Here is a 144179-nt window from a genome sequence, read left to right as displayed (position 1 = left end):
CCCTGTTTTGGTGATATCTTTGAAAGATACCTTATCCTGAACCATGCGCTTTTGAGCGACTGTCGGCCTTCCCCCCATTTCTAGTTTAAAAGCTGCTCTATCTCCTTTTTAAATGCCGATGCCAGCAGTCTGGTCCCACCCTGGTTAAGGTAGAGCCCATCCTTTCGGAATAGGCTCCCCCTTCCCCTGAATGTTGCCAAGTTCCTAACAAATCTAAAACCCTCCTCCCTGCACCATCAATTCATCCACGCATTGAGACTCCGGAGCTCTGCCTGTCTCTTGGGCCCTGCACGTGGGATGGGTAACATTTCAGAAAATGCTACCCTAGAGGATCTGGATTTGAGCTTTCTACCTAAGAGCCTAAACTTGGCTTCCAGAACCTCTCTCCCACATTTTCCTATGTCATTGGTACCCACATGTACCAAGACAGCCGGCTCCTCTCCAGCACTATCTAAAATCCTATCTCAGTGATGTGTGAGATCTGCCACCTTCGCACCAGGCAGGCAAGTCACCAGGCGATCCTCACGTCCACCAGCCACCCAGCTATCTATATGCCTAATGATCAAATCACCAACTACAACAGCTGTCCTAACCTTTCCCTCCCAGTCAGCACTTGGAGACATATTTGTTTTTTTATTTCCATTTTGCTCACACCTTTTTCAGTAGTAGCTCAAGGTGAGTTACATTCAAGTACAGTGGATATTTCTCTGTCCCAGGAGGGCTCACAATCTTAGTTTGTACCTGAGGCAATGGAGGGTTAAGTGATTTGCCCAAGATCACAAGGAGCAGCAGTGGGATTTGAACCGGCCACCTCTGGATTGCAAGACCGGTGCTCTAACAACTAGGCCACTCCTCCATTCCATCCTTGGTGCAAGAAGATAGTACATCCCCTGGTGGGCAGGTCCTGGCTACAGGAGTACTTCCTACTTCACCAGGGTGATGCTTTCCTTCTAGGAGACCTCCCTCCTCCAAGGTAGCACAGGGGTACCAGACTAGAGGTGAGACTTCTCTACAACATCCCTGTAGGTCTCCTGTATGTACCTCTCTGTCTCCCTCAGCTCCACCAAGTCTGTTACTCTAGCCTCAAAGAGCTAGGAGCTCTTTGCATCGGGCACACACATATGACATCTCACCAACTGGGAGATAATCATACATGTGACACTCAATGCAAAAGACTGGATAGTACCCCTCTCGCTGCTGGACTGCTGACTCCATCTTAGTGTTTTTGAGTTATTCAATAATTTAAAACTTGCTACAGTATTAAGGATATTAGCCTAATATAAAAGTGTCTTTTAGTTTATATAGTATATTGTATGATTTATTTAGTGTTGCCTTCTTAGATGGTAATGAAATGTATGTAAAACTCTGTAGGAGCACTCCTTGCTTGTTACCCTAATTACAATAACTGACTATAAATGAAGAGTTGTCCTAGGGGTGGGTGGGAAGACTAAACTAGATCCTGCAGTGCCTGCTAGATTCTATCTGTTAATGCTGTGGTACAAAGTTTTTAAAACTAAGTGGAAAAGACTATGGAGATTAGTTGATAAAAATTTGCTTTTTATATTTTTATTTTGCCTATCATTAACCTACAATTCCTCCTTCAAACCCCAACCTTTAAGTTCCCAAAGCACAAAGCAAAATACTGTTCACTTACCAGAGAAATGTTCTCCAGCTTACTGTTAATGATGTCACAATGATGTAGACTTTTGTCTGGGGAGCAATGTTGGAGGCTTATCACAAGCTCCACCCAAAGCCTCAAACAATCGCCACACTTAAAGAAGCACTGCAGGTGATCTGGGACAGACTGCCACAGGAACTGATCAACATGGCTGTTAAGAATTTCCCAAAGTGACTGAAGGCCTCTGTTAAAGTTGACGGTGAACATTTTCAGCATTCAGTGTGACTGCAAAATACTGACACATTGTTAATTATATTGTTTGAATGTCATTATTTTAGGGCCCCTTTTACTATGTGGCGGTAAGCCCAACGTGGGCTTACTGCTCATTAAACAGGAAGTACCGCCGAGCTACCACAGCAGCCCGGCGGTACTTCCCACCCCTAGCGCGCCGTCATATCCGATGCTACACCAATATATTTATTTTTGTAGCAACGGAGTGTACCCGGCAGTAATCGGGCAGTGCCTGAATTAATCCCACATAAATGTTAAATGTTTAGGTCTTTTTACCACCTCTCCAAATCTTCATATATCAGTTACCCACGATTTGTAGAGATAAAAGACCAAGGCTGCCATTTATGAGAAAAGTAATTTATTCATTTACCAAGTATTGATACAATTAATATTTTCTCATGGGAGGATGGAGCTACTGCATAAATATGCTGGCTGTATCTATCGCTCCAACATACAGAACTGAAACAGCTATTTTTATACACGTTGTATTTAACAATGATTTAAAACGCTTCAACAAGTTATCTTACCCAGGATCATCTAGTCTTCTTTCAAAGCCATCTGGTTTCCCTCACCTGCTAAACCACATTCCCATGTTTGTTTATGCTTCCTCCTTTCCCAGGCCTGTTTGCCCGTAAGGATATCATATCAGATCATAAGTTCCTGGGCCTCACGATTTATGGCCTTTGCCCTTTGACTCTACTCCAGGGTGCATAACTGTGTTTATTATCTACATGCCGTGCACTGCCCATTTACTGCCAGGTTAGTACGAGAGCCCTTACCGCCACCTCAATGGGTGGCGGTAAGGGCTCCCCCCCTGAAATGGCCGTGTGGCAAGTGCTTTACTTGCCGCACAGCCATTTCCTGTAGGGAAGAGAGACTGCCCTTTTACCTGCTGCGGTAAAAGGGGGCCTTGGCACATGTGAAAAACACGCACCGATGCCAGCGCAGGCCCCCTTTTACTGCAGCTTGGTAAAAGGGGTCTTAATGAGTTTTAGTATGAATATTTTTAAGATGCAAAAATCACTAGGTAGTAAAACTAAAATGTCAGTAATATCAACAAAGCTTAAGATAATTAAATGTTGTTAAACTGTAATACATAAGTATGATGACTAAATAAGTATATAAAATTTCTCATTGAAGTTCAAAGCAGTTGCTGAGAAAACAGCAAAAAGTCTGGGGGGTTACTTTTTTTTGTTTCACCCTGTAGATGGAAGGATGGTACAGTTTTCTGAATCATTCCTAAACCAGTAAAGTATGATTTCTTATCTCATAGTGCCAGCAGCTTCTTCTGTTAATACAGTCTCTCTATGCCCTAAGTCCAAAATGTAATTCAGTTTAAGTCTAAATCTATAGGCTATTCTAGTAAATTAATCCAGACTGCGACCTTTCTTCCAATAACCTTAGTGGTTCCAGCCTAATCAATTATTAATAAACCTGTTTATTTTTTCCTTATCATAACTCATTAATTATTTTCAGTTGTTGAGCTTTTGGTTGTATGGATATCTTGCATAAGAATTGTATAAACACTGTACGATACATTCAGTACTTTGTAGCTTTGCAGTTGGCCCGGGGGGTATTTTGATAAGGTTTTGAAAAACAGAAGCTGCTTGCTTGTCCCTACCCATATAGCTGGAGATATTTTTAGCATAAAGTATCATCTAGCCTAAAACAAAAATAAAACTCCTTTCCTGGATCCATTCTCCATCTGTTTTTGTTGTGTTCAGGCGTCAGTAGTATGTCAGCAGCTACTAACTGCAACAACCCCTGGGCAGTGATTCTGTAGATAGGGCCTTCCCAACTGCTTTGGTTTGCAAATTATCGGGTCCCCTCACTAAGTGGCGGCAAAAGGGTGTGTGTGTTTCTGACATGCACTAAGGCCCCCTTTTACCGCAGCGGGTAGAAGGCTGTATTTGTTTTTTAAAGAAATGGCCATGTGGCAAGTGAAGCACTTGCAGTGTGGCCATTTCAGGGAGGAGCCCAATTTGTGCATGCAATTTAATTGAATAACAAGCCAATTAGCCAATCAAGTATCTGTGCTAATTAGAATTAATTAAAATGTACATGCATAAATTTATCTGGCCAGATTTGTGTATAAATTACATAAGTACATAAGTATTGCCATACTGGGACAGACCAAATGTCCATCAAGCCCAGCATCCTGTTTCCAACAGTGGCCAATACAGGTCACAAGTACCTGGCAAGATCTCAAAAAGTACAAACCATTTTATGCTGCTTATCCCAGAAATAAGCAGTGGATTTTCCCCAAGTCCATTTAATAACGGTCTATGGATTTTTCCTTTAGGAAGCTGTCCAAACCTTTTAAAAACCCCGCTGAGCTAACTGCCTTTACCACATTCTCTGGCAAAGAATTCCAGAGATTAATTACATGTTGAGTGAAGAAATATTTTCTCTGATTCATTTTAAATTTACTACTTTGTAGCTTCATTGAATGCCCCCTAGTCCTAGTATTTTTGGAAAGAGTAAACAGACTCTTCATGCCTACACAGATCCAAAAAAGGGGGAATGACCATGGGAGGGTCATGAGTGGATCGGGGCATTCCCATAATTTATGTGTGCTGTTATAGAATAAGGGGGATCCGCACCTAATTTAGACAAGGGGATTTACACCAGGGTTTCGTTGGTGTAAATGGTTATGCCTAAAAGTAGTTATGGTTCCCATTGTTAAGTGCTATTCTATAAACAGAGCCTAAATTTGAGCGCCATGTATAGAACAGCGCTAACCGCTATTTTTTTTCAGTGACGATTTTTTAGGTGCCATTTATTGAATTTAGTCCTAAATAAACTGGATGCACTTTAGACAAAGGCTACCAAAATGGTGCATGATGAGCATGCTCACATGAGTTTTAAGGACCTAAAATGTAACTATATCCTAGAGATATGCCTTTGGGCCGAAACACGGCCGTGTCGGGTCATTTTTTATGTGAATTACGTCATTTTTTATGTGAATAAACACATTATTTGGTATCCTCATTCATTCTCCTCACTTTTTTGCTTCATATCTCACGGTTTCATGAGGGTTTTTACCTCCTTTTGTTTTATCTACTATATCCTAGAGAACAGGAGGGAGGGGATTTGATATACTACTTTTCTGTGGTTACAATCAAACTGGTTTACAAATTATATACAGTTACTTATTTTGTTTTGTACCTGGGGCAATGGGGGGCAGAGGCGGATTGACCTTTCGTGCAACCAGGCAGTGCCTGAGGGCTAGAGGCTCTAGGAGACCCAGGGGCTCTCCTGCCACACACTACAGCCCCCGAGCGTCAGTGAGCCCTCCACAGTCCCACCTTGAAGTGCCCTGATGGTCTAGTGGCTATTCTGCCCGGCACCGCCATATTTTAAAAATGGCTGCCGAGACTCCCTGCGACAGTCTCACGAGACTGTCAAGACCCACGAGAAATCTTGACACCCATTTTGAAAACACAGCGCTGCCAGGCAGAATAGTGGTAATGGGCAGAAAAGAGTGGGGTTCTTTCCTGCCACTGAAGAAGCCACTTTACCACCAGTGCCCTTCGAGGTAGGACTTGGAAGGGCCCACTGAGGCTTGGGGGATTGTGGTGTGTGGGAGGGGGGTGGCCAGGCCTAATGACCTTTACTGCCTGGAGGCCCAGGTCACTGTCAGTCTGCCCCTGATGGGGGGTAAGTGACTTGCCCAGAGAAGAAACTGCAGTGGGACTCAAACCTAGTTCTCCTGGTTCAGAGACCACTACATTCAGTGGCGTAGCCAGGGGGGGTGCCAGGGGAGCGGCTGCTCCCCCAAACGGAGTTCTTCCGGCGCTGGCGCCTATTTTTTTTTCAATGTGTTGCATTGAAAATGTGCTCTGGCACCGGCGAAAGTCCGCTCTCGCTCCCCCCGCGCCGTCAACCTGGCTCCGCTTCTGACTACATTAACCATTAGGCTACAACTCCTAGAAGTGTTTAAATACACTGTAGACCCCATATAACGTCGCTGTTAGGGGTCCGAGATATTTGACCACATAAGTGACTCCATGTTATATGAGGTCTACAGTGAAACATGTAATAAAACAATAAAATGGGATCTAATGCGATCCTGCATTATATTGAGCTGCATTATTTGGGATCTACAAGATACTCCAAAGTTATTAATGCACAAGAACCAAGTTTTTATCAGAGAAATCAGTGCTGAAGAACAAAAGATCACAGTTTGTGGCTCCAAGGAGGAAGAGACTAGAGCAAGATCACTGTATAGATTCTCTTTTCCAATGAGATAATTTTTGTGTCCATATCCGATAGTTTTGTGACCGCTTCTTGGGTAAATTGGCAGAGCTATCCCACAGCCCCTCCCATCCTGGATTCAGTCCTAGTCACAACTCTACAAATATCTTTTAAAGCAATATCTTGAGCAGGAACTTATATATTATATGATTCCAAACAAGGGAAAATAACAGCTTTCGTGAGTTGGGCTTGTTTTCCTCCAGAAGGGTGGTCTGTGGGTAAACCATGCTCAGATACAGGCACATTGGAGGAAACAGCTTCAAAAACAGAGGTAGTAGGTACGGGAGGAAGGGTTCTCTCTACAGAGCTTAAAGATGCCTGTTCCAGTCTCATTGGGCAATGTGGCCTGAGATTTAGTGACCAAATGGAGGCGGAGTAGCCAAGTGGTTAGTACAGCAGCATGAGAACCTGGTGAATTGGGTGTGATTCCCATTGCAGCTCCTGGGCAAGCCACTTAACCCTCCATTGTCCCAGGTACAAAATAAGTACCTGTATGTTATGTAATATGCAAACCACTTTGATTGTAACCACAGAAAGGCAGTAAATCAAATCCCATCCCCTTCCCCTTTCCCCATCTATAGGACCTGATTGGGGACTACTTGAAAATGTATTTAGCAGATGCATGGAAGTCACTCAGAGGACCTGGAAGCAAAACCAGTAAAGGAACTCAAGAAAGCCTGGGCTAAGCACACAGGAGCCCTTGTGAAGAAGTGAGGAGAAGATCAGGAATCAATGGGGTCTGTAGCATTATATCAGTAGTGATATTAAGCAGATCAGATGTGTCTAATGGTATTTATCTTCATCATCTATGTTTAAATGGTAGTATTGGCTCTGCCTTTCTCCTTTAGTGTCTTTTAACTGCCAGATATGATCAGTTCACTATTAACTATTTATAAATCTCTAATTTATTAAATATTTGTGCAAATAACCAAAATAAGATTCCTGGGAGTTATACAAGGACAGAACCCAGCATGTGATTAATATCTTATGTCTTCTTTTTGTGTTGTTCTTGGTTCACCATAAAAAGCACTTCTGTGAACCAAGATAAGAAAGGGAACAGTATATTTATAATGAATAAAGTTTAGTACATGATGTTCACTGTCTGGGACTATTAATAATAGAAAGGGAAGTTGGGTCTCGTCAGATTCCTCCTCCCCCACCCTGCTGTATTCACACTGTAGGGTGGATATACAGTTTGGTATACACAGAAGCAGTATTCAAATTTCCTGCATCTTTCTTTGGGTGCCAATCTACAAGGTCTGCCATGGTTTTTCAAGTTTATGTCATTCTTCCAGGTCAAGAGTGGAGGGACGGAATTCACGGTAGCTTTTTCAACCATACTTGAGAACGGTTGACCACTCAAATCCCTTGGCAGTTGTCTCTCTGACTGTGAACTAACCACAGAAAGTTCTTATAGTCAAAAAAAGACTAGCCACAAACATACTTTAAATGTGAACAGAGAGACTTGAGATTGTAGTGCTAAGCAGTATACAAGGAATGAGTTTCATTTCATTTTTCATTTCATGTTGTCGAAGACAGAGATAAATACATCACTGAGGTAGAACGACAGATCCTGGATAGACAATATTACATTGAGTTACAAGAAGATCCAACTGCACGAATTCAGGATGAGATTCTACAATTAGTTACCATAGCATCCAACGCAGGATACATTACATCTAAAGAAAAAGAGTTCCTCACTGTTAAATTCCCAACTGTGCCCACAATCTCCATGCTTCCTAAAATACATAAAGCACTAGATAACCCTCCAGGTCATCTGATCATTTCAGCGAATGGTTCAGAACTTGAACCACTTTCAAAATGTGTTGATTATTTCTTATGACTGTACATTCCGCTCATTAAATCATATGTGAGGGACTCTTCACAGATGATCACGTGGTTGGAGAACTATGATGGAGACATAGAGGATGTTATTATGGTCACATTAGATATAGAGGCGTTATATACTAATATTCCCCAGTTAGAGGCCCTGATGGTTATTGAAAATACCCTGGTTAGAAGGACCCATACAAGACGCATTCCAAACCATTTTATAACAACTCTAGCCACCATAGCGCTCACAAAGAACTATTTTGGTTTTAAAGGAAAATATTTCCAACAAATTAAGGGGGTCGGCAATGGCCCCTGACATTGCGAACTTGTATGTTATGGAATTTGATCAGAAATTTTTGAGTGAACATCCATACACAAACAAAATCAAGTTTTACAAGCGTTATACAGACATATTCCTTTTATGGAAAGGTGATAGCAATGGGTTACTTTCATTTTTCAATTGGTTAAACACAAGAGACCCCAACATACGTTTTAAGATGCAGCGTCATCATAGAGAAATTCCCTTCTTATATATCCTGATTCACAAAACCATACATTCTTTTAAAACCACTATCTACAGGAAACCCACCGATTAAAATAATTATTTACACTTCACCAGTTTTCACAATCAGTCACTCAACGAAAATCTACCATACCCCCAATTTTTAAGACTACCAGGTTATGCTCAGATTTTGATGATTTTCAAGACAAATCTATGTATATTGACCAGAATCTCACCAGGGCAATAGAGAAAGATAGACATGATCTTTTGAACTGTACTGTTGACAAGCACAAGCCTAGACCTGACTTAGTATGTACGCTCAAATTTTCACAGTTTTCAGGAGGGATCAAAAAGATTATCAGGAAACACTAGCATATCTTTGAAACACATGATTGCTTCACAAACCAAATGCCAGTAATAGCTTATTCTAGAAATCAAAACTTAAAAGAATTCCTAGTACCATCAACTCTCCCAGATCTAGAAGTCATGACACCTAATGTTAAGGGCCATAAACCATGCGGACGTTGCTCCATTTGTAGACACTCTTTGTCTTTAACTTCCTTTTTTTGCCCCAACATTAAGAAGACTATCTTCTTGAACCAGACTTCGGATTGCAATACAGTTGGGGTTGTTTATGTCATCACATGTCCATGTAACTTACTGTATATAGGGAAAACAAGAAGAGCAATCAAAACTCGTATAATTGAACATAGGAGCTGTGTAACGAGAGGCGTTCAAAGCGCCCCATTAGTGATGCATGGGCAAGAGAAAGGACATACAATAGAAGATTTAAAGTTCTTTGTATTAAAAAAGATACACACAACATTGTGTAGAGGCAATATAAACATCAGACTTCTAAGAGAAGGAACAAAGGACAATATACACTTGGGGAACGATTGCACCCTATGGTCTTAATACTGACATAGAATTTGCATCATTTTTATAAGGTAGCGCCTAGGTCATTTACAATATTCCCATATATTGTTCAGGTGTTTATCTACTTTTTCAGCCTATTGTTCTATTTATTCTAAGCTTTGTTTTTTATTATTATTGTTTTATACACATATATTTTTATGTCCACATGGTACTCTCTTTTTATTTATTTATTTTTTTAATTCTTTATTTCTTATGATATTTTTACTATCCTTTTTATACATTTTTATTATATATATATATATAAAATTTAGTTCCCATTTATCTTCTTCCATGATTGTTTTTTCTTTTTATTTGTATTTTATCAGTTATGTTTTTATTTTTATTATTATTTTATGGTATATATATATTTACATATCTATATATATTTATGTTTGCAATTCTAACATATTTTTTCGATAATTTTATTCTTCTTTAATTATTTTCATTTTTTATTTTTTTCCATCACGGTTTTCTTTCTTTTTTATATTTTGTTTTTTCTATTAGCCCGTACTCTATAGTTTTAATTAGCTATTGGGTATTGCACTTTGGATTCTATTAGCTTCCACGTTTTTTTATGGGGTAGATCCTGTACATGTAGTTGAAAGGAGGACGTATATTTCCTATCACTTTTTATTTTCTACCCTAGCAGCTCAAACGGTCAACGATCCAAGTGGGGGGCTGCGGTGAGGGGGGATGGTAGCAGTGGGCCCCTGAAGATTTTTGCCCCGGGCCCAGCTTTGTCTCTTGGCGGCCCTGAGAGAGATTAAATGTCTCTTACAAAAATGAATGTGTCAAATGCATGCAGCCTATAAGCCATAGGCCTTAGAAGCATGCAGTAATTATGAACTGGCCGGGGCTGGGAATGGTACAGAAACAGAACTCACAACTCCTAGGGAAGGGAGAGTCTCAGCCATTGCACAATAGTGACAAGGTTAGGGTAGTGGGCTGAGGACCTGGGTTCACTTCCCACTACAGATCCTTGTGACTCTGGCAAGTCACTTAACCCTCCATTGTCCCAGATACAAAACTTAAGGGTCCTTTTACTAAGGTGCACCGAAAAGTGGCCTGTGCCGGTGTAGACGCGTGTATTGGAAACCGGTTTTTTTGGCCAAAAATGGACGTGCGGCAAAATTGGCACGTGTCTATTTTGGGCTTGAGACCTTACCGACACCCTTAGGGGTAAGGTCTCACACGTTAACCGGGCAGTAATTATCAATGCGAGTACAATGCCAATTACCGCCCGGTTTGCACCATGCGCCGGAAATTTTCTGGCACGCGTAGTGGGCGCACATAAAAAATGAACTTACCGCCCAGGCCACACAGTAGCTAGGCGGTAGTTCTGAATTGGCGCGCATTGGGCGTGCGTAGGCACCTACACAGCTTAGTAAAAGGGCCCCATAGATTGTGAACCCCCTACGGACAGAGAAAGTACCTGCATATATGTAAACCGCTTTGGCTGTACCCACTGAAAGGCAGTATATCAATGTGGAAACAGAGTGCACTATTTCAGTTTGTGCATGTATGGTGCTTCCACATTTGGGAAATAGTGTTCACAATTTCCAGATAGGGCATACTATTTCCAAATAATAGTAACATAGTAGATGACGGCAGAGAAAGACCAATCTGCCCAACAAGATAAACTCATATGTGCTACTTTATATGTATACCTGACCTTGATTTGTCCCTGCCATTTTCAGGGCACAGACCGTAGAAGTCTGCCCAGCACTAGCCCTGCCTCCCAACCACTAGCCCCACCTCCCGCCACCGGCTCTGCCACCCAATCTCTGCTAAGCTTCTGAGGATCCATTCCTTCCGAACAGGATTCCTTTATGTTTATCCCACGCATTTTTTAATTCTGTTACTGTTTTCATCTCCACCACCTCCCGCGGGAGGGCGTTCCAAGTATGCACTACTCTCTCCGTGAATTATTGGCAAATGACAAAAAACGTGAAATGTCAGTTTTTTTCTACTCATTGTCATTTAATAATAATATGAAACAACATAGGATATGTCATTGCAAATGACAGCCCATCCCTATATTGTCTGCTTTTTGTTTAGTTCTGAATTCTAATGATTTTCATTATTAACTGCAGAAATATTTATATACAGCATATGTATATGAAATTTCCAAGGCTGACCCCACCAGCATAAACTGGTTCTCACTTCTTCATTTGGATGCAAGTCTGGGCTCCCAGCCAGGGTTCTTTCATACCTGCTCTATAGGCAGCTGGGGCAGTTCCTTTCCCCAGGGGTCTCCCCGTAAAGCATTGGTAGGGTGTGTCTTCTCGAATAATCAGCCCCAGCTGGATCGCCATCCCTGGAATATAGCATATGTTTGTTTAGGGAGACTACATTTCAGAATCAGAAGCTGTTTATTTACCAACTGGGGGGCTAGATCCCTGGCTCTGTGAACTTCTCTGATAATAAAAAAGTCAGGACCTTAATTTCAGGCTACATACCTGGAGCCATAAGCAATTGGGGATAATAGAGACAATCAAGTGTCCTAGTCTGCTGCTAAAGTAAACGCCTCTTCAAAAGGGTCATTTGAGGATACCAAAAACAATACAGTAATTCTCTTCTTCACATGCCTTAAGATAACAAATGGTTCCAAAAGATGTCTTTCTGTTTATATAAAATAGTGTATGGAAGGTTATTTTATATAAACAGAAAACATGGAGGCCATTCCTAGGAAGTTTTAAAAATGTACAGCTAACAGTTGGTAATCAGTTACATTAAAGGAACCTGTCCCATCACTTTTCTTTTTCTTCTATAGTACCAACCAGACCCCAGCATTGCTACCCCAGTGTCATAGGTAGACACCCAATTTAGTGTGGGTCTGGGCCCGAGGTGAATGGGCACAGGATCCACACCCCACTCTTTGCCCGGCATTTCTACCCCCCCCCCCCCCCCCCCCCCCCACTCCTGCAGCTCTCAACTCCCTCCTCTGCATATCTTTTAAAGCCAGTTCTTCACTGGCAGCAGGTAGCGAGCAGTGACCAATGCACACTGCTCAACATTTGCCTATAGCCTTCCCTCTGACACAACTTCCTGTTTCTGCATAAGAGGGCCTGCTTCAGAGGGAAGGCTTTGAGTTGGCGCTGAGCAATGTGCAACAGTCACTGCTCTCTACTGGTGAAGAAGCGGTATTTAAAAGGTACGCATGGGGAGGGATGCCAGGAGCTTTCAGCTGGTTGGTCTTGGGAATCTCCGCCAGCTACATCATAGGTCTGTGGCATCTGGGTGAGTCTGAGCACAAAGTGGGTGAGCCTGGGCCCACTTGGGCCCATCCATGGCTACACTACTGTGCTGCCCTGAGACAGCCCAATGCGCCTTGATGTTGGAAGCTAAGTGGACTCTTGCCTGACTAGTGGCTAGATCAAAGGTGGGCAACTGTGACATCTGTTTGCATACAATGGAAGCAATACATGCAAATCAAATCTCATACAATCATACTCATTGTAGAAATCTTGAAAATCTGACTAGTTTGTGACCCTCGATGACTGTGGTTGCCCTATCCTGGGCTAAAAGGGAGTCTTGCAGGGAATGAAAAATATTTGCAGCAGCCTGCCAAGATAAAGGTCCCAGAGAGATCCTGATCAACTAAAACTCAGTACTCAAAATAGAAAGAAAAATGAACAACCTATAGCTTTGACAGAGAGAGGTATTGGTGTAGGCAGTCATGGTGCATCTGTACAGAAGCAAGATGTGGATTTTATGCGTGAGAAAACAAGTGTTAGGTCACACCTTGGGTAAGTGGGAGCAAAATTTCAACCTTCATAGACTCCATTTGCTTTTTGATATCATCCTTCCTGTGCACAGTCTGTCTTCTTTTGCCTTACAATCACGCCTAACCTGGATATGGTTCATTTTGTGTTTAGACTGGCTTCTGTCTAGTTTTTATGCTTATTTAGTAAGAGATAATTAATGTTTGTTTTACAAATATTATTCCAGTAGAAGGAATCATTGCAATACTGGTCTAAAACAGACTTGTTTTTCCTAGAGAAATCAGAACTACATCTTCCATGCTCATTCTTCCCTGGATCATTTGGCCATTGATCCAGGATGCACACCCAACTAACTAAGCTAACAAGCCAATTAGTGACAGTAATTGGGTGTTAATTAGCACTAATTCGAATTTGTGTGCACCTTCTTGCTACAGGCTAATGTATGCCCAAATCCCATACAAGGTCTTTTACTAAGACACGGTAGAGTTTTTAGCTCGTGGAAGAAATCAGCTGGGGGTAAACGCTGAGATGCCCCATTATATTTCTATGGGCGTCTCAGCATTTACCACCTGCAGATTTCTACCATGAGCTAAAAATGCTACCGTGGCTTAGTAAAAGACCCCTATAGCGAGGGGGTGTAGCCATGGGAGGTGCATGGGCTGGTCAGGGGTATTTCTAAAATTTGCATGCAATGTTATAGAATACCAGCGATGTGGAGGAGTGCAGCTCCTTGTGACCTCAGGCAAGTCACTTAACCCTCCATTGCCCCAGATACAAAAACAGATTGTGAGCCCTCTAGGGACAGAGAAAGTACCTGCATATAATGTGTACAGCGCTGCATACATCTAGTAGCGCTATAGAAATGATTAGTACTAGTAGGATGTATACCCAAACTGGGTGCCGAGAATGACACCTGGTTTTACCAGGCGTAAGACTGGCGCTCAAATTCGGACGCTGAAATCGGCACTCAATCCTGTTCTATGATAGACACTGATCATTACTTGCCTATTATAGAATAGCATTGAGCACTGATTATTTTTTTTTGTGCCAATCTTGTGGTGCCTCTATGCATAGTGTTAGTCAATAGCATGCTACTTTGAAGACAGAGGACGTTATCAGATTTACTGCTGTTTGCAGAGCTCCACCAACACATAAGGGCCAGAAAATTGACCCAACCTGCTAGGCTGGAGCAGCTGGCTCGATTAATATCTTTATCTCCTTAGAAACAAGGTCTTGTGATAAACAGCCACACAATGCACCTCTTAAAAACAAAGAGCTGATTTTTGTGGGAAAGTTGCTAAATTGAGCTTTTTAGGGTTACCATGCATTCTCTTTTAAGAGAACATGGGAGGTGGTGGAAACGAAAACAGTAATGGAATTCAAACATGCGTGGGATAAACATAAAGGAATCCTGTTCAGAAGGAATGGATCCTAAGGAGCTTAGCCGAGATTGGGTGGCAGAGCCTGTGGCGGGAGGCGAGGATGGTGCTGGGCAGACTTATACGGTCTGTGCCAGAGCTGGTGGTGGGAGGCGGGACTGGTGGTTGGGAGGCTGGGATGGTGTTGGGCAGACTTATACGGTCTGTGCCAGAGCCGGTGGTGGGAGGCGGGACTGGTGGTTGGGAGGCGGGGATGGTGCTGGGCAGACTTATACGGTCTGTGCCAGAGCCGGTGGTGGGAGGCGAGACTGGTGGTTGGGAGGCGGGGATAGTGCTGGGCAGACTTACACAGTCTGTGCCCTGAAAAGGACAGGTACAAATCAAGGTAACGTATACACAAAAAGTAGCACATGTGAGTTTATCTTGTTGGGCAGACTGGATGGACCATGCAGGTCTTTTTCTGCCATAATCTACTATGTTACTATGTTACTATGTCCTCCTTTTGGACTTCTTCAGACACGTCCTTCAGGTTTGTTTGTTTTTTTAGTTTTTAGGAAAATATTCTCTTTTTCTTTTATGTGCCTATGACCAACACACCTACCCACATAATGAGAGAAAACATCTCTGGCCTATTAGTCAGTCTGGACACAAGCGGGGTGCTAAAGAGAGAGAGAAAGGCATTGCTGATCTCCTCTCTCTTTTCCTGCTGGTTGAATCTGTCAAAGGAATTTTGTTCCTGCAGCACAACTTTAGGCATATGTCATGCAAATGTTTTCTGTCACGGTACGAGGGAATTGAGCTCTTGGGCCGTAGCAAGACTGGCTCAACCTGTGTGACACAAGCACAGCACAGGTTCTCGTTGATGTCTGCTGATGTCGATGCTGGGCAAAGTCCAGGACACTATAAGTGACAAGGGCCAGGCCCACAGCTGGGGAACAGGCCAGAGATCTAAACAGGCCAACAGTAAGCAAAGTCAGGAACAGACAGGCAAGAACACTGCAGCAAGGCAGGGCAGGAACAGGCTGGCAGGACAACTGAAGTCAGCAGTAGAAAGTTGCACAGGGACAGAAATCTAACCTGTCCCCACCCATCCCCGCTGGAATCTAACCTGTCCCCACCCATCCCCCACTGGAATTTTACCCATCCCCACCTGTCCCGAAAGAATTTAATGGTACCTAAAAAAAACTGAGTGGCTCTCTCGGACTGAGCCACAGCCCTGCAAGCAAGGAAGGAAGGGAAGTTGGAACTTGGAACACTCTGGTGCACACATGGAAGAATCAGGTCTGATTTGTTGGCATTGTGTATTGAAAGGTCACCACAAGCATGCGCCAGTAGGTCAGGTAACCTCTAATGCTACTGCCTGTGTCGGAGCTCAGGCCTGCGCAATAGCCCGGGAGCAGAGAGGGTTAATGGAAGACTTTCCACAACTGCAAGGAGAAGAAGGAGGAGGCAGCAGCACTCAAAGAACTTGGCACTTGGTAGGTGAGAGGCTTTTGCAAGTGCAGCTTACATTTACACAGGAACCCTGCAGGAGTAGTTCCGCAGCCCCAGAGGTGATTCCTGTGAACCTCATTCCTGTGCAGGTATCTAGCCGACAGAACACCAGGAAGCGTGTTGTCGAGGCACTGGTTGAGAGTAAAGGACTCCCTTAGATACCTAGGCAAGATGTAATGTCATCAGTCAGCACCACCTTAGGGTGATAAAAAGGAAATGCAGAGTTCCAGGAAGCAGAAAAGGTTCCTTAGGCATGGGAGGCTGCGGTTGAACAGGTGAGGGGTGTGACACTTCCACATGTATTTCAGAAGCCAACCAAAGTTGCGGAGGGGTATCTGCTCTTCTGATAAGTATGTTTGGGCTCAGACTCAGCCAAACTCAAATCTGGAAGTGTTTGAAAAGTAGATTATTGTCTGCTGCTGTACTGTAAGTCATTGTTTTTTTGTGTCCTCTTTTTTTGTCTCCACAAATATGGTTACCCTAACCCTATACAAAGCGGAGTCTGGGCTGATTTCTTCCAAGATGGATGTGGCATTTCATACTAGCCAAAGAAGTACTCTGCAGATGGGCCAGGGGCAATGAAAAGGAAACTGCCTATAGTCTGATACATTTTTTGGGGTTTCAAGCACCAGTATACAGTGTGAGTCTAACCCTCCCCCTCCACCAAATTGAGGAATAGAAACTGAATATTTTGGAGAAAATTCAGAAGAAAGCAGTTAAATGATGGTTTGACTTGTGAGGAAAGGGAGACAGAGTTGGGCTTCTTTAGAAAAATATAGGGAGGTGGTGGAGATGAAAACGGTAACAGAATTCAAACATGCGTGGGATAAACATAAAGGAATCCTGTTCAGAAGGAATGTATCCTTGGGAGCTTAGCCAAGTTTAAGTGGCAGAGCCGGTGGTGGGAGGCGGAGCTAGTGGTTGGGAAGCGGGGATAGTGCTGGGCAGACTTATACGGTCTGTGCCAGAGCCGGTGGTGGGAGGCGGGGCTAGTTGGGAGGCGGGGATAGTGCTGGGCAGACTTATACGGTCTGTGCCAGAGCTGGTGGTGGGAGGCGGGACTGGTAGTTGGGAGTTGGGGATAGTGCTGGGCAGACTTATACGGTCTGTGCCAGAGCTGGTGGTGGGAGGCGGGGCTGGTGGTTGGGAGGCGGAGATAGTGCTGGGAAGACTTATACGGTCTGTACCAGAGCTGGTGGTGGGAGGTGGGACTGGTAGTTGGGAGGCAGGGATAGTGCTGGGCAGACTTATACGGTCTGTGCCAGAGCTGGTGGTGGGAGGCGGGGCTGGTGGTTGGGAGGCGGGGATAGTGCTGGCCAGACTTATACGATTTGTGTCCTGAAGAGGACAGGTACAAATAAAAAGTAGCACATATGAATTTATCTTGTTGGGCAGACTGGATGGACCGTGCAGGTCTTTTTCTGCCGTCATCTACTATGTTACTATGGGTGATTTTTTTTTTTTTAGCAATGTTCCTGTTTTCTAAGCCGCATGGCACTGCCGACACAGCCCATTCAAAGTGAGGGGGTCGTTTACTAAGCAGCCAGTAAGCCCAACATGGGCTTACCACTTGCTAATCCGGAACTACCGCTGGACTACTGAAGCAGCCCAGCGGTAGTTCCCACCCCCCAGTGTAACATTTCTGGTGCTACAAAAATATGTTTTATTTTTGTAGTTCCATTGTTCACCTGGTAGTAATCGAACAGTGCCGTACGCTGTCCAGTTACTGCCAGGTTAGTGTGGCAGCCCTTACCGCCACCTCAATGGGTGGCGGTATGTGCTTCTCCCCAAAACGGGTGCACAGCAAGTGGTTCACTTACCGCACAGCCCATTTCTTAGAAAACAAATGGCAGCCTTTTACCCGTTGTGGTAAAAGTGGGCCTCAGCGCATGTCAAAAACACACACTGAAACCAGCATAGGCCCCCTTTTACCGCAGCTTAGTAAAAGGAGCCTTGAATAGGCTGTGTAGGCATTAGCGCACAGCAGCCGCTAGCGCGTATTAATATGCAGAACCTAGGAGTTATAAAGAAGATGGAGTCATCTGTTCTCTTGGAGAGAGAATATTGGTGAACTTAATCCTCCATTTAAGTAAGAGATTGGACATTAGGATCATTAGGGACAGGCTAAGACAACCTGGGTGTACCCTCATTAAACCTGTCCCTGATAAACTGGGTCCATTTGGTAACCATGTCTGTGAGATAGCTAAACACAGCAGGTCAGGGAGGTAGTTTAATCACCATCAGCATAGGTAGTAAAGAGCAGATAAGATATCTCTCTGTCTAAGATGGATATTTGCCATAGGATTACTAATGTAGGGTATGTGGTGTCGTTTAGGGATAATACGTTATTGGAATCCATGTAAGATTGGTGAGTGATGATAAGAGTGGTGAGATTGAAGTGTGTGGATGTAGACACTGATATGTTTTCATGTTTTATGTATTTTGTAAGAATATATTTGAAAGATAATAAAGAATTGTAATTATATATAGTTGTGATCAATATATTCTGTCTAAGATGGGTTAGGTTCATGAGATTCTGCCTGTAAGCTGAGAAATGGACTTAATAACCCTTTTAGGTCCCTTTCTCCTTAGTTTTCTGTGAAGTTAACTTGGTGAATTCTAATGAATTTTCTGTGACTTTTTTGTAGTTGGAATGGGGTAATAGTGATCCAAAGAGTGCTGTTTCCCTAGTCTTGAATTAATCTTTTTTTTTTTTACATTTGTATCCCGCACTTTCCCACTCATGACAGGCTCAATGCGGCTTACATGGGCAATGGAGGTTTAAGTGACTTGTCCAGAGTCACAAGGAGCTGGAGCTGCCTGTGTCTGAAGTGGGAATCAAACTCAGTTCCTCAGGACCAGAGTCCACCACCCTAACCACTAGGCCACTTGAGTTTGTAATTACAAAGATGAACTTGTTGTTACTGCAATACATTTAAAGCTTGGGGCAAGGACATCCTACTTTAAGGATGCACGATAAAGAAGAAAGAAGTGCCCATCCCCTACCTCCTTTAAATCGCAGAGGTGAAGGCTCCTCTTTTCTTGTATTTTATTAATGATTGGAACCACTTACCTCTTCCCTAGTTTGCACCCATTGTTGAGACATGGGGCCACACTTCTGGGTCACTCTTTATATTGATAATTCTTTTTACTAAACGCATTTTACTAAATCACAGTCTTTCAGCTTAACCCAATTTTCTATTACACAACAGAAAACTGGATTCTGTTCTCTACCTGAACTGGCCTCCACTGATTTTAAGAGCATCACAGAGACAAGACAAATAGATTCAGCAATGAGAAATGCCATTCCTTGTCTAAAACGAGATAAGTCTTAACTCTTCCTTGTCCAATAGAGGGGATGGTCTATATCCTTGGAAATCCCAAGTGGAGCCTGGGGTCTACTTGGGAGCTTAGGACTCTGGGACATATTCCAAGTGCTGCCTCATCAATGGTGGGATCTGAATCGTCCTTGACAATGTTAAATTTCTAATTCTGATTACCTGACCTTCTCTCCAGTCTCCATGCAGTAGAGTGACATCAATCTTATTTGGTTGGATCCCTGTGTCATATTTTTAGCTAGAATCTACTAATATCATGATGCACCTTGTTGCCAAAGTAGTCCCAGAAGGCAGGTCCTTTCATGGCTTACTGTTCCTTCTGAGCTGAGCGGTTGTCCTCTAAGTTCTAACTGCATTGCTACCAGTAGGGGGTTGTGCTTCAATATTGTGTTTTCAATCTCTAGGGACCAGCAAGTTCCCTGGAGTCCTGCAGAATTTACCTGCCCCTCACTATTGAAAATGTGATAGTGAAACAGCACCTCCTACTGGCAGGACTGTAGATGGAGGACTCCCACTCAGCTTAAAGGGAAAAGTGCTTTCAAGGAACTAGCACAATGGAGAGTAGAAGATTTTCCCATTGCAAAATCAAGGCAAGCAGAAGTGTGAGAGACGATGATGCAGTGCCAGCCTTTAATCTGAGAAGGCCCTGACCACAGCCTAGCTTTCAGCTGGTCTATCACGGTTGCCGAAAGAGGAAATAAAACTGGTTAGTGAGGGACTGGGTTTTACAAGCAATCTATGGATGTCTTTAGAAAGGCAGAACTCAAGCACTGGTTCATCTTTTCCTTCTTTCATTTGTTTTCTCCCTAGGTCTTTCTCCTACATCTCCTTTTCTGCCTTTCTTGTCATAAAATGTATTCATTTTCATATTTAAAAAGAAACAGAGAACAGGATGTTTGCTTCTAATTTCTAAATCTGCCTTATTTCTTGTCCTAATGTATTATGTTTCATACCTTTTCTTCAAAAACAGTATAACCCAAGCATCTTATATAACAGCTCCAGCCCCAGAGAGTACTTTTTCTTCATTCTTTGTTCCTGCATCACACTTCAGGGTTATATGCAAGGTTGGTGTCTTATGTACCTATGTGATTGCCTGTGTAGAGAGAAGTTGGGGAGGGGAGTTTGTGGTGATAACACAGCAACATCCCCACTTCTCTCTTCCTCAACCCTTCTCCCCATCTACTTTGCCTCCAGCCTGACTTTGAATCATAAGTTGGGGGGAGGGGCATCTAAGTAAGAAAAAAAATTGTCAAAAACTTATTTCTACTTAAAAATAGGATAATAAGGAAAGAAGGCCTTCAATTTCTATTTGCCTTTTTTAGGACCATTAAATTAAATTTTAAAATGTATTAAAAGTGTAGCAAGTACAGTGTTCTTATCTCAAATAAAAATATAGAAGAGTGGACTTTTCAATTCAGTCTGTGGGAGTGGTCAATCACTAAGTTCTGCTTTTGCTAACTATATGTAATATGTTTGATGTTCACAAATGTGTTTGATTTCTCAATAAAATTCTTCTACAAATAATAAAAAAAAAAAAGTGTAGCAAGGACTGTAGCACTTCCTCTCCCCCAGCTCTTCCACTTAATACATTACAGAAAATGCAGCCCACATAGCTTTAACATCTCATAATTTTCTGACGTTGCATTTTTTCGGAGAGGTGCGGGAGCCATTCATTTCCACTTCAGAGCTTTTGAAACCAGTTCATACTGGATCCCCCACCCCCACCTCCAAGAGCTGCAAGGGGTATAAATTGAACTGGATTAGTATTTAGCAAGCAGTCAAATATCTTAATTTTGTTTTAGTTCTTAAAGTATAGCAAGGCCTGGAAAATGTGAATTTCAGATTGGGCAGGTTGTGCGTCTGCCAATGCCACTCAAGATTAATTTATTTGTGAAACTGGAAATTGACTTTTAGACTTTAGCAGTGCAAATGAAATCCTTAAAACTTCATATCTGTGTTGTGGCATTCAGTTCAAGGCCATCTGCAGATTTGTAAGGGGCTTATTTCTGGCTAAAGTTTACAAGATCTCCCCCCTCCCCCCACAGTGTATTAGGATTATTTGAGTGGTACGGGCTCTGTGAGCATGGCATGGACGATTTAGCCTAACGAGAATAAGCTGACATGGCTGCCCATGTGATCCTTGATTAGGATGTCAAGGCCATTCATTTTGTGGCCCATGATAGGTCAATGAGACCCAGCAAACATTTCTGCTGAGAGACAGACCCAGGTTTCCTCTGTATGTATAAACCCTAGATAAATTACCTCTCTGACGAATCAAAACCGACAGCATTTTGTCTCTGGGCTAAGATTAGGGCTGTACCAGGGCGCTGCCAGTTCCATCCCTGGCATCAGACGTCATCCCAGGAGGTCAGGGAAGGCAACGCAAGGCTGTAAAGTATCCCTTCTGGAGAAGCAACTCCTGTGTAACTGATTATCATACAAACTGGGACACTTTCCAAGAATGAACTGGATCCTGAGCAATTATGAGTCCTTTAATTGACCTAGCAGAAGAATTATCCAGAAATGCTGTGAGGGAGCTCTCAAGACCATCCCGGTGCATGGAATCTTCTTATCTACATTTCAGAAAAGAATTAAAGGCCACTATGCTATTTGAAGATGCCTTCCTTACCTGAAATTGACTTTACGCCCAAGTCAGGTAGACTATAAGAAAGCAATGCAAGTGAAGATGGAATCATAATAGGAAAGTTCTGGATAATGCTGGTTAAAAAAAAAAAAAAGGGGGGAGGGGAGAATGTGCTGCTTGACTATAGTCAACCTCTAAAGGGTCCTTTTACTAAGCTGTAGTAAACACTAATGCGTGTTATGGACAAATAGCTGTATAATTCTTTTCATCTGTATATACTGTATTGACCTGAAAATAAGGTGGAATATTTTTGGAAAAAAATATATTTTTAAATGATCTCATCTATGCAGTCTTGACTTGGGGGCATAATACCAGCGTCTGAACAGAAATTCAGAATCCCTCTGGCCAAAGTGGAATCAAAGGTTGCTGGCTCCCTTGTTTTTTTTGTTTTTGTATTGGCCCAAGTATTAAGCAGTTGGCTTATATCTGAACCACTGCGAGATGGTTTTTTCCTTTTTTTTTTTTTTTTGCTTTTAAATGAGATGTATGTCATTCAACAGAAGTGACTGAGAGAAAGGAGACACATATAGAAGAGCAGAAATCTAACACATAGCTTTTTTTTTTTTGTATTATTTTAACATAACCAAGCTTATTTAAGTAGCAGGTTAACAGATTCGTGTAAACATAGTCAATAAAGAAGAATTGTATATTGAAAGACGTGTTTTAATCATCGTTTTGTGTAAATCTTGTCTTCTGTGATAAGACATTTAAATATCTCCATGGCATAAATGTACAGTTCTGTAGATAAATCTCTTTTATCCGTCCCCTTCTCCTCTACTGCTAATTCTAGACTCCATTCCTTTTGTCTTGCTGCACCTCACGCTTGGAATAGAGTTCCCGAGTCTGTGCGTCTAGCCCCGTCTTTGGCCGTTTTCAAGGGCAAACTTAAAGCCCACCTCTTTATCACTGCTTTTGACTCCTAACCCACTACTCACTTGCCCTGTCATTTATCCTCACCTATTTATCCCCTTACGCTTAATTGTTCTGTCTGTTTACCTGTCTTATCTAGATTGTAAGCTCTTTGAGCAGGGTCTGTCTTTTTTTGTATATGGTGTACAGTGCTGCGTATGCCTTATAGCGCTATAGAAATGATAAATAGTAGTAGTAGTAACAAAAAACACCGGTGCGCTCAGACGTCCCTTGGTAAATTTTGAATGTGCGCTGGCCAGTGGCGTAGCTATGTGGGGCCAGGGGGGCCTGGGCCCCTGTAGATTTGGCCCTGGATCCCCCTGTCGATGACCCTTTTGACCCCCACTCCCACCGCCAACCCGCTGTCGTCAACCTGCCGTCGCCTGCCTTTGCTGGCAGGGGACCCCAACCTCCGCCAGCCGAGGTCCTCTTCTTCTCACAAAAGGTTTCCTTCTGTTTCTGACATCCTGCATGAAGCAACTTGGCCAAGATTTCAAAAAAGTTTGTGGCAGAGCCTAGGAAAGAGAACTGATGTGCCGAGAGTTACAACGACCAGCTCAAGGCCATTCAAGACCTAGAATTACTGGAATTTGCAAAGTTCTTGTGAAGACAGGGTGTATTAATGTTAACAGAAGCAGCATAAACAGTTGGATTATTATACTGGGCACAGAGTATGACGTGAGCAGGATGCCAAGGCTTTACAGGGAATGATTTGGAATTATGATTTATGTAACACGCTTGCACTTAGACTACCTGCCAAAAGCAATAATTAGCCTTTAATTCTAGGAAGAATGTAAATAAGGCAGGATTCTTCTGTCAAGCCGTGATTCAGCAGAGACTGAAATGTTAGGTATTTATTTAGCCCAGATTCAAGGAACTGTCTGCCGTGTCATAGGTAACTCAGGTCAACTGTTCTAGGTTAATCTAGCTGTAGCTTTGCCTCCGATGTTAGAGGCCTCTTGTTCCAGCCTTTCATAAAAGAGTGAGAAGCCCAAGTGTGCAGACTCAGGGCTTCCCTGACCAGAGGACCTCACAGCTAGAACATCCACACAGAACATGCATTGGAGCAGAGCTGAAGCTAGTTATGAGAGGCCACACAGGATGCAAGGGAAGCCAGGGTGCCAAAATTGCACCCCATCCATTGGCTTCCCTTGCTGATGTCATGAAAGTGGGTGGGCCGGGAGGGCAATGGGAGCGCTTGGGGACATGTCATTTGCAGCTTGCGAGGCTCCTGCACTGGAGACCTATTTTATCTCTTGCATATTCATGGTGGATAGCCTGAAAACCGAACTGGCTTGCGTGGACAGATTTCGGAAGCCCTGCTGACCGTGCATGGAGGACTGGATCAGCCTTGCAGGGTTGATCCAGGAGGACTGGCAACTCTAGTTATAGCACAGGTGTTCTTCACTGGTCTCCCACTGTAATGTGCTGGGAAAAGTGGAGATATATCACCAGTCAGTCACGTGGTCTTTATAAGATGTTTGCAGTGAATGCTGGTTACTGGGAGCTCCACTGTGACATCAGCATCACTGTAGCTGTAGACCTGTTACTCAAAAGGGTTTACCAGGTAAGAGAGGCTCCTAACCAGTTAAACCCCGCTGAATGAGCCAGCAGCCAATATTCACCAGCACAACTGGTTAGTGCCACTAAATCTGCTGACCAGCCATCCCTGGCCTAAGCAGCTAGGTTAGGGGTGGGCTGGGGGCAAAGTTAGGGCAGAACATTAACTTAGCCCAGGTATGGGCAACCTCAGTCCTCGAGGGCTGCAACCCAATCGGGTTTTTAGGATTTCTCCAGTGAATTTGTACGAGATCTATTTGCATGCACTGTCTCCATTGTATGCAAATAGATCTCATGCCTATTCATTGGGAAAATCCTGAAAAACCTGACTGAGTTGCAGCCCTCGAGGACTGAGGTTGCTCACCCCAGACTTTTAACAGCAGTCTTCTTTTCTCTTCTTGCTCTATGACTATCTCATTAGAAAAAAGGACTGTGTATCAGACATATGGATAAACTGTCCCTGTTCTAGGCCAGAGCAGAGAACTGTCTCAGGACTTTGTAACTAATAAAGGTGAGTTAGAGAAATCATTGGCTCAGGGAGTTTTCCTTCACAGCAGTGACTTGGGGTCTAAGCCAATCCCTGTTGTACAGCAGAGAATATGTGGCTCCATTCTCTACATGTTCCTCATGCTGGTGGGTCATGGACAGGGCCGCTGAGAGGGGGGACAAAATTGCCCAGGCCCGGCGCCAGGGTCTCTCTCTCCAAGCATGCATGGCGAGAGAAAAAAGCAGCCACGGGGGCAGGACACACATGGAGTTGAGCAGCTTTGGATTCTTCCGCTGGCAGGGCCTCGGGATCTCCGCCAGCCCCAAGGTATCTCAGTTGCAGCAGTGGCCATCCTGGGGGGAGGGGGCGGCAATGGCGATGATCTGGCAGGGCAGCGGCGGCAGTGGACCTGCCCCGGGCCCAGCTCAGTCTCTCAGCGGCCCTGGTCGTGGGTCATGGATTTGATTTACTGCCTTTCTGTGGGTACAACCAAAGCAGTTTACATGTATTATGGGGCCCTTTTACTAAGACACGCCAAAAAATGTCCTGTGCTGGTGTAGGCGCATGTATTGGACACGCACAGGTCCATTTTTCAGCACACCTGCAAAAAAGGCCTTTTTTTCAGCCGAAAATGGACATGCAGCAAAATAAAAATTGGCGCGCGTCCATTTTTGGCCTGAGACCTTACCGCCACCCGTTGACTTAGCGTTAAGGTCTGTTGCGTCGACTGAGCGGTAATCGTCAGCACACGTGCACTGCCAATTACCGCCTGGTTAGCGCCACACGGTAGAAAAAATATATTTTCTGCCGCACATCGTGTGTACAAATGTGAATCATCGCCCAGCGCATGCGGTGGCCGCGCGGTAGCTCTAATTTGACGTGCACTGTACACACACAGGTGCCTATGCGCCGTAATAAAAGAGCCCCTATATGAGGTATTTTCTCTGTCCCTATTGGGCACACAGACTATTGCCGAATTGCACCAAACTTGGGCACTGGTATTTACACCAGGTTTTAGTAGGTGTAAGGCAGGTGCCCAAAAGTTAAGCGCGGGATCCGTGCTAAATGGTATTCTGTATAAGGTGCAGACCCTTTATAAAATAGCGCTCAGCGCTGAGTTCTTTCAGCACCTAAGTTTCGCCACCGTTTCTTGAATTTTCTCCACAATGTAAAATAAGCCTGTATTTACATAATAGCACTTTGGTGGGTTTTATTTTTGTATTTATGAGCGAATGTGCTTATATTCTAAACATTTATATGGGTAACTGGTGCATAAATATTAGCACTTATTTTTTCAGAACTACCCTGATAACGGCACGCAGTTGGGTTTTTGTATCATTCCAGACTGGAAAGGAACACAAAATGAAACAACAGATCTTATGACTGTTTCCCTGTTATTTAAGTAGAGGAGTGTGGTAGCCGTGTTAGTCCACTCTTAAGGTTATCTATTGATAACCTGTTATTTAAAAATTAAAACACATACCTAAGATGGCTCTCTTGGCCCACGTAATACTCTGCCCAGTTACCCTCCCCCACCCCAGCCTCATGAGGCTCTACCCCATTTCTGGTCATCTCCATCCTCCCTCTTTGTCATTTCAAACCACATGAAAACAAATTCCATACACTTTCATTTGTTTTTCATTAATTCTGGAATAAAACACAAAGCTCTGTCTGTGTGACAAAGCCAAAGAGAGTTTAACCCAGCCAGACTAGCAAAGCCGGGGCTGGCTGAGCCCATCCTTACTGACCTGAAGCAGAGTGTCAGCTGCTCTGCCATCAGCAACCTGCTTTTAATATTCTTGTAGGAATGATGTTTACCCTGCAGATTAAAAAGTCTGCGACTCCCTTGCTATTCCCTGCAGGAGATAGAGTGGGATGTGCCAAGCTATATTCTTAGCTGTTGCATTTTGTCCTGTCAGCTGTGCTGGCGGGACAGAAAGGAAAATAAATAAATAAAACAGCCGCTTGCCAAAGTTTGACAGAGCGAAACTTGTTTATCTGTGGTCGCCAATCAGGTGAAACATGCCACATTGGGGCCAGACAGCCTTGTCAGTAACTGGAGTCAGCTATGGCGTATCTTGATGGTATCACTTGTAGCTCCTGCTACAGTGAGACATGAAAGTGGAAGGAAGAAGGTGCTAGCGCTACAACTGCAGCGCGGGGGGGGGGGGGGGGGGGGAGGGGCTGTTGCTCCAGTGAGGCTGAAATGGGGCAAGTGCTCTGAATAAAACAGGGATCTCACGCTCCAGTCCTCGAGCCAGGGCTGCAAACCAGTTGAGTTTAAAAGCTATTCCTAATGAATATGCAAAAGAGGTAATTTGTAACAGGGGAGACAATGGGCATGTAAATCTATCTCATACATATTCTTCAGGCCCAGACTAAAGGAGGTCTGTCTCCTGAGCTGCAACAACTGGCTACCATGGAACTAAGAGTTTCTGCTGGGGCAGGGAGTGTCAGATGGAGTTGTACTAGTGGAGTGAAGATAGCATGATGGTATATTCAGAACACAGGTGGTAGGTTACCACAGCCACAACAACTTAGGAAGAGGTTTACATAACTTAGCTGCTCCCCAGTGGCTCAGTGTTATAATTACTGGAAATTATGGTAATACCCAGGGAACCTATCATATGGGGCTGGTGGTGGTCTAACAGCACCACCTGCTGGCAGAGCTAGGACATGAACATGACCAGTTAAGTGCTCTAAGGAATTACAGCCAACATGACATCCATCTGCATAATCTGAAAACAAGTGATTTATTATAAAACTTTATTTTAAAGTACAATCTCAGAGGTCAGGTTGGATTGAAGTTGTTGTTGGAATTAGGATTTAGGGCTGGTTTGAGTTGTGATTGGAGTTAAGGTTAGAGCTATACTGGTAATAAGCCCCCCTCCCCATCATGGAAATGACAGCAGGGTCTCATGCACAAACACCTTGCCAGGGCACTTTGCTCCAACTATCCTCTCCCTCTCTCTCTCTCTCTCTCTCTCTCTCTCCTGGTTTAACCCAGATGACTCCTAACCAGGAATTCAAATATATCTAGCAAAATCTATTTAAGGTATGTTTCTGTTATTAGATTCTTGATATACCATCTTTTTGTGCTACAACCAAATCAGTTTACATACTATATACAGGTACTTTCAGGTAGCAAGGAATTCCTGTGTTTGACCTTCCCACCAGACTAAAATCAATGAAAAGGAAACTGAACAAAATAGCTGAGAGAAGATGAGAGTTAAAAAAGACTAACATTTGTTTAAAGTCAGAAGCCGTAGAGGGCAAGAGCACAATGGCCCAGGGCCAGCATATGCAGGAGATCCAGATTCAGTTCCCAGGCTCAGCTGCTGTTCTGGCCAGAGCTGGGGGCTCCCAAGGAAGCAGTGATCACAGCCCTAGCCCCTCGCCTGTCCCGGTCGTCACTGGATGGTCAATGTATATATTCTTTTGATTACCAACCAACATATGTACATTATACAAAAGCTTTGAGACGCTGTCTAAGGAAAGCACCTTACTTGTCACAATAACACAGAGACAGTTATATTTGATGAAATCTTGGAAGAGTGTTTTTATTAATTTGGCTTTAGTATAGTCACTTTCATTGTCAATACTTGATTAAACCCAATCCAACAATGTTGATAACTGACATCTTACTTGGTATCAACCCTGTGAGATGCCCTAATAAAATATGATATGAATGTAACAGTAGATGATGGCAGATAAAGAACTGAACAGTCCATCGCAAAAAAGGTGGTATACAATATTTGATCCTGGTCTTTCTTTGCTATTTCTGGGACAGAAGTCTGCCCGACACGGTCTTTACATTCCAACTATTGGAGTAGCCATCAAAGCCTACTCCAGCCTATCCCAATCTGTTGTCATATATGGGACACACACCATAGAAGTCTGTCCTCATGTTCCATTAAAAATCATTTCTTGAAGTTACTCCTAAGTCTAACATCCCACAACTTCAATTCATGTGTACTTTGGATATCGTCTCTTTTGTTGGCAGTTGCATTTTTTTATCCAGGACATTGAAATTCCTAAGAGGTTGGACATCCCTTCCTGTTATATTGGGAGGGATCTGAATTGTGTGATGGAAATCACTAAAAACCAACCTGTTCAAAAAGGCATACCCTACCAACCCAACTTAAATGCCTGAACCCTGCAACACAATGAAACCAAAGCTCATAATGGACATTACATAACTCTTCCTCTCTACGATTCCCTAATGTGTCTGTAACATATGAACCTTATTCTACCACAACATCACTTTGTATTTGTTTCTCTACCGGAGTTGGCGAATGCCTTTATGGTACTATGTAAGTCACATTGAGCTTGCAAATAGGTAGGAAAATGTGGGATACAAATGTAACTAACAAACAAACAATTAATTCATCAAACACTGTTGTTGGGGCTCTTGTAAAAAATGGGTTGGGATATGTCTCTACAGTGGTACAAGTTGCTCTAGAACTAACATGGTTTTACCCAACTGAAAGTCAAATGGAGTGTGATGTCAAACAATGTCCTATGCATTCACCCCCACACCACCTCTTGTGCAGTCTGGTGAAACTTCTAACACAGATCAGTAGAACAGTAAAGACCTTGTAAAGTATCTCAAAGAGAAATCAAGTTGGTCCAATAAAAAGATATCACCTATAGTAGGTTTGTTGACCCTGATTTCTACATTCAAAGTGAATTAACTCTGCAACCACACTAGTTTGGTAACAAAAATCATAAAAGTTGCCATATTTGTGATTCTTATATAGTCTTACCGACAGAGTATTGCCCCTACTGATTGAGCTGTACATTCTTGATATAGGTTCCCATTGGTGGAACTATGGTACCTATGATGCTTCTCATTCTATATTTTGTTCCAAAATGTCTTTTAGAGACCATTCCATTGGCCGTATAATGCTCACTCAAGTCAATAGCTATCTCCATTGCATCTGTAATACTTGAAAATCCCAAATGAAGACTCAGTGACTCCTCTAGGCCTGCTGGAAGATTGTGTACTTGGTCTATGTTGCACAAAGTCTTGGCCTCAATTCATTCATTTGGGCTGAGGAAATTAACTTTCAGTTGAAGGGTGAAAAGACTTGATGGTACCATGTTAAAATCTGTATTGATAAAGAGCTCTGTGTCTTTTTTATCACTCTCATCCTGATGAGAGTCATTAAACATTTCACCCAGATCTTTTTCATCTTCCTGTTCCCCCATCGTGGATGTTAGCAGCATCTGTTTCTTGTACTCAAAAGGGAGGTCTGCATCTATCTCAATTTCAGCTTCTGTTTTGGTGGTGATATGCCCATCCATCATCACTTCTGCCTTTGCCTTCTCCACACTAATATTGTAATGGCTTGAAAGGTCATCCTCCATGTCCACCACTGGTGCTTCCTTCTCTGGATTGAAGAAAACCATCAGGGCCTCTGCAGGCTCAGTCTCTTCAGAAGAGACTGTAGAGGTCATTAGTGCTTTTGATGTGGCAACCTGCAGAGAAAATGTTGAAAGGAGACTGTTACAAGCACTTTCTCACTGAGCACCTATTTTGTGAATTGATTACGTTGGCAACTTGGATTTCAGTGTCTTTCTTGGAGACTGTGATACAGGGCACGGATTTTTCAGTCCTGTCCATGTTGGCAAAAGATCATTAAGCTGCATTGTAGCTCTCTAGAACCTTTAGCTGCCATTTCATCTTCCCATTGAGAAAGACTGTGTTATTCATCTTGGTCATTCAACAAAATTCTTAGATAATCCAAATAAACCAATTATCGTGGTTACTGAATATTAAGAACCTGTTGTTCAAAAGGGTTTAACTGGGCATCAATTAACCGGTTAGTGCCGCTGAATATGCCCACTAACTGGCCATTGCAAGAGGGCAAGGCAGAGCGTCAACTTAGCCGTTTACCCTGGCTTATAAATAGCATGCCTAGAGAATCATGCTGAAATCCAAGTGTATTCTATAACAACATGCGTAATTTAATTGGCTTAACAAGCTAGTTAGGTTGATAACAGGACTTAACAAGCAATAATGAGCACTAATTGGCAATAATTAGAATTTATGTGCACAACTCACTAAGTGTATTCTGTAACACAGTGCGCCTAACTTCTAAAGTGTGCAGGTAAAAAGGAGAATGGTTATGGGTGGGAAAATGGGCGTTCCAAAATTTACGCAAGTAGTTATAGAATATGGCCCAGTGCATGTAAATCTACACCCCGGGATTTACGCCACATTTTCATTGGTGTAAATGGAGGCGCGTGGTTTTAGGCGCTGGGATATCAACTAATCATATTCTATATACTGCACCTAAATCTAGGTGCTGCTTATAGAATATGCTTAGGCGGAAATGTTTTCCACGCAGATTTTTTAGGTGCCATATATAGAATCTCCTCCTTAGCGACAATTTTCAGTTCCCTAACTGGCTAAATAACAGCATAAAATTAGGACAGCAAAACAGCTGTCCTAGCTTTATGTGTTGAATTAACCAGGCAGTGGTCTGAATATCGGCTGGTGTCTGGTTAACTTCCAGGTCAGCAGAGATACTCGGATATTCAGTGCCGGAAGCCATGCATGTCCTGGCATTGGATATCCTACGTTACTTCAGCCCACTTGGGCTGAATATCGGGTTCTAAGTTACTTGACAATAGACCATTTAGCAAAGCATTACATTCACCAAGTTGTCTAGAGTGAACATGAAGGGCCTGAAATGTTAATTGTTTTTCTCCTTCTCTTTATTGAAAAAGGCCTTGATGAATCAAGCCCAAAGGTAGCTTCTAGTCTGGTAAAAAGCAATTTCCAAAAATTAAGTAAATTCCAGCTGGACTCCACAAAGCACCAGGGGAAGTACTATGTGAATTCCTGACTGTACAAGCAGAAGAGAAGGTGCTGAGAGTGACCACGTTTCTGTGACCTGCTTCCCTACCAAGACCCACTGCTATATAACGGATGTTCAGCACGAGCTTACCAGGTTTGGTTCAATAGTGGTAAACTTTGTAGCATTGCTGTCATAAGGGTTCGGCATCACAGGCCATAGTCTCCTCTTCATTCTGAAAGATGGTTGTTAAATTAATAAACCCAAATTCATTAGACACTGAAACAGTAGTAAAGTGAAGGAATCTCACATTTGACTTTAGAAGAGATTGGAAGATGCATGCCAGAGTTGCCTTCAACCTCCTTGTCATAAGAGACAGTCAGAGTCAGTCCCTGTTGGCAGTGGTGTACCTAGCTTGATCACCACCTGGGGTTGGTCACCAGTGCACCCCCCCCCAGGCGTTTCACCATCCCCTTGGTGCATCACCCCCCCCCCCCAAAAGCGCATCACCCCACCACCTTTCCTCCTAGCAAGTGGGTGCACTGAGCAGGCGCACGGCTGTTGACTCTGCCGGTCCCCTGCCCTGGAACAGGAAGTAATATCAGACGGGGCAGGGGACCAGCAGAGCTGACAGTCGTGCACCTGCTCCACACACCCCATTGCTGCCTGTACCCAGAGAGGACCGCCCCCACCACCCCGCCCTTGGTACGTTACTGCCTGTTGGGCCCCATTGCATTCATGGAGCTGTAGTTTCAAGTCAAATAAAACAGGTCAAATTTGTTGCAATGGAGTCTTCTGAACCAAAAAAGAGATCTCACAGCTCTGTGGAACAAGTAGATTGTGGGATGGTTTCACAGGGGGAATACTGACCAGATGACTTAAACAAGGCCTTCAGTGCTGCTCTAATCTTGAAATTGTAGCAATATAATTAATTTTTTACGACAATATTTTAGAATATTAGTTCAATCTATCATTCTATCTCAGATTGATTACTGTAATTCTTTGAATTCTAGTATTTCAGCGAAGATTAAGAGGAAACATTGTGTGATCCAAAACACTACTGTTAGGCTGATAGTTAAGAAAGTATGATTGGATCATGTCACCCCTTTTTTTGCCCGTATTTTATTTAAGCTTTGTTGTTTGGTTTTTAAAACTTTGAATGGTGATGAACCTGACGGCTTTTCTTTTCTGTTTCAACTTTTAGGTGGCAGAAATAGTGATCGTTTAATTTTGTCTTTTTCATTGATGAAAGGAATGACGTTTAAATCTACTCATGAAAGGTCTTTTGATTATGGTGCAATTAGTATCTGGAATTCTTTACCTTTGAAAATTCATTTAATTTGAACTTATATGGAATTTAGGAAGAAACTGAAAACACCCTTTGTTACCAAGTTTGTATATGCTGATTGTTAATTTTTATATACGTCATTTCATTTAAGATTGTAGATTTGATGATATTGTTACTCGCTTTGAACCTGATTGATTAGGGATTTGGCAGGATACAAATCCTTTACATAACACAATAAAATGTATTAGGGAATAACGAAAGAGGGCTAGAAGTCAGAATATAACAGAAAATGCCAGAGCAGTAGAGCTGACACATTGATACTTTGAGCATTGTTTGGGTAAGTATTTAAAGATTACTGTTGGCATTTGTTTTAAATGCCGGCTGCGATGTTTACATTTAGTCTCAGATATTTAACACCGCTATCCAGAGAGTGAGCGGTGCCGAATATCTGCACTAGATCTATCCACACAGCAGCGATATCCAGATAATTATTTGATAAAGTTAGGACAGCTTTTTTTTTTTTACTTTACATCTTTATTGAAGCAGTATGTCTAAACATTGCACATGAACAAGATAATGAAAAGCAATATACTAAAAATAAATGATAGAACATAAACATACTGGAGCAAAAGTCTCCACAATAAGTAATAACAATATGACTATTGTAGTCATCTAATATAATAATTTGCTCCTTCTACGTTCGAATGTGTCTCACTGGGATCGTAACCATCTCCTGACATCACGAATGCAGTGAGAAACAGAACGTTGCAGGAGCCTGCCCCTGCCGCCACGCCGCCGCTCACCCCTCCACCCCCCACCAGGTCCCCACCGCTCCCCCCTTCCACACCCCACCCCGAAGTCACCGCAGCCACTGCTCCCCCTCCCCGAGGTCGCAGCTGCTCCCCCCTCTCCGTTTGCCCAGCCACTTTCCCTCCAGGCCCACCCACCCAACAGATCTGCCAAGTCTCCAGGGACACAGGCGGCAACAGCTCCGATTTCTGGCACTACAAAAACACCATCAGCTGTTTTTAAGAAGCAAGCACGGCACCGCAGGCAGCCATCAGGATTGGCTGTTGGCTTTACAGCCCCTCCTCTCGTCTCTCATGTCACTGCCCCTGGAGGACAACCCCGGAGGAGCGCAGCGATGTGAGAGGAGGGGCTGCAGAGCCAATCCTGATGGCTGCCTGTGGTGCCGTGCTTGCTTCGTAAAAACAGCTGATGATGTTTTTGTATCAGACGCTGCTGCTGCTGAAGCAGCAGAGGCCAGAAATCGGAGCTGCTGCGCCTGTGTCGCTGGAGACTTGGCAGGTCTGTTGGGTGGACAGAGAGGGGGGAGGGGGAGCAGTGGCTGCAGCAACATGGGGGGGTTGGAGGGGAGCGGTGGCGACCTTGGGGGGGTGGAGGGGTGAGCGGCAGCGACATGGGGTGGCGTGGTGGCAGGTACAGAGGAGAATCGGTGGGTGGCTGGAGAGGGGGGGGCAGGGGAGAGGGGAGAATCGCTGGGTAGCTGGAGGGGGGCAGGGAACGGAGAGGAAAATCCCTGGGTGGCTACAGGGGGGGGCAAGGGAAAGAGGAGAATCCCTGGGTGGCTACGGGGGGGGCAGGGGAGAGAGGAGAATTGCAGGATGGGGGGGGGGGTAGGGGACAGAGGAGAATTGCTGAGTGGCTGAAGGGGGGCAGGGGACAGAGGAGACAGTCTCACTCTCTCTCTTTCACACACACACATTCACTCTCTCTCTCACACACACAGTCTCTCTTTCACACACACACACGCACATTCACTCTCTCACACACACAGTCAATGTCAAACACACTGTGTCAAACATACACACTCCAAGCAAAACCTTGCTAGCGCCCGTTTCATTTGTCAGAAACAGGCCTTTTTTACTAGTTATGTCTATATATGGCGCTCAAAAATCAGTGCTACGCTGATTCTATAAATGGTGGGTCGAGTTGCACGCCATTTATAGAATAGCACATTTCACCAGGATCCGTGCCCAACTTTTAGGTGCGAGGATTTACACTTGGTATAGATCCCTGCATCTAAATTAGGCACGGATCCCCTGAATTCTATAATACTGCACATCTTTAATGAATGCTGCTGGCCTGCTCATGCTCCTCCCATGACCATGCCCCTTTTCAGTTGTGCGCTGATTTATATATACATCTTTATAGAATAGCACTTAGTAAAATATGTGCGTAAATCCAAATTGTTGCTAATTAATACCCATAACAGGAAGGATGCATGCAGGGCAGCGCTCTGGGCAGGAAAGAGGGGGCTCTTTCCTGCCCCAAAGGCGGAAAAGGTCACGACCACCAGGGCAGTAGTAAGTAAGGGGAGGGGAGGCTAGCAATCTGCCCGTTTGTCCGGATTTCTGGACCAGAAATCTGGACAAATGGGCAGATTGGCAAAACCCGCCCGGTTGCCCGGACATGTCTTCAAAAAGAGGACATGTCCGGGTAAATCTAGACATATGGTAACCCTAGGTAATGGAAAACCATCATCCAGGAAAGGACTGACCATTCAGGCAACCGGGCAGTGCCCAAGGGCTCAGAGGCTGTAGGGGGCCCAGAGGTTCTGCCCAGTCACCCACCGATGCCGCACACTACAGCCCTCCCCGATGGTCCTACCTTGAAAGACCCTGGTCATCTAGTGACCACTGCAGGGGCAGGAAGGAATCCCATTCCTGCTGCCGCTACTCTGCCTGTGCCTGGTGCCATCGTGTTTTAAAAATGGCTGCCAAGACTTCCTGCGGCAGTCTTGTGAGATTGCCGAGTCTTGTGAGAAGTCTCGGCAGCCATTTTGAAAACAAATTGGCAGTGCCAGGCACAGTAGCAGCGATGGGCAGGAATGAGTGGGATTCTTTCCTGCCCCTGAGGAAGCCACTAGACCACCAGGTCCTTTTAAGGTAGGGCCCACTTGCAGGGATCTGTGGGAGGGGGTGGCAACTGTGGTGGTGGTGGGGCTGTGATGTATGGGAGAGGGGTGGTGGGGCAGTGGGCAGGGGAGGGCCCAATGATCCTTACTACTACTAATCATCATTTCTATAGTGCTACTAGTACATGTAGTACTGTACATATCATATGCAGGAGATAATAAACAACAAAGCAGTGGAATCAAATGCATTTATTGGAACAATACCCTCTCCACCTCTCCAGAACATAAGAGTGCCATAAAAAACAAGATGTTTGAAAAACCACTGGTAGAACATATGCATGATTTTATGCACTCCTTTGAAGAATTGAGATTTCTTGTATTATTGAGAATCAAAACACATTGGAGAGGTGGAGAGGGTATTGTTCCAATAAATGCATTTGATTCCACTGCTTTGTTGTTTTTTATCTACTGTTTTGTAAGCAGTTGTGTGCCTTTTTGTTTTGTTTTTTTGTTTCATATCATATGCAGGTACTTTCTCTGTCCCCAGGGGGCTCATAATCTTTTGTAGCTGGGGCAATGGAGGGTTAAGTGACTTGCCCAAGTTCATGAGGAGCTGCTCAAGGCCCGCTGCACTGGCCTTTAGGCAACTCCTCCTCCTTACTGTCTGGGGGCCCCCAACCAGGGGCGTAGCCACGGGTGGGCCTGGATGGGCCTAGGCCTACCCAGTTTGGGTTCAGGCCCACCCAGCAGCGGAGCAGAGGGAGCAGGCAGCACTGATCCTGCAACTGCCTCCTCTCTGACGGCAGCGCTTTCCAGACGCTGCCTACTGCCGCCACGATCTACTTCCTCCCTCTGTCTCACTCTCAGTCTCAACAGCAGCGGTAGCATCGTGATTCAAACACGCTGCCTCCTGCTTCTAACCCGGAAGTGTCTCCTCTGCAGAGGAGACGCTTCCGGGTTAGAAGCAGGAGGCAGCGTGTTTGAATCGCTACCGCTGCTGCTGTTGAGAGTGAGACAGAGGGAGGACTCGGAGGTAGATCGTGGCGGCGGTAGGCAGCGTCTGGGAAGCGCTGCCGTCAGAGAGAGGGCGGGCAGGTGGAATGGGAGGGAAGGATGCATGGGGGTGAAGGAGAATCGCTGGACACATGGATGGGAGAGAGGAGAGTCACGGGATGGAGGTGGGGGTCAGGGGAGAGAGGAGAATTGCTGGGGATGATGGATGGATGGATGTAGGTGGGGGGCAGGGGAGAGAGGAGAATTGCTGGGGATGATGGATGGAGGTGGGGGGCAAGGGAGAGGAGAATTGCTGGGGATGATGGATGGAGGTGGGGGGCAAGGGAGAGAGGAGAATTTCTGAGGATGGATGGATGGATGGAGGTGGGGGTCAGGGGAGAGAGGAGAATTGCTGGCGATGGATGGATGGATGGAGGTGGGGGCAGGGGAGAGAGAATTGCTGGGGATGGATGGATGGAGTGGGGGGCAAGGGAGAGAGGAGAATTGCTGGGGATGGATGGATGGAGTGGGGGGCAGGGGAGAGGAGAATTGCTGGGGATGATGGATGGATGGATGGATGGAGGTGGGGGGCAGGGGAGAGAGGAGAATTGCTGGGGATGATGGATGGAGGTGGGGGGCAAGGGAGAGGAGAATTGCTGGGGATGATGGATGGAGGTGGGGGGCAAGGGAGAGAGGAGAATTTCTGAGGATGGATGGAAGGATGGAGGTGGGGGTCAGGGGAGAGAGGAGAATTGCTGGGGATGATGGATGGATGGATGGAGGTGGGGGGCAGGGGAGAGGAGAATTGCTGGGGATGATGGATGGAGGTGGGGGGCAAGGGAGAGGAGAATTGCTGGGGATGATGGATGGAGGTGGGGGCAAGGGAGAGAGGAGAATTTCTGAGGATGGATGGATGGATGGAGGTGGGGGTCAGGGGAGAGAGGAGAATTGCTGGGGATGATGGATGGATGGATGGAGGTGGGGGGCAGGGGAGAGAGGAGAATTGCTGGGGATGATGGATGGAGGTGGGGGGGCAAGGGAGAGGAGAATTGCTGGGGATGATGGATGGAGGTGGGGGGCAAGGGAGAGAGGAGAATTTCTGAGGATGGATGGATGGATGGAGGTGGGGGTCAGGGGAGAGAGGAGAATTGCTGGGGATGATGGATGGATGGATGGATGGATGGATGGATGGATGGATGGATGGATGGATGGAGGTGGGGGTCAGGGGAGAGAGGAGAATTGCTGGCGATGGATGGATGGATGGAAGTGGGGGCAGGGGAGAGAGGAGAATTGCTGGGGATGGATGGATGGAGTGGGGGGGCAGGGGAGAGGAGAATTGCTGGGGATGATGGATGGATGGATGGATGGAGGTGGGGGGGTAGGGGAGAGAGGAGAATTGCTGGGGATGGATGGAGGTGGGGGCAGGGAGAGAGGAGAATTTCTGGGAATGGATGGATGGATGGAGGTGGGGGGCAAGGGAGAGGAGAATTGCTGGGAATGGATGGAGGGAACAGGGGCAAGAACATAATTGCTGGGGATGGATGGATAGGGGCAGGGGAGAGAAGAGAATTGCTGTGGATGGATGGAGGGGAGAGGAGAGTTGCTGGACATGGGTGGATGGAGGGGAGGGAAGAGGAGAGATGAAGGTTGCTGGACATGGATGGATGGAGGGGAGGGCAGGGGGCAGAGGAGGGTTGCTGGACATGGATGGATGGAGGGAAGGGCAGGAGAGAGGAGGCTGCTGGATATGGATGGAGGAGAGGGAAGGGAGAGAGAAGGAATGCTGGACATGGATGGAGGGGAGGGAAGAGTGAGGAAGGAGATGAGGGAAAAGGAAGATAGGAGAAAATTGCACATGGATAAAGAAAATAGGCAGAAGCTGGATCCACTGGACAGTCAAGTCTGCGGAGGACCCAGAGCAAGAAATGAAGAAGAAAGGCGGAAAGTAAAGAAATAAATGGAAAGGAAGCCCTGGAAACGGAGTAAAGAGGACAGATAGCAGCAGAATCAGATACTGGGCCAGTATGATCAGAAAAACAAAGTCACCAGACAGCAAAGGTAGAAAAAAAATCATTTTATTTTCATTATGATTGGAACATGTCCACTTTGAGAATCAGGTGCTCAACATTAAAAGTTTATATTTATTTATTTACTTATTTATGGCATTTTATCCCACATTAAACATGAATGAGATTGGAACCTGGGATCATTTAATGTTTTTTTTCCTGGAGAGAGTAATGCATTGCCTCCCCCACCCCCCAGGCTCTCTCCCCGGCTATAGCCAGCTCTGCAATTTTGAGGGGAGGTGCACAGGTGGACGGGGGGGGGGGGGGCGCAGTGGTGGACTGGGGAGAGAGCCTGTTGTTAAACATTTACCAGCACACCACTGTCTAGTGCCCACCCATCCAACCTGTTGGCCCACCCAAAAATTGACTTCTGGCTACGCCACTGCCCCCAACCACTTTCAGTCCGCCCTGCCATCATCTTTTGCAGTTTGGAAGAAAAGGCATTGCCTGACTCCACACTGTTATTGCTTTTGCTGGCGATTATACTGTCTAATTCAGGAATCTTTCAGTGTGATGTAAGAAGAGTTAAGAGAAGCTGTGGAATGGGTCTTTCTATTTGAGGGACACTTTGTAACAGATTCCATAGCAGTCTAATAGAGGGGAATGTAGGTACTCACCGTTTTCTGCAACAAATGGCAATAAGAACAATTACCAAAATTATGACGACCAAAATTATGACCAGTGAAATCCAATCAGACGATATATCATCTAGGAGAAACACGGTTTTTAGCAACTTCAGCAAAACAAAGTTGTAATAATCATAAAATGTGCATCAGGGTTAACGAGTGAGCCAAGGAAGGGACCTAGGTGACTTGGAAAGTCCTTTAGAAGATATATCAGTGGCGTAGCTACGTGGGGCCACGGGGGCCTGGGCCCCTCAAATTTCCTCTGGATCCCTGGTCCCCAACCCCCACCAGCTGAAGCCATGTGCAGCACCGGTCTCTGGCGCCGCTGCATTGCCTGCCCTGCTCTTTCTTCCACCTCACGTCCTGCAAGCTCCTTTTAGTGAAACATGAGGGGGAAGAGAGAGCAGGCAGGCAACATGGCAGTGCCAGAGACCGGTGCTGGACAAGGCTTCAGCTGGTGGGGGATGGGCTTCCGCCAGCCAAGGTATTTGCTGCAGCAGTGCGTGGGGAGCAGCAGGGCAGCGGGGGTGGGGGGGGGGCGGCAGACCAAAATTGCCTCCCCACCTCAGGCTCTGGCCCCCTCCCACCACGAGGTCTGGCTACACCCCTGAGATATATGTGGATTATTGATCTTTAAGGTGTTACATAAAGAAGCACCTCAATGCAGGGGAGTATCTGCGTGGGGCCTCAGGGGCCTGGGCCCCCGCAGATTACGCCCTGGACCCCCCTACCGCTGCCAACCCTCCCCCTCCGTTGTTGTCGCCTACCTTCGCTGGCGGGGGACCCCAACCCCCGCCAGCCGAGGTCCGCGTCCTCCTGCCGCTGCCGGCTGCCGTTAAAAGAATTCCGTCAGCTGGCGGGGGACCCCCAACCCCTGCCAGCCAAGCCGAGGTCCTTTCATTTCTTCTTCCAGTAAAGCTGGCGCCGAAAGTTTCTTCTGAGTCTGACGTCGCTGCACGTTGTATGTGCAGGACGTCAGACTCAGAAACAGAGCTCATTCTGTTTCTGAGTCTGACGTCCTGCACGTACAACGTGCAGCAATGTCAGACTCAGAAGAAACTTTCGGCGCCAGCTTTACTGGAAGAAGAAATGAAAGGACCTCGGCTTGGCTGGCGGGGGTTGGGGGTCCCCCGCCAGCTGACGGAATTCTTTTAATGGCAGCCGGCAGCGGCAGGAGGACGCGGACCTCGGCTGGCGGGGGTTGGGGTCCCCCGCCAGCGAAGGTAGGCGACAACAACGGAGGGGGGGGATTGGCAATGGCAGCGGCTGGGGGGAGGGGGATCGGCAATGGCGGCGGCGGCGGCGGGGGAGGGGCTTTAATGTGCCCCCTCACTCTGGCCCTGGCCCCCCCTACCGCCGCAGTTCAGATACGCCCCTGCCTCAATGTATGACAAATATGTTAGTGCCTTATCCATCTTCCAAGAGTCAAGAGCAATTGCAAGCGCCCACTCTGAAAGTGATAAGATTAGATGCATGATTGAGGGCCCTTTTACACAGCGGCAGTAAGCCCAATGCGGGCTTACCGCTTGCTATTCTGGGACTACCGCCAGCCCAATGCAGCCGTGACGGTAGTTCTGGGTCGAGCACGCATCATTTCCCAGGGAAAAAACCCCGGAAATGGTTAGCACGGCGGTAACCTGGCGGTAATCAGTCAGCACTACCAGGTTACCATGGGAGCCCTTACCACCACTTCAATGAGTGTCAGTAAGGGCTCCCTGATGCATGGCCATGCGGTAAGAGTTTTCATACTGCGTAGCCATTTTGTTTTTGCTGTTTTTTACCCGCTATGGTAAAAAGGACCCTGGCACGTGGGAAAAACAACCCCCGCCACTACCACAGGGCAATTTTTTCCACAGCTTGGTAAAAGGACATCTGAATGTTTTCTATGATGGGATCAGGTTTGTGGAATGCCTTGCCAAGAGATATGCGAAACATTAACAATAATATTTTATCCTTTCATAAATGGGTGAAGACATACTTAGTCCAGCAAACTTTTACCTCACTAAGGGGCCCTTTTACTAAGCAGTTGTCTCTTCTCCACTTTAGTCACAAACAGAAGAAAAAACCTCCATGGATAGAATGCACCAGGCAAAAAAACAGTAGAGGAGAAAAGAAAAGAACCTCTCACAGATGGTGTCCTAAAATGCTTCATTTCAATAGTCTTCAAGAACAACAAAGGAGACCCAACACGATACGGCGTTTTTAGCCAGAATTCTGTTGTCCAAGTGCTTTCATTCAGAAACATGAGTGGAGACTTTCTTTGATGACTTTTCTGGAAATGTATATGACATGAAATCTCACCAGACCCCTGATGCAGGCCAGTAGGGCCGAAACACGAATCATGTCGGTTCTCCTTTGTTGTTCTTGAAGACTACTGAAATAAAGCATTTTTGGACACCATCTGCAAGAGGTTCTTTTCTTTTCTCCTCTACTGTTTTTTTGCCTCTTCTCCACTTCATCCTTTCCTCATAGGGAAGTCGACCCATTCCCTTTATCATTTTCAATACCCTTCTCTGTACCTTTTCTAATTCCACTACATCTTTTTCATAGGCGTAGTTTGACTGTTTCATTTGGGGGGGCAAAAAATGGGCGGAGCATATTAGCATATCATTTGCATATATACATATGCAAATGAATATGCTAATATGGAGGAAGGAAATGAAATTTACAGGCAAAATATCACAGATGCACATTTCAAAAAGCTGACATTTCAATTAATAAATTATGAATAAAATAAACTTTTATTTACCTTTGTTGTCTGATCATGTAGTTTTTCTATTCGCTTTGATCCCAGTGTCTTCTGTTTTATGCAGTGTCTTCTTTCCAGTAGGCTTCCCTCTGCTCCCCACCCTCCCAGTCCCATCCATCTCTTGCTCCTTCCCTCTGCTCCCCACCCTTCCCAGTCCCATCCATCTTCTGTTCCTTCCCTCTGCTCACCATCCCTCCGTCCCATCCATCTCTTGCTCCTTCCCTCTGCTGTGCCTGACCTCTCCAAATCCCATCCATCTCCTGGTCCATCCCTCTGCTCCCCACCCCTCGCAGTCCCATCCATCTCTTGCTCCTTCCCTCTGCTCCCCACCCCTCCCAGTCCCAACCATCTCTTGCTCCTTCCCGCTGCTCCCCACCCCTCCCAGTCCCATCCATCTCCTGCTCCTTCCCTCTGCTCACCTCCTTTCCCAGTCCAATCCAATTCCTGGTCCTTCCCTCTGCTCCCCACCCACCCCTCCCATCCATCTCTTGCTCCTTCCCACCCTCCCAGTCCCATCCATCTCCTGCTCCTTCCCACCCTCCCAGTCCCATCCATCTCCTGCTCCTTCCCTCTGCTCCCCACCCCTCCCAGTACTATCCATCTTCCCTCTGCTCCCCACCCCTCCCCCCCCGCGCGAGGTCCAAGATGGTGACTCCGTTTACCCCCTCTCTTCCTCCCTCCCTCCCTCCCTCCGGCGCAGGCAGCAGTCTTTTCCAGCGTTCCTGGCAGCTGTAGCGATATACACGCTGCCTTCGGTCTGCCCCGGAAGCCTTCTCTTCAAGTTCCTGTTCCCACCTATGCGGGAACAGGAACTTGAAGAGAAGGCTTTGGGGCAGAGCCAAAGGCAGCGTGTACAACGCTACCGCTGCCAGGAACGCTGGAAAAGACTGCTGCCTGCCTGCGCCGGAGGGAGGGAGGGAGGAAGAGAGAGGAGTAGACGGAGACGCTCCTCTCCGTCCGATTGGCTTCCCTGCCCTCTCTGTCTGCGTCCCGCCCGAAAGGAAATGACGTCAGAGGAAGGCGGGACGCAGATAGAGAGGGCAGGGAAGCCAATCGGACGGAGAGGAGCGCGTGCCTGCATGTGTTTTTTTTTTTTTTTAAACTTTTTTTTTTTTTTTTAACTAATGGCGCGGCAGCGCCTCGCGTCGTTTTGGGGGGGCACTGCCCCCCCTCGCCCCCCCCAGTCTACGCCTATGATCTTTTTTGAGATGCGGTGACCAGAATTGCACACAGTATTTGAGGTGTGGTCACACCATGGAGCAATACAAAGGCATTATAAAATTCTCAATGTGGTTTTCCATTCATTCATTTCAGAATTTACATACCACTTACTCCTAAGCGGTTTACAGTTTCATTTTACAGGAGGGTTAAGTGACTTGCCCAGGGTCACAAAGAGCTGCAGAGGGTATTGAACCTGGTTCCCCAGGATCTTAATCCATGGCCGACCATCAGGCAGCAGCAGGACTCTAACCCAGTTCCTCAGATTCGCAACCCTCTACACTAACCATTAGGCCACACCTCCACTTCATTCCTTTCCTAATAATACCTAACATTCTATTTGCTTTCTTAGCCGCCACCGCACACTGAGCAGAGGGTTTCAACATATCATCGAGGACACCTAGATCCTTTTCCTGGGCAGTGTAATCAATGTATAACCTTGCATCACATAGCTATAGTTTGGGCTCCTCTTTCCCACATGCATCACTTTGCACTTGCTCACATTAAACATCTTCTGCCATTTGGATGCTCAGTCTCCCAGTCTCGTAATACTACACTCAATGTTTTTAAAGGTGATTTACAACTTTACCAGTCTCCTGAGTCATAAAATGTCGATGGCCAATGCTTAGCATTTCTCCATATTTTGTCCGCCCAATGACTTCAATGTTGTATTTTGTTCCAGGTAGCAAATCCTTTAGGGTATAGTATGTCATAGAGGTGTTTGCCATTTGACCTGTTAAAAAAAGTAATGGATTTGGTGAGCAAATCTTGGTTAAAAATGAAGGGCCTGATATTTTTAAAAAACCTGAGCTCCTAAATTTAGACTCCTATGTTAGGCTTGTAAATTTGTGCTCTATTTTCATTCAAAGTTAGGAGCCTATGTTTTCAGCTGAATACTTACCTTAATTTAGGAGTTTACAAATTATGCATATAAATTTTGGCCTGCCATTCACTTGCCTAGATTTATGAGCCTAATTTCTGAGACTAGTGCTGAAAATCTGTGCTAAGCTGCTACATTTATTTTCCCATACCAGGGGTATTGTCACGAGAGGGCCTCGGGGACCCAGCCCCCCTCCCATTCTTGGCTCAGGCTCCCCCAGTGGCAGTGTGTATACTGTCCAGCACCACAACCTGCGCAGTCCGGTGTCTCTCTCCCTTCCCTCCTCTCCACGGTCTGGCGCATTTTTCACTTCTTCCGCGCTCCCCCCTCCCCATGCTGCTGCTGCAGTTCTCTAACCTTCTGATGTCAGCTCTCAAGGCAGCTTAGCCTCTTGCTGGTCCTGGAAGCTTTCTTTCTGCAGTATCCTGCCTATACAGGAGCAGGGTGTTGCACAGAGAGAAAGCTTCCGGGGTTGAAAAGTGTCTTTTTCTTTTATTGTACCCCTAAGAAGTGGTTGTAAGCTAGAGACAATGTTTATGATGTTTTATTTAAATACTCTATCAATTTTAAGAACATCCTTTTACTAGGGAATATCAACCTACAACTAGAGGATGAGCTAGACAGTAACATCAAAGATTTGTGAGATTATTTATGACTAGAGTTACCATATTTGGTCCCCCCCCCCCCCCCAAAAAAAAGAGGACACATGCCCCGCCCTGTAACACCCCACCCCACCCCTGTCACATATCACCCCGCCCCTTTCACCCCACCCCCATCACACACCCCTAAGGGCCGCTTCAACTCTCGGCAGCCATTTTGAATCGATGCCAGGACCGTCAGCATTCAGCATTGCAAGGGGAACAGAATGCAGGGCAGCGCTCTGGGCAGGAAAGAGGGGGTTCTTTCCTGCCCCGAAGAGGTCACTAGACCACCAGGGCAGTAGAGTAAGGGGAGGGGAGGCTAGGATAGGACACCATTAGGCCCGCACGCCAGCCTGCCCATTTGTCCGGAAATCCGGACAAACGTCAGGCTGGCAAAACCCGCCCAGTTGCCCGGCCATGTCCTCAAAAAGAGGACATGTCGGGATAAAACCGGACATATGGGAACCCTATTTATGACCCTTAAACTGGCAGAGAAATAGTTCTCAAGAGAATAAAGGTAAATGGAGGGCAGCAATGAATATCTAGAAACAGTTGATTAGGATTACAAAAAAAGCATTTTTACTCAAATAATAGGAAAGGAACTCATTCATCATAGAAAGTTGATTTCATTTAGGGGTTCTTTCACATGCCAGAGCCCTTTTTACCACAGCGTGTAAAAAGACCCCCCCCCCCCCCCAAAAAAAAAAAAAAGCCATTCAGTAAGATAACCCTTAACTGTGGCCATGTGACGGGGAGCACTTACTGCTCGGCTGATCTTTTCAGCCCAAAAATATGATCGTGTCCCCACGCCTGGTAAGGTTACATTGGTTGCCACTTGAAGCTTGCATCCAATTTAAGGGGCCCTTTTATACAGCAGCGGTAAGCCCAATGCAGGTTTACTGCTCGATGTTCCGGGACTACCGCTGGCCCAACGTGGCCACCGATGGTAGTCCTGCCCCGAGCGCGCACCATTTGCAGGGGAAAAAGAAAACCCGCAGAAATGGCTTGTGCGGTGATAACCTGGCAGTAATCAGGCATTGCCGTGCACTGCTCGGTTACCACTGGGTTAGCGCGGGAGCCCTTATCGCCACCTCAATGGGGGGAGTTGGGCAGCGGTCGGGCCCAGACCACCCTCAGTGCCCAGATGCCCAGACCACCCTCAGTCCACTCCTGAACTATACACATACAGCCATATAATTTTAAGAAGGCCTCTTTTTCATGGGTACATGTAAAAATGTTTTCTAAGATGACCTCCTATTCTATCATATTTCCACATAGACTTTTGGAAATGGAAATTGATATACTGCCTTTCTGAGGTTCTTGCAACTACATTCAAAGCAGTTTACATATATTCAGGTACTTATTTTGTACCAGGGGCAATGGAAGGTTAAGTGACTTCACCAGAATCACAAGGAGCTGTAGTGGGAATTGAACTCAGTTCCCCAGGATCAAAGTCCACTGCACTAACCACTAGGCTACTCCTCCACTAGCAACGTTCCATGTGGAAGCCTGCCCTTGCAGTTCAGCAACGAGGCCGTGCAGGCTTCTGTTTCTGTGAGTCTGACGTCCTGCACGTACTATGTAGAATCTCAAATAGTAGCAACAGAATCTCAATAGTAGCAACATTCCAGAATCTCAAATAGTAGCAACAGCAACATTCCATGTAGAATCTCAAATAGGGAAAGGGAAATGGGACTTGATATACCATCTTTCTGAGGTTCTTGCAACTATATTCAAAACGGTTTACATATATTCAGGTACTTATTTTGTACCAGGGGCAATGGAGGGTTAAGTGGCTTGCCCAGAGTCACAAGGAGCTGCAGTGGGAATCCAACTCAGTTCCACAGGATCAAAGTCCACTGCACTAACCACTAGGTTACTCCTCCACTTATGAATTATGCACCGACAAATCCAAACATCTTATCTAGTTATTCTACTCGAGGTTTGGGCAATTGAACATGGTTTATAGAGATCCAGAACTTTGTGATATGTACAAGCCGGGCTCACTACAACCAGCCCAGACAACTTTATGGGTCAGGTCCACAGAGAGGACCTGTATGGTCTTCAGAACTCATATATAACATCACCTTTAGGAAACATCTTATTGTTTGAAGAAAAAAAAATTCATGGCCTGCAAAGAATCAGTTTTCTCCAAGCCTGGTGTGACTTCTACATCTCCACAGTGTAACTGCAGAATCACAGGAAGTTCATGTTCACCTTTTGAGGTGGCATTTTCGGTGACATATTTTACAACATAGCAGGTCCATAACAGGCTGGGACAGTCATTGTGAAGTGATCCATCCCACCTCACTGTGGCCGAATGTGCTGTGATATTCAGCACTGAGATGTTGCTGCTCCCTCTGTCTTTCGAAGCTGTGAAAAGATGAACAGCAAACACATCAGCTTAACTTTTTTGGGCCTGCATCGTAGGATAAAATGACACTGCTTTGAATCATGAAAGATGACAGCTATAATGCACTTTCACCTTGGCCATCAGATCAATAGAAATTCTTCCGGCTTGTAAGAGTATTATAGCTGTGATCTATATAGACCAGTTGTTTCCCAACTTGATCCTGAGGATCTTCAACCTGACCCAGTCATCAGGATATTTTAGAAAGGACATCCAACTCAGTATAAGGATGTCCAGATCAGTACATCACGGGTGGTGCAGGTATTTTTTTTTTATTTGCATGAAGTCTTTATTGACAGTTAATACAAATATCAAAAAAACATAAAACAAAGTGAACCGCACATTACAGACCAGTCCAACACAACAGAATTCACTGCATTGCATTTTAACCGCTCACTGTAACCATTCTGGAACTTCAATATTTTATAAACTTATTTTGTTTTCCATTTCCCCCCCCCCCCCCCCCGATCCCCCTTCCCCCCCATCCCCCCTCTCCCTAACCCCCCCTTGGTGCAGGTATTTTAGAACAGGCTCTGCCGACATATAGCATGATCTAAAATACATGCAAAATGGATGTCCATATGCTGATGATGTCCAGCATCAACATCTACTAAAAGATCCAAACTATGATCAACCCAAAACAAGGGACCTGGACATTATTATGGCAACATAGGAATGTCCATGTTGTGAAATGGCCACATACATTTCCACATGGAGTGGGGGAGTGGTCTAATGGTTAGAGCAGTGGGCGGCGAACCAGGGGACCCCCGGTTCAAATTCTGCTGCAGCTTTTTATGATTTTCTTTTCTTTATTTTGAGCCCTCCAGGGACAGAAACGTTTATTTATTTATTTCACGGATTTATATCCCGCTTTAAAATCAAAGCGGGTTACAGTATAGAACATTCACAATATCAAAAAATACTCCACAAACAATAACAATCACATAAATCATAAATCTCAATCATCAAAAACATAGTAGGGAAAACCTAAACAGACCCATTCCTTTATCCGTCAATAAAATCTTTTATAAAATAAAATAAAAGTATCTACTGTACCTGAATGTACACCACTTCCATAGACTTTGGGCTTGAAGGTATGTAAGAAACCTGCAAGTCCTAAGGCTATTGAAGTAGTTTATATTCAGGTACAGTATTTTTCTGTCCCTGGAGGGTTCAAAAATTTTTTTTTAAAGCATCACAAAGAGCTACAGTGAGATTTGGACCTGAGGCCCCTGGTTTTTGGCCCACTGCTCTAACCATTAGGCTACTCCTCCATGCTGCAGGAGGTCTATTAAGAATTTTAAAAATAACACCTGAACGTTCATAGCTCCTGAAGCTGTCACAGAGCCCTGTATCCTTTCCAGTTTCAAATGAGGGGGCACTGGGGAATTAAGGGGACAACTTGTCAATCGGAGCACCTTTCTGTAATCTGGACGTGCCAGATACTAAATAACAAAGTTCATCGTTTTGGACATAGACATCCCTTCCTTTTCTGAAATCAGAGGTGGACATCCATATTTTGGCCCCTCCCTAGTCCTGCCCAAAACATGTGTAGGCCATGCCCCATTGTCATGAAGACATACTGCAGTTTTAGATGTCTATGTCCCAGCTTTATAAAATTGGGATTTGAATGTCCATGCAAAATGGGTATCTAAATGCTCCCCACTAGGGTAAGGGTCCAATTCAGTCTTGTTTGTTTCACCATTGCTCTTCAGGGTGAACACAAATATCTAAAGTCCACAGTATTTTTCTCATGCTACAAAAACAATATTTGTTCTAGGCAATATTATACCCATGTATATTGCAATTCTGCCCTAGCTGTGCCCAAATTACACCCCAGGTATGCCCATATGCTTCACATGTGCAATCCTCAGTCGCTTTAATATGATCTTCAACGTCAATTATAACCACAGAGCTCAGTGGTGCCCCTCACTGAAAGATAACCTTACAATCAGCAAGACTTATGACCAGTGTTGTTTTTCTAGCAAAAAAGGTGCCGGTACTCAAATGCTAGGCCACCCTTTAGGAGTGGGGTAATAACGGAGGGACCCACCCCATAATATCCAGGCCACCTGCAACCAGTCATAGAATCTATGACAAGACAGAATTGGTGTGTAGAGCCTGAGCTCTTTCATTAAAACTTGGGTTCCATGGGTCAATTTTAGCAGACAATGGAAAAGGTGCAGGTACTCAGTACCCCCTCAAAAAAAGCCATGCTTATGACCGGCAGAAAGAATTTCATCAGCAAGATGAGTAGAGTATCATTAAGATTATGATTCCTTAAGGGATGAAAAAAATCAAAAAGTAGATAAATTGATGCACTAGAATTAAAATACAATCCTTAAGTTAAACATTAACATTTTAACATTTTCTAAGATAACTTTCCACTAGACCTATGAGGAAGTGGGTGTGAAAGTCTCGCTGATTGTGAGGTTATCTGGTCTGACTACAAAGGGCCTGCACCAGCTCCAGTTGATTCAAAATGCAGCAGCAAGACTCAGAGAAGGTTGCAAGCGACGTGACCACATCACACCATTTTTGCAAAAACTTTAATTGGCTACCAGTACAATACAAGGCTAAATTTAAAACTCTATGTCTGATCTTCAAGGCCCCTGAAAGGAAATGGCCCTGAGTACCTGAAGAATAGGCTGATCCTCCACACACCGCCAAAGACACTAAAGTCTTCCCAAGGACTTTCACTAACCACACCTTCTCCAAAAGACATTAGCCCCCACACTCTGGAATGCATTGCCTGAAAGGCTCCGTTGAACATAAGACTATCAAGCTCATTTTCAAAGCACTTGGCCTCCCAAAGTTCCATAGAAACCTATGGAACTTAGCCTCCCAAAGTGCTTTGAAAATATGCCTCAATGTCTACTTCAGGAAGCAGGTGAAAGTTTGGCTCTTCAACCAGGCCTTTAATGGAAGAAGTAACTAACTTGTTAGTCTCACTCACACAAGGAGTGACTCGGCCTGCACATACTGCAGCGGGACATGTTTATCCACTCCTACCCTAGCTGAGATAATATTTAACCATCTCTCTGACCTCATGTGCAACTTTCTTCAAATCAGTCACCTTACTTTCTAACTCTTCCTACTTTCTTACCCGTCTATATGTTACAACTTTGCCTTACCCTTCACTATCAATTATAATGTTCTATTACGTATTGTGTTGACATTGCAAGAAGTATACCATAACACAATCTAAATTACGGGAATCACTGGTTTAAATTCTATTTCTTAATACTCTTGCCAGTTGGTACATATGTATTTTCCTCCCAGCTTGTGTTTATCTCTATTAATTTATCTAAATGGACCTCAATGCTTCCAGGCTTGGCAAATCTCCATTAGTTGAAGGTTGCTCAGTATTTGTATATGAGCGCCAACGCTATCACTGGAGCTAGTTTTATCACTGGTCCTATTTCTTTTTTCAACCCTCATAGGACCAAGTCTTCATAAGCCAGTGTAAAAAACTCCAAAATAGGAGAAAAACCATTGGCCCATAAGCCTTACGTCCTGAGTAGTATATATACACCAATGCTGGGAGAACAATACTCAGTTCTTAAATCAATTGAAATCTGTCAACCGCTGACTTTCTTTTATACCGATGATTTCAAATATCCAAATGTCCAATGTTAACCACTAGTTTGAAAGTTCTACCATTAGGCTTTTCCATTAACTCATAGCCAGCCATACACTTATCTTATTCTATGTTCTGTGACTCTGCTTGCAATATATTATTTTGTTGTTATGTTGTGTTGTATTTCTCCACAGCTAGCCTTCTGAAGCTGCTACCATCAATTGCTCATACCGGCTACCACGTTCTAATGTGCTCTCTCCCAGTGGATATATTTTACTATCCAAATCCTTTGTTTCTCCTCCTTCAACGTCTCGTTAACGTCTCGTTTCGCAAACTACTATTGCTGCTTCAGGAAGGAAAATTTCAACCAAGCATTATCCACGGATGATTTCTTGCTCCAAGATGGCCGCGGTTTTTGAATAAACGCCTTCCCTAGTTACCAACCAATCACCAACCCGCCTTAGCTTAAAGGGCTATCCTCTACTAAAAAAATGCTTTCCACTCAATGTTTTTATTCATGCCCTGTGGTGCGATGGTGTTGTATTGAAAAATGAATCTCTGCTCCTTTTGCCAGAGCTGTTTTTTAACATCCCCCCCTCTCTTACCCTTTTGTATCATGTCTATCTCCATGAAACCCATTTGATCAAACGTGTGTCCCATATTCATGCAGTGTTGTGCCATCGGTGCTTCCGTTCTTTAGTGTACTTTCGAGATGTGTGCCCGATGTATAATTTACTACATGGACATCTGCATGCATAGATCGCGTTTATGGAGTCACAGTCTGAATTACCTCTAACTGTTATTCTCTGTTGACCATTTTGCCAGATCAATAAAGACCCCTCAATGATGTTAGGGCATATGCAACACTTACCACATTTTTTATGGTAACCCGAAACTTTCTCCCTCCTAGATCACACATCCGAACTGCATAATGTGTCTTGCAAGTTGGTGTTTCTAGTACATGATACCATGAGTCTTTGCTCTTTGAATACATCATGCGTTTGTAGTATCCTCCAATGTTTTTTAATTATAGCTGCTCAGGGCCGTGCCTAGGGTCTCTGGCGCCCCCCTGCAGACTATCAATTGGCGCCCCCCCCCCCCCCCCCCCCCCCCGTGAAAATGATCACGCCCCCCCCCCCATGAAAATGATCGCTCACCACTTGCCACACTGAAAGGAATTGTCAGCAATATTCTTAGAAACAAATTGGTATACATTGCAAAATAAGATAGCAGATGTAAATTCTCAAAGTGGACATATTCCAAATGCTAAAATGAAAATAAAATGATTTTTTTCTACCTTTGTTGTCTGGTGACTTTCTTTTTTCAATCATGCTGGTCCAGTATCTGATTCTGCTGCTATCTGTCCTCTTAACTCCATTTCCAGGGCTTCCTTTCCATTTATTTCTTTACTTTTCTCCTTTCTTCTTCATTTCTTGCTCTATATCCATTTCCAGCAATTTCTCCTCTCTCCCTGGGTCCTGCCCTCCCATCCATGTCCATTCTTGTCCCTCTCTGCCCTTCCCTCCTCCATCCATAGCCAGCAATCCTCCTCTCTCCCCTCCCCTCCATTTCCAGCAATTTGTCCTCTCCCTGGGCCCCCATGTCCATCCTTGTCCCTCTCTGCCCTTCCCTCCTCCATCCATAGCCAGCAATCCTCTCTCCCCTCCCTTTCCAGCAATTTGTCCTCTCCCTGGGCCCTGCCCTCCCATCGATGCCTCTCTGCCCTCCCATCCATGCCTCTCTGCCCTTCCCTCCGCGCCCTGGGGCCTTTAAATCTTTTACTTCTGGTCGCAGCAGCGTCAGTGAAAGCGGAGCGCTGCCGACATCTCCCTTCCCTTTGCGCTCTTGGTTCCCTCAGTGTCCGCCTTCTTCTGACGTCAGAAGAAGGCGGGACACTGAGGGAACCAACGAGTGCAAGGGAAGGGAGACGTCGGCAGCAGTGGCGTAGCTAGGGTAGTTGACACCCGGGGCCGGTCATTTTTTTAACACCCCCCCCCCCCCCCCCAAATCCAGTACTAGGCATACCGAGAATACAAAACACGACCTATAGAGCAATTTTACCATACCATAAGCAGTCGTTTCTATGAGTCACACAAGGAAAAGGAAAGCATCTTAAGCACTAGAACATCAATTCACCTATTGTAAAACGAAACCAGACAGAATAGTACAGATCGTCGATCCTGCACAGTCAATGCCAACTGAAAGCCATGTCTTTTTCACAAACACAGATACACCCTAATCCACTATAGAATAAGTAATCATAAACTTTCTATTTAGACAAAAATTAAACTGAACCCCCAATGCCAGACTCTGCATACAATGCAACGCCACAGAAACAGAAAATGTCTCCTAGTACTGTGCAAAATATAAAGACAGCAGATGTAAATTTGAAAAAACTAACAAATACCAATCACCACTTTACAAATTAACAAATAGAAATAAAACAAATACAGAAAATAAAATAATACCATTTTATTGGACTAATACATTTAACTTCCAGAGGCCAAAATCTCCTTCCTCAGGTCAATACAGTATAGTGCTGTTACAGTATCCTATCCTGATCTGAGGAAGGGGTTTTGTTCTCTGAAAGTTAAGTCAAAATGTATTAAAATTAGTCCAATAAAAAGATTACCTTATTTACATGTTCTATTTATAAACATTTATTAACACAGCTAAAATACTATATCCTAAAGCATCTGTCTCCCACCCAGTCCCTTCTGCCCATCCGAGTCCCCCTCACCCCATCTGTCTCCCACCCAGTCCCTTCTGCCCATCTGAGTCCCCCTCACCCCATCTGTCTCCCACCCAGTCCCTTCTGCTATCCATGTGCCCCCCCACCCTCACCCCCACCCTCACCCCATCTGGCTCCCACCCAGTCCCTTCTGCTATCCAAGTGCCCCCCACCCTCACCCTGTCTCCCACCCAGTCCCTTCTGCCCATCCGAGTCCCCCTCACCTCATCTGTCTCCCACCCAGTCCCTTCTGCTATCCAAATGCCCCCCACCCTCACCCCATCTGTCTCCCACCCAGTCCCTTCTGCCCATCCGAGTCCCCCTCACCCCATCTGGCTCCCACCCAGTCCCTTCTGCTATCCAAGTGCCCCCCACCCTCACCCCATCTATCTCCCACCCAGTCCCTTCTGCCCATCCGAGTCCCCCTCACCCCATCTGTCTCCCACCTAGTCCCTTCTGCTATCCAAGTGCCCCCCACCCTCACCCCATCTGTCTCCCACCCAGTCCCTTCTGCCCATCAGAGTCCCCCTCACCCCATCTGGCTCCCACCCAGTCCCTTCTGCTATCCAAGTGCCCCTCACTCTCACCCCATCTGTCTCCCACCCAGTCCCTTCTGCCCATCCGAGTCCCCCTCACCCCATCTGTGTCCCACCCAGTCCCTTCTGCTATCCAAGTGCCCCCCACCCTCACCCTATCATCTGTCTCCCACCCAGTCCCTTCTGCCCATCCGAGTCCCCCTCACCCCATCTGGCTCCCACCCAGTCCCTTCTGCTATCCAAGTGCCCCCCACCCTCACCCCATCTGTCTCCCATCCAGTCCCTTCTGCCCATCCGAGTCCCCCTCACCCCATCTTTCTCCCACCCAGTCCCTTCTGCTATCCAAGTGCTCCCCACCCTCACCCCATCTGTCTCCCACCCAGTCCCTTCTGCTATCCAAGTGCCCCCCACCCTCACCCCATCTGTCTCCCACCCAGTCCCTTCTGCCCATCCGAGTCCCCCTCACCCCATCTGGCTCCCACCCAGTCCCTTCTGCTATCCAAGTGCCCCCCACCCTCACCCCATCTGTCTCCCACCCAGTCCCTTCTGCCCATCCGAGTCCCCCTCACCCCATCTGTCTCCCACCCAGTCCCTTCTGCTATCCGAGTCCCCCCCCACCTTCACCCCATCTGTCCCCCACCCTCACCCTGCCTCGTCTTCTCCCTGCCACCCGGTCTTTAAAAATAAATTGCCGACGCGATACATAGGGAGCGCAGCACCTCGTGTGCAAGTAAAAGAAGCGGATCCGATCATCTCATTGGGCCTTCCTTCACTGTCCCGCCCTAGAGGAAATAGGAAGTTGCGTCAGAGGAGGGCGGGACAGTGAGGGAAGGCCCAATGAGATGATCGGATCCGCTTCTTTTACTTGCACACGAGGTGCTGCGCTCGCTATTCGCGTCGGCAATTTATTTTAAAGGGCTGGTGCGGGGGAGGGGCTGCCAGGAAGAAGAGCAGCGGGAGCGGCGGCAACCCCCTTTTTTATGACACTCGGGGCTGACCGCCCCCACCGCCCCGCCCTTGCTGGTCGGCAGCGCTTTCACTGACGCTGCTGCGACCCAGGTGAAATATTTAAAGGCCTTTGCGGCGTGGGGCGAGGGTAAGCACCGCGGCGGCGCCCTCCAGAGGTGGGCGTCCCCCTGCGGCGCTTACCTCGCTTACCGCATCGGCACGGCCCTGTAGCTGCTACTCTTTCTGATTGTTTAGTATACTTCAAAATACAGTTGATTCTTGAGTCCTGAGCCTTGTTCCTCGGAGTAAGTAGCCAGTCTCTATCATTGAATAGTGCTCTTTTTTGGGCCCTTTAGCAGATGTAAATTCTCAAAGTGGACATATTCCAAACACTAAAATGAAAATAATTTTTTCTACCTTTGTTGTCTGGTGACTTTGTTTTTCTCATCATGCTGGCTCAGTATCTGATTCTGCTGCTCTCTATCTGTTCCCTCTGTTTCCAGGGCTTCCTTTCCATTTATTTCTTTTCTTTCCTCCTTTCTTCTTCATTTCTGGTCCTCTGCAGACTTGATTGTCTAGTGGATCCAGCTTCTTCCCATTTTCTCCATTCATGTGCAGTTTTTCTCCTCTCTTCCTTTTCCTTCATCTCATCTCCTTCCTCTCTCTTCTCTCCATGTCCAGCATTTCTTCTCTCTCCCTTCCCTCTCCTCCATCCATGTCCAGCATTTCTCCTTTCTCCCCTCCATTCATGTTCATCTCACTTCCTCTCTGTTCCCTCCCCTCCATTGATGTACAGCATTTCTTCTCTCTCTCTCTCCCTTCCCCTCCATCCATGTGCATCTTCTTCCTGTCTTCCCTCCCCTCCATCCATGTCCACAATTTCTCCAGCCCTCCCCTCCATCCCTATCCTGAAACTCTCCTCTCTCCCCTGCCCTCCCCTCCATCCATCCATGTCCAGCTACCCTCCTCTCTCCCCTGCCCTCCCCTCCATCCACCCATGTCCAGCAACCCTCATCTCTCCCCTGCCTTCCCCTCCATCCACCCATGTCCAGCAACTCTCCTCTCCCCTCCCTTCCATCCACCCATGTCCAGCAATTGTCCTCTCCCCTGCCCTCCCCTCCATCCTCCCATGTCCAGCAACTGTCCTCTCCCCTGCCCTCCCCTCCATCCACCCATGTCCAGCAACTGTCCTCTCCTCTGCCCTCCATCCATCCATCCATACCCAGCGATTCTCTTCTCTCCCCTGCCCCCCTCCAGCCATCCATACCCAGCGATTCTCTTCTCTCCCCTGCCCCCCTCCAGCCATCCATACCAAACGATTCTCTTCTATCCACCGTCCCCCTCCAGCCATCCATACCCAGTGATTCTCTTCTCTCCCCTGCCCCCTCCATCCATCCATATCCAGCAGCTGTCCTCTCTCCCCTGCCCTCCCCTCCCCTCCATGTCCAGCAAGTTCTCCTCTCTCCCTGGGCCCTGCCTTCCCATCCATATCCATCAATGGCTTCGATGCTCCTCTCTCCCCTGCCCTCCTGCTTCTCCCTCCAACATCCCTCTTTTTGCTCCTGCTGTCCTGGGGGGTTTAAATCGTTGATTTACCTCCGTCGCAGCAGCTGCAGTGAAAGCCCGTTTCTAGCCTTCCCTTCATTTCCTGTCAGTGTCCCGCCCTCGCGGAAAGAGGAAATGATGTCAGAAGAAGGCAAGACACTGACGGGAACGAAGGGAAGACTAGAGACGGGCTTTCACTGCGGCTGCTGCGACGGTGGTAAATCAACTATTTAAACCCCCCAGAGCGGTGGGAGGTGAGGTAAGCATGGCTTGTGGCGCCCTCCTGCCATACTTACCTCACTTACTGCCGGGTTGCGCCGCCCCTGGGAGCCAGCTCGCCTGCCAGAACAACCGGCTCGCAAGAGCTTTAAAAATTTAACCAGCTCTTGCGAGCTGCTGCGAGTCGGCTCCAGCACACCACTGGGCCTGGCTCCCTCTGTCTACAGTGCACTCCACCCACCACTACACTACTTCGGGGACCTGCATGCTGCTCTAATAGACCTAGCTATAACATCTGAGGCTGTCATAGAGGCTGGTAAGTCATATTTTTATTCACATTTTTGGAGGGTGGAAGGGGCTTGGCAACCACTGGGGGGTATTGGGGGGTCATCCCTGATTCCATCCAGTGGTCATCTGGTTATTTAGGGCACCTTTTTGTGCTTTATTCATTATTAAAACAGGTCTAGCTCAATATGTCTTACTTTTAGTTTTGTTTTGTTCCATTATGGCTGAAAAAGTCTAAGGAACACCCAAATCCCGCCCTTAGCACGTCCCAACACACCCCCTTCAGATCTGGACACACCGCAGACAAACAGTATAGAAAAACATCTGAATAAAAGGTTTCGAAAATACCAATTTGGACTTTTTGAGAAGAAAAATGTCCAAACGGTGCTTTATGACACTTTTTGGATGTTTTTCTCTTTCGAAAATGAGCCCCATAGCCAATAAAGTTTGGTTATCACGTGTGTGGAAACTGCTTTAGAAAATTACCCTTATGTGTGTGTTTTTTGGGGGGGGGAATATATGGAGAAATTTCACCAAATGGGAGTTGGTTGTCATACCAAGAGCTGTACTAGTGTTAATAACTGTCTTTCAGTCCCTACTCCCCAGAGAAGTATGATTTAAACTTACGTTTTAGATAATATACAGACCCCAATGATGACCAGCTTTCCTTTTGACGGCTGTATGCTGCAATCCTGTAACATTTTGCCGGTTCAACAGCTCCTAAAATGTACAAGAAATCAAACGTAGCATGAGCCCCAGAGAGAAACCTCGTTCTGATGGCCGTATATCATTTCAGTGCTGAATAAGAGAATAGTTATCCAGATGGAACCAGATTCACATTTCACACTGAAGATTTGTTCCTTCCAATACATTATTTTTAGAAGTTTTGTGGGTTTTGCCCAGGTCGTTGGTGGCATTATCGAGCAGAGGCATTGAGTACAATGAGGATAAAACCAGGAGTGGCTCAGCCTATCCCCAATGACACAGAGCCATCTGATAAGCGTATATATGCCCAAGGCTGAGCTCAACCTTATGTCCCCATCCCACTGTCAGCATGTGGAGGGCAATTTTATAAAGGGACACCTATATTTAGGCACCCAGAAGGCACCTATCTGGAGTGAATACTATAAAGGAAACTAGGTACCTACCTATGTTTTGATACTAAACCAGAGAATATTCCTCTAAGGCAATTTGTATCAATCAGGCTATTTTTGAATTCTCTCCGGTTATTAAGATTTTGGTTGTCTAAGTTGACTGTGCCCTTTTCGAGAAGAATCACGTTTCCTCTTTACTTTAGAAATCCTCTCTCTTAATGACAAAACTGTGATGTATTTGAAGTTACTTTGAAATTGATCAATTTAAACTTTTAACACAGGCACTTTTATTCTCCCAATTAGACTATTGTAATCTCACATATCTGGGTTGCAAAATACTGCAGACTGTTTGATCTTTAGTTTACCCAAATTTGATAACATTATCCCCAGCTTTATAAAACTGCACTGGCTGCCCATCAAGGCCAGAGCAATTGTCAAATTATCCTGGCTACTTTTTAAACTTATGCATGGACTTGCACCCAATTACCTTTATGATCATTTCCAGTTTCTTGCTGCCAAGAGGGCAAGAAGAAAGTGTGATGTGGTCTTCCCCTCGGTTAGGGGGAAGAAGAGACTACAGTTAATTGAATTAATTTTGGTCTTCCAGGCAGCCAGACTCTGGAAGGGTCTTGCTGACATTTTTCGTTTCTCTGTCATACTTCATTTTCAGGAAAAGGGTTAAAAGTTTCCTGTTTCAGAAATTTGTCTTGCATCAAAATCCACGATTGTAATGATCTTCTCTAGTTCTTTATTCTTGTGATTATGTTATATGCTTTGAACTGTGAGGCATTAGTGGGACATAAGACCAGATTATCATTATCAGGGGTTCTTAAGTCCAGTTCTCGAGGTCCACAACTCAGCCTGGTTTTCAGGATTTCCACAATGAATATGTATGAGATCAATTTACGTGCAATGGAAGCAGTAAATAGGTCTCATGCATATTCTTTGTGGAAATCCTGAAAACCAGGCTAGGTTGTGGTGTGGATCTCAAGGACTGGGTTTGACGACCCCTGTTTTACAGAATACTAGCGTAGAAAGGAAAATATATGCAACTCCTCACACTATAAGAATATAAGAATAGTTATACTGGGTCAGACCAATGATCCATCTTGCCCAGTATCCTGTTTCCAACAGTGGTCAATCCAGGTCACAAGTACCTGGCAGAAACCCAAAGAGTAGTAACATTCCATGCTACCAATTCCAGGGCAAACAGTGGCTTCCCCATGTCAGTCTCAATAGCAGACTATGGACTTTCCTCCAGGAACTTGTCTAAACATTTTTTAAACCCAGATATGCTAACTGCTGTTACCACATCCTCCGGCAACAAGTTCCAGAGTTTAACTTAAGAGCAGATGACGTTTAATGTGAACAAGTGCAAAGTGATGCATGTGGGAAAGAGGAACCCAAACTATAACTACGTCATGCAAGGTTCAACGTTGGGAGTCACGGACCGAGAAAGGGATCTAGGTGTCATCGTTGATGATACGTTGAAAACTTCTGCTCAATGTGCTGCTGTGGCTAGGAAAGCAAATAGAATGTTGGGTATCATTAGGAAAGGGATTGAAAACAAAAATAAGGATATTATTCTGCCGTTGTATCGCTCCATGGTGCGACCGCACCTCGAGTATTGTGTTCAAATCTGGTCACCGCACCTCAAAAAAGACATAGTGGAATTGGAAAAGGTGCAGAGAAGGGCGACAAAGATGATACAGGGGATGGGACGACTTCCCTATCAGGATAGGCTGAAGAGGCTGGGGCTCTTCAGCTTGGAGAAAAGGCGGCTGAGGGGAGATATGATAGAGGTCTATAAGATAATGAGTGGAATGGAACGGGTCGATGTTGAGCGTCTGTTTACGCTTTCCAAAAATACTAGGACAAGGGGGTATGCGATGAAGCTGCAGTATGGTAAATTTAAAACGAATCGGAGGAAATGTTTCTTCATTCAACGCGTAGTTAAACTCTGGAATTCGCTGCCGGAAAAGGTGATTAAGGTGGTTAACTTAGCGGACTTCAAAAAAGTGTTGGACGGCTTCCTGGAGGAAAAAGCCATAGAATGTTATTGAATGGACGAGGGAATGATACAGTATTTCTAGGATGGGCGGGACAAATTGCTTGTTCTTTTGGCCGCTGTCGGTGACAGGGTGCTGGGCTCGATGGACCCTTGGTCTGTCCCACCATGGCGATGCTTATGTACTTATGTACTTATTTACACCAGCAATAGAGCTTGTATAAAAGCTCATATATAGATTGGTAAAAAATGTGCATAAATTATGGTATTATATAATTTACATGCATGAGTATGTGCCCTAACCAGACTCCGCCCATGTATACTTCCACCCTCAGACTAGGGGTCGTAGCATTTAAGCACCAACTTATCAGTGCATGATTAGAATATTGGCACTTATTGGCATTCTTGGTGCTTAAATGTTGGACACACAAAAAGACAGGAGAAAAACACTCCGTAGTATCAACACAGGCCGCAGCAAACAGCAGAGGTGGTCCAGAGAAGACAATCATGGATTTGCCACATGCAATTTATTATATAATGATACGACCAGTGGTGTGCTGGTTAATGTTTAACAACAGGCTCTCTCCCCGGTCCACCTCTGCACCCCCTCCCCAAATTGCAGAGCTGGCTATAGCAGGGGAGAGAGCCTGGGGGAGGGGGGCAATGTATTACTCTCTCCAGGAAAAAAAAAATTAAATGCTCCCAGGTTCCAATCTAAATCATGTTTAATGTGGGATAAATGTCATAAATAAATAAGTAAATAAATAAATATAAACTTTTAACGTTGAGCACCTGATTCTCAAAGTGGATATATTCCAAACACTAAAATGAAAATAAAATGATTTTTTCTACCTTTGTTGTCTGGTGACTTGTTTTGCTGATCATGCTGGCCCAGTATCTGATTCTGCTGCTATCTGTCCTCTTAACTCCGTTTCCAGGGCTTCCTTTCCATTTATTTCTTTACTTTCTTCCTTTCTTCTTCATTTCTTGCCCTACATCCATAAGTAAAAGCTGGGTCCTCCACAGACTTGACTGTCCAGTGGATCCAGCTTCTGCCTATTTTCTCCATCCATGTCCAGCATTTCTTCTCTCTCCCTTCCCTCTCCTCCATCCATGTCCAGCATTTTTCCTCTCCCCCCTCCATCCATGTCCAGCATTTCTCCTCTCTTCCCTCCATTCATGTTCATCTCTCTTCCTCTCTCTTCCCTCCCCTCCATCCATGTCCAGAATTTCTTCTCTCTCCCCTCCATCCATGTGCATCTCCTTCCTGTCTTCCTTCCCCTCCATCCATGTCCAGAATTTCTCCTGCCCTCCCCTCCATCCATTCATGTCCAGCAACCCTCCTCTCTCCCCTGCCCTCCCCTCCATCCACCTATGTCCAGCAACTCTCCTCTCCCCTGCCCTCCCCTCCATCCACCCATGTCCAGCAACTCTCCTCTCCCCTGCCCTCCATCCATCTATCCATCCATATCCAGCAATTCTCCTTTCTCCCCTGCCCCCTCCATCCATCCATGTCCATACCCAGCAATTCTCCTCTCTCCCATGCCCCCCTCCATCCATCCATCCCCAGCAATTCTCCTCTTTCCCCTACCCTCCCCTACCATCCATGTCCAGCAATTTCTCCTCTCTCCCTGGGCCCTCCCCTCCCCTCCATATTCAGTGATTTCTTCTCTCTCCCCTCCCGCTCCTGCTCCCATCCATGTCCAGTGAGTCTCCTTTGCCGCCATCCTTCCCTCCCATTCATGTCCACCTGCCCGCCCTCCCCCCAACATCCCCCTTTTTGTTCCTGCCACCCTGCGTAGTTTAAATCTTTTATTTACCTCCATCACAGTGGCCGCATCAGTGAAAGCCCTGCCCATCTCTAGCCTTTCCTTTGTTCCCTCTCAGTGTCCTGCCCTTGTGGAAAGAGGAAATGACGTCAGAAGAAGGCGGGACACTGAGAGGGAATGAAGGGAAGGCTAGAGATGGGCAGGGCTTTCACTGACACGGCTGCTGCGATGGAGGTAAATAAAAGATTTAAACCCCCCAGGGCGGCGCAGGCGCAAGCAAACGGGCTGTGGGAGGTGTGGTGTTCCCTGCCATGCTTACCGGATTGCGCCGGCCCTGGAGAGCTGGCTCGCTGTTCCAGAACAACCGGCTCGCAAGATGTTAAAAAATTTAACAACCGGCTCTTGCGAGCCAGTGCGAGCCAGCTCCAGCACACCACTGGATACGACCCAGCCAAGTTTCGACACAGTGCCTTCATCAGAGGTCAACAGGCTCTTCAATGTTGAAAAAAGCAAATGGCAAGTATAGATACACTTCTTTTCAAACTGCTCTCTGCACAGAGTTCCACCAATGGCAAAACACCATTATGTAAAGTAGACTGGGAGCGCACTCTCGGTCTACTTTATGTAACAGTGTTTTGCCACTGGTGGAATTCTATGCAGAGAATGGTTCGAAAAGAAGTGTATCTATACTTGCCATTTGCCTGTTGACCCTGATGAAGACATTGTGTCGAAACTTGGCCGAGTTGGGTCATTATATAATAAATTGCATGTGACAAATCCATTATTGTCTTCTTCTCTGGACCACCTCTGCTGTTTGCTGCTGCTTAAATGTTGGAGCCATCTTTATTGAATTATCCCTTAATTTTTGTCTTTCGAATGGTGGTATATCACATTCTAAAATAAATCATACCATCATGGAGGTTTACAAGTCATGGTCAGTAACTGCAACATAAATGTAGAGAAGGAAGCAGAATGAGGAGAAGGAGACCACAAGAGGAAGGTAGACTGTGTAGCACAACACTGTACGCCTGTTCCCAGTGCCAGAGATTACCAACTGCAGAGGAGAAAGGGGGGCAGGTAGCCCCTAATGTCAAGGAAACCCTCATTGGCTAAAGTAGGAACAGTATGTGTGACTTTGAGCAAGCCAATTAACCTTCCTGCGCTCAGACCTAGCTCTTGAAAACAGGTTGGTAGCAACAGCAAATGCAAGCAGAAAAGGAAACTCTCCACTGAGTTTCTCTTTCAAAATTGACCAGGTACTGAAGCAACATAGACAGGGTAAAATACCCCAGGTCTACATCCATCACTGCCTTTTATCCCTGCAGAAGCCCAGAGGTTCCTGTATACCTACAAACTCCCTTCCTCCTTTGAAAACTGCCCCCAGAAGCGGTTTGCAGGTGGTCTGTTACCTGTAAAGGTGAGATTTTGCCCTTCTAGAAACTTTCCTTTGACACACTTGGAGGAGGCTGGGCTCTCAGTTAGCGGCTGCCATTGTATGCAGTAGAACTTGCTCTGTTTCTTAAATGTCCACCCCACAGAAACTCTATTGCCATTAGAAGGACTTATTTTCACCAAGCCATCTCCTTTGATGGAACAGAAACAGACATATGAGCATAGAGGGAATAATGTTATTAAACCAAACACTTATTGTATAAGGGCAACATAAGGAGCTAGGTGTCTTTATAAAACAGGTACCTAGAATCAGCCACAACACCTTACAAATACCTATGCATAAATTACACCTGCTCTGAAGACAGTATAAATATGTGCTTGTACTCTGTGAGCGTACTTGCAGCAAGGGCATCACATCTCTCCCAAAACGACACTTCCAGGAACACCTACATGTGATCTGCGTAATCAGACATGTCAATTCAATTCAACTCAAATCAATTCTTGTATACCACTAATATTCCCTTTCCAGGGTTCAGTGTGGTTTACATTCTAGGTCAGACAAAAGCAAATAGTGTTAGAGGGAGGTATGAGAAACATTAGAGACCATTGGATTAATGCATGAGACTAAAAACATTAAGGAAAGGATAATGGATGATACTAGGAGGTGGAAGTCATGATGGATTGTTATGAAACGGTCTTTGGGAAGAGAAAGGTTTTTAACCTCTTCCTGAAGTTGAGGCAGCTGTTTTCTGTTCTGATGGGAATAGGTAGAGAGTTCCATATTTTGACTCCAAGAATGGGGAATAGAGAGCTGAAAATCTTCTGATTTCTACTTGTCTTTTGGAACGGTGATGCTAGCATCAGTTGTTGTTTCAGTCTGTTAGACTGGACCAGACAAAGCGAAACGGTCTTAGTCAGCAGTTCAGAGATGAAGCCCCGTATGATTTGAAAAACTAAACAAGCAGCTTTGAACCTGAGACTTTCTGCTATGGGAAGCCAGTGCAGTTTGTTTACATGTGTTGAAACACTAATATATCTATTCAATCTGTATATTAGTCTAGCAGCTGTGTTCTGTATGATTTGCAGTTTTTTCTGATATTGACACTTAACACCAAGAAGTAGAACATTACAGTAATCCAAGAGAGATAGGACTAACATTTGGACTAGTAGTGCGAAGACTTTTTGGTCAAAGAATGATCTAACTACATGTAGCTGCCTCATTTTAAATAGTGTTTTATTCCATAGCTGGTTACTATGGGAAGCGGAGGTGAGTAAAGAATCAAACAAGACCCCTAGTATTCTGGTTTCAGATTTGACTGTAAAGATTTGACCATTGGTCAAAGATATTGATGACTGGACCTCAACTCCCTGATTTTAGAACCACAGGACCTTGGTTTTTTGCGCATTCAATTTCAGTTTGTTGGTCAGGACCCAGGTGCTCACAGCAGTCATACCTTACAATGAATACAAGAACACATATCCTACAGCACAAGAGGTCAAGTAGAGCCGAAAACATTCTGACAACTGATATACAATAATGAATGGACAGTACAAACAGACTCCACATGCTACCTCATAGAATGGGAGAAGAGTTGCAAAGGCATACTAGATGAAATCACACCCTTACAAACAAGAACCCCACGCAAGCACAACTCGATACCATGGTTCAGCGATGAACTGAAAAAACTAAAAACGCATACCAGGAAACTCGAACGAGCTTGGAGGAAAACCAAAGATGAACATACACTTAACACTTGGAAACAAATACATAGGAAATACAAATACGCTATAAGACAGACAAAAAGATTATACTACAAAGCTAAAATAGGGACAGATTACAATGACACAAAGAAACTACACCAACTCGTGAACAAACTCCTAAACACCAGCTTGGTCACTACAACAAATACAGACATCCCATCTGCAGATAAACTTGCTAAGTATTTCAATGAAAAAATCATAAAACTACGCAGCACTCTACCTCAGGACAACACCGACATCGAAACCTTCCTTAATGAGTTGGACCCAAACACTGGAGAATACCCGGCTGATCGGACTTGGTTAAAATTCGCCCTCCTTACCATCAAAACAGTCGCCCAAGCGATTAACAGGTTCTCCAACACTCACTGCAAACTAGATACCTGCCCCAGCTACCTATTGAAATCTGCCCCTGGCCGATTCATATTAGACCTCACATCCCACCTAAATTACATGCTTCAACAGGGTCTCTTCCCCAAGGAAACCAGCAATATCCTACTCACCCCGATACCAAAAGATACCAAGGGAAAAAAAATGAAATCATCAACTACCGTCCAGTAGCATCGATCCCGCTAGTAGTTAAACTGATGGAAAGCATGGTAACCAAACAACTTACAGACTATATAAACAAATTCTCAATACTACACGAATCACAGTCAGGTTTCTGCCCCCTCCACAGCACTGAAACAGTACTACTCACCCTCCTATCCAAATTCAAACAGGAAATAGCAACAGGGAAAATAATCCTTCTCCTCCAATTCGACATGTCTAGTGCATTTGACATGGTAAACCACAATATACTACTAAGACTGCTAGATAAACTCGGGATTGGTGGAAACATACTTAGCTGGACTAAGGGCTTCCTAATCACAAGAACATATCAAGTAAAGTCAAACTCCAGCATATCATCACTGTGGAAAGCAAACTGTAGAGTACCACAAGGATCACCGCTATCACCGATCCTCTTCAACCTAATGATGACCCCACTAGCCAAGACCTTATCCAACCAAGGCCTCAACCCTTTCATATACGCAGACGATATCATAATATACATCCCTTACAAAACAAAACTGACAGAAATCACTAACGAGATCAATCTCAGCTTGAACATCATGGACTCATGGGCAAATGCATTTCAATTAAAACTCAATAAAGAAAAAACACATTGTCTCATCCTCTCATCCCAACATAGCGTGGACAACCCCACAAGAACTGACACACCAGATTACACCCTTCCTATCAATCCTCGGCGTAACAATGGACCGTAACCTAACACTGGAGAGCCAAGTGGCATCCACAACAAAGAAAATGTTTCACTCAATGTGGAAACTCAAACGCTTAAAACAATTCTTCCCGAGGGAAACATTTCGCACCCTGATACAATCAATGGTACTAAGAAACGTAGACTACTTCAATGGAATCTATGCGGGATGCAAAGAACAAACCTTAAAGAAACTTCAGACCGCACAAAACACAGCAGCTAGGCTTATATTTGGAAAAATGTGATTTGAAAGCGCAAAACCCCTCCGCGAAAAGCTACACTGGTTCCCAATCAAAGAATGCATTGCTTTCAGAATCTGCACCCATAGGAATGCATTACCAAAAACCTTGAAAACGTCGTATAACTACCTAAACTTCCAGAAATCACTAAAGTCTAACCTGTTCCAAAAGGCATGCCCTACCGACCCAACTTAAATGCCTGAACTCTGTTGCACAACAAAACTCAAGTGCGTAATGGACATTACTCAACTCTTCTGTTGTATGACTCCCTAATGTGACAGTGCTACATGAACTCTATCCTATCACAACATTACCTTGTATTTGTTCACCGGAGATTCAAAGCCTCTCTGGTACTATGTAAGCCACATTGAGCCTGCAAATAGGTGGGAAAATGTGGGATACAAATGTAATAAATAAATAAATACCATTCTCTACAGACTGAGTTTGATCTATGGTTGATGCTGTCACTGGTAAGAGAAGCAGGATATCATCAGCATAGGATAACAGTAGTTTATTAAGTCCCAGGTATATTGAGGCAAGGGATGACACAAAGAGATTAAACAGGATAGGTGAGAGAGGAGATCGCTGTGGGACCCCGCAGTTAGGAGACCAGAAGTTGGAAAGTTGGTTGTTTTGCTTGACAGAATAACTTCGATTTGAAAGGAATTCACTGAACCATTTGAACACAATCCTTGTTATTCCTATCTGATCCAGGCATTCAAGTAGCAATGTGTGGTCAACCGCGTCGAACAACACTGATATATTTCGAATTGGAGAAGAATTACTTGGTCGCCTTTGCATAGATGTTGTTTGACATATGTAGTTAGAACTAGCAGCAATGTTTCCGCACTATGTGATGATCTGAAGCCAAATTGTGACCAGTGTAAAATAGAAAATTTTTCCAGATATAAAGAAAGATGTTTACAAATATGTTTCTAATATTTTAGTAAAAAGGGGTATGCTTGTCACTGGATGGTAGTTTGCAGGCAATGTTATGTCTAGTCAAGATCCCTTCAGTGGTGGTGTAAGAACAATTTTGCTCATGTCAGGAGGAAGAGAGACAGTTTTTAACAGCTCATTGAGATTATCGAGTAGCCAGTTTACTGTTTCAATAGGGATGGATTTGAGTAGGTGTTTTGTGCATTGATCCAGGGAGCATTTCAACAGCACCGATCTTACATCCTCAGTGGTTGAAAAGATTCACAGTTTTGGTCAGTTTTGAATTCTTCTTGGTTGTAGGATCTCCGGCGATTAAGGTTGAGCTACGGGTTGGACTATTTTCCTCTGTTGGTGTAGCTTTAGGTAGTTCAGACCTAATTTGGAGGATCTTATTGGCGAAATGATCAGCTAGGTCTTGTGCAGTGGGACATGTTTTCTGTGAATGTTCATCCTTATTAGTGGAAGCTAGTGTTTTAACTGAGGAGAAGAGTTTATTGTCATGATCATCTTGACCTATTAGGCTGCTATAGTATTGGCATTTTGAGTCAGCTACCTTCTTTTTGTAGCATCAGAAGACTGACTTCCATTTGGATTTATCAGTAGTATCATTGTTCTTTCTCCATTGCTTTTCAAGGCGTAGACATTTCTTTTTTAGGATGGATAGTTCCTCTGTAAACCATGGCGAATTTCTAGACGTCTCGACCTTTTTAGTGGTAAATGGAGCAATTTTGTCTAGTATGGCTTTCACCTTAGTTTCCCAGCGGGATTTGATCAAACCATGTGTAGGAGATGTGGTAGTGAGGGAATCTGTTAGCTCAGACCAGAAAAATGGCCTCATTGATTTTACCTCTGGTGCAGATTACTACTACTACTACTATTTAGCATTTCTATAGCGCTACAAGGCATACGCAGCGCTGTACAAACATAGAAGAAAGACAGTCCCTGCTCAAAGAGCTTACAATCTAATAGACAAAAAATAAATAAAGTAAGCAAATCAAATCAATTAATGTGAACGGGAAGGAAGAGAGGAGGGTAGGTGGAGGCGAGTGGTTACAAGTGGTTACGAGTCAAAAGCAATGTTAAAGAGGTGGGCTTTCAGTCTAGATTTAAAGGTGGCCAAGGATGGGGCAAGACGTAGGGGCTCAGGAAGTTTATTCCAGGCGTAGGGTGCGGCGAGACAGAAGGCGCGAAGTCTGGAGTTGGCAGTAGTGGAGAAGGGAACAGATAAGAAGGATTTATCCATGGAGCGGAGTGCATGGGAAGGGGTGTAGGGAAGGACGAGTGTGGAGAGATACTGGGGAGCAGCAGAGTGAGTACATTTATAGGTTAGAAGAAGTTTGAACAGGATGCGAAAACGGATAGGGAGCCAGTGAAGGGTCTTGAGGAGAGGGGTAGTATGAGTAAAGCGACCCTGGCGGAAGATGAGACGGGCAGCAGAGTTTTGAACCGACTGGAGAGGGGAGAGGTGACTAAGTGGGAGGCCAGCAAGAAGCAGATTGCAGTAGTCTAAACGAGAGGTGACAAGGGTGTGGATGAGGGTTTTGGTAGAGTGCTCGGAAAGAAAGGGGCGGATTTTACGGATGTTGTAAAGAAAGAAACGACAGGTCTTGGCAGTCTGCTGGATATGAGCAGAGAAGGAGAGAGAAGAGTCAAAGATGACCCCAAGGTTTCGAGCTGAGGAGACAGGGAGAATGAGAGAGCCATCAACAGAAATAGAAAACGGGGGGAGCGGGGAGGTGGGTTTGGGGGGGAAAATGAGAAGCTCAGTTTTGGTCATATTTAATTTCAGGTGGCATTGAGACATCCAGACAGCAATGTCAGACAAGCACGCTGAAACTTTGGTTTGGATGCAAGGTGAGATATCAGGGGTAGAAAGGTAGATTTGGGAGTCATCAGCATAGAGATGGTAGGAAAAGCCATGGGATGAGATTAATGAGCCAAGGGAAGAAGTGTAGATAGAAAAGAGGAGGGGACCAAGAACAGAACCCTGAGGTACGCCGACAGGCAGAGGGATAGAAGTAGAAGAGGATCCACCAGAGTGAACACTAAAGGTGCGGAGGGAGAGGTAGGAAGAGAACCAGGAAAGGACAGAGCCCTGGAATCCAAGTGAGAACAGGGTATCGAGAAGTATGCTGTGATCGACAGTGTCAAAAGCAGCGGAAAGATCAAGAAGAATGAGGATGGAATATTGACCTCTGGATTTAGCCAGTAATAGGTCATTGGAGACTTTAGTAAGCGCAGTTTCGGTTGAGTGGAGAGGGCGAAAACCAGATTGTAGTGGGTCAAGAATAGCATGTGAGGAGAGAAAATCAAGGCAGCGGCGGTGAACAGCACGCTCAAGTAATTTGGAAAGAAAAGGAAGGAGGGAGATGGGTCGGTAATTAGAGGGACAAGTAGGGTCGAGTGAAGGCTTCTTAAGGAGAGGTGTGACCACAGCATGTTTAAAGGCAGCAGGGACAGTCGCAGTGGAAAGTGAGAGGTTGAGAATGTGACAGATAAAAGGAATAAGAGTAGGAGAGATGGCATTAAGAAGGTGGGTGGGAATGGGATCAGAGGAACAGGTGGTACATTTTGAAGAAGAAAGGAGAAGTGTAGTTTCCTCAATAGTAACTTCAGGAAAGGAGGAAAGGGAATGAGGGGAAGGAGAGAGAGGGGAACGGACTAGTGGAGGGAGAGCTGGTGAGGTAGAGAAAGCAAGGTTTATCTTTTGAACCTTGTTGTGAAAGAATTCAGCAAGGGTCTGAGGAGATAATGAAGGGGGGGTTGGGGGAGGGGGCACCTTGAGGAGAGAGTTCAATGTGGTGAAGAGAAGTCGAGGATTAGAGCCAAGAGAGTTGGTCAGTTGGATATAATAATCCTGTTTGGCATGTAAAAGAGCAGATTGGAAGGAGGTCAGCATGAACTTAAAGTGTAAGAAATCAGCAAGGGCCCGAGATTTCCGCCAGAGGCGTTCGGCGGAGCGGATACAGGAACGTAGGTAGCAGATATTAGAAGTCAGCCAGGGTTGGGGTTTTGTACGCCTTACAGGGCGGGTCATCAAAGGTGCAAGAGTGTCTAAGGCAGAGGATAGAGTATTGTTGTAAGAAGAAACAGCCTCGTTGACAGACGTGGATGGTGCCACAGTAGAGAGGAGGTTTGAAACATGGGAGGATAGAGATGAAGGGTCAATATCGTGAAGATTCCTAGATAAATTAGATAGGATAGGACGGGACTGGGAGGGAGGAGATTTAAGTGTGAAAGTTATAAGATGGTGATCAGAAGAGGGATGATCAGAGGCAAGGAAACTAGAAGGTGAACAGTTGGAGGAGAAGATGAGATCAAGACAGTGACCATTTTGATGAGTGGGGGAGGTGGAGCATAGTTGGAGATTAAAGGACGACGTTAAAGCGAGTAACTTGGAAATATAAGAGTTGGAAGGATCATTAGCAGGAATATTAAAGTCACCAAGGATGAGAGAGGGGGAGGAAGGATCATGGAAGAAGGCAAGCCAGGCGTCAAAGTCACTGAGAAAGGGTGAAAGGGACTTATCAGGGGGACGATAAATGACCGCTATTCGAAGAGGCAGAGGAGAGAAAAGGCGGATAGAGTGGACTTCAAAGGAGGAAAAACAGTGAGATTGAGGTGGAAGAAGGGGTTGAAATCTGGAGGAGGGAGAGAGAAGTAGTCCAACACCGCCCCCACGGCCAGCAGGGCGAGGAGTATGTGAAAATAGATAACCGCCATGGCACAGGGCTGCGACTGAAGCAGAGTCATCAGGGCAGAGCCAGGTTTCTGTTATGGCGAGCAGATGGAGGTGATGCGAGATAAAGAGGTCCTGGATATAGAGGAGTTTGTTACAGATAGAGCGGGCATTCCATAGGGCGCAACAGAAGGGCAGAGAAGAGGAGGGGAGTAGAGGAATAGAGATGAGGTTAGAGAGGTCACGGTGAGATCTGTAGAGTTTGGATAATAGTTGGTGAGGAGGGCCAGGATTGGGATTGATGTCACCAGCTGAGAGTAAGAGAAGGAGTAAAAGAGAGCGGAGGAGAGTAGGAGAGGTGTGGCCACGAAGGCGTCGAAGGCGAGAGGTATTTAGGTGGAATGGGGAAGACAAAATGGAGGGAAGAAAGAGACGGAGATTAAAAGCCAAGAGGGAGGAAGAGGGTAGGAGAGAAGGTGAGGTGATGAAGTCAATGGATGGGAAGTGAGTTCCTGTAGCGGAGAGAGGTAGGGGGTGAGGGAAAAGATTAGGAAGGGACAGAGCTAGGATGAGAATGTGAAAAGGGGCCATAAATGACTGAGGTACTTTAGCAACTGGAAAAAGATTAGATACAAAGAGAAAAATGCCCCGCGCGCCGTTAGGCGCGCGGCACCTAGAGCGGAGGCCCTGAGTGGATCGGGGTGGACCTGGGTGTCACCCCGGAGAAGGCTGTAAGGATATGCAGATGAGCTGCAAGTCCTCTACAGCACCTGAAAGGCAGCCGGTGGTAGAGGTGGGCACCTCTCAGCTGAGGAAAGGCTGATGCATTTGGATGACTTGTGTCTTGTTAAGCTTGACATACAGACGTCAATGGTGAAATCTAGTTGGAAGTGGTCAGACCATGGTACTGGCTTCCATTTGAATGAACTAATCAAGCTATTAGGATAGGAAGTCATGAAGTCTAACATATGGGCTTTTTCATGAGTTCTGCCCTCATAGAAAGTAGTTAGTTCGCAGTCCTTCAGGAACGATTTGAAGTTGTGGACATTAGTGTCTGCATCAATTTCCAAATGTAGGTTTAAGTCTCTCAGGAAAATAATCCTTGAAAATTGTGACATAGCAGAGGAAGTAATCTCTTCAAGTAGAGGTTCTTCCTTGATTTGCTTCTTTTGAATCATGACAGAATTTGCACAGCATGTATTCCAGTTCAGGGAAAACCCCAGAACTAACTAAAGACATGTGGAAAAAAAAACTCTTAGATAAGAGCAAGTACACCTCCTTTTTTACCCTGTCTTGGAGAATGAAGAATATTATAACCGGGTGGGTAGATGTGGGGCAGTATTGGACTATCAACTTCTGTGAGTCATGTTTCTGAGATAAACAGAAAGCCCAGAACTGAAGATTCTAGCAGATCCCTGAGTAAGAGAGCCTTGTTCCACACAGACCTGGCATTGATATAAATGGCGGGGGACAGGAGTGAGTTGAGACTTGTGTTCCAAAGGGGAGAATTGTTTGAATAACTGCAAAAGGTAGCAAGGTTTCTTAGGCCATCAAATGTTAGCCATTTGGTTCTGGTCTGTAAACATAATAGTGTTCTGATGGTATGTATTGGCATTGTCTAGCATATATCTGACATTACAATTAGGGTGTTTCTTAGTACAGGGTTTTCTAGACGGGTTATAGATTATGGGGATAGGATTAGGCACTAAGTTATCTGGTAGGTTGCCGCCCGACGTGCTCAAAAGGGCTAGGCAAATCCATGTGAGCCACTTCATGGTGATAGCATTTGGAACTAGTTTAAGTCAGTTGTGTTTAGTGCTCTTAATCAGAACTAAAAATGCATTGTTAAAGAGTTCAGAATGGGGTCCTCCTTGAAGGTAGATGCTATCAATGGTGAGGAGAGGTCATGGTGTCTCAGGTACTCATAAGGTGGGGAGGTGGGGATGTGCCGATGTGTCAAGCTTCAAAATGATGCTATTACTTGCTATAATTAGGTAGGGTTCCTCATTTAATCTGCCATTCTTCCACAGTCAGTTGTGCAGCAGTCGGGGGAGTTTAGATCGGGTGAGAGGCCACATTGTAGCTCTCCTGTTATAGAGTTGTTAATTTCCTTTGTTTGCTGTTTGAAGTATGGTTATAAGTACAGGGCTGAGCAGGACAGGTATTTGTCCTTGGGTTCCTCTATCAGGCTGCCATTCTTCCATAGTCAGTTGTGCAGTTTTGAATGGAGAGTTTAGGGCGGGCAACAGGCCACAGTGTAGCTCTCATGGTTACAAATCCAGATAATTCTCTTATTCAAGTTGCAGGATTGGAATCATAGGAGCCAACTTTTCAGAATGATTGGGGGTGCTAAGCCCAGTGGAAATAACCCTTCCATGGCCACATACAAGAAATGTTCTCAATATTGGGGGTGCTCAAGCACCCACAGCACCCACAGAGTCAGCTCCTATGATTGGAATTACTTTCCGTCAGATGTTAACTTTTAAATCCACAGTCTGTACATTTGCAGCCTTGATTTTCTGCAGCAGAGTCAATGGAGTTACAAGTCTTCAGCTGAATCCGGACATTAGAAGGGCATTCTGGGGGCAGAGTTGGAGAGCAGTTATGTGGGTACCAGCAATATTCAGTGTTGGTGCCCACATAGCTAAACAAACAGGACAGCACAAAAGGCAGTCTTATATTTGCCCACTTATCTATGCGAGTCCTGACATGAATATCAGCCAGCACCTGGGGAAAGAGGGGGCAAGGGGAGAAATGCTGGATGGAGAGAGAAAGGCCAAGGGGAGAAATGCTAGATGGGAAGAGAGGAGGAAGGGGAGATATGCTGGATGGGGAGAGAGGATGATGGGGAAAGAGGAGGATGGGGAGATATACTGGATGGAGAGGGAGGGGACAAGAGGAGAAATACTGAATGGGGAGAGAGGGGACAAGGGGAGAAATACTGACTGGGGAGAGAGGGGACAAAGGGAGAAATACTGGATGGAGAGAGAGGGGACAAGAGGAAAAATACTGGCTGGGGAGAGAGGGGACAAGGGGAGGAATACTGTCTGGGGAGAGAGGGGACAAGGGGAGAAATGCTGGATGGGAAGAGAGGAGGAAGGGAAGAAATGCTGGATGGGGAGAGAGAAGGATGGGGAGATATACTGGATGGGGAGGGAGGGGACAAGGGGAGAAATACTGAATGGGGAAAGAGGGGACAAGGGGAGAAATATTGGATGAGGAAAGAGGGGACAAGGGGAGAAATACTGGATGGGGAGAGAGAGGGCAAGGGGAGAAATACTGGATGGGGAGAGAGAGGGAAAGGGGAGAAATACTGGATGAGGAGAGAGGGGAAAAAGGGAGAAATGCTGATGGGGAGAAGGGTAAGGAGAGATGCTGGATGGAGAGAGAGGGCAAGGGGAGAAATGCTAGAAGATTGGATAGTAAGAAAGAACTAAATGCGGATAAAGGCAGAAAATAAAATCAAAGAAAGTTGAAAGGAAAAGGAGAGAAAAATGACAAACAGGAAATCCTGGCAATAGAGTTAAGAGAAGACGAGGAAAGTAGAAACCAGAGACTGGGACCAACACAAATGAAAAGAAGTACGTGGCCAGACAACAAAGTTAGAAAAAAGAATTGTATTTTTATCTTAAGATAAAGTAGTATGGTAGCTGTGCTAATTTTTTTGTTTGTTTTATTTGTAGTTGTTAATTTGTAATGTAGTGAATGGAATATTTGAAATTTATATCTGATATTTTTATAGCAAGAGGAAAATATTATTGTTTTTCTGGTGTTATCCTGCATGCCACAGTCTGCTTTTTGGGGGGGTTCAGCTGATTTTTTGTTTACATATTTTATTAGTTTATGGTCAGTCTTAAGGGTTCTTTTGTTGGGCTTAAGGGACTTGTGTACATTTTTCAATGATACCTTTTTATATGCTACATGGCTGGTAAAATGGGTGTGGCTACTGTGGCGGTGTGGCAACTGTTGGGGTAGAACCATAGATAGTGACCCCACCCTTTAGGTTGGCACTGTATGAGTACCGGCACCTTTTTTCCTACAAAAAAAGCGCTGTGTATAAAGTACATTTTTTATAATAAAAATGCAAGTATATTTTCCAATTAAATAGATGACAAAGACCATCACCTGTATGTAGACGTGGGGCAATCATATAAGATCGGACAGGAGCCTGACCAACTATGTTGGTAGCTTTTATGGAAAGGTTGTACACAGCTCCTGAGATTAAAACACTCCCACTCCTCTTGTTTGTACGATTCATGTGAACTTCCAGTTCTCTCTGGGATCCCTCGCACAAGCATGACAGCATCCTGACCTTCAGGATGTATTTTACTTGGCCCTGGTCAGCAGCAGCTTTCTGGAACAGGAGAAAGAAAGGAAATGGGACTTGATATACCACCTTTCTGTGGTTACAATCAAAGTGGTTTACGTACAGGTACTTATTTTATACCTGGGGCAATAGGGGGTTAAGAGACTTGCCCAGGGTCACAAGGAGCTGCAATGGGAATCAAACCCAATTCCCCAGAATCAAAGTCTACTACACTAACCACTAGGCTACGTCTCCACTCCAGGGAGGCTGGGTCATCAGTAGATGGAGCTCAGCCAGCTTAGGGAGTGATACCTGGTGGCTGGATTTAGAGCCCATGATACAGAGCCCTGGTGCAATACCATTGCTGCAAAGACCAGACTAGTAATAGTGGGTGTATTAAAATAGGGGGAAATCCCCAGATAGCTGCAAATGAAGACATGGATAACATTAGTTTTCACTAAAGATACCTGCCAAATATTACATTTTCAAACAAGCAGTTTTGATAGTCATTAATAGCAGAGCCCTGCTCTTTACATTCAGCCATGCAATCAACATATAATTTGAAACATCTAACTAACCAGTTTCAAATCAAACATATATATATATATGTATATGAGGAAGTTATCAATGTGAGCTACTGTTAAGAAGGGTTATTTTACTGTTAACCTCAGTTATTAGTAACTAGGTCTCATTGCATAAAATGAAACCTGTGCTAAAATAACACGGGTTAATGGTAAAATAACATGTCTTAATGGTAGCTCATGTTGATAACTACACTCCTAAGCAGGGCTGCCAAGAGGGGGGGCAGGATTCCCCCGGCCCGGCCTCCTAGGGGGGCCCAGCACCAGGGTCTGTCTGTCTCTGCTCCGGGTGAGTGCATTAACACGATAACCCGGGACCCGGCACACAGGAGCAGCAAGAATGACAGACCGAGGGAGGAGAAGAGAAGACGCTGGAAGGTAAGGGGATGGGGGCCACTCAAGTAGGAGCAGGGGCAGCAGCGACCCGAATGGGAGGGGGCCAGGCAGGAGTGGCGGCGGCAGGATGGAGATGGTGGCGGCGGCAGCCCTGCTCCAGGCCTTGCTCTGTACCTCGGTGGCCTGCCCCTAAGTATTTTTTAAAAAGCCGATAACATAGCCTTTTGTAAAATATCTATAAGGCTACCAAACTAGAAAACTTTACATTTTGGATTTTAGAGGTTGTTTCAAGTACCAAAGAGGCAAGTACAATTACCCTTGTAGTCATTTCTAAGAATCCCAGGTCCAACCAAGCAGTTAATTGACACTAATATCTGCCTCAATGCAGGTGTGATTGCCAACATCTAGATTTTGTAAAGTACAGCATGAGTGTACAGCCATTGCAAAGTCAAATATATATGCAATGCTTTTCAGATCTGCCCAAACCACACCATGTCCTCTTCAGAGCTGTGAATTTAGGGAGGAATTCTATAAATAGTGCTTAAATTTAGACGCCAAAAAAACTGGACACTAAACCAGTGTTCTATAACGGCAGAGTTGGGCACCACATCTGTTATAGAATGCTAGCGTAAATCTGCAGTTCATGCCAAAGTTTATTTACATCCACTTACGCCACGTCTATGGCTGGCGTAAATGCTGGTACCTAAAATCAGCAGTTGGGTGTGTAAATGCAACCACTCTATAAAGTGCGCACTAGAATAGCTGTAATGCTCATGACCCGCCCATGCTCCTCCCATGGGAACGCCCCCCCCCATGGGAACGCCCCCTTTGCAGTCAAATACTAGAACACTTAGGCAACACGTTACAGAACAGCAACAAAGTGCACCATGGCACCTAGGGCCCGATATTCAGCACTACTTAACCAGCCAGGAACCAGCTAAGTGCAAATATTCAACACAATGTAGCTGGTTATCTCCGCTGAATATTAGCGCTTAAGGGGCGATTCTACACTGGAAAATCCGCACGGAAATCATTTTCACCTAAGCGTATTCTATATGATTTAGGTGCGGTATATAACGCGCATTCATTTCCACCAATGAAAATGTGGCGTTGGTTCATATTCTATAAAAGTGAACATAAATTTGGGAACGCCCACGAAACATCCATTTCCCTACCCATTACCACGTCCCTTTGGAACTGCGTGCTTTAGAATTTAGGCACAGTCCATTACAGAATATGCTTAGCGAGTTATGTGCACAAATTCTAATTATTGCCAATTAGTGCTCATTATTACTTGTTAAGTGCTGTTAACAACACTGATTGGCTTGTTAAGCCAATTAAGTTATGCGCGTTGTTATGGAATACACCTGGTTTTTGGCGCAGATCTGTAGGCGCACTATATAGACTCCGGGGGTTAGTGTCTAGCCTCTAACCAACTGCGTCACTTGACTTTTCAGCGCTAAATTGGCTAAGTTGAGTGATTAAGATAGGCCGCAGGACGTCAGAAACAGAAAGAAGCCTTCATGGGAAGAAGAGAACCTCGGCTGGCGGGGATTGGGGTCCCCTGCCTGCAAAGGTAGCCCACAGCGACGGCAGCGGTGGGGGCAGGTTTGGCGGCGGGAGGAGGGGGTCGAGAGGGTCGTCGGCGGGAGGGGGGGTCGAGGGGGTCGTCGGCAGGGGGGTCCAGGGCCAAATCTACGGGGGCCCAGGCCCCTGTGGCCCCACATAGCTTCGCTACTGGCGGAGACAAAGCTGGACAAGGGGCAAACACCCCTGCTACTTACTTACTGAGGCAGTAGTAGTTTTCTTGGTACAGAGCAAGCTCTGAGTCTGGCTCTGGACAATGATGGCTTGGGCAGCTGCCTCCTCTGCTCTCTCTGTTGTTGCCCAAGGCCCCAAGATGAGGAAACAAAGATCACCAGATGTGCTTGTGAGTTTTTTTGCTCCCACAGTCCTTAGCTGTGTGTGCACTCTCAGCATGACCCTCTCTTTAATCCTCACTCAGCATCTTCTCTCCTCTCCTGCCACTGTGCACATACTCATGTGTGCTGCCGGTCACGGGACCTGGGTTCCCATGTTAACCGCATTAACTCTTCTTTTTGCCACCCCATGTGTCCCCTCCCACGGCAGAAACAGGAAGTACATCGCACAGGAGGAGGCAGGATAGACAGGAAGAAAGAAGGACCTGTGGCAGCAGAAAAGACTTAACACGTTAACGCACTAGGTCCAGGCTGGCACACACAACCAGGAGGAGAAGTCCCAAGACTAATGAAGCCTTCTTCTGCCTGCCTGCCACCGGAAGCTTTGCCGATGTGGCGGTGGTAACGGCAGTGGCGGCGGCAGTGGTGGCGGCACTGGGTCCCCCTGGGGATTCTTGCCCCCCCCCACCCCCTCTCAACGGCCCTGGCCAGGACCCATTTTTGGCCGGTTAAATCACTTTGAATATCAACACCTTAGTAGCTAATTATCACTGCTTAAAAGTATAAATGATACATCTAAGGGACACCACCCCCAACCCTGCCCCCTTTTGGACAGATTATTTTGTCTGTATACATCCAAACTCAGCGGCGTAGCGAGGGTGGGGCATTGGGGGCAGTCCACCCCGGGTGCACGCTGCAGGAGGGGTGGAGGGAGCAGCTGTGCAGTTGTTGGCTCTGCCGGTTCCCTGTTCCCTCTTCTGTTACTTCCTGTTCCGGGGCAGAGAGAGCAAGGAACCAGCAGAGCCAACAGCCGCGTGGCTGCTCCCAGCACCCCAGCAGGTAAGAAAAATGCACCCGGGGGGGTGGCTTGGAGGTGATGTGCCGGAGGGGGGAGGGATGACGCTGCACCCAGGGAGGTGTCATGCTGCACCTTGGGGGGGGGGGGGGGGACGTCACAGTAGCCCCAGGTGGCAGCCAACCAAGGAACACCATTGTCCAAAGTTATCCATTCAAGTGACCCAATTATTCAAGAAACCATATATGCAGTTTGCCTATCTGTTACCTGAACTAGTGCTTTTGCAAATAATCTGGCCCCTCCCTCCCCCTCTCCCTCTCCCAACACATGCACTGTTTCCCTACAGTATTCCTGTCCTACCTCCCAGTGAAAGCTCAAGTTTCTTTGTCCATCCTTGGAGAATTCTCCCACTGAGTAACAGAGCTCTGGGCTCTCCTGGAGCTCTGAAATGGAAATATTACAAGTTCTCAACAGAGAAAGAATGCATTTAGTCTTAACTGAGAGAAACATTTGATTTTTAAAAGGAGGATTTTTTTCTGTAGACTTGGAAGCATGGTCAGTCTTCCCCAAGCATGTGACTGCTTGATAGGAGGATCCTAATTCGTTAGGACTGTATGTTTATTTTTATGCAGGTAAACATGCATTTATCCAAATAACGCTTTTGAATATTACATTCTGTTTTATTTATGGATATTTACAGTATAGCCTGTCCTTGCAAGATCTTACTCAAAACAGGATTCAACAAATTATCAAACAACAAAATGCAACAACAACCAAATATCCTTTAAATATATTTTGTTATTTCCAATTTATATTTATATTTTACCAAAAATCAGTTAAGTGCCAAACTAATATATATACATGGTGAGGCAAAAAAAAAAAATAGTAACCCCTAGAGTTCTTTGCTGTTTTCTCAGCAACTGCTTGGAATTTCAAAGTGAACTTTCACAGCTTTATTTCTTGTTTAAGTGCCAAGTAGAACATGGCGGTTACAGACTTCTTAGCATGACCACCCAGCGACTTTCGCACATTCAAAAATGTTTATTCCAGCTTACTGTTAATGACATCATAGTGACGTAGACTTTGTAAACAATAATTTGAGTTTGAATAATTTGTATTTGATAATTTACAGATACTTTCTTTTTAAAGCATTTCGGATCAGAATGGCAATCATGGGCAAGGTGTCAGTTGCGGACAAAATGAGAATCCAGACACTGAGTGAACAAGGTTTCGGAGCAAAGGCGATGGTGGCTGTGTATCATCTCAAGGACTGGAAACTCAGCACTGTGAAGAAAATTTGATGGCATGACTGCCAAATTCTGACACATGGAGGGGCATAATCAAAAGGGGCGCCCAAGTTTTCCTGAGGACGTCCTCGCAGGACGTCCCAGCAAAGGGACGGGGAAACCCATATTATCGAAACAAGATGAGCGTCCATCTTTCATTTCGATAATATGGTCGGGGACGCCCATATCGAGAAATTTAGGTCGACCCTAGAGATGGTCTTCCCCGATTTTAGGCCATAATGGAAACCGAGGACGCCCATCTCAGAAACGACCAAATCCAAGCCATTTGGTCATGGGAGGATCCAGCATTCGTAGTGCACTGGTCCCCCTGACATGCCAGGACACCAACCGGGCACCCTAGGGGGCACTGCAGTGGACTTCAGAAAAAGGTCCCAGGTGCATAGCTCCCTTACCTTGGGTGCTGAGCCCCCCAACCCCCCTCCAAAACCCACTACCCACAACTGTACAACACTACCATAGCCCTAAGGGGTGAAGGGGGGCACCTACATGTGGGTACAGTGGGTTTCTGGTGGGTTTTGATGGGCTCACATTTACCACCACAAGTGTAACAGGTAGGGGGGAAGATGGGCCTGGGTCCGCCTGCCTGAGGTGCACTGCACCCACTAAAACTGCTCCAGGGACCTGCATACTGCTGTCAGGAAGCTGGGTATGACATTTGAGCCTGGCAAAAATATTTTTAAAGTTTTTTAGGGTGAGAGGGGGTTAGTGACCACTGGGGGGGTAAGGGGAGGTCATCCCCGATTCCCTCCTGTGGTCATCTGGTCAGTTCGGGCACCTTTTTGAGGCTTGGTCGCAAGAAAAAATGGACCAAGTAAAGTCACCCAAGTGCTCATCAGGGACGCCCTTCTTTTTTCCATTATCAGTCGAGGACGCCCATGTGATAGGCACGCCCCAGTCCCACCTTCGCTACGCTTCTGACACGCCCCCGTGAACTTTGGTCATCCCCACGACAGAAAGCAGTTGAGGACGCCCAAAATCGGCTTTCGATTATGCCAATTTGGGCGGCCCTAAGAGAAGGACGATTTGTGTCGAAAGATGGGCACCCTTCTCTTTTGAAAATAAGCCTGATAGTTAAATATATCATTTACATGACATTATTTTATTGTGTTTTAGCTCAAACATTTTTAAAGTGCAAAAATTGTTGGTAGTAATGCTAAAATGTCAGTAACATCAACATAGCTTAAGATAATTAAATGTTGTTTAATAGTAATACTTAAGTATGATGACTAAGTACCTAAAATTTCTCGCTAAATTGTAGGGGGTTACTTTTTTGCCTCACCCTATATATGTGTAAAACTCTTATAAAAAAATAATAAAACAAATAAAAAAATAACATATCAACAAAATTTAATCTCCTAGCCTAGGTCAACCTGAAAAGGCTGATGCATTTCTAGTTCTGCCTCATTGCACATAGAGACTTGTAGTTCTGAGGTCCCTAAGGGGTCCTTTTACTAAAGCTGTGGGGGAAAGGGCCCAGTGCTGGCAGCGGGGGCTATTTTTTCTGTATGCCAGAGCCCCTTTTACCGCATGCTCTAAGAGAATTTTTACTGCATGGTCATTCGGTGGGAAGCCTGGAAATGGCGTATGCTCGGGATGGGGCTACCGCCGGCAGCCGCATTGGGCCAGTGGTAGTCCTGAAAAAGCAAGCAGTAAGCCCGCGTTGGGCTTACAGCTCAGCAGCTCTGTAAAAGGGCCCCTAAAAAAAGTAAAAATTACATCTCTGCAGAATGGGGCAAACCCCGGATTGGATCAACTTCTTTGTGTTGACAGAGAGGGGGTGGCTTTCTGGTCTGTGCTTTTGGATCTTTCTAGATGAAAGCACACTTTGGGTGTGAGGTTGTTGGGCATCTAATGGTACCTACTGTTCTCAGAGAAAGACTAGCTGAAACCAGCCAATTTAAAGATGCTCTTACCAACAGGAACAAAGATGGTGTCACTCCACTCACTCCAGTGACTTCTGCTGTCATGGCTTTTGTGCCGCAGTTGAATTTCATAAGCTGTGTTCTCGGCCAGGGATAGGGTGCACCTCTCTAAGGGAAATGCAGGAGACACAGATTCCTTCAGCCTGGGTATTGGCCATGCACCTTGCCCTCAGCAGCTGAGCACTGTGGTCTGCCACAGTGGCATAGCCACAGGTGGGCCCAGCTGAGCACAGGCCCACCCAGTTTGAACTAAAGCCCACCCAGCAGTGGCACAGCTGTAATGTGGCTGACAGGGATTCCCAAGCCCAGCCAGCTGAAGACTCCTGGCATTTGTCCCTCCCTCCAGACGATCGGGGGTCTCTTAACTGAACTCCCCCAACTCTCCCGGTACCTTTTAAATCCTTCAGTCAGAAGTGCCAGTGTAACAAAATGATTGGGGAATGCCAGACACAATACAAATAACCCCTCCTTGGATACAATGAAAGAGCTTCATCAATACTGGGGGTGCTCAGCACCCACTGGATCCACAGAGCTGGCTCCTATGCCTTCAGTTCTTCACCGGCAGTCAGCAGTGACTTACACCCCCTGCTCGCACTGGCCCTGAGCCTTCTCTCTGGCACAACTTCCTGTTCGCGGAACCAGAAAGTTGAGTCAGAGGAAAGGCTCAGGGCCACCACGAACAGCAGGTATGAGTTGCTGCTCACTGCTGTTGAAGAGCTAAAGGGCTTAAAAGGTACTGGGAGAGTGGAGTTAAGAGACTCTCCATTGCCTGAGGGGTAAGGGAGGGAGGGATGCTTGGGGGGAGGGGAGGGAGAAATGCTGGATGGGGGTGGGGTTCTCGTGCCCACCCACTTTGGACTGAAACCCATCCAAAATTGGGTGTCTGACTCAGGGCTGCCGAGAGGGGGGGGTAGGGGAGACAAAATTCCCCTGGCCCAATGTCGCAGTCCCCTCCACCCGCCCCCCCTCCGTCCACCCCCGGGCTGGGCCCCCCTGAATTCAAATCATAGCGCCTCACCTCGTCCTCGCTCCATGTGAAAGAAGCGCAGCAGCGGCAGTCTGCAGATCGCCTCCCTTCGGGCCTTCCCTCCCTCTGTCCCGCCCTCATCACCGGAACTTCCTCAAGGGCAGGACACAGGGAGGGAAGGCCCAAAGGGAGGCGATCTGCAGACTGCCGCTGCTGCGCTTCTTTCACACAGAGCAAGGTCGAGGTGAGGCGCTGTGATTTGAATTCAGGGGGGCCCGGCCCGGTGGTGGACGGAGGGAGGCGGGTGGAGGGGGGCGGCGACGATGATGACCTCAGGGGGGGGGGGCGGCGGCGGCGGCAGTGGCGGGGCCCAGCCTTGCCCCGGACCCGGCCCAGTCTCTCAGCGACCCTGGTCTGACTACGCCCTTGGTCTGCCAGACTGCTTTGTAGTGGTGCTGTCTACTTTGACAACCCATTCAAGAACTGCCCATGTGAACACCCACCTGCAAAGAACGCACGATTAAAGATATGCGCATAATTACATTATTCTTATTTACATACACTTGCTGCCAAACGTTAGGCAGCTCCTTATAGAATTCTCTTCTTAATGTCATACAGGATAAAGGGGTTGTGATATTTTATTTTATTTATACATTCGTTACATTTGTATCCCACATTTTCCCACCTATTTGTAGGCTCAATGTGGCTTACATAGTACTGGAGAGGCGTTTGCAGACTCCGGTGAGAACAAATACAAAGTGATTTTAATGGTAAGATAAAGTTCATGTGGCATGGCCGCATTGGGGAAACGTACATCTGAAAAGTTTAGTTTTGTCCATTACGTACTTTAGTTTTGTTGTGTTGCAGGGATCAGGCATTTACGTTGGATCGGTGGGGTATGCCTTTTTGAACAGGCTAGTTTTTAGTGATTTCCGGAAGTTTAGGTGGTCGTACGTCGTTTTCAAGGCGTTTGGTAGTGCATTCCACAATTGTGTGCTTATGTAGGAAAAGCTGGATGCAAAAGTTGATTTGTATTTAAGTCCTTTGCAGCTTGTGTAGTGCAGATTTACATATGATCGTTTTATTAACAGAACTGTTTTGTGACACAAAAGTCCTTACCAGAATCATCAGCATCTTTTTGTAAATTACAGTCTCCCTAAAAAAAATCAATAAATAAAAGTTATAACGTGGACTTATTTTGATTTATATATATTTTCTAATCTAGCTATTTCCTTTTGTGCCTCTGCTGGACTTTCACACAACTTACTCTAGGGTTTTGCCTCCATTTTTTAAGGTCCTACATCATCTCCCATCAAACCCAGACACTGATCGGAAGCCCCAGGCTGCAGCTTCCTCCAGAAACTGGTACACATGCACCTAATTTCAGCCACCAGGTGGCGCTCTCACCTAGTGATTGACATTATCTTCACATGCTGTACTTGAATGGAATACTAAACCTTAGTAGGCAGTGGTTTTCAAACTTATTTTGGTTATATGTCAGGGCCGGCTTAACCTATGGACCAGGTGAGGCTCTGGCCCAGGGCGCCAAATGTCTGAGCTTGTGATGTCACAGGCCCTATAGGTTAAGCTGGCCCAGCGCTTACCTGACGGCGTTGCATGTGCAGAGAAAAAAAAAGAAGAGCTGGCAACCCCCTTCCTCTTTCTGTCTCAGGCCACCTTCCCCCATCTACCTTTTTAAAGGCAGTTTTCCCTTCCCAAACACAGAGAGTGTTTTACCTAATGCTACCCGCATCAGCCCCAGCATGTTCTTTCTGCCACGCCCCGGCACATCCTTTGGCATAACTTCCTGCTTCCATAGGGCACAGCAGAGGGAAGATGCAAGGGCTGATGCAGGTAGCATTAGGTGAAATGCTGTTGGTATTCAGGAGGGGGAAACTGCCTTTAAAGGTAGGCCGGGGGGGAGAATGGCCTAAGGAGTGACATGCCAATGGAGGGCACTAAACCAAAAGTTGGCTCAGGGTGCCACAGTTCCTTGAATCGGCCTTGTTATATGTTATGAAATTCGGTGGAATTACCAGCTTTCTTTCCCTGCTGCTCTCTCAGGGAACCTTTGTGTTCCGTGAAACACTGGTTGAAAATACTGAACAATTGAGAACGATGTAAGTCATCCAAATATTACTATTAATATTTCTCTCTCCCTTTATAGATAGACACAGGGGCAGTGGAACATCCTTTTTTGTTGGAAGGGCCAAACAAACCAATCTCTATCCCCAGCCCTCAAACTCTCTTGTTACCGATATTGAGTTGGGAAAATATTGGTATGGATAGATGGCTAGATGAACACAGGAGAGAGATACTTTAGGACACTGGGAAGCTGCTTTTCAGCAGACAGCAGCAGCTGGGCCAGCCTTTGTTGAATCACGGCACACCCAGGATAAAAGTCAGCCTGTGGAATCAGCGCATTCCTTCAGAGCAAGGCTGTTATGAATAGTGAGAAATCAGGAGACACTACTGGAGATTATGGACCTCATTATTATCATTTTTATTATTAATTTGTCATTTATATCCCACATTATCCTGAAAATAGGCTCGAGTTCAATGTGGCTTACTTACACAGACCTGCCAAGTCTCCCACATTCAGCTGCAGACTCCCGCTTTGGCGGGTCATCTCTCTCACACTCCCACCAAAATGGGAAAATCTCCCACTGAAACACACTGTACTCCAGGGGATCCAGTGTACTCCAGGGGATCTCTTGATGAGCAGCAGCGGCCGTGGCAAAACAAGAAAAGCAAGCACGGGGCTGCAGCAGCCTTTAAGCATGTGCTGTCGGCTCTACTGTCCTCTGCCCCCACTGATGTCAACTTCCCATTCTGGGGGCAGAGGATCACCATTGCAGTGCTAGCCTTTGGCCAGTGAGTCACCTCACCAATAAGCCATGGCTGTGACGGCTTCCCCTCTGAAGCTGTGAACACTGCCTTTGCAGAAGCTCTGGCCCAGCCCAGGGAGAAGAAACTAGGTCCAAGAATTGAACCCAGGTGCTCCACATGGCACCCTTGCCACAGATCTCCCAAGCAGGCTCTTGACTCTTTCATTTTAATTCTTACCGTTGTCCAGTTGAAGTGCATTCTTCTTTTGTAGCGAGCTTCTTTCAGTAAAGGTTGATTTTCTAGCTCAGGTCTCTTCCACTTCAGTCGGAGTGTCCCATTAAACCTGGAAAACCTGACTTCCTCGGAAGGCAGAGGATCATATTTGACTAGAATGACAGGTCATGGATTACTGAGCTGGAGTACGAGTGCACAGGCTTGGAAGAAATATGGCAGGAGCGGTTTTATCATGTGCTGATGTGCCAGCACTGATCTGAACAAAATGCGCTACTGTGGGTTTGATATTCAAAGTGATTTAACCATCCAGGAGAGGTTCCTAGTGGGTTAAATCACTTGTACGGGGCTATCCTCTGATATTCAGCAACATGTAACCAGTTAGTGCTGCTGAAAGTCAGCACTAATAATCACTAGAGCCTTAGCCCCACCTATTTTTGGGGCGGTCCAGAGGCGGAGTCGGCACTTATACAATTAAGTGCCAATATTCAGAACTTAACCACCTAAGTTAAGTAGACAAATCGCATAAAGCTCAGTCCTATCTTTGTTCGGTTTCAATTAGCCGTTTACATGCTGACTATCACATTTAACCGCATAAGAGATAGCCGGCAGCAGCCACAAAAATGCTTATCACCTCTGGCTGAGCTTTTATCCCTGTACTTCTATTCCCTGCAGACTTCAAAAAGCGCAGAGCAAGAAAGAGTAGGCATTGCACCTGTAACATAAAAAGATGTGGATTTACTGAGGATTTGCCTCTTTTCTTTTTAATATTGTCTGCATCTTGCCAGTGTTTCCTACTGCTGGACCATTTCCTCCCCCTGCATGGGGCTGGTAGATCTTGAACCAGCAACCTTAGTATTTCTGCTTTGGTTGCCAGTTCAAGTCCCACCTTTGAAGCCTGGTAGATTCTTCTAAGATAGGACAGGGGCATAGCCACCGATGGGCTAAGTGCGCTTTGTAATGTGCAGTGCCCTCTACTTATACCTCAGGCCCACCCAGCAGCCGGTGCACCACTCATGAAACTGGCAGACACCCCCAAATTCACCAGCTGAAGACATCCAGAATTGTGTCCAACGCCCCTAGCTATAAAAGCGAGGCAGTAAGTGGCAGCATTTTCAGTCATCAATTCAGACACTGGAATTCTTCAGCTGATAGTGCGTGGGCAAGCTCGCCAGCTAAGGGTTTTTAAATTTGGTAGGGGAGTGGAAGGAAGGACGGAGGGTGCAAAGAGGAAATGGATGCCCATCCATGTTACCCCATGAGGTGTTGAGACCACACAGAAAGCAGCCCATGGCAGTGCAAAGCAATTGACTAGCAAGGATGGTTGATGATTCTCAACCTATTGTCCAATAGAATGAACCTGGTCAAAACAGCAAGACAGGTTCAGGAAAGAAGACAAGAGATGGGGGAACAGATGGAAAACAAGGGGCAAGTAAAAAGGGTGGTTAACCTTTAGGAGTGAGGTGTACAAAAATGCTTCCATGCTCTGTCCCTCACCCCCACCCCAACAACTCTATCACTGAACTTTCAAAAGAATAAGTCTTCAACCCTGAAACCAAGCCGAAATCCTGAGCTAGGCTTGAGAAAAGCATCTCCTTGCAGGAAACACATGGGCAAGCAGGAAATAGCACTTACTGGAATAACGTGGTGTCAGGGTAATATTCCTGGAACTGTAGCGATGACCTTGCAGAAAAGATTCTACCCAGGCAGTGTAGATACTGTTTATATGGAAATCTTGACGGTCGATGGTCTGTTGAGTTGAGTTCCCCACATCTATCCTATCGCAGTTAGATTTCTCAGGACTCCAAAAACAAAGTCAGTTGCAGTTAAAGGAGTTGTAACATCAAAGTGGAGTATTAATGAACATCAATACTTAAAACATCAATACTGTTACTTATAGATTGATATCATTCATGACTATATCTACTTTCCCATGTGTAGATGTTGGGCTTCTCGTCCTTGATAATTTTATCCTCTTATACTACTAGGCCAGACATTACAATAGGCTCATATGGTGGAGAAAACAGAAGGGAGATTTGTAATTTGAGGATTTCAGTGCTGCACTATATGCCTTTATTTTTTCTTTTTATATAGAAATATCTTTATTGTCATTATAATTAAAAATAAAGGCATATAGCGTAGCACTAAAATCCTCAATACAGCATTGTAAATAACAAAGCAAGCTTTGGAGCACTGACATAAACATTTTGAATATAAACCTCCCCCACCTCTTCACAGACCCCTCAAAAACTCCCTAGCTCCCCTTACATTCCCCCCCCCCCGACCCACCCACGATCCCCTCCTAATAGAGAGAATGCAAAACCTAGGAGGCTTAATAAAACCTTCTAATTTTACTATTGTTTTCAATAGCAATGTTAATTGTTTTGTTCTGGCCTATATGGTGGCTATTAGGGGGGGAATGGCTTCAACAGAAAATAAAAAATACTTTTTGGGTGCACGTAGTGGACGCATACCAAAAATGAAATTACTGTAAGGGCCACGCGGTAGCTGTGCGGTAACTCCATTTTGGCGTGCGTTGGGTGCACATAGACGCTTACGAGGCTTAGTAGAAAGGATCCAAAAACTGGCTAGTTGACAACCCAAAGTAGCATACGATTTGAACCCTGGCTTCCCTGGTTCTCAGCTTACTGTGCTTACCATTAGGCCACTCCTCCAGTCTAAGGCTAGGGCCATAGCATAAATGAGTCACATGGTGAGCCCAAGGAGTTAGAAAGAAGTGGGGGGGGGGGGGCAGCAAGGGGCTTCAGAGCTCTAGGAAGCTAAGTGGCTGCTAAGGGCTGAGCCTTCAGTTTCTCACTAAAAAGGTGAAGTGCCAACTTCCTCTATCAGAGGAGAGACAGGACTAGTTTCTGGAGGGAATCAATCAGCAGCTTCAAGTGGGCTGAAAGGAGTTTGTCCCAAGTCTGTGGATTCAAGTATTCTGGAGATAAAGGACCCCAACTAAGTATTTGGTAATTAATTTTGTGAGAGAAGAGGATTCAGGAGTTTCTGGGACAGAGCTTCAGGGAGAAGGAGGCCCAAGAGAAGACCCAGCTTACTTGAGATTCTTGAGAAGTGATTTTAGGTACATTTCTTTTATTTCTTTAATTTTGTAAACAATTTATATAACACCCTACTACAAAAACAATCCAAGGAGATTTGTAACACATTATTCACAAATCTCTCCTATCTGTGCCTTTCTCCTCTACTGCTAATTCTAGACTCAAGTCCAAACTCAAAACCCACCTCGTTACCACTGCTTTTGACTCCTAACTCACTTGCCCTGTCCTTTATCCTCACCTCTGTATTCCCTTACCCTTAATTGTTTGTCTGTTTACCTGTCTTATATAGATTGTAAGCTCTTTGAGCAGGGACTGTCTTTTGTGTATGGTGTACTGCGCTGCGTATGCCTTGTAGCGCTATAGAAATGATAAATAGATAGATTCACAATCCAGATTAATAATAATATATGCAACAATAAAAGAAACATGAAAAACAAAACATTACCCCCCTCCCCTCTTTTCTAAAACCACACTAGCAGCTGCTGCTCAGTATTGCCAACACAGCCCATTCACTTTAAATGGACTGTGTCGGCATTACCGCACCGGCAGCTGCTAGTGCAGCTTTGTAACAGGGGTGGTAAATAAACTGAAATAAAATGTATTCTTTCTACTCCAAGCCTTCATAATCAATTCATCTACCACCACTGGGAGCTAAAAACATCTTTACCAATTTCCTGAATTTCGGTAAATTAGTCTCTTGTCACTATGAGTATCGGATTGTGAAAGCTTATAGACTGTCTCCTGTTGTTAATTTTATTTAAGTAAACTTTATTTTTTTACTGATTTGGAATAAAATTCAGTGTGTAAAGTATTTTTGTGGAGAGACTGAGGGGTCCTTTTACCAAGCTGCGATAAAATGACCCCTGCAGTGGCATCGGTGCGTGGATTTTCCGTGCACAGAGGCCTCCTTTTATCACAGCGGGTAAGAGGAGGGTTTTTTTTTTAAAGAAGGAAATGGCCATGTGGTAAATTAAGCACTTGCTGCGCAGCCATTTCCTGGGGGAGCCCTTACCAGCACTAAAAAGATTTAAATAATTTCATAGCACCAGAAATGACATGCAGCACACATTGGAACTGCTGCCAGGCTCCTGTGGTAGCCCAGCTGTAGGGTCAATTTGCCATGTGCCATTGCCGCAGTAGCCCTACAGTGGCTTTGTGAAAAGACCCCTGAGTGAGTAATCCCTTCAAGCTGTCCCCATCCCAGAATCCATGTTTATTTATTTAAAAATTTTCTATCCCACACCTCCAGAAGTTTCTTCTTCCACTCCGTAATTAGTATTGGATGATCTATCTCTTTCAATTTTTCTTTGAAATGTATTTTTTCTGATGTTTGCCTTGTCCCCGGTTTAAGTGGTGAACTTTTAAGTAGATTAATGATTTCCTGTATTATTTCCTAGCAATTTTATTTCCTTGTTAGAATGTCTTTTTCTGTAACAACATACATCTTGGATTTATTTTGTTAATTTTATAAATACAAATTTTATTTTAATGGTTATCCCACACTATCCTTTCATTCTAGGCAGGTAACACTAAAAACATACATAATAGAACATAAAACTAACACAGAATAAATAATATAAGAACACAGCATCAGAGCAACTCTCCAAAATAAAAGTAAAAATAACATCTAAATGAGCAAATTCAAATATCAATTGAGTCAATACATCAGGCATATTAAATCATAATAAATGAATAGCAATGCTTTGTGGAGTAAATCCAGCTATAGATTAAAAGCTTTCTTAAATAAATAAGGCATTGTACCAAATTTCCAGTACACAACAGTTTCTAAAGGTATTCCCTTGGATTTACAGGGAGTGCTTTGTGAAAATTTCCCTCTAGGACCAAATTTGTTACATCATTGTAGGGAAAAGTTATCAACATGGGCTACCGTTAAAGCATATTATTTTACTGTTAACCCCAGTTATTAGTAGCTAGTGGGCTCATTTTCGAAAGAGAAAAACGTCCAAAAAGTGTCAAAAAGCACCATTTGCATGTCTCAAAGCGTCCAAATTGGTATTTTCAAAACCTGTCTTGAAGATGTCTATCTATGCATTTCGTCTGCAGTGTGTCCAAATCAACAGGGGGCATGTCAGGGGCCCTTTGAAGGTGGGATTAGGGCGTGCCTAACACATGGATGTTTTATAGCCATAATGGAACAAAACGTTTTGGTCTAGACCTGTTTTTCTAATGAATAAGACACAAAAGGTGTCCTAAATGACCAGATGACTACTGGAGGAATTCAGGGATGACTCCCCCCTTACTCTCCCAGTGGTCACTGACCCCCTCTCACCCCCCCCAAAAATCTGAATAAAAATAGTACTTACCAGCCTCTATGACATCCTCAGATGTTATACCCAGGTTCATTAGATCAGAATGCGGGTTCCTGGAGTAGTGTAGTGGAGGATATAGTGCACTGTAGACAGATGAACTCAGACCCATACCTCCTCCTACCTGTTACACTTGTGGTGGAAACTGTGAGCCCTCCAAAATTCACCAGAAACTCACTGTACCCACATATAGGTGCCCCCTTCACCGATAAGGTCTACTGTAGTGGTGTTCAGTTGGGGGTAGTGGGTTTTGGAGGGCTCAGCAGAGATAAAAGAGCAATGGTGAGATGTGTACTTAGGAGCATTTATATGAAGTCCACAGCAGTACTCCCTAGGGTTACCCATTGCTCTCCTGGGATGTCTGGAAGACAAGTCTGCTAAAAATGCTGGCCCCTCCTACATCCCAATGGTTGATTTTATGTTTCTAACTTGTGCTTTTTCTTTTTTTTCGAAAATGGCCTAAAAAGATAAATGCACAGAACATAAAACCTTTTTCAAAATGGTATTTTGAAAAAAAAAATAAGACTTTTTCTTTTTTTTTTTTTTTTAATGGGTATATTTCCTATTTGGATTTACATAACATAAGAGTAGCCATACTGGGTCAGACCTATGGTTCATCTAGCCCAGTATCCTGTTTCCAAACAGTGGCCAAGCCAGGTCACGAGTACCTGGCAGAAACCCAATTATTAGCAATATTTCATGCTACCAATCCTGGGGCAAGCAGTTGCTTCCCCATGTATGTCTCACTAGCAAATTACGGACTTTTCCTCCAGGAAGTTGTCCAAACCTTTTTTAAACCCAAATACACTAACCACCATTACCACATCCTCCTGGCAAAGAGTTCCAGAGCTTAACTATTCATTGAGTGAAAAAATATTTCCTCCTATTTGTTTTAAAAGTATTTCTATATAACTTCCTTGAGTGTCCCCTAGTCTTTGTACTTTTGTAATGAGTGAAAAATCGATTTACTTCTACTTGTTCTATAGCACTCAGGATTTTGTAGACCTCAATCATATCTCCCCTCATCCGTCTCTTTTCCAAGCTGAAGAGCCCTAACCTCTGTAGCCTTTCCTCAAATGAGAGTAGTTCCATCCCCTTTATTGGTAGGTTTAGTGCAAAATGTCCAAAGTCTGACTTAGATGCACTATCGAAAATGCTCCTATAGGTCTCATTGCATAAAACGGGACGAGTTAGTGGTAAAATAACCCATCTTAACGGTAGCCCATGTTGATAACTTCCCCTCTTAGTGTGAAGTCTCTGGTAACCAGAGCTAATATTGTGATGTCATAATGCCTCACTCCACCCATGCCTAAGAGCTACCTCATCAGTGATGTCACAATGACTTGATTGTCCCATATTTGGCTCACTTTTATTACATATAACAGTGATTTTGATTTCTAGAGTGTGATGTATGAGACACCCTCCTGGTCTTCCTTTTGTCTTTTCATATCTTATTGCCCTGCAAATACTATAAGAAGGGAGAGGAGTTTTACCTGGATAGCTGGCTGTGCGTCCCTGGAAGGCTTGCAGCAGGAGACGGGCAAGCATAATTACCAAGAAAGCAGATTTCCAAGGTTCTAAACCAGGGGCGTAGCCAGCCTCCCGTGGGGGAGGGGTCCAGAGCCCGGGGGGAGGGGGCACATTTTAGCCCTCCCCCGGCGCCGCCCCCCCCCCGACATTGCCGCCCCCCCTCCCGCCGCGAAACCGCCGCCGCTGCAGCCTACCTTTACTTTTGCTGGCGGGGGATCCCACTTCCCGCCAGCCGACGTCTTCTCAGTCGCTTCCGGCTCTTCAATTTGTTTGCTGACGTCTGCAGGACGTCAGACTCAGTCTGACGTCCTGCACGTACAACGTACAACGTGCAGGACGTCAGCAAACAAATTGAAGAGCAGGAAGGACTGAGAAGACGTCGGCTGGTGGGGAGTGGGATCCCCCGCCAGCAAAAGTAAAGGTAGGCGGGGGCGGGGGCGGGTTCACCGGGAGGGGGGTCCGGGGGTGAATCTGCGGGGGCCCCGGCCCCCTCAGGCCCCACGTAGCTGTGTCTTTTTCAGGACAGACACAGATTGCTGGAAGGGAGAAAACCTGACATGGGCCTCAGAAAGGAAAGTGCTCCACACCTGCAATGCTACACCCAGGTAAAAAGCCTACTGTGATCAGAGAGACAGGAGGTGAAGGGAGAGAGAGAGGAGAAGGAGAGCAACCTGCTCAAGGGCAGAAGGAACTTTCCTTACAGAGAACCAGCTGCAGGGAGTAAGCGGACTACCTAACCCAGGGCAAGAGGACCCTAAAGTTAACACAGTGCCTGGTTAGTGAGAGAAGGGGCTTTCCCAGAGAAAATGCTGTTGTGAGACTGGTTCTGACCTGCCTGAAGAGAGAGGGGGGGGGGGGGTCAGGGTCAGCCATGTGAAGGATGCAGAGACTTTCTGAGCAGTCCTAGCCTGTGGCTGGGAGAAAGAATTGGTGTCCAGTCCTCACCGGGGCTTCGTTCTGTTTCTGTGAGGCTGGCGTCCTGCGCGGGATTGGGAAGAAGAGGACCTCAGCTCACCTTGTGGGGGTTGGAGTCCCCCGCCAGCAAAGGTAGGCAACGACGGGTTGGTGGCGGGGGGGTTCGGCAATGGTGGGGGGGTCAAAGTTGGTGGCGGGGGTTCGGCAATGGCAAGGGGGGTCAAAGTTGGTGTGGGGGGGTTCAGCAATGGCGGGGGGGTCGGTGGCACCGGGGGGGGGCTAAATTGTGCCCCCTCACCTCAGCCTTTGGACCCCCCTCCCGCCGAAGTCTGGCTACTCCCCTGAATGGAACAAAGCAAAAACGTCCAGCACTAAAACTTGGACATTTTGAGCTCAACCTGTTTTTCTTATGAATAAGGCACAAAAAGGTGCCCCAAATGACCAGATGACCACTGGAGGGAATCAGGGATGACCTCCCCTTACTCCCCCAGTGGTCACTAACCTCCTCCCACCCCCAAAATGTGTGTTGAAGAACATTACTTGCCAGCCTCTATGTCAACCTCAGATGTCATATTCAGGTCCGTGACAGCAGCATGCAGGTCCCTGGAGTAGTTTAGTGGACTTCAGACAAGTGGACTCAGGCCCATACCTCCCCTACCTCTTACACTTGTGCAGGAAACTGTGAGCCCTCCAAAACCTACCAGAAACCCACTGTACCCACATATAGGTGCCCCCTTCACCCGTAAGGGCTATGGTAGTGGTGTACAGTTGGGGGTAGTGGGTTTTGGACGGGTTTTGGGGGGCTCTGCACACAAGGTAAGGGAGCTGTGGACCTGGGAACATTTTATGAAGTCCACTGCAGTGCCCCCTAGGGTGCCCGATTGCTGTCCTGGCATGTCAGGAGGACCAGTCTACTAAAAATGCTGGCTCCTCCCACGTCCAAATGGCTTGAATTTGGATGTTTTAGACTTGGACATTTTTCTTTCAAAAATGGCCGAAAATCATAGACGTCCAAATCGCAAAATGTCCAAATCCAAGGACGTCCATGGTATTTTTGAATGCAAAAGATGGACATCCATCTTTTTCGAAAATGACCTTCTCCCAGCTTCAGAATTTGGATGTCTTTGAAAAACGTCCAAATTCTGACTTAGACGTTTCTTTTGAAAATGCCCCTCCACATCTACCAGCAGAGGATGGTATATCAAACGCAGACATATACGATGAAGCTAATCTATATATGATTTTAAAAATCATTGTACATCTACTAAATATCAGGTGCCTTGATGCATTTTTTTTGCCATCCTTACCATAAATGAAGTTGATAAGTTGCATCAGCTGATGAGTCACCAGCTCTCCAGGTGCAGACCAAAGAAGACAAATCATATTTTAAATAGCAAATCAGATCTGTTGGTGACTTCTGGGCACAGCCTGTAAAACATAGAGGTCTTCACCAGCTGCTGCTGTTTGACTTGCATCTGACAAGAAGATTTAAAGAACTAGATAGCGTAACTGAATGATGGGGTGGTGATTCTCTAGACCCCCCCCCCCCCCCCCCCAAAAAAAAAAAAAAGAAAACCAAAGAAAATCCCACAAGTCACAAAGGGGCCCTTTTACTAAGCCGTGTAAGTGTCTACGTGCACCAAAATGGAGTTACCGCCCAGTTACTGTGTGGCTTTTGCAGTAATTTCATTTTTGGCACGTGTCCGATACAAGCATCCGAAAAATAATTTTCAGACGCACATATCAAATGCACGTCAAGTGGCATTTGACCCCCGTGGATCATTACCACCCGTTCACCGCATGAGTCTTTACCACTAGGTCAATGGCTGGCATTAAGGTCACAGACCCAGAATGGACGTGCGGCAATTTTGATTTTGCTGCATGTCCATTTTCGGCAAAATTTTTAAAAAGGCCTTTTTTACAGGTGTGCTGAACAATGGATCGGCTTGCGCCCAAAACACATGCCTACACTACCACAAGCCATTTTTCAGCGCACCTTAGTAAAAGGACCCCAATGACATTAAAACCGAAATAATAAAATGCTGTTATAAATTGACAGCATTTTATTATGTTGATTTTATTATTTGAAATTGATGTATGTTTTAATTGGAATTTATACCAGACACAGCAAAAGTTACAAAAGGCAATAACCAAGATGGCAAGATGTTACAATCAACTTTATTAAAAGGTAGAATCAATTTATTTCCTGACATTTCAAAAGAGACCCAGAAAAGACGTAAACCATTTTTGTTATTAAAACCTGCCGTTCTACAACTTGGAGGAGTATTTTATTTGAGGTTTCCTTGCAAATGCATTATTCGGTTAAATTCACTTAAGTATATTTTCATGGACCCTTCGCAATTGTCATCTTTTATTGCTTCGAAAAGAACTAAAGCAGTAGCATAGCCAGAGTTTCATTTTTAGATGGGCCTGGAGGTGGACTGGGTGGGCACAGGCCTCGCATTTCCTCTCTACCTGCTACCACCCCCCACCCACCCGCCGCCTGCCACTGCCGCATTTCCTCTCCATCTGCCCACCACCGCCGCATTTCCTCCCCCCCCCCATGACAGCCCCCTGCCCATGGTCAGTTCTAGTCATTTTTACTGACCTGAAGTGCCGTTCTCCCTCCAGCACCAGCGATTCCCATAGCCAGCCTTCTGCCAGCGCAAGCCGTGGGAACCTCTTCTCAGGCACGTCCCACCTACTCTGTAACTTCCTGTTTTCTGCAAAGATGGGACACAGGAAGTTGCAGAGTAGGCGGGACGTGCCTGAGAAGAGGCCCTGACAACGCGCGCTGGCAGAAGGCTGGCTATGGGAATCGCCGGTGCTCGAGGGAGAACGGCACTTCAGGACAGTAAAAGTGAGCAGACCACGTGGACAGGGAGAGCGGGCAGAAGAGGCTGGGCGGGCCTGGAGCTAAAGTGGCTGGGCCTGGGTCCATCCAGGCCCACACATGGCTATGCCCCTGAACTGAAGGAGTTTAAAATAATATTATTCTGTTCAACTGGGAGCTGATTAATCTTAGTAACTTTTTCCTTTAAATTACCTGTAATTAATATCTTGGATCTAATAACCGAGGACTTGAATGTTGGAAACTAAACATATTTTTGTTAATATATTTTCCTTTATATATATTATTTGAAATGTTAACACACTGCTGAACAAGAGTGTAATCTTGAAATTGTTGAAAAATTCTGAAAATAAATAAAAAAAAATTTTAATTATTTATTTTCAGAATTTTTCAACAATTTCAAGGGATTTGTGAAATTATCCCTACACTATTTTATGAGTGCTTAAACCGTTGCATCAACTTTTAGCTATACTGCTGCAGGTTTCTTGAACACTCCTGAGGAAGGCCTCAAAGTCGAAACATGATTTGTGGAGTCTTGATTCTACTTTTCTTTTTTTTCTTTTTTTTTTTTTAAGAAAAGTAGAATCAAGACTCCACAAATCATGTTTCGACTTTGAGGCCTTCCTCAGGAGTGTTCAAGAAACCTGCAGCAGTATAGCTAAAAGTTGATGCAACGGTTTAAACACTCATAAAATAGTGTAGGGATAATTTCACAAATCCCTTGTAACGATGAAGTTAAAGCCATAGCGAATGGAACCGACAAATGTTGCACAATGCACCACCAGGTCAGACTCTAACCAGAGGTTGATGCAAAAGGAAAGGGTAAAGGAAGACTTCTGAGGAAGGCCTCATGGCTGAAACGCAATTTGTGTAGTGTCTTGATTCTGCCATTTAATAAAGTTGATTGTTACACCTTGCCATCTTGGTTACTGCATTTTGTCATCTTCGCTGTGTCTGGTATTCTTCGTTTTTGCATAGGACAGTTCTTCTGTGTTTTCCTGTTAATTGGAATTAGATTCACATCCTCACTGTTTCATGGTTTGGAACTCTACCTCCAGCTTTTTGGGAATTTTTTTTAAATTTAATGTACCGTATTTTTCGGACTATAAGACGCACCGGACCATAAGACGCACCTAGGTTTTAGAGGAGGGAAATAGGAAAAAAAAAAATTTCCTTTTTCCCTCCTCTAAAACCTAGGTGCTCCGGTGCGTCTTGTCCGAGTTCGGGATCGCCCTCCCCCCGGCCCTGTCACCATTTCTCCCTACTCACGTCACGCGATCTTCCCTGGTGGTCTAATGACGTCGGGGCAGGAAAGAGCCCCCTCTTTCCTGCCCAGCGCGCTGCTCTCCATCCTCCTGTATGCTGCCTGACGGTCTCGGCGAGATTCAAAATGGCCGCCGAGAATTGAAGTCTTGGCGGCCATTTTGAATCTCGCCGAGACCGTCAGGCTGCATACAGGAGGACGGAGAGCAGCGCGCTGGGCAGGAAAGAGGGGGCTCTTTCCTGCCCCGACGTCACTAGACCACCAGGGAAGATCGCGTGACGTGAGTAGGGAGAAGTGGTGACAGGGCCGGGGGGAGGGCGATCCCGAACTCGGGCGGAGGGCTGGAGGGAGGGAAATCGCTACCTTCGGACTATAAGATGCACCCCCCATTTTCCTCCCAAATTTGGGGGGAAAAAAGTGCGTCTTATAGTCCGAAAAATACGGTATGTATATTTTTTGTTTAATGTATATGTTTTGTAAGTGCTTAATAAAATCATACTGCTGTTTTGTTTCTTCTAGCCTGTATGGACTCCTGATGAAGGCTACATTGCCGAAACACAGCCTGTGTCAAGTCCAGATATTGTTCACCATCTGAGATCTGCATATTATTGACCATCTGAGATCTGTGTGCCGTTGTACAATAAAGAATTTCTTGTGTTGGATCACCCGATTTGTCCATTTGATCAGTCCCACTGTATTTGTTTCTGATTCTCTAGACCCCCACAGGTGGAGCTGGAAAGACCTCATAAAGACATCGGTCCCGATATTCAGCCATGTCCAGGCTCCGGCATGAATTTCTGAGTATATAGTGAATGGCCGCGAAAACATAGCCAATTAAGTGTGATATTCAGCACTTAATCAGCTATGGCGACCAGCTGTCCTATTTATGCTGTTACCTTGGCTGGTAAAGTGCTGAATATTGGTACTTAACTAGCCAAGTGCTGACTCTGCCCCTAGACCCCCCCCCCCCCCCCCACACACACACACACACACACACACACACATACACACACACACACACACAATAGCCAGTTTCGGCTTAGGAATAAACTGGACATTTTCAGCAGAACTATCTGGTTAAGAGCTGCTGAATATGCCCGGTTAGCCCTGGACAGGCAATTTTAATAACCAGGAGCTTCTCCTAGCCCTTTAAATTGTATTAAATATCGGGCCCATCCAATCTATGCCCTCACCTCCAATCCATGTCACACCGGTAAATTCAGCAAATCGATAAGCCTTCTATGGATGTGTGACTCATAGTTACAGAACCATAACTACTTTGGTGCTCAAAGTCACATGAGCCTTACCACCTCACCCCGTTCAAAGCGAACAAACTGAGCCCGTCCTAGTTTTGGCCTGCCGCAAGCATGAACAGGTAGTTCCTGCTCGTCTTAAGGGGCTCCAAACAAATGACAACTCCATGCATGCAATGGGGGTGAAACCAAGACTGGCTGGCACAGAGCTGTATATCTAAATGAATACTGTATGACCTTTCAGCTAACTGACCACACACTGCAGGTGTCTTTGAGAGTTGCACTTTTCCTTTCACTGGCTTTGGTTCTTTCTTTCTTTTTTTTAATCAAACGTGTTCATTCTACACGTGTGCTGAAAATGAAATGTGACACTCTGGTAGGGAAGTGGAAAAGAGCTTGCTAATGTGAGAAATCCCATGTCGCACATCAACGCCCTCTTCCCCCAACCACAATCTAGCTAGCTAACCACATGCAAATCAGACCCTCACAAAATGATAGCTGCCCTAAAGACTTCACCATACCTAGTAGGTTTGTATTGTTAATTTTAATGTAATTTTCTTCCGTCTCGGATTTTCTTTTTTTTTTTTTTTTTATAATCCGTTTTGCAAGGTTAAAAGTGAAATAGAAATCCCAGAATAGAGTAGAAAAGCTTCCTAGGAAAGAGTACAATCATTAAAAAAAAAATCATGGACTGACCCACTTGTGACATCCAAAACCTGTAGTTCCTGTTTCTCTGAGGAAGAGATGCCAAGTTACCCAGTTCCAGACTTTTTGGTCAGGGTTTTGAACTTACATCTCAAAGCAGTGTTGGATTTGTAGTTCCTGATCCTGCCCATTGAAATTAGTGCAGCAAATCCCATAATCACCAGGATGGGGTGTCAGAAATCCAGGACTGTCCCACAATCTGCAGCCTGGAACTGAGTAACTTGGCTTCTCTGCAGGGCTTTTTTTGAGGGAGTACTTGGGGGTACTGAGTACTGGCACCTTTTCCGTTGTCTGCTAAAATTGACCCACGGTCCCCAAGTTTTAATGAAAGAGCTCAGGCTCTACACAACAATTCTGCCTTGCTATAGATTCTGTGACTGGTTGCAGGGGGCCTGGCTATTGTCGGGTGGGTTCCTCAGTGATTACCCCACCTCTGAAGGGTGGCCTGGCATTTGAGTACCGGCACCTTTTTTGCTAGCAGAAATGCACTGCTTCTCTGACACAGTTTTCCCCCTTCTGCCTTGGCCAATCCTGCTTTTGTCTCATATTTGATACTCAAGTTTCCTCAGTAATAACAAAATCTTTCAGATCTCCTTGGAAACTAAAAAGGATCAGACCCTATTTCTCATTAGAAACATTCAGACTATTGGTACTATCAATAACATTATCCCAATTCGATTATTGTAATGCCATATATACTGGCTGTAAGGAGTACCTGTTGAAAAAACTCCAAACAGCTCAAAACATTGCTGCCAGATTCATATACAAAATCTCTCATTTTGAAAGTGCCTCACCTTTATTAATCAAATTACACTAGCTTCCAGTTCCCATCAAAGTGAGAATCACCTTCAAATTATGTACTTTTATCTTTCAAATGCTACATGGAACAGCTCCAGACTATATGGCACCATTTATAAACTTACCTCAAAGAAACACCAAATACAAGGCAAGAAAATATCTGACTACACCTCCCAAATTGCAAAAAAGTGATCTACAAAACTGTCCACTCTGCAGACTTCACTTACCGTGGAACTCCTTACCACCCAAAATTAGAAATATACAGGAATATACCAGATTCCGCAAAATCCTCAAATCGTTCCTATTCAAACAAACCCTCACAAAGAACGACCATATCTCAAACATTTAATTATTTCCATGAATTGGTTATTACTCTATTTACCATTAACTTTCTCTTTGCTTCATTTCCAATTTCTCATTCATAATAGATTTTCTAAATGTTAAACATCCATAGTTATCCCAGTATGTTTATGATACTGTATTGTAAAATTGGATTCTTAGAACAAATTACTTTCTTATGCATTATTGTTTGTTATGTATCCTTAACTGTTTATTGTAAGCCACATTGAAAAACTTGTTTGGGAGAATGTGGGATATAAATGTCACAAATAAATAAATATCGTGTAGCACGGGTTGCCGGTTCTGGTTTAATTTTTCCCCTAAGCAGAAACGCACTATAGTTTTATCGGAAGGCCTCTGAAATCCAGAAACTTTTCAAATTCAAGGGCAGGACTCTCTGTAATAATTTCACTGGAAATGCAACTTGCAGTAGATTTACTAACTCCATTTTCTCCTTAAATCTCCCATCTTGTGATGCACAATTTCTATTTGTTATAAGAAAGAGTGTCACCTCAGTGAGCATTTTAACTCACTCCAGGATTGGAGTTCCTAAAATTCATATATCCTGTCATCAGTCCATTACATCCTGTCTTATTCTGCAGTTAAAGTTGTTTGGGTCTCTGCGCTCTGTGGGAATGCAAGAGTAACCTACTGGTTAGAACAGTGGGCTTCAGACCAGGATCTGTCTTCTGTAGTGCAATGTAGAACAGTTATTCAGAAAACTAGTTTTGCAGCAATATAGTTATCATGCCTTGACACTAACCAAAGAAAGTGCATTGCCTGAAATTAATTGTGTAGATTATTTTTTCCAAACCATGATCCTTAGAAAAATTGCTTGATTATTGTTGAGAACAATGGATAGAAGTCAAAGAGAAACTTTTCCTGTGCACAGCAGCAGAGAGGTCGTGCTCATGGGTACACCACCACCAGATGAAGGTTAAGTGACCTTGTTCAGTGAATGGAGAAATGGAGCGTGGTAACATAGCAGATGATGGCTGAAAAAGACCAGTTGGCCCATTTGTCCAGTTCTTCCTATTCACACTACTAAGGATATATCCAAGCTGCCAAGCATAGCAACCTGACCTCTTGTAAGGTAGCTGTCCTTATCCAAGTCAATTCTTGTCATCATCCTCTTTGGTTTTCCACCATTTCTGACAGTCAAACACTATCAACCAGTGCCCTCTCACCTTCCATCTCTCCCCTATCTCAACCTCCATGCACCCAACACCAAAACCTATGAGGCCACTGCTCAAACCCCTGGCCAACCAGATCTCAGTGCCTTTGTTGGACACTATCTAGCCACCAACAACCTGCTGGCATCAACTCAATAGCTTCTGGGAGCTGTAGCCTGCCATTACTAACCATGACTTGCCATGTTGCTTGCTGATGCTCTCTTTATCCACCCCTCATTTTTGCTTTATCATTTTGCTGTCAGGAGAACTGAATTAGAGTCTGTCTCCGGCCACTGCTCTACCCTGCCTACCCCGAAAAGTAGTCTAGCACTTCACAACCAAGTCCTGTATTAACAAAGTTGACATGGGAGAATTAACCTGCACTGTACAGCAGGAATAACTCTTTCCACCTTACAAGGCAGACTGGATGGACCACATTGATCTTTATCTGCCATCATCCACAATGTTACTATGTTGTGCAGTCATAACTGAGAGGTAAACTAGTTTCTAATCTTGTTCCACTCTGATATGCACAATCATTTTCTCTTTCCTTGCCATTAAGGTACCATTGACCTGCATGGGAAATACATACCTCTCAATGCACCGGCTGCTAGTAGAAGGAACGTCACTGGTAGCATGTCTATTTCCTCCCAGATCACTGCAGATAATGAGATGTCTGCAGCCGCTCTTTCATGGTGTGTGAGTCCTCACCGCTGTGGCAAACTTTTTAAACACACCTATAGCCTGAATCACCCAGTGATGAGCTGCCAGAGGATCCTAGACCAAAACACAGCTTCAGCACAGTGATTTCTCAGCTGCACTTCTGGTAAAAGCAAAAAAGATAGATGAATTCTCAAAAGTGTAATAAGGCAACTGGAAAAAAGACAAGAAGAGTTTCTTGAACGTCAGCAAGTCTGATCAGGTAGTGGAGGCGGACAATGCTGAAGCCACAAGTTAACCTCAATGAGGCACAGCAGGCTAAGTCATTTTCTTCTAGGGGATAGGAAGGTCTCACGAAAGTGTCAAGAGGCTGGGATAGCAGGAGGTACTCAGACCAGAGAGGAGTAACTCTGAGGACAGCTAGTCCCAAACTATGGTCAGTTCTTCATTTTAACTCTTTATGCTTTTAAAGGTGAGGTCTAGAAGGATGGTGGAAGAGCAGAAAGGTAGGAAATCTCAATGAAGAGATGTGATAGGATCAAATCAGTTTCACAGATGCCATAAAATGTTTCAATGGACCAGTGATGTTCAATCTTTTTCATCTCGCGGAACACTTACAAGGCGTAAAAATTGTCAAGGTACACCACTGGAATCTAACCCATATCTGCCCGTCCCCGTGCAAGTAATGTCCTCCATCCCCACCCACACCTGTAACCTTCAGAAGTAGTTATTTCATTTAATTATGCTACTGAAATACATTAAGCACCAATATACCTGCTACTGAGAAACTGGAGCAGGACGGTTACAGATACCTACACAGACACCACATGCCAACAGAATCCTTCACCTCAATTGCAGATGCAAACATGACTCTCACCTGATACAAAATAGGGAACCACAAAATACATGCAGACAATACCGGTGTCATACAACACCAGAAAATTAGAAAGAAATGCATATCTTCCTGTACTGTGCAAAATTAAAGTCGACAGATATAAATTCTCAACACTGCATAATTCAGTCACTAAACTGAAAATAAAATCATTTTTCCTAACTTTTGTGGTCTTGTAATTTTATTTTTCCAGTCATCCTGTTCCCAATCTTTGGCTCTGCTTTCCTCTGTCTGTGCTCTTAACTCTGTTTCCAGGGCCTCCTTTCCATCTGCAGTTTCTTTTCTCACCTCCTGCCCTATGTCTGTTTGGTACTGATCTTTCCCGTTCAGTTTTCATCAATTTCTCTGCCTCCTTCTCAAATCTCCCCTTATGTCTCAGCCTTTCCCCCTCAGTTCACTCCCTCTATCTTACCCCCTCCAATTTCACACCCTCACTCATTCTCAAAAACCAATAAACACAACCTCACTCTTGCCTACTAATTGCCAGATCCTCACTATCCCCTAAAAGTCTCTCTCCATCTCTTCCCATCCATAGTCCCCAACAAACATCCCCAACTCAGTCCCCAATTCCCAGTCATAGTAACATAGTAGATGACGGCAGAAAAAGACCTGCACGGTCCATCTAGTCTGCCCACGATAAACTCATATGTGTATACCTTACCTTGATTTGTACCTGTCTTTTTCAGGGCACAGACCGTATAAGTCTGTGCAGCAGTAATTCCCGCCTCCCAACCACCAGACCCGCCTCCCATCACCGGCTCCGGCACAGACCCCGTATAAGTCTGCCCTCCCCCATCCTAGCCTCTCAACCACCAACCCCTCTTCCCCCCGCCACCCAATTTCAGCTAAGCTTCTGTGGATCCATTCCTTCTGCACAGGATTCCTTTATGCCTGCCCCACGCATGCTTGAATTCCGTTACCGTTTTCATCTCCACCACCTCCCGCGGGAGGGCATTCCAAGCGTTCACCACCCTCTCCGTGAAGAAATACTTCCTGACATCTTTCCTGAGTCTGCCCCCCTTCAATCTCATTTCATGTCCTCTCGTTCTACCGCCTTCCCATCTCAGGAAAAGATTCGTTTGCGGATTAATACCTTTCAAATATTTGAACGTCTGTATCATATCACCCCATTCCTCCTTTCCTCCAGAGTATACATGTTCAGGTCAGCAAGTCTCTCTTCATACGTCTTGGAACGCAACTCCCATACCATCCTCGTAGCTTTTCTTTGTACTGCTTCCATTTTTTTAACATCCTTCGCAAGGTACGGCCTCCAAAACTGAACACAATACTCCAGGTGGGGCCTCACCAACGTCTTATACAGGGGCATTAAAACCTCCTTTTTTCTGCTGGTCACACCTCTCTCTATACAGCCTAGCAACCTTCTCGCTACGGCCACCGCCTTGTCGCACTGTTTCATCGCCTTCAGGTCCTCAGATACTATCACCCCAAGATCCCTCTCCCCGTCCGTGTCTATCAGGCTCTCCCCACCTAACACATACGCCTCCCTTGGATTTCTACTCCCTAAGTGCATCACTTTGCATTTCTTCGCATTGAATTTTAATTGCCAAACGTTAGACCATTTTTCCAGCTTCTTCAGATCTTTTTTCATGTTTTCCACTCCCTCCGGGGTGTCCACTCTGTTGCAAATCTTGGTGTCATCCGCAAAAAGGCAAACTTAACCTTGTAACCCTTCGGCAATGTCACTCACAAATATATTGAACAGAATGGGCCCCAGCACCGATCCCTGAGGCACTCCACTACTCACCTTTCCCTCCTCCGAGCGAACTCCATTCACTACCACCCTCTGGCATCTGCCCATCAACCAGTTCCTAATCCAGTTCACCACTTCGGGTCCTATCTTCAGCCCTTCTAGTTTATTCAAGAGCCTCCTGTGGGGAACCGTGTCAAAAGCCTTGCTGAAATCTAAGTAGATGACGTCCATAGCATGTCCTTGATTTAATTCTCCCGTCACCCAGTCAAAGAATTCAATGAGATTCGTTTGGCACGACTTCCCTTTGGTGAAACCATGTTGTCTCGGATCTTGCAACTTATTGGCTTCCAGGAAATTCACTATCCTTTCCTTCAGCATGGCTTCCATTACTTTTCCAATAACCAAAGTGAGGCTTACCGGCCTGTAGTTTCCAGCTTCTTCCCTATCACCACTTTTGTGAAGAGGGACCACCTCCGCCATTCTCCAATCCCTCGGAACCTCTCCCGTCTCCAAGGATTTATTAAACAAATCTTTAAGAGGACCCGCCAGAACCTCTCTGAGTTCCCTCAGTATTCTGGGGTGGATCCCGTCCGGCCCCATGGCTTTGTCCACCTTTAGCTTTCCAAGTTGTTCATACAATTCCCAGTCATCTTAGGCTCTGATCCCCCTAGCCCTGAGTCCCATCTTCTTCTCTTTCGAGGATCTCCACTCCATTTGACATTTCTTCTCTTTCCATGTCCTCCATCATTCCCTCTGCATCCTGTCCTCTCTAGCAGCTGCCCACTGTGTCCCCTTCCCCCTGTGCCCTACCCCTTCTACTGTCCAGATTTTTCCCTTAATCCAAGGGCAGGTATCTCTCTTGATTTTTCTCTTTCCATCTTTGTGTCCAGTGTCTTTCCCACTTTTCCCTCTGCTCACCTGCCTCCACCCCCCCCCCTCAGTATTTCTCTCTCCCCTTCCCTCCATTACTCCAGCCTCTCTCCCACTCTCTTTCTCACTACTTTATCCAATTTCTCTCATCTCCAGGTCACCTCCCCCTCACCAGCATCTCTCTCCCTCCCTGCCTCGAGGTCAGGCATCCTTGTTCCCCTGCCTACCCTGTTCTGCTCTGCTCTGCTCTGCTCAGCTGATGGGCAACATTTTTCCCTCCCCCTTCCCTAAGTTCAGGCATCTTCCACCTGTGCACCCCTCCACCACAGAATGAGCATCTTCTACCCTTGCTCCCTCCCCTCCATCTTCCACCCACACAAAGCATCCCCCTAAACTGACAGCTTCCACCTGCACCTGCACCCCCCCAAACCAGCATCTTCCACCCTATCCCTTCCTGAATCAGCATCTTCCACCCATGCCCTTGCCCCTTCCCTAGAACTGGCATCTCCCACCTGTGCCCGCCCCCTGAGAACCGGCATCTTCCACCCACACCCATCCCCTGAGGTCCAGCAACTATTTTTATGCCTTTCCTCCTCCCTGTGATGTTCTTCCAACCTTCTCATTCAGTTGCATCAGAGGAGGTGGGAGCTGCAGAAAGAAAGCTTCCTGGATTGGCCTGCCTTGATCGCTGACACTGCTGGTACTGAATGAGAAGGCTGGAAGAGCACTGAGGGAAGAGGAAAGGAATAAAAACAGTTGGTGGACCTCGGGGGGGGGGGGGTGCTGGTGAAAGATGCCAGTTTGAGCGGGGGGCGTACAGCGCAGGTGGAAGATGCATCCTCAAATCTCTGTAGAACTGCAACACACCTGGGAAGCAGTCATGGCACACCACACTACACCACACTCTGGAATGGACTAATTCGGAGGGAGTACCATTTTCAAAAACAATGTAATAATAAGAATAAAACATTATTTCTAATCTGCTATATCTGAAACATTCTAAGCAGGGAACAAAAATTACATTCAAAATAAAATATAACAATGCAAACCAAACAACATAAAATATTCCCATGAAAGCATGTAAGTTATGAAACAATGCACCTGCTTCTACCTGTAATATTGCAGAGGCTTTCATAGGGTGGGTATAGGCTATGGGAGACACTAGCTACATCTTAATGTCGTATTTTCAAAACTAGGCTTTTTTCTACAGATACTTGTTTTCTGAAAATCCCTGGTGTAAATCTGGATCTCACAACTATTCATGTTGTTTCAAATATTTTATAACAGGGCACCTAGGTTTGGAGGTGGAGAACAACCCAATTTAAGCCCATTTTATAAAACCACAAAGGTGCCCGTGTGTCTTTATAAAATAGTAGTACTAGCGCAGAAATTGCGCCTAGAGTGAAGGTGTGGACATGACACGTGCACAAGAGCAGGTGTAAATTGAGCATGTACTATATGTACACACAGGTATATATTTTATAAAATATACATGTAAATTGTGAATCCGCTTACAGTCTGCCCTAACGCCTCCTCTAAAGATTCTTGCCAGCTTACACCACACATAATTATAGGCGTGATCTAATTTTATACAACTAAAACAGCACTTTAGGCATGAAAAGAGTTTATAAGAGGACCCTCTTAGCCTGTCTGTGCTTAACCTCTCCTCAATCTTCTCCCGTCCTACAGTATTTCCTGCGCTTAACCTCTCCTACCCCATCTCTTCTTCATTCCTGGGCTCGGTCATAGCTCATGCCTATCAAAAACATTTAGCTGCTGCGGGATTGGAGAAAACTAGCCTTGACATTGGTTTAACACTTATCAGACAGTGTCCTTGACATGAGCAACACATCAGAAATTCAGTTCCTCTGTGGCTGCTTCCATAAAACCCTGTGTACTGATCTTGATCCCATCCCCCTCCCACCCCTCCATATGTGGGTGTCTGTGGGAGGGGGAGGGATCATTTGTCCTCTTCCTTCTCCTCCTCCCTGGATTAATGACTAATCATTTTCATAACTGTCTCAGAGTCAGAGCTATACACCACGTCATATTGCTTTTGCTAGGTTGTAAACCTTTCTGGGTCATTTTTGGAGTGAGGTGGCATTTTAATCGGAAAGATAATGCAATTTAATGATCTGATGCTTCCTTATGTCTTTCTGTTATGCACCTCTCCCCACTCATGCTGCCAGCCTTAGCTGCAGGAGGAGAACACAGGAAACTGGGCAAAGGTTTCTTGAGATTCAGTGGCATTTGAATCTGCTACCTCTGCTGGGAAAAGACAGCATTGTAGGTAGTAAATTCAAAAGACCTAAAAACCATGCTATCAACAAATACTACTACTACTACTTATCATTTCTAAAGCGCTACTAGACGTACGCACAGTGGTGTGCTGGAGCAGGCTCTCACAGGCTCGCAAGAGCCGGTTGTTAAGTTTTTAAGAATTTTGGGAGCCGGTTGTTAAAGTATGGCCCTCCATGGCTACTTTAACAACTGGCTCCCAAAATGTGGGCTTGGGCCCCCTGCTGAATTCTCTTTTACTTTGCTGGTGGGGATGCTGAGCCCTGCCAGCCAAGTAAATAGACTACTGCTGCTCCCAGCTCCTTGTTTCCAGCTCTGAGCAGCAGGCTAGGACTTCTCCAGCATGTGTGAGAATTTTCAGCATGCTGCTCAGAGCAAGACCTTGGGAGTGGTGGCAGTCCATTTATTGGTTGCCAGCAAAGGTATGCCTAGCGTGCCCGCACGAAGGGAGGGAGGAGAGAGAGGCAAGTGTTGCTCTCCCCCCACCCCCACCCGGCCACCCCTGGCCCTTCCAACTGCAGAGCTGGCTACGTCCGGAGAAAGAGCCTGTTGTTAAAAATTTACCAGCACACCCCTGCATACGCAGCACTATACACTTGAACATGAAGAGACAGTCAAATAATTATCTTTCTATTTTTAAACAACTTGTAAATATTTCCCTGAAGATGTTGAGTAAAACTCTGTGCGGGGGGTGGGGGGAGTCTTAATTTCAAAAGGAGACATTTTGTGGAAGGGCCACCCTTTAATTATGTAGCACTTGGCTGCCTTTAAATAGTCCGGCATTGAATATCTGGGATCAGTACCACTGGCAGCAGCTGTGCTGCCTGCCACTGGCTGAATATCATAAGCACAGAAGTACAGAAGTATTGCCACACTGGGACAGACCGAAGGTCCATCAAGCCCAGCATCCTGATTTCAACAGTGGCCAATCCAGGTCACAAGTACCTGGCAAGATCCCAAAACAGTACAATACATTTTATGCTGTTTATTCTAGAAATAAGCAGTGGATTTTCCCCAAGTCCATTTTAATAATGGTCTATGGACTTTTCCTTTAGGAAGCCATCCAAACCTTTTTAAAACCCTGCTAAGCTAACCACCTTTACCACATTCTCTGGCAATGAATTCCAGAGTTTAATTACACGTTGAGTGAAGAAAAGTTTTCTCTGATTCGTTTTAAATTTACTACTTTGTAGCTTCATTGTGTTCCCTCTAGTCCTAGTATTTTTGGAAAGAGTAAACAAGTGATTCACGTCTACCTGTTCCACTCCACTCATTATTTTATAGACCTCTATCATATCTCCCCTCAGCCATCTTTTCTCCAAGCTGAACAGCCTTAGCCACTTCAGCCTTTCCTCATAGGGAAGTCGTCCCATCCCCTTTATCATTTTCATCACCCTTCTCTGTACTTTTTCTAATTCCACTATATTTTTTTTTATATAGGGGGATAAGTTACTATGACTCAGAACATTCTGGAACTTTCTTCCTTTTCTACATTGAAGGTGGATCTCTTCCCTGAGCCTCCCCCCTCCCCCTTGCCTAATACCTTCTTTTCTATTCTTACAACCACCTACTCCTATGATTTCACAATAAATTGGACCTGCATAGCTGGGGTCTTGGACTTGACAAGCTTTTATAAAGATTGCTATCACTTGATGTGGAGGAGGGACTCTCTGGCAAATGCAGTTACCGAGTCCTGCCTCTTTCTCCTACTAAGCATTACACAATGCTGTGGTTTGCACTGAATTTGATAATCATAAGTTAACCATGTGAAAAAGCCACAAGTCAAATAATTTCCCTTCCACCTGCTGAGCATTAAAACACTTCATGCTTCTGTAAAAAAAAAAAAAAAAAAAAAAAAATTGTGAGGTGGAAATGGTTGGGGTGGGGGGGCGGGGGGTAGGGGGAGATACAGCACCTACAAATTTGATGGGCCTTTTTGAAGAAATTCACCCAAGGTGGTGTATAGCAAGCAAGGATAGCCTGGTCATAGGCAATAAGTGATTAGAGCAGTAACAAAACATTCAATTAACACTACACAGTCCTGAGTGGGCCGGTGCCTACCCGCTTTAGGCTCAGGCCCACTCAAAATTACTTTCGCATAGGGCCCTTTTACCATGGTAAAAGGGGGCCTGTGGTGGGGTAAGCCCTGGTGCTACAAAAATAAAAAATATTTTTGCCATGCCAGAAATAGGGCGTGCAGGGAGTAGGATCTATCATCGAGCTCCTGCAGTAGCCCAGCAGTAGTCCCGATTTGGTGTACGACAATGCCGCGGTACCGAGGCATTCTGAAAGGGCCCCATATTGTGACTGGCAGGGATTCCCAAGCCCTGCCAGCTGAAGACGTCCTCCTGGCTGGAAAACTTGCAACCTGGGCATCTGGTAGCTGTATCCCTGAGCCACTACCATTCCCCACTCCCGCACATGCTCAGTTTTCATGCATGCGCAAAACTGAGAACATGCAGGAGCAGCAGTGGTGGCGCCTCGGAGACACACTACCAGCTGCCCAGGCTACAAATGTTTCAGCTTGGAGAAGGTCTTCTGCTGGCAGGGCTTGGGAATCCCTGTCAGCTTAGGTATTTCTATTTTTGGTTGTGGATGGCCCTGGGGGGTGAGGAGGGCAGGGGTGTAGATAAAGTTTTGGGCCCACCCAAAATCAGCTGTCTGGACACAACACACAGTAAAACCTCTTAATAGACAGCTCGGGGGTAAGCAAGGTGCAGCATATAGATATGTAACCTGGGTCTTACAGCCCACTTGCTCAGTTCAGTTCCACTCAGTCCAAACCAGGCCACAAGCTAAAATTTTACCAGATGAGTCAGGGGACCACACATACCACACTCAACAGTTCCAGTTTTCCTGCAGTCGAGCTTGGGATTGGGTCAACGGTCCAGAATAAAGATCTGGGGTATTGGGAGTTTGTGACAGCCTCTGTGATATTGCTCTGCTCAGTCAAGAGAGCAAGCATCCCTGCTCTCACCTCCAAGAACCACACAGCACTCAGATGATTTCAAAATGCAACTCAACCTTTACTGTAACTCATGCAACGGACAGTCAATAACACAATCCTTCCGAAGTCAGTCAGTTTGTAATAACTTCAACGCCAATCCACTTTTCAATTATCCAGTTATACCTTTCTCCCTTTGTGATATATTTACAGCAGTATCTCCAATCTCCTGTTATTTACATATGTACACCTCTTTTATTACCTATCCTGTCGGGCCAGTGATAATCCAAGGCTGCTCCAGTTACTCCGGATATCAACTCTAGTTACTCCGGATATCAATCCCACTCCTTCAGGCACAGACCCTTTAGGCTGTCCTTCTTCTATGGATGCACCTCGCAGGGCTGCACCCTGGCCTTGAACAGGCTTCCCCTGTTCTGAGTCCTGCCTCCAGGCTGGATTCCCTTTATCCACCTGAAGTTCCAAATTCCTTTCCCATTGCCACTTCTAGGAGTGGCAAGGACTCCTTTTCCTCAGCCTGGGTTTATACTGCACTCCAGGATCCCCCTCTGCTCCCAAGGGTCCTGGTGGGGGGTATAGGCAACCAAAGACCTCATGCTCCCCTCAGTGCAGTGGCGTACTGAAGGTGGGGCGGTGCGGGTGGTCCGCCCTGGGTGTAAGCTGCAGGAGGGGTGCAGGGAGCAGCAGCGCGGCTGTCGGCTCTGCTGGTTCCCAGCTCCCTCTGCTGCTACTTCCTGTTCTGGGGCAGAGGGAGCAGGGAACCAGCGGAGCAGACAGCCGCACAGCTGCTCCCAGCACCCCAGCAGGTAAGAAGAATGCACCCGGGGGGGGGGGGGCTTGGAGGTGATGCACCAGGGCGGGATGCTGCACCTGGTGGGGGAAGTCGTGCTGCACCCAGGGGGGGACGGACAACACTGCACCCGGGGGGTGCACAGCAGCGATCCGCCCCAGGTGGCAGCTGACCAAGGAACGCCACTGCCTCAGTGATCTTCGTTTTTATCAACTATCAGTCTTCCCATACTGTCACTGGAACCCAAGAACATATTTTCTCTGCAACTTATTCCAATGTCACTTCGCTTGGGCTGGGCTTCCTCCCACCCAGGGAGCTCCCAGCTCTCCCCCCAGTGACTCCAGAGTGCTGACACCAGACACTAGTAATTCCCATATAATGGGGGATTACAGACAGATAAAATAGAGTAGCAGAAGTTTAGATAGAAGATAAGTGTGACTAATTAAAAAAAATTGCACATGGAGCCATGAAAGGTGCATGTGTTGTTAGCAAGTCCTGCTGGGGTAAATGCAGTAAATGTAAGCATCTGCTCCTTCCTGGCTAGCTCTCACTATTAGAGATGGGTCATCAGTGGAAGCAAACTTTGAACAATCACTTTCTTCAAGATTCTGCAAGATTGTAGATTGCAGCATATTTTGCACATGCAAGGAGAGGAAAAAATCCACGATAAAAGCATGAAACTGACTTGGTTCTATTTGCAATAAAATGTTTTACTGAAACAGAAAAGGCTTCTTTAACTTTCCTGCACATGTGTGTATGCAAGTTAATAGTGTGAAGATTTCCACACACCATTAGAAAAAAAAATGCATCTTGCAAACACGTCTAACATTTGTGTTTGAGCAGAAAACAGTGTAAAAACCAGTGGCGTAGCCAAGGGTGGGGCTGGATGGGCCCAGGCCCACCCACTTTGGGCTCAGGCCCCCCCAGTAGCAGCACACCTATGATGTGGCTGGCAGGGATCCCTAAGCCTCACCAGCCAAAAACTCCCAACAACTGTCCCTCCTGCATACCTTGTAAATAGCAGATCTTCGCCTGCAGCAAGCAGAAGCTGATACATACTATTCGGACCAGCCCCATAGCCTTCCCTCTGATGTATTTCCACCTGTGCAGAAACAGGAAATTGCATCAGAGGGAAGGCTGTGGGGCCAACATGAGCAGTGTGTATTAGTTGCTGCATGCGAGGGAGGAAGGATGTTTGGGAGACCAAATGGCATGCAGGCGAGAGAGGGAGACACCAAATCACTTGTGGGACAGGGCAAAGTTATTCTGCCCACCCATCCTGGGCCCAGGCCCACCCAAATTTGGCTGTCTGGCTACGCCCCTGGTAAAAACATTTTCAGTCTTACATGTCCATAAGCAGTATTTTTCCATATGTTTGGTTCAGTTACAGTACAAACAATTTTGTAGGTGAAGGATCATATTGTGAATCCACAGAGACTCCGGCTTAGGGAAGGTAGCTGCTGCCTCTCATTATCTTCACTTCAAATCTACAGCCTCAGTACTAGAGTCTTTTCTGTAGAAATAATGCATTAGCGTTCTTTTCTCCTCAAACTAAATCATTCACTGGAGCACCCATAGTCAGAGTCAACTGACTAGTCATCAGGACGAGACCCCAAAACACTACTTCAAATTTTGGTGAATTCATAGAACAGTAGTTCCCAAACCTGGTCACGGAGGCACTCCCAGCCAGTCAGGTTTTCAGGATATCCACAATGAATATTCATGAGTGATGGGGGTGCATGCAAATCTCTCTCATGAATATTCATCCTGGATAACCTAAAAATTTGACCGGCTGGGGTGCTTCCAGGTCTTGGTTTGGAAACCACTGTCATAGAAGGATCTCAACATTATTATTAATTAATCTCTATGGCAGGGGTTCTCAACCCAGTCCTCGGGACATACCTTGCCAGTCAGGTTTTCAGGATATCCACAATGAATATGCATGAGATAAATCTGTATGCATTACCTCCATTGTATGGTTATCAATAGAAATCAATCAAAATAAAACATGGAAAAGAAAATAAGATGATACCTTTTTATTGGACATAACTTAATACATTTCTTGATTAGCTTTCGAAGGTTGCCCTTCTTCGTCAGATCGGAAATAAGCAAATGTGGTAGCAGATAGTATATATGAGAGAAACATCAAAGCATTACTTTGACTGTCTGACAGAGTGGGAGGGTGGGGGTATGCATGGGGACATCAAAGCATTTCATTGATATTCTAAAAGAATAGGTGTTGGTAGGTGAGAGGAGGGTAATAAACAGAGAAATAAACAGAGAAATACAGCTTATGGTTTATAATGGGTTAGAAAACCCAGATCCTTATTAAGTCCTGTTTGTTGTGTGTCAAAATATTCAATCATTCTTATTTCAAAGGTCTTACGTTCCTGTATTGTTTTAAAATTACCTTTCAGTATTCTTACTGTGAAATCACTGGTGCAGTGTTGTTGGTTTTTTTTTTTGTTACATTTGTACCCCGCGCTGTCCTACTCATGGCAGGCTCAATGTGGCTTACATGGGGCAATGGAGGGTTAAGTGACTTGCCCAGAGTCACAAGGAGCTGCCTGTGCCTGAAGTGGGAATTGAACTCAGTTTCTCAGGACCAAAGTCCACCACCCTAACCACTAGGCCACTGCTCCACTCCAGACTGTTCTGGTCTTGCGAAGTGTTGGCCCACAGGGGTGGGGGCCTGACTGGCTCCATTGTATGGAAATCTTTTTTTTTTTTTTTTCAATTTTTTTTAATCATTTATTTATAATTTTTTCATTTTACAAGGATCACTTGCAAAACAGTAAAACAGAGATGATTGTACAATAAAACAATATTAAAAGAAAACAATCTCAACAAGATAAATGGATTTTAACCAATCTTTCTCTTTCTTAGACCACAAAATAAATAGGGAGAGTGAAACAAGACAAGGAGATCAATTTAAGCAACAGCAAACAAAGAAAACGTGGTATTAACCCGATTATCCCCAGTTATTATTTATCTAAATCATTATTCCACATTGATCATCTGGTTGGTTTCTTCAAGACCATAACGGTGCATAGTCCATCAATTTCATTGGAAAGATACTTATTGTCCAATATTAGTGAAAGTAATACACCTGATTTCATTTTTTCCCCTTTTAAAACCAGAAATTGTTTAACAATACAAACCCTTGAATCTCCAATCCAATTCCCGCTGATTAAAGTAATCCCAGTTTCACAGGCTTCACTCCTTTTGAATTAATATATTAAGAGGAATCATTTCAGAGGAAAAAAAACATTAGGAGTCATACCCGGAACTCTGGGAAAACAACAATCTCGATATTAATCATCTGTAACAATATTCATTTTGTTCAAATTTTTCTGGTCTTTTATCATTTTCAAATCTTAACCATTTCCTACTTCATTTGCTGTATATTCTCAAAGGATTCGATTAGATTATCCATGTGGCTCATCAACAAGACTATATCTGAAGCAAAGTCATTCTCTACCACCATCAGGTCCTGGAGCACCCTCCAGATGACATTCAATGCAACCTCCACGGGAGCCAAAAACTCCAAGCTGATAACTCTTAAGGGTTTAGGAGTAGCACCGCCGACATGGGTTCAGCTGCAAACGACTTCCGTTTCAGCATACACTCCTGACTCACTCCTCCACTCCTTTGGGCATATGGTGGTTAAATGATTTTTGAGCGATGAAGTTGTTTCCAGGTCCAAGAGCATCGACGCTCCTTTGTCGACGCTAATCAAAGGACTCATCAACCCAGTCATCTATGGGCAGCTCGTCACACAGTGGTCCCACACTTGCTGCACAGGGGACAAAACGCTGGTCATCGGCGGCTGACCCCCCCATTGTCCCCTTCCTCTGTTAAGGCAACTGCAATGCAGAGAGGAAATTTCAAGTGAACAAAAACTGAACTTCAGAGGACAGCTGGGCCGTTGAGTGTACGAGCTTCAGGTCACCATCTTTCCCCTCTCCCTAATTTGGGACACTCTTTGTCTGGTTTCTCCTCAGAGGCCTGTCTGATATGGGTAACCCTTCAGCATAGCCCTCTGAGTCATTGAAACACGGAAGCCCCTCCACCACTTACAAGGTGGTGTCCCTTCGGAGGGGGTATGGAAATCTTTATGGAAATTGTATGGAAATTTTTATGGGTATCCTGAAAACCTGACCAGTGAGGTGTGTCCTGAGGACTGGGTTGAGAACCTCTGCTCTAAGGCCTTTGTCCTTACTCCCAGTCCTTCAGGGCTGTCACAAGCCAAGTTTTTAGGATAGCCCTAATGAATATGCATGAAGAGGTTTGCATACAATGGAGGTAATAGACATGCAAATCTGTTATGCATATTCATTAGAGATATCCTGAAAACCTGACAGCAGACTTCCAGGACTGGGAGTGAAGCCCAGGGTTCTACGTGTAGGGGATATTATAGCTTTGGTCACTGGTCTCATGTTTCTTTCTGTGATATCTGATAGGCCTCTTAGGAGAATTCGAGGGAAGCTGGGGGAAAAAAACAGAACACCCTAAACAACTTTTTTTTTTAGGGGGGGGGTTATCAAAAGGCTTTATGTTTCAAGGGATGTTTTGTCTCCACATGAGGTTATACAATACTGTGCACCTAAGGTGCAGGCCCCATTTCCACTTCAATGATATATCACCTTTCTCTGCTTTTTCCAGTAGAAGAAGTGGAATGCCAGGCCTTCACCTGTGTTTAAACGACAAAACAGCAGATCGTAGGGGTTAAATACCAAAACTATCCAAAGTTTATTCACCACACATAACACAATAAATACATAAAGAGTTCAAAGCCATACCAAGGACTTTGTCAAGGCTGTTAAAAGACCCAGAGATGTAGTCAAAATATGTCACCTACTAGTAAAAGCTTCTCTTCATGTAGCAACAGCAAGTGGTGAATCCTTAAATACTTAAAAGCCTGACATGGCATGTTTCGCCCTACCAAGGCTAATGCTACTTGAAGAGAAGCTTTTACCAGTAGATGACATATTTTGACTACACTTTTGGGTCTTTCAATAGCCGCCCTTGACGAAGCTCTGGAAGGGCAAAACATGGCTGTGTAGGGTTTTTAACTATTTATATATTTATGTGTGGTGAATAAACTTTGGATAATTTTGGTTTTCAGTCCCTACTATCTGCTGTTTTGTTGTTTATTTTGGATCTTGTGGATCATCTGCCCTTTTGTTTTCTGGGACCTTTCCCTGTGTTTGACAGCTTCCATTTAATCCAGAGCTACTAAGTTACCCCGTTCCAGGAGGGAGACTTTTTGGCCAGTCCTGATTTTAAAATTACATTCAAAAGTAGTGTGGAATTTGTAGTCCCTGATTCTACCCATTAAAATCAGTGATGCAGGTCCCATGATGCATCAGGACAGGGCCGTGCCGATGCGGTAAGCAGGGTAAGCGCCGCAGGGGAGCGCCCACCTCTGGAGGGCGCTGCCGCGGTGCTTACCCTCGCCCCGCGCCGCCGAGGCCTTTAAATCTTTTACCTGGTCGCAGCAGCGTCAGTGAAAGCGCTGTCGACGTCTCCCTTCCCTTGCACTCATTGGTTCCCTCAGTGTCCCGCCTTCTTCTGACGTCAGAAGAAGGCGGACACTGAGGTAACCAAGAGCGCGAAGGGAAGGGAGACGTCGGCAGCGCTCCGCTTTCACTGAAGCTGCTGCGACCGGAAGTAAAAGATTTAAAGGCCCCAGGGCGCGGAGGAAAGAGCAGAGAGGCATGGATGGGAGGGCAGAGAGACAGGCATGGATGGGAGAGCAGCAGCAGGGCCCAGGGAGAGGACAAATTGCTGGAAGGGGAGGGGAGAGAGGAGGATTGCTAGCTATGGATGCAGCAGGGAAGGGCAGAGAGGGACAAGGATGGACATGGGGGCCCAGGGAGAGGACAATTTGCTGGAAATGGAGGGGAGGGGAGAGAGGAGGATTGCTGGCTATGGATGGAGGAGGGAAGGGCAGAGAGGGACAAGGATGGACATGGGGGCCCAGGGAGAGGACAATTTGCTGGAAATGGAGGGGAGGGGAGAGAGGAGGATTGCTGGCTATGGATGGAGGAGGGAAGGGCAGAGAGGGACAAGGATGGACATGGGGGCCCAGGGAGAGGACAAATTGCTGGAAATGGAGGGGAGGGGAGGAGGATTGCTGGCTATGGATGGAGGAGGGAAGGGCAGAGAGGGACAAGGATGGACATGGGGGCCCAGGGAGAGGACAATTTGCTGGAAATGGAGGGGAAGGGAGAGAGGAGGATTGCTGGCTATGGATGGAGGAGGGAAGGGCAGAGAGGGACAAGGATGGACATGGGGGTCCAGGGAGAGGACAAATTGCTGGAAATGGAGGGGAGGGGAGAGAGGAGGATTGCTGGCTATGGATGGAGGAGGGAAGGGCAGAGAGGGACAAGGATGGACATGGGGGCCCAGGGAGAGGACAAATTGCTGGAAATGGAGGGGAGGGGAGAGAGGAGGATTGCTGGCTATGGATGGAGGAGGGAAGGGCAGAGAGGGACAAGGATGGACGTGGATGGGAGGACAGGACCCAGGGAGAGAGAAGAAATTGCTGGAAATGGATATAGAGCAAGAAATGAAGAAGAAAGGAGGAAAGTAAAGAAATAAATGGAAAGGAAGCCCTGGAAATGGAGTTAAGAGGACAGATAGCAGCAGACTCAGATACTGGGCCAGCATGATCAGAAAAAGAAAGTCACCAGACAACAAAGGTAGAAAAAAATCATTTTATTTTCATTTTAGCGTTTGGAATATGTCCACTTTGAGAATTTACATCTGCTATCTTATTTTGCAATGTATAGCAATTTGTTTCTAAGAATATTGCTGACAATTCCTGTCAGTGTAGCAAGTGGTGAGCGATCATTTTCACCGGGGGGGGGGGAGTGATCATTTTCACGGGGGGGGGGCCCCAACTGATAGTCTGCAGGGGGGGCGCCAGAGACCCTAGGCACGGCCCTGCATCAGGATGAGGTTGTCAGAAATTCAGGACTGGCCTCAAATCTCCGTCCTGTCACTGGGTAACTTAGAAGCTCTGTTAATCCTGCATAATTATGGCAGGAGACTGAAACAAGACCAGGTGAAGAACATCATTTTGGAAAGCCTGTAGGGAGGTTAAGGGACCCATTCAAAGCCACTGGAATCTGAGGTTCACAGGGATCTTTTATCTCCCCCTGCTCCAGCTGGTAAACAGGAGGCCAGTGATTCTTAAGTCACTCCTCAGTGGTCAGGATATTCACAAAAGAGAATGGATGAGAAAAATGTGCAGTCTATGGAGGCTGTGTAAGCAAATGCAGACATTCATAGGTATTCGTTTAACACACCCTGAATGCCAGATCAGTCAGGACTGGTTTGAGAAACACTAAACTGTGCTGTACAGGCAATGCATCTTGATATGCCCTCTAACTCCCCAACCCCATCTTTATCACTCCAAATCCATCTAGAATGTACCACATGTAGTTTACATATCTTTCTCTGTGGTAAATAGATGTGGTGTGATACAGAGATTTGGTTACCTTATCTATGAAATAAATATCTTTCTGAAGCTATTATTCACATAAAGGTAATCAAAACCCTGAAGTTTCAACTTTGCTATTCTTACTGTAAGTCTGCACTTGCAAAGAGATACTGAATATATGGCATGAAGGAATCACCTTATGATTAGAGCAGCAGGCTGAGATCCAGGGAAATCAGAGTTCAAATTCTGCTTATGCTCCCTGTGGTCTTGGGCTGTTACTTCACTATTGCCTCGGATACAAACTTCCTGAGCAATATTGAGGCCATGGTGGTCAATGTTTACTGGAGGCATTTTTTAACCCAGATATTCAATGCCAGCACTGATCTGGGAACAGTGCTGAGGCAGTACCTGGAAGTAAATCAATGTACCGCTAATATTCAGTGATGTACCCGGATAGCTAATTAGGCATCATTAGGACTGCTTTGGACACGGTCCTATCTGCCTGGTTAGTTATCTAGGTTCTACCATTAAATATTGATAATGTCCAGATATCTTCCGAGTCCACCCCAACACTGGCAACTGGATAATGCTTCAGCAGTCTGCTCAAATATTTAGGGGTCCTTTTACTGAGATGCGTTGAAAAATGGCCTGCAGTAATGTAGGCGCATATTTTGGTTGTGCGCAGGATTATTTTTCAGTGCACCTGTAAAAAATACCTTTTGGGGGGGGGGGGGCAAAAATGGATATGCGGCAAAATGAAAATTGGCGCACATACATTTTGGGTCTGAGACCTTACCACCAGCCATTGACTTAACAGTAAGGTCTCACGGGTTAACCGTGCAGTAACAGTCAACGTGCGTCCAAATGCCGATTACTGCAAGCGGGCCAGAAATTTAAAACATTTTCTGACACGTGTATCGGACGTGTGTCACAAATGAAATTACTTCCCGGGCCATGCGGTAGCCGGCCGGTCAGAACTGGCGTGCATTGGGCGCATGTAGTTGCTTACGCAGCTTAGTAAAAGGCAGGGTCGCCGAGAGACTAGGCCGGGCCCAGGTCAATGCTGCCCCGCCTAAGCCCCCCCACCGCTGCCGCCCCCCGTCGCACCCCCACCGCTGCAGTCCCTGGTCTCACCTGCCTGCCTCCACGGCTCCGGGCCCCCTGCATTCAAGGCGGCAGTCGCAGATTGCCTCTCTTGAGTCGCAGATCGCCTCTCTTCTGGCCTTCCCTCCCTGTGTCCCGCCCTCATCTGATGTAACTTCCGGTTTCCGTGAGGGCGGGACATAGGGAGGGAAGGCCCGAAGGGAGGCGATCTGTGGCTGCCACTTCGAATGCAGGAGGCCCGGAGCCGAGGAGGCAGGCAGGTGAGACCGGGAACTGCAGCGCCGGCGGCCTGACCCCAGCGCCGGGCCCCCCTTGGATGCCCGGGCCCGGGGAATTTTGTCCCCCTGCCCCCCCTCTCGGTGGCCCTGGTAAAAGGACCCCTTAGTGGTACTATCCAGGTACGTGCTGCTGAATAGTGCTAGAATAGTGTGGATATTAATCAGCTCAGAATGCTGAGGGCTTTAGCTCAGGAACCAATGGGGCACTTTTACTAAGGCATGCCGAAAAATGGCCTCCACTGATGTAGGTACTTGTATTGGATGCGCTTTTTTTTGGCCGAAAATGGACTTGCAGCAAAATAAAAATTGGCACGCGTCCATTTTGGCCCTGAGACCTTACTGCCACCCACTGACTTAGTGGTAAGGTCTCACACGTTAACCGGGTGGTAATCATCAGCGTACACTGTAGATTACCGCCACGTAATAGAAAATAAAAAATATTTTCTGCCGCGCATATCGGATGCGCATAAAAAATGGAATTACCGCTGGAAGCACGCGGTAGCCGGGTGGTAGTTCCAAATTGATCCGCGTTGGACACACGTAGGCGCCTACGCACCTTAGTAAAAAGGCCCCAATGTGTTCACCAGAGATGGACACAAATTGTACTTAAATGTAGTCAAACGAATGTTAATGAGGTAATTTGCTATGCCTTCTCAATGCTCAGAGAACAGTGCGCAAACAAGCCCTGTTCTTACCACTGGAAGCCTACTGCCAGCTCGGAGCTGGCGGCGGGCATTTGAAGAGAGGATTTCTTTTGATTTTCAGTTTAAAATCTACCAGTTTTGATTTCTTTTGAAAGCGGAAGAATGCCCGTGCAAGTTTGTAAGTGCCAGTACTGAGAAAGAAATGTGCGTGAGTCCGAGCAAATCCGAAAGTGCACATTGGTGCCTGTTGACTGCGCTTCAATATAAGCCTTCCAAGTTAAAAAAAAAAATTTGAAAAGCTTATATTTAAAGGAGCAGAAAAGCAGTGCCAATGTCTGCTTCACTTTCAGGTTTTGCCTGGCATTTGTGCACAAGAGCTTTGCTTACCATGAAACTCTTCTGCGCATGCGCCAAGCATGTTCCCCTTTCACTTTTACAGCATGTATATAATTTCAATACCATTTCTTTTGAGAGCTAGTTTTCTGCACTGTTCTGTCGGTAGGGGGTGTGAGCTGCTGGCTTTAGCATGGGAGTTTGGAGCATCGGCCCCTTAGATTGTAAGCCCTCCAGGAATAGGGAACTACTTCCTCTAACTTGCCTTGAGTTTTTTCCTCAAAACGACAAGAGCTAAACACAATACAACAGATTCTTATCTCTGCAGTAACAGGACATTGCATTCTTTGTTCAGTGGTGTTCCTTGGTTGGCTGCCACCTGGGGCGGATCACCGCTGCGCATCCCCCCCCCCCCCCGATGCAGCAACGTCCCCCCCAGGTGCAGCACTGTCATCTCCCCCCAGGTGCAGCGCCTCCCCTGGCACATCACCTCAAAACACACACCTCCCCCACCGGGTGCATTTGCTCTTACCTCCTAGGGTGCTGGGTGCAGCCACACAGCTGTTGGCTCCGCAGGATCCCTGCTCCCTCTGCCACAAAACAGGAAGTAACATCAGGGGGAGCAGGGACCCAGCGGAGCCGACAGCCTTGGGCTGCTCCATGCACCCCCCTCCCCACAGCGTGCACCCGGGTCAAACCGCCCCCACCACCCCGCCACTCTTGGTACGCCGCTGTCTTTGTTACTTGCCTTATTTTCTTATAGCAGGGACACTGTGGCCTGTGGAACAAGGTTAAGTTTCCAAGTTATTAGGGACTTTCTATCCCGCCCATCAAACAATGTCTGAGAAGCTTACAATCTAATCTTAAAAGTCAGACGAATATATCATAACAAGGCGCACAAAAACAGCATCTGTGAGGGAAGGAGAAAGGAACTACATAATTCCATAGGAAAGTGGGGGGGGGGGAGGGGGGAAGCACAAAAAGATCAACTCAGTATTCAGTATTGTTTCTGGCTGGTGCTGCGTGGTTAGGTGTATGCATCCTTATATAAGAACGTTTTAAGATCTGATTTCAATTTGGGAAGACATGTCTGGAGTCTGAGATGGGGTGGAAGCATATTCCAAAGTTTGGGTCCTTGTACTAAAAATATCATATTCTACATGGTGTCAAGAATTATCTCCCTAAATGATGGAACAACAAGTCTGTTTTGGTGGGTAGATCTGAGTACTCTTGGAGGACAATAAGATTTTTAAAAAGCCATGGGCAAAAAAGCACGCCCGTTGGCATTCTGCATTGGCCCAAATTAATGCCTCAGCAAACTGCCCCGTGCCCTAAAAAATATATCTCTGGTGTCTAGTGGGACCCCCTTGAACCCTCACCCTGCCCTCCCCCCAGACCCTGTACCTTACATAAAGAAGCGATGTTCACTCAACCTCTTCCTGCAGTTATACAGTTTCTCTACCCTCTTTTCTTCTTTTTATTTAATTGGAGGCCAGGAGGCCACTTGTCTGGAACAGGTTTCCTCTCCATGGTACACGTTGGCTCTTACCCTTCTCAAAGACAGAAGACAATGTGGGGCACAGATCAGTGACATCCCCTTTCCAGTCTGTGGTTGGTAGCAGGTGACGGAAATGCACACAGCCTGCTCTTTCTGTTCCAGTGCCTTCACTTACCTTTTCTTAGAAAAGGGAGGATTTCCAGGACCTTACCTTCATTCTCTCCTCCCACTGGCTTCCTGGTCTGGTGGCTCTCTAGTTTTTGCTGTAACAGTAGTACATTTGTGATATGTTTGGTAGTGCACACCAAGAAGTCTGAAGGGACAACTGAGGCAGGTTGGAGTTAAGAGAAGATTACCGGGTTGCTCCTTGTCATTAGGGATGTATCTATAGAAAGGTAAGCCCTGCTTTTCTTTAGGATGTTAGAAACTCAAGGCAATGAAACTAGGACTGACTCTGCCTGTCTCCATTGCCAAATAATTGTGTAGTCCTCCTTGCCCAGGACTTCCAAAGCCTAGGGTTACCATATGTCCTCTTTTTGGACTTCTTCAGATATGTGCTCCTGGATTTTTAATTTTTAGGGAAATGTCCTCTTTTTCTTTTATGTGCCTATGACCAACACACCTATCCACATAATGAGAGACACCATCTGTGGCCTCTTATTCAATGGGGGTACTGAAAAGAGGGAAAGGCATTGCTGATCTCCTCTCTGTTTCCCTGCTGGTTGAATCTGTCACAGGAATTTTATTTGAGCAGCACAACTTTAAGCATATGTCATGCAAAGATATCCCAGAAGCCAGACAAAGTTGTTGAGGGTATACTATCATCAAATCAAAGGGGTAGCCATGGGGGCCACGGTCGCCCCCTCTGTGGGATGCTTATACATGACCAATTTTGAAAAAAGGTTTGTGTACTTAACCTCATTTATGAAGGTCATATTGTGGAAGCGTTACATAGATGATATCCTGATCATTTGGAATGGATCGGAGAATGAACTGCAGGGTTTTGTGTCATATATAAATGGTGTTTATGTTAACACTAGTAAAAAAAAGGCCCGTTTCTGGAGCAAATAAAACGGGCGCTAGCAAGGTTTTCCTCCCCAACCCCCCCTCCCTACCCACCTCTTCGTCGTTGTGAAGGCACTGACGCCATTGCTCCGCACATTGTCAACGCACGCCACCTTCATCTCCTGAGTCCTTGTTCGTTGTGAAGCCACCGACGCCATTGCTCTGCCCTCGATCTGTGACGCCATTGCTCCACCCTCAACGTCATAACGTTTGACGTGAGGGCGGGGCCTAGAGACAATGATTTTGGTGGCTTTACCACCACGAACCCTTCGAACCTGAAAGAAGTGCCCGAAGGAGAACGTTGAGGGTGAGTTTTATTATATAGGATGAGTTTTACAGCTAAATGGGATGCTTAGTGCATCAACATTTTAGATGTCATCATTAAACTTGACGGAGGGAAACTGTCTACATCTATCTACAGAAAAGACACGGACTGCAATATGGTATTGCACTACTCCAGCTTTCATCCCAGACACCTTCGCGAAAACATTCCAGCCGGTCAGTTCTTACGCTTGAAGCGTCTCTGCTCTCATAAAGAGGACTTTAAAACACAGGCTGGATATATGTATCGCAGATTTTGTCAACGGATAGAGTTGTGCGCAAAGCATACAAGAGGGCTGCAAATGCAGACCACCAATGGCTTCTGCACCCAAGAACTCAGGAAGTGGGAAAATCTTTAGTATGTGTGCTTCCTTTCTCCCGGATGTCTAATAACATTCGACTTCTGATTCACAAATACTGGCACATCCTGAGGATCCATGCACCATTCTCTGAACCGCCCTGTTTTGCATATAGAAGAGGGCGGAATCTAGGTGAACTTCTTTCAAGTCCTCAAAAAAGTTATGATGCTTTTCCTGGACAATTTAAATGCAAGGGAATCAAATCAAGCTCCCACACAGAGATAAGATGTTCTACATGCATAATAGGACTAACTGTGATTCTAAGGGAATGGTTTATTGCATCTGGTGCCCCTGTAAGAAGTTTTACATTGGACAAACCAAGCGCAAAATTAAGACACGAATAGGTGAACACATCAGTAACATTCGTACTGGTAAGGTGGAAGCACCGTTATCTGCACACTGGCAGGAATGCCATCATGATATTTCAGATGTGAGATAGTGAGGGGCAGAATCGAACGCAAACGCCTATCTCCATGGGCGTTTATCTCCGAGAACGGGGCCGTGAAGGGGCGGGCCGAACCATATTTTCAAAAAAATGGACGTTTTTGAGCTGGGCTTTTGTTTTTTTTAGCGATAATGGAAACTAAAAACGCCCAGCTCAAAAACGTCCTAATCCGAGCCATTTGGTCATGGGAGGGGCCACGATTCATAGTACACTGGCCCCCCTGATATGCCAGGACACCAACTGGGCACTCTAGGTCAGTGCGGTGGACTTCAGAAAAAGCTCCCACATGCATAGCTCCCTTACCACGGGTGCTGAGCTCCTAACCCCCCTCCCCCAAAACCCACTACCCACAAATGTACAACACTACCATAGCTCTTAGGGGTGAAGGGGGCACCTACATGTGGGTACGATTTGGGTCGAAATATAGGCGTTTTTCTTTTTCGATTATAAGCTGGATACTGTCCTCCTACAGATCACATTAATGAGAGGGGGTTCCTTGAGTGATGTTCTTATCCAAAAGGAACAACGTCTCATTTTTTCCTGGGACACTGTTCAGCCCCGTGGGTTGAACAGGGAGGTGTAGTGGTTGTAAGATTGTATGCAAGTGCATCGCTTTGAATTTGGGACCTTATGCGCAGCGTTTTGTGAGTGGATCGAGGATGGTTTGGTCTGAAGATCTGAGCCTGGCTTGTCCAGACAAGATGGGTGGTTTTCTGACGTGTGACTAATAATTAATGAGGGGCGGATTCTGTATGACTATTTAAAGTGCGTGACGCTAGTGATGTCACTTGCTCCGTGCAGATGATGGGGGGGTGGAACCCTGACTTGGACCCATGCGAGAGTTGTGGCTGCGCGAGCGTTTTCAATCAATTTTTGGTTTGGTTGGTAAGTTACATAAGTAATGCCACACTGGGAAAAGACCAAGGGTCCATCGAGCCCAGCATCCTGGCCACGACAGCGGCCAATCCAGGCCAAGGACACCTGGCGAGCTTCCCAAACAAACAAACAAACATTCTATACATGTTATTCCTGGAATTGTGGATTTTTCCCAGGTCCATTTAGTAGTGGTTTATGGATTTGTCCTTTAGGAAACCGTATAACCCCTTTTTAAACTCTGCCAAGCTAACCGCCTTCACCACATTCTCCGGCAACAAATTCCAGAGTTTAATTATGCATTGGGTGAAGAAAGATTTTCTCCAATTTGTTTTAAATTTACTACACTGTAGTTTCATCGCATGCCCCCTAGTCCTAGTATTTTTGAAAAGCGTGAACAGATGCTTCACATCCACCTGTTCCACTCCACTCATTATTTTATATACCTCTATCATGTCTCCCTTCAGCCGTCTCTTAAGTTATTTATTACATGGCTATCAAGGAGTTTATGACTGTATATGTACAATTTTCTGTCTGAATGATAGGTATGTGGGTATTTTCCATGTTTATTTAGATTCCCCTTTCTGATGACGCGATGCAAAACTCGGCCAGAGTAAAAGGGAAATGAAATTTTGAAGCTGTGCACATGGTGTTGGGAGAAAGGAGTATACGATAAGTCTGAAACTAAGGACAACCTATCCTCAAGAGAAGTAGAACTTTTATGAATTTTCCTAATTATTTTAATGTATGTTGTGAAGAATTGTGCATGTTTGTACTAGAGGATATGAGTATACGTGTATCACTATATACAGGGAACTACATATTGACAACGGGCAGGTGTCTCTGTCGATTTGTGAACTAAGCATTGTTCTGCAAATCTCCCTATGTCTGTGTATGATAACATCTCTGTACTCTTATGTAGGATATGGGTATGCAATAAGTTGTACATATGTTGATTCAAAATATTCTTGTAAGCAGTGTACATCAACATAAAATCTGTGTATGCATACATGTACATAGTGCCTGGGATAAATAGCTAGTATTTCCCTTGAAAGAGTTAAACTGAGCTATATTGTATGTACATACATTTTCTAAGGAGGCGGAACACTTAATGTGCTATGATGGTTCCACCTGTGCTACTGCCACATATTCCTTTGGGGATATAATGGTTGGAATAGGTAAGGACTGAGCACATTAATAGTACTCCTATGAATAGTCAATTTATGAGCATTATTGAGGCTTTTGTATATAAGCAGTACTCTGAGCATAGTTCTGGATTTAAGTTTGACTCGGGGAGTTACTGGAGTTGCTTCCAGTTTTATACTGTTTTATTAAATTTTAACTGCCAGACCCTCGGCCATTCTTCTAACGTTCGGAGATCCCTTCTCATCGTTTCTACTCCCTCCAGGGTATCCACTCTATTGGCTATTTTTGTGTCATCCGCAAAAAGGCACACCTTTCCTTCCAACCCTTCAGCAATATCTCCCACAAATATGTTAAACAGAATAGGCCCCAGCACTGACCCCTGAGGAACTCCACTGCTCACCTTCCTTTCCTCCGAGCGGATTCCATTTACCACCACCCTCTGCCACCTGTTGGTCAACCAGTTTCTTATCCAGTTCACCACTTTCGGTCCTAAGTTCAACCCTTTTAGCTTATTCATGAGTCTTTTGTGGGGGACCATATCAAAGGCTTTGCTGAAGTCCAAGCAGATTACATCTAGCGCATGTCCCTCATCCAGTTCTTTGGTGACCCAGTCAAAAAAGTCAATGATTCATTTGGCAGGATTTTCCTTTGGTAAAGCCATGTTGCCTCGGGTCCTGTAACCCGTCGGTTTCTAGAAGGTTAACTATCCTTTCTTTCAGCAGCGACTCCATTATTTTTCCTACCACCGACGTGAGACTTACCAGTCTGTAGTTTACCACTTCTTCCCTGTCTCCACTTTTGTGAAGAGGGACCACATCTGCTGGTCTCCAATCTCATGGAACCTCTCCCATCTCTAAAGATCTATTAAATAAATCTTTGAGGTCCGCCAGGACCTCTCTGAGCTCCTTCAGTATCCTGGGATGTATCCCATCCAGCCCCATAGCTTTGTTCACCTTCAGATTCTCCAGCTATTTATAAACTCTTTCTTTGGAGGTCTCAAATGATAGAACTGCTGAGGCTGGAGAGACGCGGAGTGCAGGATCTGGACTCCAAAGAGGGTCAGGCGCTCCAAAAAACATGGGCAAACTTTTGGGACACACTGCAACCACTAGCACGCAGTAGACTCTTGAATTGACAGTGTCACAGGAACGGAGGATAGGCTGTTGAGTGTTATCTTGTGTTGCGGGAGGGGAAAGGGGGGGGTAAAGTGGGGGGGGATGCTTTCTTGGGGGGGAGGGGGGGAAAGGGAGGGAGGGGGGAACGGGAGGGGGAAGAAAGGGGGGGGGGGTTGGGAGAAAATTGTACATTGTTTCTAGTCGGACTTAATGGACCAGTGGAGATGTTTTGTATGTGGATAATGTCTGGCAAAGTTTTGTTATGGCTTGATAATAAAAAAGATTTAAACATAAACTCTTTCTTTTGTAAACGGCACAGTATCCACTCCATTCCCAGACGTTGCCTCGACAGCCAACCGTCCTTCTCCAGGATTTTTCTCCATGAACACCGAAGAGAAATAATTGTTTAGCACATTCTCTTCATCTTCATCACTTTATCTTCAGCATGAAGGCTTCAGGGTCTCCACAATGAATATGCATGAGGGATAAAGTTGCACACATTAGAAACTCATTACAAATAGATTTATCTGATGAATTTTCATTGTGGAGATCCTGAAGACTTGGCTGGCTGTGGTGTCCCCAGGGCAGGTTTGGGAATTCCTGTGGTGATAAAAACATTTCTTGAGACCTATTCTAATCTAATCTACTACTACTACTACAAATCATTTCTATAGCGCTACCAGTCGTACGCAGCGCTTCACAATTGAACATGAAGAGACAGTCCCTGCTCAAAAGAGCTTACAATCTAATCCAATATTTATATTCCGCCTTATTTCAACAAAGATTCAAAGTGGATTACAACTAAAAAGTTAACACAATTCTGTTAAGAAATGCATCAATAATTCAAAATGATAATTGTTGCAACTATAAAGTTATTACCATAACATATACATCAGGTATCATACAATTTAGAAAATAGATATGTTTACAAAGCCTTATGAAAAGTATTAACAGAAGATATGAGACAATTACACCCCGTCTGGTCACTTACCTTATCAACATTCAAATAACTAGCACTGAAAAGCATACTTAGCTTAAGGACCAGTCAGATAACAGAGTGGTTTAAAACAGGCCACAGTTTCATTTATTGGTGAGGAACCATTAGTTTAAACCCGAGAAGTATTAAAAATTTTATTTAGATTAACAAAGAAAAGAGGGCTACTGCCAGAAACAGCAAGTAGTCCTGTAGGGCTAAAACCCTGCATAAGGCACTACAGTTCAGCACTGGCCTGCAACATGAACCTGACTTTTACAGACCTGACCATTTTCAGACTTAATGCAGAGGCTTGGTACTGTGTAAAGGCCTCAAGGGGCATAAGGAGCCATCCAGTCTGATAAAGGCAAAACAACTTGAACAATAACAACTTTTTGTTGTTATCTTGTTATCAGCCTGGATGTCAACTATAGGAATTTCGGGTCATCATGTTCCAGACCACCTGGCACTAAGAAAGATATAAAGACGGGAGTCACGTGATGCCTGCTACTTGAGAAGACACGGGAGGACGAGGCTCCGCGCCTACCCACCCCAAACTTGCTATATTACAGGTTAAAACCTAACGACGAATACCACAAAAACTACCCAAGCAGCGAGAAAGCGCGGGTGAAAGCTGAGGAAGCGCCAAGGGCGGAATGCCCCCGAAATCACATAAAAAAACGACGACCTCTGAGAAACACGAGCCAGGCAAGATGGCGGAACATCGAACAGCACAGAGCATGCCTGCCGCGGTGGGTGCGGACTGGGCGCAGGAAATCTCCCGCTCGGTGTCCGCTGCTCTGGAAGATAAACTGAATAAATTGCAGTCGGCGGTGGACGAAATCAATGAAAAATTCGACTCCCATGCAGCACGACTTACCGCCGTGGAGAGCAGGCTGTCCGCAAGGGAGGAAGAAGCCCAACACGCTGCCACGCGGTTGGAGATGCTCCAAAAAGAACTGGAAGAAATGAAAGAGAGAGTCGAGGAGCAGGAAAATCGCTCCCGACGAAACAACCTGCGGGTGACCGGACTGCCAGAAACGGTGCTCGACAAAGACTTATATGATTTCTTCTCCAAATGGCTGCCTGAACACCTGGGCCTGGAAGAGAACCAGAGCCAATATGCATGCGACAGAGCCCATCGGATTGGGAATCGGGGAGACAACAACTCCAGACCCCGCATAGCGATTGCGCACTTCGTGAATTGGCAGGCAAAGGAAAAGATATTGAAGGCTTCGAGAGGCAAGGAGGGATTACAGTATGAGGGCCGCCGCTTATTATTATTTAATGATTATTCGACGCGAGTGGCGCTACTAAGGAAAGCCATGGCACCTACCTGCACTGCACTCTACAAGAAGGGGGTGCGATTTGCCCTGATATACCCAGCCAAGTTGAAAATATGGACTGATGGAAAGACTATTATTCTTAATGATGCAGATACGGCAAAAGAATATATGAGCAAACTTAATCAGCTGGAAGCATCGAGGCCTAAAGACCCAGAGTAAAATGGCCAGGAGGATATGAAAAGATAAAAGCGCTACTTGCTTGGTGTTGTTTTACGTTAAAGGATATGAACTTAATGTACTCCAGTGTCACTGCCAAGAAAGGCAAGAGTTGGTTTTGAGCGCCTCTCCCTTCCTCAGCAAGATTGGAAGATCTGGCGGTGGGGAGGAAAACCGCGATGAGCACGTGCAACATGTTACAGGGAGAGGTGAAAACACTATAGATAATACATAAACTGTAAAGCCTTTCTCGGTTAAGTTGGTTGGACATAGTTTTAAAACTGGAGAAGGGCAGCCGTAATGCCTTTAAGACACTGTGGACTGTCGGGAACATACCTGTAGTGGGCAATGGGTAAATATTTGTTACAACATAGTTACTAGAGGGGTGGGGGAGGGGGGCTTCGGATATCCTCGGGTTGGACTGAGTAGGTGAAGGATGTGGGGGAAGAACATGGTAAGAGGGAGGGAGGGACGAAGGGGGGGGGGGAACGGGAGGGGGGGGTGTGAGTGTGTGAATGAGAACGAATTAGAAGGGGGAGGGGAAGGGAAGGAAAGGATAAGAATTGAAAGAAGGGCCTCGGCAGATGAGGATGCATGGAAAATGGGAGATCAGGGATTTGAAGGGATTCAGGTGAATAATGGGAAGAAGCAGAAGAAATATGGGAAATATAATTGGACTGATAATACGATTAAAACCCTGCAGGTCGGGCTGGGAGACTGGCAGGGTACAACACACAATGAGCTGGGTTATTACGCACACCTATTGTTAGTATGGGAAGTTTGAAAATTATTACGCTTAATGTGGATGGCCTACACTCACCCATTAAGAGAAATAAAATTCTCTCATGGTTGAAGAGAGAAAAAGCTGATATTGCATATCTACAGGAAACCCATCTCACGGCTTCAGAACACCAAAAGCTGAAACGGGGATGGGTTGGAGAGATTGGGTACTCAGCATATAACTCCAGACAGAGAGGAGTAGCAATTCTAATTCATAAACAAATCCCATTTCATTGCCATAAAGTGATTCAAGATAAAGAGGGTAGATATGTGTTAGTTATGGGTGAATTATGGGGACAGCAAATTCTTCTTTGTAACATATATGGACCCAATGTATACTCCCATAGGTTCTTCTCTGATCTTGTGGCTAGAGTGATTCCTTACTCCAACTATCAGGTTATAATAGGAGGGGATTTTAACATAGTAGCGGACCCCACTAATGACTGTAAACCCAAGAAAACGAGGGTGCGAAGCTGGGAAGACAGGGGAATACCCTTCGTGATGTCTCAGTTGGGGTTGGTAGATATTTGGCGACTCCTACACCCCCAGGATGGGGAATATACATTTTATTCACACCCACATAAGATATATTCGAGACTAGACTACTTACTGGTGGCGCCCTCTTTGGTCCCAAAAATTGTAAAAGCAGATATAGTGGATAGTGCACTTAGTGATCACTCGGCAGTTTCGGTGGCGGTTTCCTTTGCGGCGGAGCCGGGCGAGAGGGTGTGGCGGCTTCCCCCCTACCTTTACCAGGATAAAGAGTTTAGAGAATTTCTGCGTCTTAAATGGTTAGAATATCAGACACATAATAACACGCCAGAAGTTAGTGCTAGTACATACTGGGAGGCATCTAAAGCAGTCATGAGGGGGTATATCATTGCATATATGGCGGGTAAGAAGAAGCAAAGAGAGGCAGACTTGCTGCGGCTCTCGCAGGAATACCATCATATAAGGAGGGCACATATGCAGACTATAAATGATACACACAAGGTGCAACTGACCCAACTCAAAAAACAAATCGATGATATATTGCATGCGAGAGCAGAGAGGGATATATACTATCAGCGGTTTAAATTGTTTAAATGGGGTAGCAAAGCGGGAAGGCTGTTAGCAAACCTAGTGAGGCCTCCACGTAAAAAGCAATTAATCTTTTCCATAAAGAACGCTAGAGGAGAGGTATTTACCACTGAGGCCCAAATTATGCAACAATTTGTTCAATATTATAGCTCTCTATACAAGGAACGGGAATACAATCCTGTGCAATCGGCGGCTTTTTTTCAAGGGCTGCGGTTGCCAAAACTGGCAGGAGAACAACTGGATCTTTTAAATGGGCCCGTAACAGAGAAAGAAATCCGGTCCAGTATAAAAGCGTTGAAACTTACAAAGGCGCCAGGGCCAGATGGGTTTGGCCCTGAATACTATCGAATATTGAGTGACCTGGTAGCACCACCATTACAAATATGGTTTAACGGCATTGTGGGAGAGGGCCTGACCATACAACATAATGAAGCACATGTGGTGCTGTTGCCAAAACCCGGTAAAGACGTGGAACAAGTGGGCTCATACCGACCAATATCCTTGTTAAACCAAGATATTAAGATTTTAGCGGCTGTCTTGGCTAGGCGTTTGAATCAAGTGCTACCCGAACTCATCCATGAGGATCAAGTGGGCTTTGTGCCGGGTCGTCATGGCTCCATGAATATAATGCGAGCTTTGATGGCCATTCACAAATTCCGTGGAGAGGGGGGACTAGAAGTTATAGCTGGGCTCGACATGGAGAAGGCCTTTGACAGCATATCTTGGCGATACCTATTTGAGACCCTGGGACATTTTGGGATATCAGGCCCAGTGGTGTCTTGGATTGAGGCTCTCTATAGAAACCCCGTGGCCCGGTTAATGGTAAATGGGAAGCTCACAGAGAGGTTTCCTCTGGGTAGAGGCACCAGACAGGGATGCCCCCTATCCCCAATCCTCTTTTTATTGGCAATTGAACCACTGGCCATAAGAATACGTAGTACAACACAAATACAGGGGATCCAAGTACGAAACAGGGAGCTTAGGCTTAATTTATTTGCTGATGACATTCTTCTATACTTGGCAAATGGCCCCAGAGATTTGCCTAGGGCACTCGAGTTAATTAGAGAATTCGGAGATATATCGGGACTGAGAGTGAACTGTGCCAAGTCAGAGCTGCTCCCGTTGTCGGGAATAGAAGGAGACCCTGGGATGGAGGGATTACCCATAACACCAGTCAAAGGAGCAATGAGATACTTGGGGGTCTTCCTTAGTACCAACGCAAAACTTTTTTATAAGAAAAATGTAATTAATCAGATAGAGAACATTAGGCAACTGTGTGTTAGGTGGAAAGACCTACCACTCTCCTTGATGGGCAGGGTAGCTTTAGTCAAAATGATCCTTCTCCCAAAAATTCTCTACCCTTTACAGGCAGCACCTATATGGGTGTTAAGAAAAGAAGAGCGACTGTTTCGATCAATTCTTAGGAACTTTGTTTGGAGAGGGAAGGGGGCAAGGATAAGCCAGGTTAAACTCTCCCTCAGGAGAGAGAGGGGTGGATTGGGCCTACCAGATCTTCGCATGTATAATGTTGCAGCGCTAATGCGCTTTATTTATGAAGGAATCATAGGCCAGCAGAGATACCTACCAGAACGAGGGATGGAGATCTGGAGTAGACCTTGGTCCTTTATTAATTTAATCCACGGGGGCCCCAGTGGTGACATCAACATTACCGATAGGAGAGAACTTCTGGAACCCATGCGGAGAGCTTGGGGGTGGTGGAGGAAGCGTCAACAGAGAACACCAGAGGTCTCACCCTTCATGAATCTGGTGGGTAATGCAGCATTCCCACCCGGAATGGGTAGAACAGCATTTGACACCTGGAGGGATAATGGATGTAGGATATTGGGCCAATTACTGGAAAGCGACACAGACATTTTTGACACATTTGACCGGGTGAAGGAAAAATGGGAATTGACGAATAAAAACTTGTTACAATACCTCCAGGCCAGACACTACTGGACTACCATAAGATTGAAGCATGGGGAGGCGTGGACGTGGGGCCCACTAGACAAAATCCTTCTCAAAATTCCATATCAGTTAAACAATTTATCGACCTGGTACAGGGTGTTAAATGAACATAGACGGGAAGAGGAAATGAGGATATTGATGGCCAAATGGAACGCAGAACTGGGCACTGCCTACACTGAGCAAACATTTCAGAAGTTGTTCGTGACACTTTATGGCATGGTCAAGGCAGCCGACTTACAGGAGACGCAGTACAAGATATTACATAGGGCACACATTTCCAGGGCGAAAGGGGCAAGGATAGGATTATGGACTGATGCTCGGTGTATTAAATGCCAGGGGGCGGAGGGGACGCTGCTGCACTCTTTTCTGGAATGCCCGGCTCTGGTGCTGTGGAATGAAGCTATACAGCTGCTCAATAAGGTAGTGCAGAAAACATTAGAATGGGATTATGCCACTTTACTGCTTGGAGAACAATCACTCTTAATTGGCCAGGGTTTAACTCAACCATACAGGAGACTGGTGTATGTCTCCCTCCTGCTGGTAAAAAAAACAGTATTGCAATTCTGGGGTGCTGCAGAGGGCGCACTAGGAGTGGTATGGAAAATAAAAATGAAAGAGGTAGGCACACATGAGAAGCAAATTTACTCCAAGGCTAACAAACCAGAGACTCGCAAGTATGCCACGCTGTGGGAAGAATGTTTACAATTACTCACCTGAAACTGGAGGGGATACGGGGAGAAGGAGCATGCAGGGATGAATGGGGGAGGGGGGAGGGAGGGTATGGAAGGTGAGAAGTGGAATGGAATATATGATAGAATGCAAGGTAGGATGACTGGGGGGGATTAAATAATAAACTGCAAGGCAGGCTGTGTCAGAGACTTTTGAAAAGACATAACAGCTGAATGTAAATTTGGAATGATGATTTTGAACTGTATATTGAGCAGAGTTGCTGTATTTTGTACTCACAACTTGTTATTGCGTGAATAAAAATATATTAAAAAAAAAAGAAAGATATAAAGACCCCTTCCTTGAAGGTGTTACCAGTTGGCTGGCATGTCATAACAAAACTCTGTAAGCCACATTGAGCCTGCAAATAGGTGGGAAAATGTGGGATACAAATGCAATAAATAAATAAATAAAATCACTTGGAACCTCGGTAACAGCCCTCAGCTGGCTCCAAGCTCAGCCACCCGATGAAGGCTCGTTAATCTGTGGCATCGCTGCCTGAGACTTCCTGGCTGGGGAGTCCACACGCTGCCTGTGTTCCTGATCCTGACTCATCATCATGTACCGATGTTCCTGATTCAGATCTACCATCATCAGTGCCTGTGTTGCTTCCAGATCCAGTATTCGTGAGTGATGCCATCTGTCAGGTCTGAACTGTTATCTCAGTGCTTATGAGTGTCTGGGATTGTTAGGTATCCTAATTTCAGGATTAGGTGAGTGTGCGTTATTTTGGCCACACCTAGACCCTTTACCATCATTTTGGGTTAGCACAATTTATTGTCTCTGATTACATCTATTACCATTTGCTGTCAATAGTGAGGTACAATAAACAGCTTAACTTTTTATAATAACATCTGAGCCTTGTGTCTTACTCTCAGTATAAGTATAAAGTATATAGCAGTGGTTCCCAAACCTGGTTCTGGAGGCACCCCAGCCAGTCAAGCTTTCAGGATACCCACAGTGAATATTTATGACATAGATTTGCATGCAGTGGAGGCAGTGCATGCAAATCTCTCTCATGAATATTCATTGTGGATATCCTGAAAACCTGACGGACTGAGGTGCCTCCAGGACCAGGTTTGGGAATCACTGCTATATACTTTATACTTATACTGATAGTAAGACACAAGGCTCAGATGTTATTATAAAAAGTAACATAGTAACATAGTAGATGACAGCAGAAAAAGACCTGCATGGTCCATCCAGTCTGCCCAAGACAAACTCATATGTGTATACCTTACCTTGAATTTGTACCTGTCCTTTTCAGGGCACAGACTGTATAAGTCTGCCCAGCAGTATTTCCCGCCTCCCAAAAAGTTAAGCTGTTTATTGCACCTCACTATTGACAGCAAAGTAAAGAAAGTCGACATCATTCTATGACAATTGTCTGTCGCTACTGGGCCAGCAAAGAGAAAGTCATCAAGATAATGAAGTAGGATGGAAAGGGCCGACCTAATGTAGGAATGTGCTAAAACACTCAGAATAAATGCAGGATACCAAACAGATCACTGGCATGAACTTATCCAAATAAAAGAAGTCCCGGAACTGAAAGCCCAAGAGAAGGAAAGAAACTGGGTGCACAGGCAATCACTGAAAGGAAGACAACATCAACTTTGGCCAAGAAGGCTCCCTGACCACATCTACGGACAAGGGCAACTGCCTGGTCAAAGGAAGCATATTGCGCCACGCAATATTCACGCAAGATGTGGTTGCTGACAGAAGCAATAAACGGATAGGACAGATTATGGATAAGGCGAAACTTCCCAGATTATTCCTAGGGAATGACAGCTAGGGGAGAAAGCAACATGACAGGAAAAGGCCAGCTAGAAAAAGGACCTGCAATCCGCCCCAACACAGTCACTTCGGACAATTTACTGAAGACTACCTTCGTCAGTTTTGCAATGGACGATGCATTGTGAACTGTGTTATTGATACAATTCTGTTAAGAAATACATCAGTTATGAGCCCCGCCCATGAGACCCATAACCCTTCTAGTAAGAGAGGGGGTAATCCCAATCACCCCAATCCCATGACCTGTACTTCCATGAATGTGGGGGACCCCTGAGATGAGGACCCCACCCATGGCCCCAAGAACAAGCAGGTGCATAATCCCAATAGATGATGTTCATTTGGGTTTTGATCAGGGAGATCAGGTTGTTGTTTTTTTTCTCTCTCTCTCTCTCTGGATGTTGCTACTGCATTTGATACTGTAGATCATGAATTGTTGTTACATCGATTGCAGTCATTTGGAATTTCTGGGAAAGTGTTGGCTTGGTTTCAATCATTTTCGGATGTTCGTATGTTTCAGGTGGTTCAGTGTTCTACTTCGTCTAGTTGGGTGATGGTGACTGCAGGCGTACCGCAAGACTCGTATTTATCATCACTGTTGTTCAGTTTGTTTTTGCCCCCTTTATGCAGGGTGATGGTGGCTATGGGTGTTTATTATCAACAGTATACTGATGACATACAGTTTTATTTTCCTGCACCTGCAGACATATTTCACGATTTTATTTTTGAGGAATCATATTTTTGGACAGTTCAGGGTTGGTTGCAAGTGAATGGTTTAGCCTTGAATATTGTCAAAACTCAAATTTTGTGGTTATCGCAGTGGGAGGAGGATTTTCCGTATTCTAGTTTCTATCTGGACTTTATGTCAGTGCTGGTTTTGTTAACAATTCGTAGTTTGGGTGTGACATTAGATACTACATTATCATTTAAACTGTATATTGCCTCAGTGATTCATGTGGTATTTTTAGAAATCAAACAAAATAAAACATGGAAAAGAAAATAAGATGATACCTTTTTTATTGGACATAACTTAATACATTTCTTGATTAGCTTTCGAAGGTTGCCCTTCTTCGTCAGATCGGAAATAAGCAAATGTGCTAGCTGACAGTGTATATAAGTGAAAACATTCAAGCATTACTATGACAGTCTGACAGGGTGGGAGGATGGGGGTGGGTCAGAGGTATGCATGGGAACATCAAAGCATATCATTGATATTCTAACATCAAAGCATTGATATGCTTTGATGTTCCCATGCATACCTCCGACCCACCCCCATCCTCCCACCCTGTCAGACTGTCATAGTAATGCTTGAATGTTTTCACTTATATACACTGTCAGCTAGCACATTTGCTTATTTCCAATCTGACGAAGAAGGGCAACCTTCGAAAGCTAATCAAGAAATGTATTAAGTTATGTCCAATAAAAAAGGTATCATCTTATTTTCTTTTCCATGTTTTATTTTGTTTGATTTCTATTGATAACCTTAAGAGTGGACTAACACGGCTACCACACTCCTCTACTTAAGATGTGGTATTTTTTAAATTGCGATTGATAGCTAAGCTAAGCTGAGAACTTTTCTGTCTGAACAAAATTTTCGTACTGTTTTGCCGGCATGTGTTTTGGTACATTTTGATTATTGCAGTGTTCTTTTGTGTGGCTTGCTGTGTTCAACACTGAAAGCCTTACAGATAGCGCAGAATTTCATGGCTCGGTTGTTGACAAGGACAAGTAGGTTTGACCATATTACTCTGCAATTACGGGAGCTGCATTGGTTGCCTGTTGAATGGCATATAGAGTTCAAAGATTTTGGTATTGGTGTTTAAGGTTTTGCACAATGCAGCTCTGGAAGAATTGATGCAAAGATTACATTTGTATTGTCCTTCTCGGTCAATTCAGTCATAGGCTCAAGTATTGTTGGTTATTCCTTCATTTTGACAGGTGCAGTTATAGGCAATCCATTCTTGGACCTTTGCAGTGGTTGCTCCCTGTTTATGGAATGCTCTTCCTCTTTCTTTATGGCAGGTTTCTTCCTATGTTTTGTTTAGAAAGCAATTGAAGGCTTTTTTGTTTTGCAGAGCTTTTGGTGGGTCTGTCCAAGGGTTGGGTTGTTTTTGAGTATGAAGAATGTGTGTTTTGTTGTTATTGTATGACATTATTGGTTTGTTAGTTTTATTGTAACCCACTCAGATGACTGGATGGGTGGGCTATAAATTTTGTTAAATAAATAAAAATAATCATCCCCCTCCCCTTTCTTCTCCTTATGCTTGGGCTGGGTAGAGGGAGATAGCCCAACACCACCCCAAACAGAAACAAGGGGCCTACGAGCACCACGCAGCCCACACATTGAACCAGGCCCCACAGCAAACCCCAGACCGGAAGAAAGGGAAGGCCCTGAATTGTGAGACATGATTGGGAGAGCCCCTACAGGGCTGGCACGAGACTCATGGGTCACTTGCACAGGGGCGGGGTTAAGGGTCTTTTAACTTTTTTCTTTTTTTTTTGTGGGGGTAGCATTGGCAGCAATAACCACATGGGTGACCTCTTTGGAGACACACTTAGAGGCCTGAGCTGTGCCAGAAGCTAAATCAGGAATACAAGAATCTCTTACCTTGTCTGATGACTCTTCAAGTAAGCAGAGCTCAACAGAGTCCTCCACAGCACCGCCTTCCACCATATCCACAAAGGAGTTCAAGCAAGGTAAGCCAGACACCTCTGAGGAGCAGGAAGGAAAATTCCTGAGCCTTGGAAAAGCCCGAATTTAAGAACCCCCCACCCTTACCCCTCCTAGAGAGCCAAGGGAAGGCTCCTATTGGAGGAGATCTTCCTGCGGCGATTCAAAGTTTTACAATCCCGACATAGCAGGTTTGGGCCAGACAATCTTCCCAAGCCTTCGCCTGCACTGAAATGGACCCCTACCCCCTCCGCCCCAATGTGACCCCAGTGAGCAAGACCCACCCGAGGTCCGCCATGACCCCCTGTGCCACATTGGGGTGAGGCTCACCCCCCCCCCCCCATTAAAGGTGGGCTCCATAAGAGCCTGTCACCCTTGATAACATACGATGGAATAGATCTAATCTGTAATTGAACTTTCATAGATTGGATTTATAACAAACTTTCCTCATAGGTGGATAACCTAATTTTAACTGCATACTTAAGCGTATGTTAGAGTTTTTACTCAAAATACACAAGCATTTCTCAAAGTGAGACAGAAGCCATCCCATGTAATGCCATTCATCTTGTCTGTATATCTTGACTAGATTGACCTATCTTGACTTATTTACCGATACTTTTTTACTGTACTTGTCACTCTAATAGTACCCCTATCCTGTCTGTAACCACCTCTCTGGAACTCTGTAAGCCACTTTGAGCCTACTAATAAGTGGGAAAAGGTGGGATACAAATGTAACAAATAAATAAATAAATTGTAAACTGTGCAGAGCTGCCTTTTATGTGTATCCCTAAAGTGCTGTGTATGGCTGGTAGCACTTCTGAAATGTCATGTAAATCACCCTAGCTGAACAGTTTTTAATAATGAGATTACTCCATTGTGTCCCTTGGGCTGGGCATTTTCTGTTCTTTGATGTTCTATTCAGGCTCTAATCCAGGAATGGGCAACCTGTGGCCTGTAGGCCGAATGCAGCCCAAGACACTATGGAAAGTATACACAGAAAACATAATTAATCACAGTTTAAGCAATTTTAAATACTGTATTTCACAACTATTTTCAGACTAGCTACTCTAGCAGTTTGTTTACATCATTTTTAGTTAAAATGTTTACTTACGAGTATTTATTTATCACACAGAAGGTCTATGGAGCTCTGTACATTTCTAGTTCTGACATTACATAATGTTGCTGACATTCATGCAGCCCTCTGTGTATAAAGGTTGCCAGCCCCGGCTTTAACTTCTTGAACAGATGCTCACATTCAGTAAATGCCCTTCCTGGGCGCTGTAATCCTGTTACATTTTTAATTTTAAAAAAGTATCATCATTTGCTAGACATTCATAGCCTTGTATCGATTTGCATCATATTATATACTATATATTGGTGATTTAATAAAGATATTTCAAATAAAACAAAAAGTACCATGAAGTGACAGTTGGTCAACTTAAGAAACAGCTTTGAGTGCAAAGCAATGAGTTCCCATACTGGCAAGATGTTACAATGAATCCAGTGCCTGGTAATTCTGAAGGTTTTTTATGGAGTTTCTGGATCTGTAAAAGTGACTAATCTCTCATACCCTCCCAGTATTTAACACATTTTAATAGAATGCCAGCTGGGAGATAGGTCTCGCCAAACTCCTTCTCTCCTCAATTCAACGCAAGAAAGTAAAAATTCTGTTTCCCAAATCACTACGACTCCTGTTTCTCCACTAAGAACAATTTTGAAGGCTCCAAGTTGGATCAGTTTTGAGGGCTTAGTGTTCCAAGAAATTGTAAGAGGAACACTCATCCCTCCTACAGTGTCAAGGCTGTGTCATGGTTCTGGAAACATTTATCTCTCCGGTATGGAGATGGAGGGATGAGAGAGGCCTAGAGATGGTGAGAGAGAAAGCATTGAGAAAATTGGAAGTAAAGAAAATGCAATCCTGCAGGGAGAAAGGAAAGGTTGAAGAAAAAAAGAGATATACTAGAGAGAAGGGAACATAGAAAGGGGAAACTTGGATGTAGTCAAATGAAGAAAGAGCAAAGGAGAACAGATAATCAGAATTTACCATCTGATGAGGAAAAGAAACCGAGACAACAAAGGCAAAAAAATACCCCCAATGGTTCTTGATATTCAATTTAGAGAGCTGCACAGAAATGGGGAATGTGGGATTCCCGCAGGTATGGAATATGTTCCACAGGACTCCCATGGGGATGGAAGAAGTTGCCATGGGATTACTGCAGGGATAGAAGAAGTTGCCATGGCATTCCTGAGGGAATGTAGTCAAAGTCTATGGTTACTCCAGAATTAAGCTTGGAACCTACGGAGAGAAGCAGATTTACCAGTTGTCAATACAGAATAAAGGATTTATACAGGCCATACAATATGTGGGAAATGCACAATTTGCCAACATGGCTTGGTTCTTAACAAGTCTGTACATCCCATTACAAAAAGAACACATTGGTTAAAACATTCAACAGATTGCACCTCATCTAATGTAATGCCATGTTGGCAAATTGTGCATTTAGCTTAGCGGGGCTTTAAAAAGGTTTGGATGGCATCCTAAAGGAAAAGTCCATAGACCAACCAACGTAATTTACGTGGGATGCAAGGAACAGACTTTAAAGAAGCTTCAGACCGCTCAGAACACGGCAGCTAGGCTTATATTTGGAAAAACGCAATATGAAAGCGCAAAACCCCTCCGCGAAAAACTACACTGGCTCCCAATTAAAGTACATTACCTTCAAAATCTGCACCATAGTTCATAAAATAATCTACGGAGAAGCCCCTGGCTATATGACAGACCTAATCGACTTACCAACTAGAAACACCTCAAAATCAACACGAACATATCTAAATCTGCATTACCCAAGCTGCAAAGGCCTTAAATACAAATCAACTTACGCATCCAGCTTTTCCTACATAAGCACACAACTCTGGAACGCATTACCAAAAGCCTTGAAAACGACGCATAACCACCTAAACTTCCGGAAATCTCTAAAAA

General features: G+C 45.3%; 1 protein-coding gene across 1 annotated transcript; it reads right to left on the bottom strand.

The window, feature by feature from the left end:
* Positions 1-29289: 29289 nt before the first annotated feature.
* On the bottom strand, positions 29290-120881 carry IL12RB1 (interleukin 12 receptor subunit beta 1). Its single transcript, XM_030219926.1, has 14 exons — positions 120727-120881; positions 88317-88483; positions 86688-86836; positions 84741-84777; positions 82646-82762; positions 79786-79868; positions 75613-75841; positions 63629-63802; positions 57976-58068; positions 47312-47467; positions 44163-44306; positions 39598-39688; positions 31909-31990; positions 29290-30433 (listed from the first exon to the last, which is right to left on the bottom strand). Exons 1-14 carry the CDS (start codon positions 120879-120881, stop codon positions 29993-29995), a joined length of 2118 nt encoding a protein of 705 aa, XP_030075786.1. The 3' UTR covers positions 29290-29992.
* Positions 120882-144179: the final 23298 nt, after the last annotated feature.

The sequence above is a fragment of the Microcaecilia unicolor genome, chromosome 11 (assembly GCF_901765095.1).
Source record: "Microcaecilia unicolor chromosome 11, aMicUni1.1, whole genome shotgun sequence".
Lineage (NCBI taxonomy): Eukaryota > Metazoa > Chordata > Amphibia > Gymnophiona > Siphonopidae > Microcaecilia > Microcaecilia unicolor.
Note: the sequence above shows the minus strand (reverse complement) of the source record. Positions and strands in the feature narration are given on the sequence as shown.

Coding starts and splice junctions, on each gene's coding strand:
- IL12RB1 (XM_030219926.1), bottom strand. CDS start 120,881: ATGCCTCCAGTAAACATTGACCACCATGGCCTCAATATTGCTCAGGAA. Junction 47,468..57,975: donor GTCTGTATATTATCTAAAAC/GTAAGTTTAAAT, acceptor ATCTTTTCACAG/CTTCGAAAGACAGAGGGAGC. Junction 39,689..44,162: donor TTTTATGACTCAGGAGACTG/GTAAAGTTGTAA, acceptor TGTTTCTCCTAG/ATGATATATCGTCTGATTGG.